The sequence below is a fragment of the Saccoglossus kowalevskii genome, chromosome 8 (assembly GCF_978046115.1).
Source record: "Saccoglossus kowalevskii chromosome 8, keSacKowa6.1, whole genome shotgun sequence".
NCBI lineage: Eukaryota > Metazoa > Hemichordata > Enteropneusta > Harrimaniidae > Saccoglossus > Saccoglossus kowalevskii.
Genome location: NC_140648.1, coordinates 2918417 through 3031519, shown reverse-complemented (window position 1 = coordinate 3031519; position 113103 = coordinate 2918417). Strand labels below are relative to the sequence as shown.

The following is a 113103-nucleotide window of genomic DNA, read 5'->3' as shown; positions in this document are numbered from 1 at the left end:
TTTTTTTAAATAACTATTTCTCCTTGCCCATGATGTTAAGGCAATCCTTTTTGTTGTCACAACAATACAATAACACTTTATTATCACCGTAAAGAAATTACAATCTTTTTGGGCTCTGAGTAATAAAGTTAAATTAATAAACATGAACACAAATCAAAGGGCGGTAGTCGTCAAACAGCGCGTGTTCGAATTTCATGTAAATAAACAATGTATTTTACACGCGTTGTATACGTCGCTATGAGTCCCATATCGACAGGACGCGGCGCGACGACTATCGCCCTTTAATTATAATAAAAATCAAAAATAAAGAAAGTTACTAAATGCTTCTTTTCAAGTTTGTATTATTAATGTATTGGATTAGTGTTTTCAGTAAATGTTTATCTGACACGTTAATGATTGTCTTGAATTTTTCTGTTTTGTCCATCTCATGTAAATTAGTAAATATTTTGTTAAAGTCACCGTAAAGAGTTTTTTCTTTCAGAAGAGTAAGCTTTACAAGATGTAAACATTTATTAATATCACATTTTAACAGATTAGTTTTAATATACAAATAAAACCAATAATATAGAATGAACTGTACACTTTTTTACAGATCATATTTTCGAAAACAATTAACTTCAACTTCTGTTATTTTTTTAACCATTGTTATAATGTTTTTTTTTTCTGGACATCTCCCGCGACAACTTGAAAGCTACAAAAAACAATCCCATAGTTTCCACTGTTTAGCAATTAATTGGGCAGACACATAAAAGAACGGGTAAAAGAAGCTATCAAGCAAACTACGCAATGTACTAGACTATCATCGTTCGGTAATCCGCCAACGTCGTATCGGCTGTATCGAGACTTTTTTGACTGATATTATGTTTTATTGGCAACTCCGCAAGTGATAGAGATGGGGCACGAGGACAATGCGTTTAAATGTTGACCCTGTACGTGTCAAATGTGGGTGATTTTCTGGAACGACCGAAACGTGTACGAGTAGTATGGGAGATGACATATGTTCAAAGGTCCGTGGCCGTGGTATAATGTCTGGGTCAGGTGAGATTACAAATGTTCGGATGCGCTAATTCGCACGTAAACACCGCGGCATTAAAATTTGCATAGTTATTTCTTTCCCAAGTTACGGAATCGAAAGTCTTTTTATCAAAATTGATTGTTTATCTGCGTGTTAACGGCATGTTAATCAAAAGCATATCAATGATACAAATTGATTTGCAGTCACAAAGTAAACTTTACTAGTAAATGCAGCCGAATTGTCAAAGGTTATGAAAAAGGTTGATAGGTCGCCGAGCATGCGCATTTAGCCAGGCGGTAAACATGTCGGAAGTCTAATTTTTATAAAGTCAGTCGTGTATACAAAATCTATCATATTTATTTATAGGCTTATCCGATTTATGTTCGATCTTGTCCACATCACTGTTGGGATAATACTTTTGCTAGAACGAGTGAATATTTAGACATTTCTGATACATAAAAACCGAAAAACACGATGTGACGAGAGCTGTCGCTTCAATATCAGAACCAGTCTGAACTTTTGTGGATTGCGTGCAGACGAAGACTTTCCACAAAACTGTTTATTGTATGATCAGTTTGTGGACGAATTGACTCAGTTTGGTGGCATTTTATCAATTCCATGTGGTAACATTAACATCAAGAATATGCGGCGAGACGTAAGGATACTATTAGTAGGAGAACGTGAGTATACCATATCATTTCACTACTAAAAATACCATAATAAAACACCCTACCCTATCCTATCCTATCCCAAACAATGTGTTTTCATATTTGCTTGTTTGTTTAGTTTGTGCATGGAGCTATAAATATACCTAGATAGTTTGTAGTTCATGTGTTCTTTCCGACTGATGTTATTCCTAATTGTAATATAGTATAAATGGCACAGATCTAGAAGCAGTACCTACACACGAATTGGTGACGTCATAAAATACATGACCTTCAATCGGGGTCGTTTCCTCGGTATATACGAATTGGTATATACAAATTACAATAAAGATACTTAAGACATTACACATAAGGTAAAACAAATCACGTGACAATATAATGATAATAACGGTAATAAATCCTAGCTTAACAGTTGAACAGAACGCTCATATAGTCAGTCGGGTGACGCCGAGGGTCACGAACTGTGTTGCAAAATGGCCGTGTGGTTGAAACTGGGTCATGGCGTGACGGGTGAGGAAGACATCATTAAACACTCAAAATCACAATAAAACGGGGAAGTGGTTGCATATTACGGCGTAGCTAACATGGAAAATAAAAAAACGCCCAATACAAACGACATGGGTTCGAATCACACTAGATACACACTCACCAGAACCGAAGCAATCAGAAACCAGCAATCGTTTTGGCTTTTCCGTTCAACTCATCGGAACACTGGAGTAGTTAGAAAAATGAACACCACTTAACGACCAACGTCGTGGCGTGGTACACAAGCGTGCCATCAAAATAAAACAAAATCAGCTTGAAAAGACAGTGGGTTCGAGTCCCGCTCAGAGCTACCGTAAAAACGTAAATCAAATAAACTGAAATCTTTCAAACCGTAAACAAGTAAACAAAGAACGTCGCAAAAAAATAATAAACCTCACAAAACTCCACCATACAAAACTGAATGAATAAATAATAAAATAACTAACGTCTTAAACTGGACGACGCGCAATTTGTTCAACAGTTTCCAGATTGTGACATGAGATGAGCAAGACCCAAGTCAAGGTAAGTTTTGTTAAAGTGTCGATGGCGTTCCCTATATTACGAAAACAATTCAGGCAACAGACGAATATCTTCTGTGGTGTTGTGGAATTTATACCGTGTCTGCGGAATTGTTGATTGAGGGTTCGAAGCCAGCAGTTAACATTTTGTTAGAAAGTTTCACAATTAAATCAAATATCCAATGATACCAGTATATTTATTTCATTATTTTAACAACTTGCAATGGTGGAAGTTGGTCAAACACGAGTTCTTACACCTAAATAAGTATCAAATATTTGTCAACACATTTATTCTCTCAACCTTGTAGAGGTGGAAATTAATTAAACAACAGGTATTTACTCACAAATATAATGGTCAATTTAAGAACTTGTAATTGTTGGAATTAATCAAATGAGAGTTGTCTACACCAAAATAAGTTTCAAATACTTGTCCATACATTTATTCTCTCAATTTAACAACTTGTAATGGTGTAAAATAATTAAACGAGAGCTGTCTACACCAAAATAAGTCTAAAATATTTGTCCGCACATTTATTCTCTTAATTTAACAACTTGTAATGGTGTAAAATAATTAAACGAGAGTTGTCTACACCAAAATAAGTCTAAAATATTTGTCCGCACATTTATTCTCTCAATTTAACAACTTGTAATGGTGTAAAATAATTAAACGATAGCTGTCTACACCAAAATAAGTCTAAAATATTTGTCCGTACATTTATTCTCTCAATTTAACAACTTGTAATTGTGGGAATTAATCAAATGAGAGCTGTCTACACCAAAATAAGTCTAAAATATTTGTCCGCACACTTATTCTCTCAATTTAACAACTTGTAATGGTGTAAAATAATTAAACGAGAGCTGTCTACACCAAAATAAGTCTAAAATATTTGTCCGCACATTTATTCTCTTAATTTAACAACTTGGAATTGTGTAAAATAATTAAACGAGAGCTGTCTACACCAAAATAAGTCTAAAATATTTGTCCGCACATTTATTCTTTCAATTTAACAACCTGTAATTGTGGGAATTAATCAAACGTGAGTTGTTTACATCAAACTAAGTATTTAATATTTGTTGAGACATTTATTCTCTCAATTTAACAACTTGTAATGGTGTAAAATAATTAAACGAGAGTTGTCTACACCAAAATAAGTCTAAAATATTTGTCCGCACATTTATTCTCTTAATTTAACAACTTGGAATTGTGTAAAATAATTAAACGAGAGCTGTCTACACCAAAATAAGTCTAAAATATTTGTCCGCACATTTATTCTTTCAATTTAACAACCTGTAATTGTGGGAATTAATCAAACGTGAGTTGTTTACATCAAACTAAGTATTTAATATTTGTTGAGACATTTATTCTCTCAATTTAACAACTTGTAATGGTGTAAAATAATTAAACAAGAGTTGTCTACACCAAAATTAATCTCAAATATTTGTCCACACATTTATTGTCACAATTTAACCACTTGTTAATAGTGGAAATTACTTAAACGCGACTTGTTTAATCAGTTGACATCAATGCAACTTACCCACAGACAGTGCACAACAGAGTATCATTATTGAGCAATTATAAACAGAAAGTGTCTTGGCATTAGGGTTAGGGTTGGGTCAGGTATGGGCAACGGAATTATTAACAGGAACGTGTCTTGACATTAGGGTTAGGGTCGGGTCAGGTATGGGCAACGCAAATGGCAAACACCCAATTGGCAAGATGTACACTAACGGGTTATGGCATGCATGTAGTTTACACAAGTAAAAACACAAAATTGGCAATTTTTTGGACAATTGTAACTCAATAATAGAAATATGTTGTATTTCTATATATATACACACTATATAGTCTTATCAAATGCAAACACATCCAGTTAATCCATTGTGGTCTTGTGGGTCAGTTCTCTACATAGTGATCAGGAGGACCTGGGTTCAATTTCCTTGCCTGCCCATCTTTTTCTCGCAAACACCATTTGGCAATAAAGCTAAATATGACAACAAATTATTTAATTTGCATGACCACCCACATAGCTCAGTTGATTTGTACTATGACAGCAATGTGAGCGATCGCTGGTTCGAATCCAGTATGTTTAGTTAGATTTTTGAATGCTAGTGAAGACAGTGCTCCTATGAATAGGACTTAAATCCTAACTCCTGTGTGAAGACACTCGTGGTACAGTGGACAAGACAGTGCGCTGGGAACTAAAAGATCGCAAGTTCGAATCACGGATTGGACACTCCTACAAAAGACATGAAAGACGTTAAAAACATAAACAGCGGATTCAAAAACTCAAGTCAGGAAAACAGAACACAAGAATACTACCCCACGTGGAAGCCAGCCGAAGTCGTCGAAGAACGAACACAGTCGAAGAACGAACACAGTTGACAGCTGTAGGTCACGTGCAACAACAGACACGAGGAGCATGGCTGCTCTCCAAATGGGTCCCTTCTTTAGTATTGACCCCCTAAGGATTGCTAATCCCCCTTTCTAACTCTTCCCCCCAAAATACTATATCGCCCCTTTTAAAATGTATTGAGCCACAAATTAATGAATATTCATGAGCACAGAAACTGCTACGTCATGAATAAATTAGCATAATTTTAAAAAATTTGCATAAAGTGTAGGTACTCCTTCTGGAGCTCTGCCGTATAAATTGTTGGGAGTCATCGGAAAAATAATTTTTTTGAAAAATTAAATTGTCGTAAGTGAAGAGAAAAAAATTAAAACATTAAATTAAAAGAATTGCGACAAACATGAACATTTTTTTTTATCAGAGGTTGAACCTGGCCTGGCCAGGACAGTGCATTCAATTGTCATAATGCCATTATGATAAGAAGATTGTGACAAAATGCACTGTATCATTACATGTTGTTAGTGCTTGCAATTTTGCTCATTGAAAGCTAAAAAAGTTGGGAGAGACAACAGTGACATTCAATTCCTGAACTGTCCCTTGTCACAAAAGGATATAATTTATAAATTTAAAAACAAAATTCGAAAATATGGATTACTTCAGTAAGATTTTACTGGTACAATGTACCTGAATTGGTAAAATGTTTTATGGCAGTATTCATTGAAGATCTCAATCAGTACTTTATTTAAGATCAGCGAGTCTTGTCAAGGATTTATGAGGTAAGGGTATGCAGCTTTCATAACCATGTAAAGTAATATCTCTTTACTGTGGCCACAAACCAGCAATATTGTCAGTTTGGTTTGTCTGACATTATGGCTGTGTTGCAAGCAATGTTGCTCTCAAATCTGATCATGATCTATAGACTTTCTAAAGTAATATTGCTTGCAACTTAGTTGTATTGTCAGCCAACTTAGTTGTATTCTAGGTGTACAAAGCAATATTGCGGCCACAGTAACCAATAGTGCTACAGAACACAGTGGATGCAGTTTTGAAATGAGATTATAGCCATCTTAAAACACCAAATACATGTATTACATGGTCTGAGATGAACTCTTATCAGTTCTTTCACAGGCTGACTAAAATGTTGATCTCAAAATTTGCGTGACTTCTCTAAATCGATGAGATCTTCATCACATATAACACTACTTGCATACCCTCATATTATAAATCCTTAGTCTTGTGTGTCTATGCACTCTAATGCTATGTTTTCTTTCTTTGTAGCTGGGGTTGGGAAGACATCCCTTATATTATCCCTTGTGAGTGAAGAATTCCCAGAAGAGGTATGTTGTCAAAAGTAACATATATTGTTCAGAACTAGTGAAACTTAGAATTGCTCTATCAAGCTGCCTTTATTGTTCTTGGACACATCAAAATCATGCAAACATGTACTGTACCTGACTGCATTAGCACCCATGCATGGTCAAGCACCCACCTCCCACTTTTGCGCAATTTTTATATTCGGGGTCACATTCGGCAAAGTGCCCACCCCTTTAAAATGCCACTAGTTTAATACTTACTCTTTGATCATTGCTTAACGAATACTGGTAATCCTTTTTATATGATACAGCATGGATATCGACTGCTGTGAATATGTTGTGAATGCCGTGCATAAACAATGACCTGTTAATAAAAGTAAAATGCCATATTCAGTTTACCCATAGACCCTCTAAAAAGAGGGTCTATGGTTTACCTATCAAAAATTTTGCTAGTTACCAGTTTTTTGAAAAAACCATGGCGTTTGTTCACTGAAATCAATTCCAACAGATCATACTTCGACATCGATAATGCACTTCTGCATTGCTCTACCAGAGGGTCTTCGGGAATTTTCATCGAATTGTGTCGGTACAACACAGGATTCTGATTGGATAATAACAGACTTGACTCATTAGGTCAAAGGATGTTGTTGCAGGTTAAATCTTGCTCAAAACGTCATGGCAGAAAGTGCTTCATCAAGAGTTTGTGTGCGATCCAACACATTCGTCAATGGCAATAATGATGAATATTTTGACTTCAACTGTGTTCCAACATTTGTAACCTTGTAAATTCGGGTGGTATGTAATTGTAATAAAATATGCAAATTTTTTTTGACCATTTCTGTTTCTTCATTGTAAATGTCAATGACGATGCAACTAATTTTGTAACTTTATTGTCGCTCAAAGACGTAATATCCCCCTCAATCTGTCACATGGCGAAGAAGGGCTTTTGATGAGAAGGAATGTTTGTCAGATTGTGAATCATCTTTATGTAAAAATAAATGAATGTATCAAAATATATGATCAATTTCTTGTTTTCCTCTTGTTACGGCCGTATTTGGGTCTAAAGTCGGATGACGGTCAGACTGGAATCTTTCCGTTGACCCAAACCCAAACAAGGGGTTCGCAACAAGAAACGACACGAACACAGGATATTGTCAAATTCTATTATTGTATTCGTGTAAATAAATATAGTGCGCTCACGAGGTATCAAAAGACATTAATTCAAATGAACAATAAATTTACAAATTTAGCATAATACAATAACAGTGTGGTAAGACACACAAAATTAGACAACACAAGGAAAATACATTTACAGTCGCCTGGAGTCATAAAACGATATGGACACTAAAATACCTAGTTTCAAAAGTCAATCTTTTCGACGCAAACAACACGTGGCCTAATCTTTGGCTGGCTTCGGCTTAAACAATTGCGACGTGATTGCTGGACGGCAATGAGTTCTTGTAAATCTTGCTGAGAGAGAGAGGATGCAGTTCTTACAAACGTCCATATAATGACATAGTGAAACTGTACATTGTCTTCAATTCGACTTGACGTGAAACAATCTGTCTTTGAGAACTCGAAGCAACTGCATGCCTCCACGTGGCAAGGTGTTGGTGATTAGCCATGTGTCCAGACTCGGTGATAATAGACGACGAATTGAAATTGACCTGTGACCCACATTTATAGTGGACAAAGACTCCTTAAGCTCCAGTAAATTCGATCATTATTAACGCCCTCTCGTGAGCGTATATTGGCATACAAATAATACACACGTCTATAAATATCAAATTACACAAAATGCGTCACACTCTCCTTAAGCAATTTTGGTATCAAGAATTTTTGTGCTTGCATCTCAAAAAATACCTTCAGTCAGGTGTATTTGCAGTTAAAAAATGGTTTCTCATATTGCCTAAATTCATTTCGTGAAATTAAAGCTTAGAGGGGAAACAGATCAGTTCTTTGTTTGAATACCTCATTGTGATTTAATACCCATGTCCCTATAGGTACCTGCTAAGGCTGAGGAAATAACCATCCCAGCTGATGTAACACCTGAAAAAGTACCAACACACATAGTAGATTATTCAGCTCAGGAACAAGATGAGGAAGCCTTAGAAGAAGAAATTCAACGATGCCATGTTGTGTGTGTGGTATACTCTGTTGATGAACATGATAGTATAACACAGATTACTGACAAGTGGTTGCCATTGATTAATAAAACACTGGGTCCTGACCACCAGATACCAGTCATCTTAGTCGGTAATAAATGTGACATAATGGATGCCACTAGTATGGAAAGTATAATACCAATAATGAATGAATTTGCTGAAGTTGAAACTTGTGTGGAGGTTAGTCTTACAACTTATTGTATCTTGTCGCTTTTATCATGCTTATTGCAATTTAATTTTCTGGCAACATTTTACAGTGGGCTCACTAACTTTTGAGGAGGCCAATATTGGATATTATAAAATACATTATTTTCACTTTTCACAATTTTTGTGTTTTGTATGAAATTTATTTTTACTGATTTTTGACGATTTGAATGTAAAATATAAGGTATATTCGCTTGATTTGATTTAAAATAAAGCGAAAATAAAGTATTTTACATTACATTGTGTGTATTGTCTATTAAGCAAAATTTACGAAGCTGAGTGGTTTTAATTAAATATATTTATATCGTAAATGTTCAACCATCAACAAATTGGATAATTTTAAATTTGAGAGAGAGACAATGTTAGTGTATGTGTGAGGTAATGTCATGGCAGAGGTAGCCTATTCATTTCTTGCTTGCTGAATTCTATTTATAACTGCCATCATCTCATTGCAGTGTTCAGCCAAAACATTGAAGAATATATCAGAACTATTCTATTACGCGCAAAAGGCTGTACTCCATCCTACGGGGCCACTTTATTCTGCTGAAGACAAGGAGGTAGGTGTGCCTTTTACTTTAACAGAGTTGGATAATATTGTGTAGTTATGTATTTGTACAAACTTGTAATGATTGTGTTTATTTTCAGCTGAAACCAGGGTGCACAAAAGCATTATCCCGAATATTTGCAATATGTGATTTAGATAATGATGGTGTGCTTAATGACCAAGAACTCAATCTCTTCCAGGTAAACTTATACACCATAGTTCTTACTTTAATAAGGGTAATGGAGGTACCTAATGATTTACCAACTCTTATTGCAAGAGAATATATACTTTAGAACCATTGTTGTTTTGTATGCATGTGTGTATAAAATCTATGTTTGTACTTTACTGGTCTGTAAAGCACAAGTAAAGCATTGGTCTGAACAAGACATTGCTATTAGCATTATTAGTCCCCGTTTGGACGAAGTCCGAAAACGGGGACTTATAATTCGGTCTCCGTCCATCCGTCCGTGTGTCCGTGCGTCTGTGTGTCCGTGCGTCCGTCCGGAGTCATATCTCAAAATCCCTTGGACCGATTCTGTTCATTCTTTGCATGTGCCTAGTACTTTATGTGGGACATATGCACATGCAGTGGTTTAGCGATTCGATTTAAAATGGCCGATTGGCAGCCATCTTGTTTTTTGAAAATGTTATATTTTGGACATGCTTTGTCAGTTTTCATTCAAATTTAGTACATAGATCATACATGTTAGGATACATGTCCTGACCGTCCGTGAGTTCCTGAGTCTGTCTGTCCGTCCGTCCGTTCATGCGTCAGTCTGTCCAGAGTCATATTTCAGAAACCTGTTGACCGATTCCCTTCATTCTTTGCATGTGCCTAGCACCTTATGAGGGACATATGCACATGCAGTGGTTTAGCGATTCGATTCAAAATGGCCAACTAGCAGCCATCTTGTTTTTTGAAAATGTCATATTTTGGACATGCTTTGTCAGTTTTCATTCAAATTTAGTACATAGATCATACATGTTAGGATACATGTCCTGACCGTCCGTGAGTTCCTGAGTCTGTCTGTCTGTCCGTCCGTGTGTCCGTCCGTCCATGTGTCAGTCTGTCCAGAGTCATATTTCAGAATCCTGTTGACCGATTCCCTTCATTCTTTGCATGTGCCTAGCACCTTATGAGGGACATATGCACATGCAGTGGTTTAGCAATTCGATTCAAAATGGCCGACTGGCAGCCATCTTGTTTTTTGAAAATGTTGTATTTTGGACATGCTTTGTCAGTTGTCATTCAAACTTGGTACATAGATTATACATGTTAGGATACATGTCCATGATGATTTATTTCGCAATTGGATCAAAGATGGTCGGCTGGCAGGGATCTTGTTTTTTTTTTTATGAGGTATCTTGGAAGTGCTCTGTCAGTTTTCATTCATGCATTTCCATGACAATTTGTTTCAAAATCTGGTCAAAGCTGGCCGATTGACAGCAATCTGACTTTTTGGCCTTGCTACTATATTTCCACAATTTATGTACCATTTTTATTCGTATTTGGCACATACATCATACATATCAGTGTGTTTCATAATCAGATCAAAGATGGCCGAATAACGACTGTTTTAATTTTTGACCATATTACTACTACACAGAACACGTGTTTTGATGTAAATAAACAATCTGTTGTATACGCCACTTGGAACTCAAGTTTCTAGAACACACTCGCAACAACCCCTCCGCTTTAATATGACGAGCACAAAGAGAACTTGCAAACATTTAACAGGGACTGTGTCATTTTCAATGACTTGTTTTATCTGTTTCACAGTTAGAACTGTCTTTTATGGAGTATTTTATATTATAAACCCATCAAAATTATACTGTAATCTATTTAATAATTTGACCATGAACAAATAATTATATTTTTTTAAGTAGATAGACATCTGAATCTGGCCAATTCCTTCTAGGTGGTTACATTGTTAGAGTAACAAATTATTATAGTAGAAATGTTTACTTGAATCAAATTAGGTTATTTCTCACAAATTGATGTATAGGACAAAAACAATTTTAAAAATACTTCTGCTCTTTCTAATTATTATAGAAGCGGTGTTTCAATGTACCGCTGCAACAGCAAGCACTGGAAGACGTGAAAGCTGTTGTCAAGAAGAATATAAGTGAAGGTGTATCTGCCGATGGACTTACACAAGTTGGTATGTTATTAGGCAGTTTTGTAGCTGCACTATATACTTAAATCTCTCTATAAGAAAACTAAATACTATATACAGAAATTGTGAAACAATACATCTTGAAAGAACCAATTGTGCTAAGGTCTGTTCAGAAGACCCCTGTTCTTACAAGTTTATCCAGAGTGATAATAGATTATTATGTTTTTTCATTTATACATATGTTTCTGTTGAACAGGGTTTTTATTTCTGCACACGTTATTTATCCAAAGAGGTCGGCATGAGACAACATGGACTGTTTTAAGGAAGTTTGGATATGATGATAATTTAGAGCTAACATGTGATTATCTTTATCCAAAGTAAGTGATGTACATCTTAACAGTCCATTTCTTAATGCCATCATGGTCTTGTATGCAGAACATGAAATGTTGTTAAGAACAATGAATTTGTCTGTCGGTCGAACATCATGTTCACTGCCTCACTGATTCGTGTAACCAAAGTATTCAGAACAGTTGCCATGGTGACAGGAGAGAATAGAACACTATTTGAGGGACAAAAACAAAATTCTTGTGGCTCTCTCACTCCCAACGATATCTCTGCGACCATTTATGTCTAAGGCCTATTTTTAGCTTGCTCTGGTTATATTTCAAAAAATACTTCCTGTATTTTGCAGACCTGATTAGTTATTGGTGTAAATATTATGTTCTTCATTTAGGTAAACTTGGTAAACTGAGAATGCAACACATTTTATGTACCTTCCTAGGTATTTTTTGGCATAATAAAAGCCGGGATCCCACATTGACAGGCTTTTATGTTCTTCATTTATAATGTTATCTGTTTTCCACAGATTACATATAGGTCTTGGTTGTTCCACAGAATTAAGTCATCTAGGATATCAGTTTCTAACAATCCTATTTGAAAAGTATGACAAGGTAATCTCTAAATATTTTACCTATCTTGAGAGTAGTGTGTGTATATTTTGATTCAAAATCTGATTTTTTGAATTCAAAATTTTAATATTTTGCTGTAATAAAAAAGAAGTAAATTATGTACTTTGCAAATCTCTTATCAAACAGTTTTTTGTGATTCTGATGTGTGATCATGCAAGTTAACACCAGAGATACCAAGTTTGTGTTGTTTATACATACTATGTCAAATTCTCAGTATTACTCTGATCCTATCACAACCATTTTTTCTTTCCTCAATCCAGTAACCATAATTTGTTTGCGGCATGATTATCTATCCGTTATTACCATGTTCAGTCATTGAATTACGTCTTTCAGGACAAAGACAATGCTTTATCCCCAACTGAATTAGAAAATCTGTTTTCCACCTGTCCTTTGAATCCATGGGGTCCTGATGTCAATATGACTGTAGCAACCAACGAGAAAAATTGGATTTCTCTTCAAGGATACTTAGCACAATGGACGTAAGTTGCCCCTTTTGTTACCATTTTTTTTATAATTTCAAATTTCATTAGTCAGGAAAAATGAGAATTTTTGTAGCAGTGAAAATTTCTCTGGACTCTGGACATTGGAGTCCTATGACACAAAGTGTCAGAAAGTATGCTGTGAATTCTCAATACATTCAGTGACTATGACTGATGTGCCAGTTTTCGTCCTGACTTCAGAATGTCAACAACTCAGGTTAAGTAGGGTGTGCCTTGTCATTGGATTGTAAAATCCAAATGATCAAAGCTATTGACATCATGGCGATTTTTGTCAAAAAACTCAATGTCGAGCAGACATTGCTATAATTGTCTACCAGTGCCCCTTCTACGAATGTTCCAATTAGCCGTGATATCCACCAAGCTAAAGCCAAAAAACTGAATTATGTTAGAATTACCGCGAAAGTGCCTCCTCTGGATTTTCAACATAGCGGCTCACAATGTTACGTTCGGTAAGTCCTTTTTTTTAACGTTTTACACGAAAAAAAGCAATTTTTAAAAAATTTCTTCAATTGTTGGTGCCTTTTTTGTTGCAAAAATGCTGGTCGTGAAAATGAAAAACGTAATTTTGTTGGGGATTTCGAGAGCTTTACAACGATATGTAGATCGACCATATACACGTTATGTCCCTCGTAGGAGTAGTGAATAAAGTGTCATAATGTATTTTGTCATTATTTGCATACCATATATTCACTATTGAGATAATATATACACTATTGAGATACTATAGGTATGTATCTGTTTTAGATACCAATGCATTTCACTCGTTTCTCTCAATATTATTTTCTGACATATTATTCATAATAAATTATGTAATATTAAAGTGAGAATATACTGAATATAGTTAATAACAAATGATTTTCAAAAAAAAAGTGCCACGCCCCCTCCACTTGCCCCATCTCCAGTAAACGTGACACACATTGATGTGTTTGAAGTTGAAGAATTAATTCCTAGAAAATAGTGTCATTACAAATTTGACAATTTAGGCTGACTTTAGAATAGTTTTACCAAGTGTAAATAATAATTTATTATTATGACAGATTTTTGATATTAAATATTGAGATTAGTTTAATAACAAATGATTTTCAAAGAAAATGTGCCACACCCCCTCCACATGCCCCATTTTTTCCAGTCAAAGACTTCATAGAAAATAGCGTCATTACAAATTTGACAATTTAGGCTGACTTTGGAATAGTTTTACCGAGTGTAAATAACAATTTATTATTATGACAGATTTTTGATATTAAATATTGAGATTAGTAATGCATCTTGTGTTTTGTTTCAGATCTTTTGTGCTGAACTTACCATGGACAGTTTGCATGTGACAAGCGATACCTGGCTTGGTTTTATATACAACATGTGATGCACATAGTGTGCATTTGTATTCATTGTGTGTGCCAAATAAAATTTCAAAATGTGATTCAGCAGAATCCAACGAATTCACTTCAGTGTGTTCAGTGTATTTAATTTCAAATGCTAGTGAAGCTGCTTCAAGTTTCTTATCAAGTTTGATCATCCTTTTTAGTAGCTTGAAGTAACTTTGCTGAATGATTTGCTTCATTAATTTCAACCTTGGCATCAAATTGGTCGACCAGTTTTGATTCATATTGCTTCATATCATGTTTTTGATCTTCAGATAACTTTGCAAACTTTTGTATAATTTCCAGTTGTTGGTCGATTTTTTGAGTCTCGTTGACGAGCTCGTCAATTAGTTTACCCACGTTTCTCAATTTAGCATGAAGGTGATCCATAGTGTATTCATTTATGGGGTCATACTTTATAAGAGGATGATTACTCTGACCATTACTTTTTTCTTTTGCCCATGAATTCATATCTGCAAGAGTGATAGACATATCACATTCATGATTTGGATTGTAACATTTCTGAACTGTAGCCGAACATAAATTGCAGAAAAAACTGATACTCTTCCTCTGCAAGACCAAACTTTTATACTTTTCATCTCCTTCCAGTTTTCTACAGTATTTCATCCCCTTTATACCATGTTGGGCAAATTTTTCAGTGCATGCCAGAACAGGAAGAATATCAACTTCTATCAGTGCATCACTCTCTGAGGCATTTATAATGGCAAATGGAAGGCGGCTTGCAACAGACTGTGAATTTGGATCTCTCCATACTTCATTACCATTATATTTTATCAGACGTATAGCACCACTGATGGCAAATACTTTGAAATTTTGGGACACTCCCTTGAAGTCTTGGAAAGTGTCGCCACCCTCACCTACAACTATTTCTAACTTCTGTCTCTCATTTTCATCATCAAGGTCATAATCCAATTAGTTTTTAGTCAATGTTGGGGACACTTCACCAAATCAGGCCTTCAATATCATGAACAAACCAGCCCTTTTTATTTTGAGAGGCAGTTTCTGACACCATATTTGGAACCGTTTCAAATTATTTCTCAAAGTGGTTAATCTGGGAATTCTTAAAACATTTTCTTGTGTTCTCAGAGATTTTTCTAAACCATCATAGTCAGAATATCTGATGTAATGGCTTCCTTGAAAAATGATACAGATAATACTGATTTGGCAAATGCTTTATCTTTATTTAATCGTAATTGCCAAAGGGCACCCTCATCAATTCCAGACAACGTCTTACCTACTGCCTGGTGCTGATTTAACATTTTACTGATGTAGGCTCGACTCCCAGTGGCTTTCTTAGAAATTGCTGATCTTTTCATGCTAAATAGAACTGCAAGAGAGATTTCCAAATATTTCTTTGAATCATCCCATTTGTGACCTTTTAAATTTTCCAGCAAATTTCTCACCACTTGTCTTACTTGAGATGGCCCTTTTTGAATGATCAAATCGGAAAGTTGCCCTATTTCACTAGCAACGAGCAATCTCGCCTTCATCAGCTTAAATCTGTGAAAAGCACGGCTGGCAGTAGAGCTTGTCGTCATTCCCATAACGAACAAATCATTCGACGCGATAGCATAAAATCGCCTACAAACCATTCGAAGTGAGCACATCATTTTAACTTTCTCAAAGTGTGAACTATCGTCATCACTGTCATTAAAAAAGCAACAAAACCCAAATACTCGAATCAAAATCTCGGAAGAAAGATCAGAAAGCGAACGACCTTGGGTGTCGATGACAACATCGGCGATCGACTGAGCAGTTGAAGCCGATTTCCCCACGTGATTTTGCGGCTAAACTTGCCTGCTTGACTCTTTTGGATGCTCTTGGCATGATTGTGTAGGAATACGTCCAGAAAATGTGATATTGGTACAATAAATCGCACGATAAGCACATGGAAGGCGAACCCGGAAACAACTAACGAGCTTAAAACTGTTTTTGCGCAGAGCGATGCCAGAATTTTCAGTTCTGCGCATAGCAATATGCATTGGTACAGAACATGTTGGTACAGAACGTGTTGAATTCTGGGTAAAACCTCATACCGTGCATTAGGCCTTGGCTAGTGTTTTTCTTGCCAAATTTTGCTTAGATATGTTGCTGAACTACAATACATATAGTATTATTTGAGGACATATGTTAATATTTTTCTATGTAACTATGAGGACCTTTTTAGTCTGTATTTCCTATGTAAAATGCTTAGTTAATATATTATTGCGTTGTTTCATGACTTGTGGTAATTATGTTCATTTTTGTAAAGCGCCCTCTAGTGGTGACAAGTTATCACAAACTCCATTTATAACAAATGAGTGTATATTCTCCTGAGGACCTTCATATTCATTTGAAACAAAGTTTGACTGTATCAATAGAAATCTACTCTCTAGTATAACAGCACATTTCTCAGTAATATTCATGATTATTGTATATATACAGATTGACAACATTATTAGATTTACCTCGTACATTGGAGAATTTAGCATATCTTGGCTATCGTTACGTCATGGCAGAGCATGAGACACAACTCTCAGCAATTCATGGTAAGTACATTGTATCAATGTATTAAGAAGGTTTGGATTAAAATAGTAATAGTTGTATCGATAATTTTAATATAAATTTTAATGTACAAGATGAGGATATGGAAAATTAAACAAAATTGTAGAATTATCAAATATTTTTCTCTCTCATTATTATTGCTTTTTATTGCTTTAATTTCTTTATATCTAAAGTTGTCATACTCTTGTCATATTCTTGAATTCGTAATAGTTTTACAAATTATCCAATACATCTAATTTAATGTGACAATATTTGTTCAGTATCCTCGGTATCTGCAAAACTTGAAAATCAGCTTTACCAAAGATAGGATTTACTTTGTGTGATGGATTCATCTAAATTGTGTTGTACCCCTCCCCACATTGTTGAACTAATAATTATGCATTTTATAATTTATTTGCTTTAATTTTTTGTATACAACAATGCTTTTGTATTGGCACTTATATTGGTTTGAAATTCATTTGACAGTCACCAGGGACAAAACAGTTGACAGAGACAAACGACAAACCTCCAGAAATGTGTTTTTTTGCAACGTAATTGGTCCACGGGGTGTTGGCAAGTCAGCATTTTTGCAAGGATTACTCGGAAGAGACATGGAAGCACAGCGAGATCTCTCAAGAGAATGCCATTCTAAGTTTGCTGTTAACACGATACAAGTTTACGGGCAGGATAAATATCTTTTGGTGAGTACAGGATCAGTGTAGTGCCCTCTAGTGTTCTGTTAACAATTAGGATGTGCAGTACTGTAAATGCATTAATTATTCACTGTTTTTTCCACTATTTTTGCTGATTAAATTAAATCCATGTGAACATGTAAATTAACAATAGAACTCATTGTTTTCCTGGTTAGCTTTTTAACTAAAAAATCAGTAAATATCGGTATACTCAAAATAGTGAAATTAAATTTCAGTAAAAATAAATGCTAAACAGTGCATTTATATAATCTAGGAAAAATTATCAAGCCTGTAAATTGAATTTCAATTATTATTTCATCGTTAATGTTGGGGGCAACATTATCAATGTTCGTATACCATGAATTGTTGGCATCAACAACTAATGTTACACTTGGTTCTAAAAGACGCCCAAAGTAATGACAAATCTCAGTTTTATTTCTATTGCGCACAAGTTTTTGAAAATATTATTAGATTATCAATTACAATTATTTATTCATATAGCTGATTGATGCTAATTATTGACTGTGTATTGTGTACAAACAAAATCATTCTCAATGAATAAGTGATATCAGAAGATAATTACATTGATTACTCTGATTGCTAAAAATACATTTAGGAATTATGTGTACAATAGACATGACATGTGGGCACATTGAAAAAATGTTGAGTCAGCATTACATCAATGCTGAAATGATTGTATCGTTGTGCACATTTTTGACTCCCGTGTGCGAAGCACAAAAAGGGAGTCTTTGCAGTTAGTGTGTCTGTCTGTCTGTCTGTCTGTCTGTCTGTCTGTGTGTGTGTGTCTGTTCCACTGATATCTCAAGAACTATACATTGATTTTTGATGAAACTTGGTTCATAGATGCTCTGGGCCAATGCACAGATTTGATTAGGTTTTGGTGAAAATCCATGCATATTAATTACCTAATTTGCATGATAATTAGCTGATTTTTAAAAATCACTCATTGGATTTTGGTGAAACTTGGCACATGGATGCTTCAGACTAATGCGCAGATTTGATTAGTTTTAGGTAAAAATCTGTGCAATATTAATTACCTAATTTGCATAATGATTAATCAATTTTCGGCTTTTCCACTGATATATTAAGTACTAATCATCACATTTCAATAAAACTTGGTACATAGATATCATAGGACACTGCACAAACCTGATAGTTTTTAGGGTAATATTAGTACATATTAATTACCTAATTTGCATAATTAATTAAATTTCATCTTTTGATATTTCAAGTAGTGATCATCACATTTCAATGAAACTTGGTACATAGATGTCATAGGACACTGCACAGACCTGATTAGTTTTGGGTAAATATTTGTGCATATTAATTATCTTATTAGCATAATTAGTTAATTTTCAGCTTTTTGCCTGATATCTCAAGTACTAATCATCATATTTCAATGAGACTTGCTACATAGATCTTCTAGGATTATGCAGAGACCTGATTAGTTTTAATTGGATATTAATTACCTAATTTGCATAATGTTCCACTGATATATAAAGAATCACAAATTGGATTTTAATGAAACTTTTAAAGAGAACTAGGCAGAGACCCAATTAGTTTTTGATAAATATTTATGCTATTAAATCACCTAATTAACATAATTAATTAACACTAATATCTCAATTATTGATCATCACATTTGAATAAAATTTGGTACATAAATGCTCTAGGACAATAGACAGGCCTGATTAATTAGTCCCCGTTCGGACGCAGTCCGAAAACGGGGACTTATGTTTTGCCCTGTGTGCGTCCGTGCGTCCGTGATCACCTGTATCTCGAACATGCATGGACCGATTAAGTTCAAACTTCACTCATACATCACACATTATATGGGACATATGCACATGCATTTTTTTCATGATCCGATTAACGATAGCCGAATAGTGGCCATTTTAAGGCCGAAAATGCATCAAAATCGCACATTTTCACCATTCCGGACCCGGATCTCAGTTATGCATGGACGGATTTTGTTCAAATTTGGTACATACATTAAGCATAATAGGACCTTGATGCACGTCATTTTTTTTTGGGGATCGGGTTCGAAATGGCCGACTGGCGGCCATTTTGTTTTAAAGAATTCAGTTCTGGATCCGTATCTGAGACATGCTTGGATTGATCGAGTTCAAACTTCACACACACAAGGTACATCATGTCACAAATATGTATGTGCATTTGTTTCATGATCTCATTAACGATAGCCAAATGGCGGCCACTTTAAGGCCGAAAATGCATTGAAATCGCACATTTTCACCATTCCGGACCCGGATCTCAGTTATGCATGGACGGATTTCATTCAAATTTGGTACATACATTAAACATAATAGGACCTTGATGCACGTCATTTTTTTTTCCGGATCAAGTTCGAAATAGCCGACTGGCGGCCATTTTGTTTTAAAGAATTCAGTTCTGGATCCGTATCCGAGACATGTCTGGATTGATCAAGTTCAAACTTCACACACACAAGGTACATCATGTCACAAATATGTATGTGCATTTGTTTCATGATCTCATTAACGATAGCCAAATGGGGGCCGCTTTAAGGCCGAAAATGCATTGAAATCGCACATTTTCACCATTCCGGACCCGTATCTCAGTTATGCATGGATGGATTTTGTTCAAATTTGGTACATACATTAAACATAATAGGACCTTGATGCACGTCTTTTTTTTTCGGATCAAGTTCGAAATGGCCGACTGGCGGCCATTTTGTTAAAGAATTCAGTTCTGGATCCGTATCCAAGACATGTCTGGATTGATCAAGTTCAAACTTCACACACACATGGTACATCATGTCACAAATAGATATGTGCATTTGTTTCATGATCTGCTTAACAATAGCGGAATGATGGCCATTTTAAGGCCGAAAATGCATCAAAATCACGTATTTTCACAATTCCAGAACCGGATCTCAGTCATGCATGGATGGATTTTGTTCAGATTTAGCACAATGTGTTGTACATATGCAGGTGCATTTCGGTCATGATCTGCTTTGAATGTATATGTCACTCAAATATGAACGGAACGGGGACGTGTCATTGACAATGACTTGTTTTTGGTTAAAATTTGTTCATATTAATTCTCTAATTAGCTAATTCGTTTTGTTCTGTTCATAATAGTTACCTGATTTACATAATTAGTTTTCAGCTTTTCCATCAATATCTCATGTACAAGTAATTTTGAATTAATTTTTAATGTGTCTTCAATACTCTCAGCACACAGGAGTTCTTTCTAAGCTTTCTTTGATTTTATTACTAGTATTGTGTGAATCGACAAATAACTTGCCAGATCAATCACATTTGTATAGTTCCTGATGATTGATTTCAGCAGGAGAAAACTTTTCTCAAATTCAATAATATGGGACATTGTTATACCAAACAAAGTTATAGCCATGTCACCCTGGACTCAACTTTATAGTGAAAGTCATCTAATATGACTTGGGTGTAGGTACCGGGTAATATGTCTTATTTTTTAAGTTTTATTTTCAAGTTGTTACTGACCTGACTGGAGCATTGATAGATATTACTATCTTATATTGTTGCAGCTACATGAGATTGATGTAGGTATTTCTGATAGACTATCAGAAGATGATCTACAGTGTGATGTGGCTTGTCTTATTTATGATATCAGTGACCCCAGGACATTTGAATATTGTGCTAGGATGTACAAGGTAAGATTATTTGAATTCAGATACAGGGTTTAGAACTCCCTCACATGTTTTATAGTTTGAATATTCCCACCATAGAGGGCGGTTAACTAGATTTGCTGTGTTGTGAATGGTGTATAATGTACATCTTAATGGTGAAATATAAATTAGAAGTTGACCTTTTCACTGACGCTGTCAAGTGTTGTCACATTTCACTCTATCCAGGATATTTTCATTGAAATCCACAAACTATTTGATCATATTGTTCATGATTATCAAATATTTTATTTTTCACAGCGTCATTTTGTGAGGAGCACTGTGCCTTGTCTCCTAGTGGCTTCTAAAAGTGATCTTCATCCAGTGAGACAGGATCATGAAGTCCAACCAGCTCAGTTCTGCATAGACAACAAATTGCCTCCACCACAAACGCTAAGTGTTGTAGGAAGGGCAAACAGAGACATATATACAAAACTAGCCACTCTAGCTGCATACCCGTAAGTCTTTTTTATTTAAATACAGCCCTTTGTATTAGTATGCATGGATTTTTGCCCCCCCCCCCCTCCCATAAATTTTTTTTCAATCATGGTGATTTTTGTGCAATTTTTTGTTATTTAGTTAATTTTGAACAAGAACGATGTAATTTGTTTAAACTGCTTGAATAACAATAGTTTTCTGTTCATTTTTTCTGTTGGTATTCAAAGGTAAATATGGCTGTATTTCTTGAGTGATACTAAAACCCTAACGAAATAACCGACTTACCAACTCACTGCATGAAACTAACAAAAGCACAAACATTTTTACATTTTTTGAGAAAAAAAGCATCTGCAATTCTGTCATTGGATTTACCCATAAATTGGTAATTTCCTCATATCCATTCGGCATTGGCGTGCATATTTTTTACTTTTTTTTTTTGTTTGTTTTTATTTGTTTGTTTACTATTGCAGTATCGTGAAAGGTGTACATATACTTCACCCAGCAGCTGTTTGGATCAAAGCTAAACTGAGAGATTCCTTCCCACACAGGTTAAAACTATCTTTCTCTTTCATCCTACATTGATATTATATGTTTTGGTGTCACGTGTATTTTTACTTTGCAGATTTTCTTTCTGTTATGCCTTCTTAGTTTTGATTCACTTTGTTGTTGAGGCCAGTCATTCACCATGGCGATGATTCTATTTATGTCTGATTTCTGCTTGAATATTTTTTTTTTACCTTAGGTCAAAGGTTACATTTAGTTTCGCGAAAATACAATATTTGTCTATTGAATAAAAATCAATAATGAAAATCTCATGCAAATTGATAATCATTGAATAGTAAGTTGATATCACATGACTTAATACCTGTTAGTGACACTACTACTTCTGTTTGATCAAAACTTCAATTCTAAGAAATCTAAATAGAAACAGTAACTATAATTTTAAAATGCAAACATGTCTCTTTTGGTGTCCCATGGCAAACATATGAATGTAATTAATGATTTGTTTCAGTTTTGTTTCTTAATTCAGTCATAATTTATCCCTTCATTGGATGTTTGTATTTCTCCATTATTGACCACAGTATATTTTATTTTCAGTTTGTCAAACTAGCATGGCTGTAGCTGCTGCACTCACTAATTTAACTAACCCTATCTCATTTCAACTTGTTATTTGTTGTTCCCTGCAAACCGCTTTTTTCTTTATTGTATGTAGTATATAGCATGCTGTGATGTGTATGGATTTTGTGAATTTGGGGATAGTATATGTGTCCTCGACATATTTCTGCCAAATAAAATAGTTCAGCTTATTGTCTGATTGCCAAACTTGTTACCTCACTGATATTTTCTGTTATTTCTTGTTCTAATTTGCATGTTGTTTTTGCATGAAATCACATTGCATGGGACCAGATTGAAGCAGAACTGGCTTGAGCCTGATGGGTGGAGCCAAGATGAGGCAGAGTTGGTTAAACCAAAATGCTTGGGACCAGGCTGAAGCAGAGCTGACTTTAACCAAAATAGGTGGAACCAGACTGACGGAGATCTGGCTTGAACCACAATGGGTGGGACAAGGTTGAAGCGCAAGGGTGGGACAAGGTTGAAGCACAGCTTGCTTGAACCACAAGGGATTGGATCAGGCTGACTTGAACCACAATGAGTGGGACGAGGCTGAAGCAGATCTGACTTGAACCACAATGAGTGGGACGAGGCTGAAGCAGATCTGGCCTGAACCACAATGGGTGGAATGAGGCTGAAGCAGATCTGACTTGAACCACAATGGGTGGAAAGAGGCTGAAGCAGATCTGACTTGAACCACAATGGGTGGGACGAGGCTGAAGCAGATCTGACTTGAACCACAATGAGTCGGACCAGGCTGAAGCAGATCTGACTTGAACCACAATGAGTGGGACGAGGCTGAAGCAGATCTGGCCTGAACCACAATGGGTGGGACGAGGCTGAAGCAGATCTGACTTGAACCACAATGGGTGGGACGAGGCTGAAGCAGATCTGACCTGAACCACAATGGGTGGGATGAGGCTGAAGCAGATCTGACTTGAACCACAATGAATGGGACCAGACTGAAGCAGATCTGACTTGAACCACAATGAGTGGGACCAGGCTGAAGCAGATCTGACTTGAACCACAATGGGTGGGACCAGGCTGAAGCAGATCTGTCTTGAACCACAATGAGTGGGACGAGGCTGAAGCAGATCTGACCTGAACCACAATGGGTGGAATGAGGCTGAAGCAGATCTGACCTGAACCACAATGAGTGGAACCAGGCTGAAGCAGATCTGACATGAACCACAATGAGTGGAACCAGGCTGAAGCAGATCTGACTTGAACCACAATGGGTGGGACGAGGCTGAAGCAGATCTGACTTGAACCACAATGGGTGGGACGAGGCTGATGCAGATCTGACTTGAACCACAATGGGTGGGACGAGGCTGAAGCAGATCTGACTTGAACCACAATGGGTGGGACGAGGCTGAAGCAGATCTGACTTGAACCACAATGAGTGGAACCAGGCTGAAGCAGATCTGACTTGAACCACAATGGGTGGGACGAGGCTGAAGCAGATCTGACTTAACCACAATGAGTGGGACGAGGCTGAAGCAGATCTGACTTGAACCACAATGGGTGGGACGAGGCTGAAGCAGATCTGACTTGAACCACAATGGGTGGGACGAGGCTGAAGCAGATCTGACTTGAACCACAATGAGTGGAATGATGCTGAAGCAGATCTGACATGAACCACAATGGGTGGGACGAGGCTGAAGCAGATCTGACTTGAACCACAATGAGTGGAATGAGGCTGAAGCAGATCTGACCTGAACCACAATGAGTGGGACGAGACTGAAACAGATCTGACATGAACCACAATGGTTTATTGAAATGAGTTGGACCAGGCTGAAGCAGATCTGACTTGAACCGCAATGGGTTTTCCCAGGCTGAAGCAGAGTTGGCTTGAAATTGACTTTGGCATGTTTAAGGTCATTGCCATGTAATGGTGTATGACTACCTGATTGAATAATGTCCAGTAAATTTTTCTCTCACTGTTCTTATCAAAAGAATATCTTCTAAGCCAAGTTCAAGCTCACTTCTTGTTTTTTTTTCTATTGGATATTTTTTATTGTGTTACCTTGATGCTTTATTTTTTATAACTTTCTTTATTTCAGCATGGCATTCAGTGATATATACACCCACATTGTCATTTTGCAGCATGTCAGCCTTATTTACTTCTTTTTTTCGTTTCTTAAAAGCATATTATTGTAGATCATGATATTTTCTAACTCCTGAATCTGCTTTCTTTCTGTCATGCTTGATGTCTCACCTTGGTGTTACCTCTATTCAGAATTAATTGCACTCACTCATTCTTTCTCAGGAAAAAAAATTGTATTTTAGGAATGTATTCAGAATACTTTGCAAGTGAGATTTAATACTATAGCCACTGTTTTAATCCCTGTTTACTAAATTAAATGTGTGTGGGTGTGTGGGTGTGTGTGTGTGTGTGTGTGTGTGTGTGTGTATATCTACATATTTATTTGAATTTGTACAAAGAAAACAAGTTATGGTTTAAATAAAACTGCTTGGAAAAAAAAAAGCAAAACTTTTATTTCAAACTTGGTACATGACAGTCATTTAAAAAATAAATTAAAATTTTGCTTTGTCTTGCTCAACAAGAACTGTGTCATGTCAATGACTTGTAATAATTATCTTATCTTATCTCAGCTTATCTTATCTCAGCTTACACAATGTATCTAGGCCAAGTTGACAGTGACCCCATTTTTTTTATTGATTTTGTTCAAAATTATTTTATGATATTCATTGTTTATTTTAGCAGGCAGTAATTGTTTAAAAAGCAACTACATTGGACTACTCCAATTGCTGTTTGTACTTAGATTCAACCCATTACCTGTTTCCGTCATTAACATCTATTAAATGGACCATAGCAATGTCTTTGTAGTTGTAACAACTTTAAAAGATCCCATGCTAATCTAAAGTAAATATGTTATTTATAACTAAAGAATATGTCTGTGTTGACAAAGCTGGTTTCTCCCAACAACACAAAGACAGATTTGTCAAGTATCTACTCACCATACTACTAGTACCCATATTCCTAGATATGACCTTCTTAATCATAGCCATTGTGTATTTAATATTCATCATTACTAAGGGTGTTTATAATGTAGTTGAGTTTATTATAAGTGTGGAAAACCAAGTATACTTTTGACTTGGGTGGGTTTTGTCCATCTAAAAATATATTTGAAATCTTCTTAGTGTTTTTTTTATCTCTCTAAAAAGTATACTTTAAATTGTCTTAATGGGTATTATCCCTCTAAAAAGTTTTAATTTACTTGAGTGGGTATTATCCCTCTATTGTATATTCACCCTTTTTAATGTGCATGTATTATTTACTCAAACATTTTAAAAGAAAAATCAAGCTCTTATATACGTACTAAACTACGGTTATTGTGCATTCTTGATGTGCTTAGCAGTTTAATATATCACTTTATATCAGGCAGTTATTTATTATTTACATAACAATTGTTACTTTACCATATGTATGTATGTATGTCACAGTACGGTAAGGGGAAATTTCGGACAAGTATATATCTATATCCTCACTGTATCTTGTTGCTTGGCGCATAACTTACTGTTGAAAAAGGGATTTTTTTGAAAATTTATGAAAAAGATAATTTTGTTTTTCAATTAAATGTTTAACCTATTTTAAAATGGCATGATAGTAAGATTTAACGCTTGGAGAAATAACAAAGTCATTGTTTCCATAGAAATAAGGTCAGGTATTCCTCTCTTTCCGCTCAGCAGAATATCAAGAATTTCCAACATTTTTTGGTTTGCTGTGTCCATAATTAAAGACATTTTTTCAATATACAAAAGGGAACATGGGAAATAGAATATGCGAATAACACTCACCATGGTATCCCACAATGCCACAGGGCAATCCCAGGGATTGCTAGGTTCATCTTTAAAATCTAAAAAATATGTTTTATATTAATTATAAAATGAGATTAGTAACAACTATGAATATGGTCAGAATGTTATTTCTGAATTGTATTTCAGCAATCATGAAATATAAAGAAAAAAAAAACTGTTTTGATGTTAATCTTTTATTTACTTTCTTTGCAGACATTTGTGTGGAATGCAGACTCGAAAAAAGAACATCTGGATCACCGTAAGCGTGTGTGCTGCTGCCGCTGCTGTCCTTGGTATCATTTTCTACAAAGTTGTCAGAACACCCATTAGATAACAGTATCATCAGATTTCATTGTACTGTGAATATCCTCAGCTATCAGTGTTGATTTGTTTGTTGTTGCAGCTATTGTAGTGAGCCATAATTATACCATACCATACATCAGCAATAACAGATTGGTTTAGTTTTAATTCATCATTGGCTGATCATGGTCAATTTGATCCCAATGAACCAATAAGAATAGTTCTAATACATGACATGTAACATACTGTCCAATCCCAGGACTTGTTGCTTATATTTTATAGTTTATCTGTCTATAAACCAAATTGTTATATATCGGATGATACAACCTTTCGTACCTGAAATCACACTGTATAGTCTTGTAAACCATATTCTTACAAGAAGACATAGAATGTGATCAGTTAAAGGAAGGGGAGTTATTTTTTTTTTCTCGATTTGACAAGGAATGCTCAGCTGTGACTTTGGAAAACAGAGAAAAATAAATTCTAAATGGTTTCATCTAAGCTGCTAGAAATTTGAAAAAAATCCCAAGACCCACAGTGAAAAAAATGTGCACTGCTGCAACATTATGTGATTTTTCATGATTTGTGAAAGTCACCAAAAATTGTTGTTTCTCAGAATTACCCTTCCATGTTTTAGCCAAATATACATCTTTAAGAGCCCACTATGTCAATATAAACAATTGCCTTTTTATATAATGATTGATTTTGTCTTTAGGGTGTAGTCAGAAATGCGTTTTGTGCAACTGATGTTTGCTTGTTTTTGTCGGTCTCAAATTAGCAGAGAAATCTTAGATATATGACCCAAACTGATATTGTATTGTAAATAAATGATGACTCCACAAGACAAAACCCTAATAATAATTTCATATTAAATATGCATATGTGTTACTGAAACATTAAATGGGCTGGTTTTATTTGTGCATCTCTGGTTTTCAATCTAATAATTTACTATTTGGCATTGAAGCCTTTGTTAAACCGAACACATACAGTCTCCCACAAATAATTTTTACTATGCATTTTTTTAAACCATACTGTAAATGTATTATTTTCTGGACTTCAACACATTATTGTGACATTACCAATTTACTGTGGCCGAAATAAATTATATAACTTTATATGGGTATGCTACAAGTATAGGCAGAAATATTATAGCTTCTGTGTGACAACTTTTTCACCTGCTATATATTGTGTTAGAAGTGCATGGGTCAGTATGAATCTCTGTTGGGGATTTGCTTCTAACAATGCAAATACCATATTGACTATTATTTGTATCCCTCTCTTCCCTATGATGGACATATAGAAACCCTCTTATCGCAATGATTAACTGCTCAAGTATAAGCTACCGGTATCTTCATTGTTTTTCTACATTCTGTTGAAATTTCAGTTGGTCATAAGTTGTATTCTTGACAGTTTATATAAATAACCAATGTATGATGCATTTCTCCACTTACATTCATGCAAGTATTTCAAATATTTGCAATACTGCTCTTAATTAATTATAACTATGATAAGTCAAAGATGTGTGTAAACTCCACTTACTGTCACCACCATATTTTGTTTTGCATGCCAAAACAACATTTCTAGCTAAGTTAATGACTGTTTTGCTATGCATTGTTTTGAGATTGTTGTGTTGGGTAAAAGTTGGATAAAATCAACACAGGATGTCAGGAGGGACATGTTGAATATCAATAAAAGATGCATTTCCCTTTTCAAAATTCAATTTCAGCCAGTCATTTAAATTGCTGCATCACAAATCTCAAAAATTAAACAAAAGGCATGTGTTGGTGCACTCTTGTACACCAGTCATTGATGCATGGATGATGCTACTAAGTAGAGATGTTAATCATGCATTCTCAATATGTACTCTGTATTTTTAATATAGCTGTATTATTATGACTGGTTTTATAAACCTGTAAGTGATTCGTCTCGTTGTCTTTCATAAAAATGGCTTGATCCAATCAGTTCAGATGTTGATGTGCAGAGCAGTCAGCAACTTAGCTGGCAATCTTGCTGTCTGGCAATATGGTGTTGGAAGTAAAGACCTTTAGAAATTTGGACACTAGTATTTTTAGCACTGTATAGTTAAATGGACATTTTTGAGGAGTTTGAGGGTTTATGTGGAGATGTGTCTGTCTTTTAGTGCCATCAGTCATATGTTAAGTTTGTTTTTTTACAAGTCAATTGATTAAAATACGTTTTATCAATGGAACAACTGTTTTATTTCATTAGCACACCACCATGAGTGAAAAGACAGGAGTGTGGAATGCCAAGCAGCCCTATATGTATATTGATATAAAGTTATTTGAATCACGTGTAAATTGCGATTAAATATGGAGCAAATATTAATTTACAATTGGGCATACCAATTAACTAGTTGCATTTTGTTTGGTTCTTAAAGCTGTATTGTCGGCAAAACTTAGTTAATTTAACTTAGTTAACTTTTTAATTGTTAGTAAGTAAGACCAAAATCAAATCTGACAGCTATGACGTTCGTGAGTTGTTCTGATCAAAACATGACTCATTCTGTCGTTTCTCGGCTAAAGAGAGAGAGAGCCAATACTTTGAGGTCGAATTGGAACTAGTTCGCATTGCTTCTGGCGACATGAGGATCTGTTGCGTGTAACCAGAGATTGTATTTGGTGTAATGACCCACTTTCGATTACTCATTGTAATTGTTACCATCAATGTGCACAGTTCCGTGTCCAATTGAGAACTATATAATACATTGTTTTGGTGGAAATTCCAAGTTTAATGCGGAATTAGTGAAGTCATGTGATGATCAATTAGTCAAGCTCTAAATATACTCCCCCTCTCCGTCACGCACGTCTTCTGGAAACCCTATAGTGGTACTTTTCTGACATGCAAATGTACACGAATTAATGATTAGAGCATTCATAGAGACATTTCTGTGTTTCTGTAACCATGGTATAATACTATATACAATTATCTCCGTACACCAAGCCCTTTCCCTCCATTTTTATCATAAATATATAAAAGCCGAGACAACCAGATCGTAAGTTAACGTTTTTTTCAAAAGAAAAAAAGTTATCGGTCAAATTGACAGAATTATGGAAATCGCGATGCTGTGCAAAAAAACACTCATACGTGGTAAAAATGCCCGATTCAAAATAGATAGTCTTTCTGAGAACCCGCTCAGGAACACAGAAAGGAATTTTTCCGAAGATGTACAATATGTTGTATATGTTATTAATAAATTTAAATACAAATATTAGATCTAGAACATGTCTTTAAGTTCGTGATTCTAGTTTACATGAATTTGTATCACTTCAGAGGGCCCGGGTGTTTTAATATTTAAATAACGGCAGATTCGACTTTCGATGAAATATCGTTCACTGTTCAAGTGCATCTAATAAGATTCAATAAACAATATAAATATCCATATCGACATCAAAATGCTAAATTATTCATAAAAAGACTTAAACATGCCATAGTTCTGAAAATATTGCTTACTGATTAAAACAATTCTGACACATTTATCGAATAATTATTATTGTAATTTAAAATTCCACATTAATTTTTCAAGGCCGACATGTACCGTAATACTACACTTCACAATTGTTTAAGAAATGTGATCATTTGAAATACAACTATCAAGAGCAAGTGACACTACAACTATAAATTATTATAAATGTAGAGGAAGGATATGTTTTTGAATGAATGAGATATATGTAACTGTGGAGTTAGGAATGCCCCTAAAATAAGTATATATACTCATACTCTGTCATTGTTGATTGATATTTAATCAACGCTTTTTAAAACAGGACTTATTCAAAATATGATAATTTCAAATAGAACTTTATTGGTCGCAACCTATTGGTAATAAAAATTGCAATATCCTCTCAAGTATTATTTCCTTGTGTTTGCCCACGCCACAGACTGTAAGAATATATATGATTGAACTGGGTAAACATTATACTCTTCTGTTTAAGATCACCGTTGTGCCTAACATTCGTGACTGATACTGGGAATCTTGTTTGAATGTACCACTTTTTATACAACATTTTGGTTCTCAATGTTCTAATGGGATTTTGATCCATATTTAATTGAATGACTATAAATCATAAGTTTAATTATTTTTCAGAACACTACTTGTTATTGGAATACAGTGTTTTACTGTATTACTTATTACATATTTATTATTACTAATTGAGTGATGTATTGATCCAGAATTCCTCGTGGCACCTAATATGAATAAATTTGGAAAACCTAGAAATACGGGTTTCTAAACGGGGACACAAATATGATCACGCGAACTGAATTGCTCTTTTATTTCGTCGTGTTATTTTAGAATGTTTCTCAATTAAATATTTTTCCCATAGTAACAGTGGAGATAAGACATCGATTCTTCTATTCCATATTTGGTTTACTCTTCAAGGAAGGAATGGGAAAGCCATCACTAACTGTGACGGTATATAATATTACACCGAGCTGCCCAGTGTTAGCTTTTACACACTCACGCACGCCACATGAACCAATTCAAAACTGGTAGTTATAAAAAATACTTACAAATATCGTAAATATGGAATATCACATCATAATAAGAAAAAAATGCATGTTAATAACTGTGAGTAATTCCCTTAAATGTATTTCATATAAGTTCCTCATCTCAGTGGGGTTTGAAATATGAACGTCTTCCTGGTGCTCGAGGAAGCAAAGGGGATAGCTGGTACAGATTACAGGAAATAAAAACGGCATTTTACGTTTTTACATGAAACAAAATTTCATTTACAGTAAAAAAAATAGGTTTTTACATTTTACAGATAAAGCAAATTCCCAATTACATTTTTATAATATGTTTGATAATTTGAGTTTAAGAATCAAAATTGGAAATTGCGACATTCATTTTTAATCTGGAAAATACTTTATACTATGCTTGCAAACAATAATATCTTTGTGCAAATTACATTTTACGCCTTGCCCATGTCTACGAATTGACGTTTTTTATTTATTTAAATTACATTATTACGAAAATAAAAAACACACTTGATTACACCTTACGAAAATACCCCTTGCCGACCCACTTAGTTGTCAATATATCAAAACACAGTCTCTGAATAACGAAGTTTTGGTATAGTTCACAAAGGCTCATGTTTCAGTTCATTGAATATGAATTTGGTATGAGATAAGCATCGTCATCAGTTGGGTTTTTACGCTATATAAGGAAGTGTCGACAATGCCACTTACAAATATCGGTTAATGAGTTAAACTCAATCGCAGACTAAAGTTGAGTGGACGTCACGGACTACAATTTGTATGGTTACCCAATGACGATCTGTGCACCAGACGTAAGTACATACGAAAAACTCGTTAAATACATACCGAAACTTGGACCAAGATTTTATATTGTGAGATTTAAATTTGATTATTATAAATTTAAAAAAAAAAAAAAAAATGCTGAGGCTGAGGCTTCTTGAGTAAATAGTTAATGTTCAAATTTATTGCCGAACTCACTGTTCAGTTCAAATTAAAGAAGTACCAGTTTTTATCGGTTTTACAGTTTCCCTACTGTTGTGGAATCCATTCGCCACATGTATCTAAGTGTACTTAGTGCATTCTGATTTACAAAGCTTTTTCTAAAAAGTTTATTTTGGCTGGAAATTTCGCCTTAGGAATGTCCTATAAGTACAGTGAAGTGTTTTTGTCCCCATATAACTAGTTTATTAAACCACGTAAAATTCCTCGTAAGGAATTAAAATAGTTACACATAACAATGACATTTCAGAACAAGAAAACTAATACAAAACAAACTAGTACATAAAAAGACACTGGATAATCAAGAAAAGAATGACTAACTTAACAACATATGACAAGAATAACAAATAATCATATCTAAGATACAATCATAATAGACAACCATGTCTACTAACGAGTAATAAAATCTACATTGTTAATTGTAGTGAGATATTTTCCAAGTTTGAAATTGTTTTTTGAATTTCCAGAATATCAAAAATGCTAAACGTCCTTTTCAAAAATGAAAAATGTAAAATTGTCTTGTCTTTGCCATGGATGGGGTTAGATGACAGCAGAATCTTTTTTGACCAAATAACAAGTTCACTTCAAGTTTTTAAATTGGAACTTCTAAATCACATCACTGGCTATGACCTGTGTCAATTAATGCATACAGGAAAAATCAGCTCTTTGCGCTGGCGCATGTGCACTGTACAGTTTCGATAACGTGTTCATTAGTATTCAATGATGGACAGCCAGTATAGCGAGTAACCCGGATGTACCATTGACCATGCCTACAACAAAACAAAGGTTAACAGAGAACTGTTTTACTGCTTACTACTTCCGCATCTGCAGAGACAGTCCACGCTTGTTGATCTGTGTTTAAATCGACTTGGAAATGTAAATAAAAAAGGGTTTGCGTGATCATCGGGACACTGGCGTGAAGTCACTCGAATATACACTTCAACAGTGCCACATGAAAACGTTATTTATCTCAGGTAGGTGCAAGCTATAATTTTCTATAACTTTCCATGTGACAGACACTACCGAGGCAATGTATGTTAATATTAATAGTAATTTGTGCATTACATGGGTGTGCGCTTATGAATTATGACATCGTGATTATATCGGGTGTATATTAACATTACGTCTGACTTTGTTCAGATGGACATTACATTCCTTCCTTTGCCACCAACAACGATATATATTTAATCACCTAACATATCATCCATTAGAAAGATAATGGCACAGTCACTAGTGCACACAAACGCAGACAAAAAACAAAACAAAAGCATGTCCAAAGCTTTAAAAAATGTGAAATAGTGTACTTTGCACTTCAATATAACGTTACGTATTTGCGTTGTTAATCTGACTAAGTATGCAGCATCTATATTTATACACAATATACGCCCTGGGGGTGTGGTTAAAAATAAAAGTTAGGACTTCCTCTCTAGCTTGAATTTACAAAGCAGCGAAGATATTTAATTTAATTATAGAGTCAATATACTACTTGAGTTGAATCTTTATGGATTAATTCTATGATAATATTTGGGTAGTGCATAAAACGTACTCAATTCAATAACATGGTATGTATCAGAGCACTCGCTCGAAAGTGTAGATTTACAGACTGACTGTGTGTTTACCCATAGTTTGGGTCAGAGTCGAGTAAATATCTACACTTTTTAGTGAGTGTTTCGCACTTATATTACGACAAAATTGGAAGATAGAGCAATAAGTTGTGTGTAATGTGTGCGCTTTGAATAAGAAGCTCGGCGTGAGATCGTCACGTGGTTAATGTTTTGTTTGCTTGTGGGCGTGGCATGCTGGAGGGATTTCCCCTGTTCACCCCCCATTACACATAGTGTGTTTACTTAAATATTATTCATACAAAGTCACCTTCGTACACGCACAATGATTTCCGGCTATTTTGCAGGGTGTAATTGTGTTCAAACCTTTCTTCAAACTCTGTGCACAGTATAGTATACACAGTATACTGATTGACACAACACTGACTTAGGAAAGTACAGCAGTAAGATCACTAAAACTTCAGAACAGAGAAAAAAATTAAATAGAAAGCAACTAAATCAAAAAACAATAACAAACTATCTAGGAATTATAAGAAAAACAAAGACATCACGATTAAAAATCTAAAAAAAAATCTGCAATTGTGTCCGTGACTAATAAATACAAAATAGTCACGGTGATAATGAAGTTAAAATGAATCAAATTCACACTTAATATTTAAATCACATAAAATATTAGGAAACAATTTCTAATTTGAGAAATTCATGAGTAAGTTGACGTCAATGATTAAGGAGGTGTTGGTGTCTTATTCTCAGGCTTCTTTGAATGAATTGTGCAATGTGAACCACGTTATGACTAATATTGTTCAGTCTGCAATGTGATCCACATTATTGCAGTTTATAATAACAAAACACACATTAAAGCAAAGAAAATAAATACGAGTCTCTACGTCTCTGGCCGGCGAACTGCCTCTGATTGATTCCAGAGCACCTATTTGACGATGCAAGTAAAATTTAAATGTTTTTCATGAGATATCAGAAAATTGTATATTTCCGAAAATGTAGGCAATCAACATAGATGGGTTTTAAATTAATCATGTTCTTTGGGGTATCCTGTGTAAAAATTCGTATCTGTTGTGTATACATTGTTTCAATTACTTCCATTGGTTGGACTTGCCTATATACAATAATTCTCTAATTATAATCATATTTATTAATGAGTCACATAACCATATATTCTCATTTAAAATGTCTTGTCCGATGTCTATCTTATATATAACACTGATTGCATTATGCTTTCATATATGCTTTGGTTGCACGCTCCTATATACAGCAATGCAACAGTTCTCTAGATATTATAGAATTATGCATAATAATGAGGTTACATGACTATATATGGTCATCTGATACATTAGTTATAACTATTGTCCAATGGTTTTATTGGTTCTTTATTACACGTCCCTATCTGCACCATTGAAATCAAATAGCTATGCATATCTATAACAGTTCTCTAGATATTGTAATTATGCATAATAATGAGATCACATGACTATATACGGTCATGTGATATGTTATTCATATGTGTTGTCCCGTGCCTTCATTATAGCATTTTTGTATGTCACCGTGACCATCTAAAACAATGCTTGATATGACACATTTGTCATATTATTGAGGTCACATGGCTGCCCCTATCACCAACACCAACATCAGAATTCAAATTTCTACATAAAACACAAATTCATATATACAATACATTTCTACAACGTATTTCTACCACCCTGCCCAAAGAGAAAGCACTTCCGTATTACGTAGACCGCACTATCGTACTGTGATACAGTATGGATCTAAAAAAATAAAGCTCCATCGTGGATACACTCTTTTCACAAAACCACTGTAGTAGAGTAATGTCTTCCTTATTTTTTGGGAAATATTGTTTGAAGACAAAAACTGGCCTGAACAGCGAAGTGAGACATATGTCTCACAAATCAGTTTCCTTCTCCCATGGGTAAAACCGCGTCTTGTGTTTTTATGTTTGAATTATGCTAATTCAGTCGCTTTGTGCAATTTCCCTTTTATAATAGTTAGCAGCAGTTAACTTTAAAACACATATATGTATGTTTCAGCAACTGGGAACGGTGTTATGTAGTATTTATTCTCGACATCGGATCGACACAGATTTGTTTGACAGGTTTATATCACAAGTTCAATGATAGTATCAGTCAATATTTCAGGTAATACAATTTATATTCACACTCATATTACATATTATGTTTTTATATTTGTGGAAATAACCCAACCTCCTTAAGGTCACAACGTTCACGTTTAAATGAAAGAAGTTGTGTTATTTATTAAATAGTTTCAAAATGGGAATTTTGATCTACGCGCGTGCGTGCGTACGTGTGTTCCGCCTGTATATCGGACCATGGAGGTAAAAAAAGATCTTTTTTTACCTCCATGATCGGACATTCCAGACATATCGATTACATTCAAACTTAACACATGCATCATGCATCATGAAATATATTTGTACGTCAATTTGTTTCGAGGTTCCGATTCAAGATGACCGAATGGCGGTCTTTTTATGCAAAAAAATAACCAAAAATCAAGCATTTCTGTCGTTCACAGAACTGGACATTTATAGACATTATGGGACCATGATATACGTCATTTTTTCGGGTTTAATATTGCCGACTTTTGTTTTAACGAATGGGGTTCAAGAGCTATATCTCCGACATTCCCTCGTCGACCATGTACAACATGTATTCATCATACACCATGTCACATATGCACATTACTTTGTTTGGTGGTCCGATTCGAAATGGCTGAATAACGGGAATTTTAATGTTGAAATTTCACTAAAATCAAGCATTTTTGTCATTTCGGAACCAGATCTCAGTTGTGTATGAAGCTTAACGCGCGTCATTTGTCAGATCAGATTGAAAATGAAAGGTTGGCGGCCATTTTGTTCTAACGGATACTGTTCCAGAGCCATATCTCTGACATATCTTGATCGATAATGTTCAAACTTTAAGTATACATAATACATCATGTTGCATATAAGCATATTTATTCATATTTTATTCTGATTCAAAATCGCCCGTCGAATTGCTGTCTTCAAAATGTCATCAAATTCAAACATTTCTGCAATTCCGGATCCGGAACTCAGTCGTGCATGAACCTATTTAGTTTAAACTTGGTATACACTAAGTTATCCGATCGAATTCAGAATGACTAACTGATGGTCATTTTATTTTAGCGAATGCAATTCTGGAGCCATTCAAGTTGATATTCAAATTTTATATATTTCTTAACCTAACAAATGTGAAAACTGACGGAGACTATGATGATACAATTACTTGTTTAATGTTACCATTCTACTACATGTCACGCTAATTATTCAAATTATAACACGATGTTCTATTAACAGTTACCCAAACAGTCAGCTTCAACTTCGGCAACATAGATAACTGATGTTTTTATAGCTCCCCCCCGCCTGTGTTCATAACTTGAGCAATTCAGCGCCTCATTTTATCACAGAGGTAACATTGTCAGCTAATTTGCATATAGTGATGGGTACTGCTGCGTACAAGTCTACGTGCCTCTTCTCACAACGAACCGCTCTAATTAGCCCGATTAATACCATGGTTACCGTGATATAACACAATTCGTACAAACAAGTACCACGTGATACTCATATCAACTACTTAACAGTTCACAGTATGTAAATTTGTAGTAAAATTGACACTAACTTCAAATATTATTTATTCAGACATTTCAGTATATACTTCGTGGTTTTAAAGTGCCTTTATCGTTGCACACCAATCGTATGTACAGTACAAACTGAACTTGATCTCGTATTTAGTTTGCACGCATTTTTGTGACTGCATAACCGAAACCCAAATGTGTATATCTATGGGTTATTTTACTTTAAAATTCTCGTTACGTATTCTCAGGCTAAGTGAGCCAGGCTAGTTAGTACCGTAAAATGTTCTTTTAGCGAAACGGTTGTCGACATGGGTCCCATACAAATTACACTGTGCGCGTAACAACACGGAATTATGTTGCTTTATAATAGATAGCCTCGCTTTCTACACATACACACCGAATAACAAAATTCATATTTCCAAACTAACTACACCCTTTTCATATTCACACCGTACATTTAAATGTTCTTCATTTGAAAGCTGGCCGGTATGTGGGTAAAGGTAGAAATAAAAGAAAATTCGCACGCCGGCTTCATAACGAAAACAACAATTGTCAATAAAACAGCTGTGCCATCAGGCAGACCCAACGTGACTACATGTAATTAAATTATAATCTTATGAAAAAAATGGAGAGGATGTTCCACTTCGAGCCAGTCTCTTGGAAAAGTCACGTGATGGTGGCTGATGGTTGTATTTGTTGTCGTGATATGAGGCTACTATAACATGGGGAAAGGAATACAGTGTGGATCGATGCCCGGTGATTTTATTTCAACAATCAATATAACTTAATTTGTTTATTTTGTTTTGCTATTATTAGCATAACTTATCTGACACTCACATTAAACCATGGACGAAGAAATAGACAGATTCCGCGATATTCTAGAAGTCAATCGAACTGAAATCGTGAGAACGATCGACCCAGACAAACTGTTTCACGTACTTCGAGCTTGTCGTATATTCGATCAGGAAGATCAAGAAGAGATAAGTTCTCAAGTAAATTACCCAACTTTACAGAAACGTGCCGGTGAGTACTTTCCATTCAGTGTATTTGATCACAGTCCCCCAACAGTTGAGGGACTGTGATTTGATGCCGTATTTATATATATATATAAACTCGTGCAAACAAAATGGAAGAAACATATATCAAGTTCATATATTTTTCCTAGTTTTTTGTTTCCAGTACTCATCCCTAAGATAGGGTGTGACATGCATAAATGACAAAGTTCACCTGCTGGTACCAGTCACTGAGACTAAACATAATCCCTAGCGGGGGGGGGTGTCTCTGAATAAAATATGGTATGCAAGCTGAAGTAAAAAAACGCGTAAAAGAGGTGTTATTTGGCGCGTATACCGAACACGTGTACCGTATTTAGGGTCAAATAACTTAGAATATAGTAATAAAGTGTGAAAAAGGATTTTCATGAATTCAACTACGTGTTTAGAGGCTTTCTGGAAAAGCTATACTTCGGCATGGGTACCAGGTCTGACTTGGAGTAACCCCCCGGACATAATCATAGACCCTCAAGCTTGGTCTGTAACATGACATAACTGTACTGTTAGAGGGCGCACTACGAATTTACATTTTCCGAAAAAGAAAAACTTGCCGTTGAGATTTTCCGTTTGTTCTCAAAGTGTCGGTGTTACAATACATGGCACCATGTCTGATTTCCCATTATCGGAGCTTTTCTGCAGTGTTAGGCTGATCATGATCCAGCATAGTGACAGAAAGTTTCAACAAAATCGCCGTTTTTTTCCCCACAGGACGATTTCTGGATATCCTGGCAACGAAAGGGCCAAACGCGTTTGATGTCTTCTGTAAGAGTTTAGAAGGCACATATCCACATCTATACAAGTTGTTGACCAACAAAGAAGCCAGTGAGTTCTTACCTGTAGGTAAGTAATACAATAATTTTTATTCATTCATGTTTAACTTTTCATCGTTTCCAATCAGAATGCCAGAAACAGTTGGGATGTATTTATTTCCGGGTAGCCTTGTCAGAACACAGGCAAGCAAGACTCGACTGAATCTAGCAGACAAACCCAGCAGACAATGGAGGCGAAGGAACTATAAAAGTAAGCCTAGCCTGTACGAAGGGTATTGGCTGTTATCTATAGTGTATACAAATAGTCAAGGAATAAAGAGTACATTTTTAGTCCCCGTTCAGAAGGAGTCCGAAAATGGGGACTTATGTTTTGACCTCCGTGCGTCCGTGTGTCCGTGCGTCCGTGCATGCGTCTGGACCTGTCTCTTAGAAATGCCTGGACCAATCACAATCAAACTTCACACATACATCATACATGACATTATACATATGTACATTTTGTTTTTCAGATGAGATTCAAAATGGCCGAATGTGGTTCTAGGGCCATATCTCTGACATGCTTTGACTGATTATGTTCAAATTTTTAATATTTATTATACATCATGTCATAGATATACAGATATATTGGTTTCATGATCCTATTCAAAGTGGCCGATTGGTGGCCATTTTTGTGCTAAAATAATCATCAAATATCAAGCATTTTTGGATGGATTTCGTTCAAATTTATAACATACATTAGACATTACAAGTTCCTGATGCACGTCATTTTATTTGTCATATCAGATTCAAAATGGCTGACTGGCGGCCATTTTGTTTTGGTGAATGGGCTTCTGAAGCTATATCTCTGACATGCTTTGACTGATTATGTTCAAATTTTATATATTCATTATACATCATGTTATAGATATATACATGTATTCAAAATGGCTGATTTGTTTTAATTAATGCTGTTCCAGAGCAATATCTCTCAATGTGGACAAGTACTTGTTTGACGATCAGATACAAATGTCATTTTAATGTTAAACAATCATCATAATCATATTCTTGACATGGTTATATTCCAGTTATATTACTATAAACAAAACTATATATCTTAAATTTGATAACTAACGGGGACTGTGCCATGCATGGTTTGTTTAAATTGGAAAAAACAGTCGCAAAAAAAGTCAAATGTAATTTATAATAAAATGCCAATTTCAAGAATATTAGTTGCTTTTTCAAATGTCTTTAATTTTAATTGGCAGATATTATCATTTACAAAGTGTGTACGTTATTTAGCATCCCCCGATCCAGGTACCATGAACTTTTGTTCAGTGGGACAGGTGGGACGGCCGTGGAGTTTCTCGGCATCTCAGTCAGAAACACTGTTGTGACCCATTAACTGAAGTCTCAGAGGCTGAACGCACCAGCCTCCTAGACCAGCAGACACAATTGTTGACGGGACATCGCACAGCAATGTGTGATACCCTGCAGTGTCATTTGGCTGTCTTGGCAGGGGCTACCTCTATGCAGCAATGTTGTGTTGCTGGGGGATCCTTTCAAAGCGGAAACAATCCGCCGGGAGGTAGACAGTTTCCTTCCAAAGGGTAGAAGACTCGGCAACATGTCCGGGCTTCTACACTTTGTAGTTCCAAAAGCTACAGGTGACTGGCGTCCAGTTCTGGATATAAGCAAGCTAAATTAGTATGTATACATACCAGGATGTTGAAACAGATGGTGCTGCTGTTGCATCAGTCGTCAGTACACATCAACCCATACCTAGACGACTATGGAGTGCCGTTTGTGCATTTATTTATATAGGGTTTTTAGGGATTTAAGCTCCTTATATGTATACAATTCTGTGATTTCTCATTATTTATAATTATATTATAGCATTATCAATACCAGTGGATTTTATGACGTCATTGCGGTAGATTATTGGCGATAATGTATTACATTTATATTGAGCATCAAGGCCCTGTCCAATGGATATGAATACAATGTTGTTTTCGAAAATGAATAAAGAAGAAACTGTTGAAAAAGAAGAGAAATTGTTAGATAACAAGTATTTAATACCAAAATCGGCATCAAATAAAACGGTCCATAACCAATAACAGCGGATTTCAATATCAAAATCAGACAATATTGTGAGGGCATCATCGTCTGCTCTGTATGCTAACGAGCGTTCAGTCGAAACGTTCCATCTAGTACGCGCACTTCTAGATTCCGCGACTGATGCTGGTGACCTCCTGTTTAGTTCGCCATATCGTGTTGATGAAGTGAGGTTAACCAGGGGTGATTTATCCAAGCAAATCCGATAAACGAACTGGGGGTACATTGTATGTCTACCAGTACAGAGAGATGAAATGATTCTGTTTTTGTAGTGAGTAGTACTACAAAATTTTCGAAACAAGATCGACGAAAGACCGACGTGACTTGTATTTCCTCAGCATCGACTCCCGATGAATGTAACAGTCCGGGCACAGTTTATTTATACAGTGAGATTAAAATCACTGTTGGCTCTCCTTCTAGGATGGCTAACACCCACTAGCTTTTTGGTCATGTTCGTTTGCCTGCTAACCCTGTAAGTTTCGTTTGGCTTCCATATATCTGTCAAATCCCCGCCCTCCTGTGGAATTTAAAATAATTATTACACAGGACAGTTGCCAATAATATCTACCTTAATTGTTTGAAAACACTAGTGGGATAGGGTAACTATGCAACTACAGGTTGCATACATATATACCCCGGGTATGCACCCCTACGCACAGTCGATCCAGCTGGACCACGGCAGCGATCTAGCATACAGTGTAGCGTACAGTGTAGCGACAACCCATAATAGACTCAAGAACATTTTGTGCTCCATATATGTACTTGGCTCACGCCTTGTACATATATGTCGCATAAAGTGAGCTTTCGCCCATTATGGGTTGGCAGGTTGTTCATTATTGTTTAAATATTGACATCTATATGTACATTTTATTATTTATAAATAATTTTACTTTCATTACTCAAATGTTATTTAATTATGAATTGAGATATGTTATACATATAACAAAAATTATGGACGTTGGTGCGTTTTCATGATTTATAAAAAAATGAGGGTTTCAAAGTTATTTATAAATAAATAATGCAAACCAGATTTGTACAGAGTCTTTGTATACAAATAATACAAATATTGACATGATTTACGAGTTCTAAATATTATTATAACTAAATAATGAAAATTGACATTTACACACTCTGCGCGACTAAAATCATCATATAGCAAAAACGGTGAAACCGGTGTGTTTGATTCATAAATAAATGGTTTTGGTTTACATTGCAAGAAATTGTATGCAAACCATCCAAATGTGGAAGCGATGTTTTTGTGCTAACATTTCTAGCTCAGAGCAACACCTACCAGAGGTGAGAGCAAGGAAGACTGTTTTCCACGTCAAATATTTCAGTGGTGCTATAATTCCAGCGGTTCCGCACATATTTGTGTTATTAGAAAAGCAGCACACTAAGTAAACAATGTTGAAATATTCAAAGCCAAAACAGAGTTGCATACAATTTGTGTTATTACAGTACCCCCGGATATACCGCCAGTAATAACAATTTTACTAGATGGATGTGCAGACCATGAAAGAAAAAGGTTGCTAAGGTAGCGCGCCAGTTCAGTGCGTAACTTGGGGTCAAACTTCGGTCAACACACACTTGATGTCAGCATCGCCGCATAGCAAGTTTAACAAAGTACTTGAAGTTCAATTGCGCCCCAAAATGATGTAGACGATTACTCAGTTGTCGCAGCGCTTGTTTTACCAAGTCCATGATACACCCCGTTTCGACTTTGACTTGCTTTTTCTTCTTAGTGCATGTTCTTTTTCACGTAAATGCAACCTCTCACCAATGTATTAAAACACTTTGAATTTATACTTATGCGGGATTATATTTGGTCATTTTAGCATGGTGCTGAAGAATTTTACCCTGGCGGCAGATGATTAGACCATGGCGACCCGCCCTACCAAATTCAACGCGTGGAGAACACTAAATTATACCTCATTTTCCCCTGTAGAACCAGATAGTACTTGCAGCACCGTAGTTCATGAAGAATTTTCTTACCTTGCACAAAAATATGAAAAACTTGCGAATGAGAAGCAACAATTGGTTACAAGATGCAATAAGCTGGTAAATGAAGCAGTTAAAATGAGAACTGAAAATGAGCGATTCAAGAAGAAGGCCGAAATATTACAGTATCAGAAGGCTCTCAATAAAAACCTGAAAAAAGCAAATAGAGATTGGGAAGAGAAGCTGTACCAAGCCACAGAGGAAAAGTATAATGCTGTGAAAAGATCTCTCGACTATCAGGAGGCAACAAAGTTAGCACAGGAAAAACTACGAGAGGTATAATTTTAATTACAAATTGACATCCTAAATAGTGTTCCATTATCTACTGGGTGCTCTCTTCATTTCTATGAGTGTTAGTGATATTTAGAACAGAGACAAGAAATGGGAATTAAACATTTCCATTAACATCATAATGTGAATTTGACTAAATTATTCATCTTTTGAGTAAATTTTGAAAACACATCTTAATTTAATATATTTACTGTTACTAATGACAGAGAGAGTATTGTTCTAATGTGCAAAATTCCCTGGCCATGGAAACCATGGTAACAGAGGATGTGATAGCAGTGGATATGGCGAATAGGAGCTATCACAATGGAAGACGAAGGATGATGAGTTATGGATCAGAAATATCCACAATGCATTGCAATATAAATATTCATAATTTCGTTGAAACATTCTCACCAATCAACTTGATGGTTTTCTATACAATGAAAGGAAGAATATATACTATGATTAGTATATGATTATATATAGGGACTGTGCTCTTACAAAATATACCTGCATAATTTCATCAGTATGTCCAAAGCTTAGAGCAATTAAGACCTCAAGACAATGAAAAATTAGGTTTGATTTGTCCAAAATTTGTAAAATGTTGCCCCAAATTTATGACTAGAAAATGAAAGAGCTAAACATTGGTCGTTGTCATGCAGTGCATGTTTGAATATTAGGTCCTATATTAACAAAGATGCTGAATTTGATTGTTGTGCAGATCAATGTGTACAACAAAAAGACACTACTGAGATTGAACTGAAATCCATTAAACGACTCTAAGTAGTCAAAATCAGTATTTAGCTCAGTTTGACTAAAACAAATGCATTGGGTTGTAGAAAATTTAATTTTATCAACATAGATCTTGCACATGCATTGTGTGACAATCACCTCCCTTATGACAGTTCAATTTATTTTTCAAATCAAAGGCACTGATGACTATAGATGATATGAAACGAGAGTTACACAAAGCAGAGGGAGAGTTTAAGCTGCAAAGAACCAGGACCACAAGACTACAGAATGAATTAAATGTCAAGCCAAAGACCCATGAAATTGATGAATATAAGAGAGAAATACGACTACTGAAAGCAGAACTAACACAGATCAGAAGTACACAGGTGATTTATTCACTAATACTATAAATCGCTTTAAATTTGTAAGTGGCAAATTTTTGTCAATCTTGAGATTCAGTGAAATCACACAAAAAATTGCATCCAGCATTGACAATTTCATTGAAGGTTCATAGAGTGGCAGCAACTTGGTGAAATGTTGTCTCATAGATACTGTAATCGTAAAATTACAAAAATTTAGATGTAAATATTTTAAATTTATATTTCCTGGTTATTGGACAAGAAACAATAAAGGAGAAAGATATGTGGAATTGTAAGTCAGGAGGTATGGACCTTGATGTACAGATTTCATAGCTATACAATACAATACAATAACACTTTATTATCACTGTAAAGAAGTTACATTCTTTTTGGGGCTCTGAGTAATAAAGTTAAATTAATAAACATGAACACAATTAGTTATAATAAAAGTATCAAAAACAAAGAAAGTTACTAAATGCTTCTTTGCAAGTTTGCATTATCAATGTATTGGAATAATGTTTTCAGTAAATGTTTATGAATTTGTCTGTTTTGTCCATGTAAATTAGTGAATATTTTGTTAAAGTCATCATAAAGAGTTTTTCTTTCAGAAGAGTAAGCTTTACAAGATGTAATGAAGTGAATTTCATCCTTTAATACATTGCATGTTTTGCATATTCTCTTACATCTTATGTTATAGGTCTCTCACGACCCACATCTAGATGCAAACAATGTGCTACCTGAGTGCAGTCACCAACTAGGGGACTCTGTGCCATGAATTGTGATTGTAATGAACCACTATTTTTTGGGGTTTTGCACTATACCTTAAAGATACTATCTATAAATCCCCTAATTACAAGTTGCCAGAATCTTGAAGTTATTATTTTGATATTTCTTTATTTTTTCAGTTTTACTGTTTGTTTTTATTACATTTGTTTATTTATGTCTTTACCTTACTAAATCCTCTGATGATTTAGTTGTGTAATAAAATTATTACTATTATTATTATACATTTTTGCAGATTATATTTTCTGCACTTTCCTTTTTCTTTCTTTCATTTCAGTCTAGCTTCCCCTTCAAATATACTGTTTTTTTCCAGAGACCTGTAAATTTGTCCATTTCTGTTCCCAGACTGTGCGTAACTCCATGGTGCTGGAGTGTGTAGATGAGAGAATGGCAATACTGGAAAAAGAAAGAGAGGAAGCAAGGACTGAATTGAAAGAGATGGTAGATGCATTGTATGAAGCAAGACAAGAATGTCATGCGGCAGAGTTGCAGAGAGACCAGGTACATGTATATTATGTTACTGACTGGAAGGTTTGTTTGATGTGGGTAGCGATTTTCAGTACTTGAATACGGCGAGTCTGTTCAAAATGCAGTAACTATCAACACATATTAACAGGTTCTTATAGATTGGCCATCATCTGTGCGTGTCCACCCATGCTACCCCCCCCCCCCCTGTATCTTGGGCTTATCACACTCAAACTTCACATATCATAATTCCTGATAGTCGTATGAACGTTTGTTCATTTCACGATTTGATTCAAGATGGCTGAATGTCAAGCATCCTGTAGTATAATGTGTCGATGGGACAACATTGTAATTATTTCTTTTTTCTTTCCATTTGCAACCCACCTGAGCAGATGTTTCATGTTTTTAGCAACTAAACCGAGTGAAGATATATCTAACATAAAAATCATTTTTATTATTCTTATAAATAATTTTTGACAACCTCTATAAGTTGATACATTATAAAACATTCATTTTTGTATGTGAAAACAAATATTGCTGCTTGAGTATTTATTTTCAAATATTGTATATGTTATATTGAACTAGATTGAAGCTGCATTCTTTCATTTCAGTTCTTAGAGAAAACTGAGAAATTGGAACAAGAAATAGAAACTTTGCAGAAAGATTGTGAAACTTATCTTAATCGAAAAGATGAATTATGGAAACAGTTGCTGGAAAGAGAGAAGGAACGAAATACGGTATGAATTGTCTCAGAGTTTAATCTTCTTATCAAATAATCCAATCATTATCATCATAGTATATTTACTTATTTTTTTTGTCTAATCATATTTCTAATAGTCTGTTGGCATCAGTGTCAACTTTTTACTTTTTCTGTTTGCTTTGATAATTGGTGTATAATCCAGGGTAGACCTCCCTTTGATTTGTTTATTTCATGGTGATATCTTTAATTCTCTAATTTTGATGAATATTTTGAAAAAAGTGAATTTTTGACTTTTTGTTGATTGAGTCAAATTGCTTTGATATTATACATAGGTACGTCAGGTAGACTTCTCTCAGAATTGTTCATTTGGAGATATCTGAGCCAGAAGGCAGAAACAAGAACTAATATGTGCTATATATACTATTTTTAGTCCCCGTTCGGACGAAGTCCGAAAACGAGGACTTATAATTCGGTCTCCGTCTGTCATATCTCAGTCATATCTCAGAATCCCTTGGACCTATTCCGTTCATTCTTTGCATGTGCCTAGTACTTTATGTGGGACATGTGCACATGCAGTGGTTTAGCGATTCGATTCAAAATGGCTGACTGGCAGCCATCTTGGTTTTTGAAAATGTTGTATTTTGGACATGCTTTGTCAGTTTTCATTCAAACTTGGTACATAGATTATACATGTTAGGAAACATGTCCATGACGATTTCTTTCACAATTGGATCAAAGATGGCCGACTGGCAGGCATCTTGTTTTGTTTTCTATATGCGGTATCTTGGACATGCTTTGTCAGTTTTCATTCAAGTTTGGCACATACTTTATACATGCTAGGATACATGTCCATGACAATTTGTTTCTAAATTAGATCAAGGATGGCCGATTGACAGCCATCTGACTTTTTGGCCTTACTACTATATTTCCACAATTTATGTACCATTTTCATTCGTATTTGGCACATACATCATACATGTCAGTTTGTTTCATAATCAGATCAAAGATGGCCGAATAACGACTGTTTTTATTTTTGACCATATTACTACTACACGGAACACGTGTTTTGATGTAAATAAATCTGTTATATACACCACCTTGGAACCCCTCCGCTTTAATATGACGAGCACAAAGAGAACTTTCAAAAATTTAACGGGGACTGTGTCATTTTCAATGACTTGTTCATTTATTATATGCACTGTTAACCTTATGGCAGTTCTAGAGACATTGCTAATTGCTACTTTGTTGCACTATAATAGGCTATAAAAGAGAGAGATAACGCTCTGAGAGACTGGACAATCAAGACTCAGGAGAGAGACGATATCTTTGGACGGTTTTATAAACTGCAGGAAAAATATGACACTCTTGAACAGCAACTCCGGATGATTAGATCCAATACTTGCTATATGGATTCAGAAAGTGAACCAAGTTTAGGTAACCAGGTAAGAATTGGTTTGAATGAGCAAACATTGCTATATGGATTCAGAAAGTGAACCAAGTTTAGGTAACCAGGTAAGAATTGGTTTGAATGAGCAAACATTGCTATATGGATTCAGAAAGTGAACCAAGTTTAGGTAACCAGGTAAGAATTGGTTTGAATGAGCAAACATGCACAAATATTTGCAAAACTCAACACTATGTCACTGATCATAAACTGTAATAATTATATAATTATAACTTTTTAATTACAGACACCTGCTCAAAATGAAGATGAATCATCTTTTTCAAATAACATTTGGCATCGACCAAGATCAAAGAGATTGGCACACAGGCAGATTTCTGTGACAGAATCAGCCCCAGAAAATGAAATGCCAGACTATGATGTTGCCTTTGCAGATTTTAGAGCTTTTCGTTCTGATGATGATACATCTTTGTCTTGTAAAGTTCATCCATCATCATCTAGTAGACGAGTTCTGGAATCAAAGAAAATATTCTCCAGGTAAAACTTGTTACTATTTCAGTGGCCATTGATATAGTATATTTTACAGTTACACCCCTTTAACTCTTAAATTACACGATGAGATACTGGCAGATGTTGACAAGTAACTCGAATTGGTTACCAAGTTTGTTATAAAATTGCACCTGTCTCATAAACAATGTGGTGACAACCAACGTGTGATTGACAGTCATGCATAAAAAAAAAACACCCTTGCAAGGCAATGTTTATCCCATTAGAATGGATGGCGTTTGCAAATTTACAGATACTGAATCTAAAAAGCATTTTACGTGTTGACATCCTTCCCATGAGTATGTGTGTGGAGTGTTTGTTTGTATGGGATTAGTTTTCATTGGTTTAATATTTTGTCAAGATGGCATGAACCTGAGATGTTAATATAAAAGTACAAACAGTATTATTCATACTATGGGAATTGTAGAATTACTTCAATATACATATTAATGAAAGTTGGTTATAGCAAATGTCCTTTTAAGATTTTGTTGGTTTAATAAGCAACAAGGTGGAATACATCGGTATAATGCAGCTATGTGTATTTAAGTTTGATTTGCCACAGAACAAGCATTTTGCAGAGGCCGCATATGTACATGTATAATTGTAGCAGTATCACCAGCGCTATAACATATTCTAACATGGCTGAAGTCACAGATGTGTTTATTCAGACAAATTTTGTCAATGATATGTTAAGGTAGAAGCCTATTCATAATTTTTGAGAAATTTGGCCATAAAATCAAATGACAGTGTTAGTTGGTTTATTATGTAAAATCACAAAGGTTCCATTACATAGTATTTTTCTGTGTGCTACAGTGACGTATTTTGAGAAATTTGTTCTAGTTTTTAATTCCATATATTGTTGAAGAAAAATTGATTTTTGAAATAATTCAAGACGACAAATAGTATTCCATAATTCACAATATATGATTTTTTATATAATTGTTGCCATAGAAACCTATAGTAAAAGCGTTATAGTAAGCCACTCTGCACTAAAATACAACCATCATTTTCCCGAAAATTAGTCTAGTGACCCTTAACTTATTTTATGTCAATATCTCCATAATGCTAGGGAGTATAATTCATTGCAAAATAAATCAATTCTGTGTATTTGCATTTATGAGTAGGCTTCTACCTCAATTTCACAAGTTGCTAGGAAGGTCCCTGGCATATTGACTGTTTAATGTGTAAATGTTTTGTTAAACAAATAAGTAAATGTTTTGATGATAATTTATGACCCGCTTCTATAAGTAATAAAAAACAATAATGGATGGCCTGCCAACCTATACTAGACAAAAGCACACTTTGTGTGAACTTATTTATGTATGTGTGATGTGTGAGCCAAGCTTATATATGAATCATAAAGTGTGCTTGAGTCCATTATTGGTTTTTGATGAGTTCATTATTGTTATTAGTTTTTAGTGTTGTCAATACCAGTGAATTTGCTGCCACTATAAACCAGAAAACTTGAGGAAAAGTTTACAGTGAACAAAACAGTTTCACAGTCACTGGCCCTGAATCTGCATAATTCATAAACATCATTCTTGAAATCTGTTTACAGAATCTCTTATGACAAAATAAAATAAGAAAGAAAACAACCCCAGGTAGTTTTAATCCATCAATATTGCGGTATTTTAAATCATTTACATTACAAGTGAACAAGAGACTGATGTGTGGTATGGAGTAGCCTTGTAGTGATTTCCCAATTAGGTGACCACCTCTGGCCTGGACCTACACTATGCTAGTGTGTGTGTACAATTAGGTGACCACCTCTGGCCTGGACCTACACTATGCTAGTGTGTGTACAATTAGGTGACCACCTCTGGCCTGGACCTACACTATGCTAGTGTGTGTGTACAATTAGGTGACCACCTCTGGCCTGGACCTACACTATGCTAGTGTGTGTGTACAATTAGGTGACCACCTCTGGCCTGGACCTACACTATGCTAGTGTGTGTGTACAATTAGGTGACCACCTCTGGCCTGGACCTACACTATGCTAGTGTGTGTGTACAATTAGGTGACCACCTCTGGCCTGGACCTACACTATGCTAGTGTGTGTGTACAATTAGGTGACCACCTCTGGCCTGGACCTACACTATGCTAGTGTGTGTACAATTAGGTGACCACCTCTGGCCTGGACCTACACTATGCTAGTGTGTGTACAATTAGGTGACCACCTCTGGCCTGGACCTACACTATGCTAGTGTGTGTACAATTAGGTGACCACCTCTGGCCTGGACCTACACTATGCTAGTGTGTGTACAATTAGGTGACCACCTCTGGCCTGGACCTACACTATGCTAGTGTGTGTGTACAATTAGGTGACCACCTCTGGCCTGGACCTACACTATGCTAGTGTGTGTGTACAATTAGGTGACCACCTCTGGCCTGGACCTACACTATGCTAGTGTGTGTGTACAATTAGGTGACCACCTCTGGCCTGGACCTACACTATGCTAGTGTGTGTGTACAATTAGGTGACCACCTCTGGCCTGGACCTACACTATGCTAGTGTGTGTACAATTAGGTGACCACCTCTGGCCTGGACCTACACTATGCTAGTGTGTGTACAATTAGGTGACCACCTCTGGCCTGGACCTACACTATGCTAGTGTGTGTACAATTAGGTGACCACCTCTGGCCTGGACCTACACTATGCTAGTGTGTGTACAATTAGGTGACCACCTCTGGCCTGGACCTACACTATGCTAGTGTGTGTACAATTAGGTGACCACCTCTGGCCTGGACCTACACTATGCTAGTGTGTGTACAATTAGGTGACCACCTCTGGCCTGGACCTACACTATGCTAGTGTGTGTACAATTAGATGACCACCTCTGGCCTGGACCTACACTATGCTAGTGTGTCTACAATTAGGTGACCACCTCTGGCCTGGACCTACACTATGCTAGTGTGTGTACAATTAGGTGACCACCTCTGGCCTGGACCTACACTATGCTAGTGTGTGTGTACAATTAGGTGACCACCTCTGGCCTGGACCTACACTATGCTAGTGTGTGTACAATTAGGTGACCACCTCTGGCCTGGACCTACACTATGCTAGTGTGTGTGTACAATTAGGTGACCACCTCTGGCCTGGACCTACACTATGCTAGTGTGTGTACAATTAGGTGACCACCTCTGGCCTGGACCTACACTATGCTAGTGTGTGTACAATTAGGTGACCACCTCTGGCCTGGACCTACACTATGCTAGTGTGTGTGTACAATTAGGTGACCATCTCTGGCCTGGACCTACACTATGCTAGTGTGTGTACAATTAGGTGACCACCTCTGGCCTGGACCTACACTATGCTAGTGTGTGTACAATTAGGTGACCACCTCTGGCCTGGACCTACACTATGCTAGTGTGTGTACAATTAGGTGACCACCTCTGGCCTGGACCTACACTATGCTAGTGTGTATACAATTAGGTGACCATCTCTGGCCTGGACCTACACTATGCTAGTGTGTGTACAATTAGGTGACCACCTCTGGCCTGGACCTACACTATGCTAGTGTGTGTACAATTAGGTGACCACCTCTGGCCTGGACCTACACTATGCTAGTGTGTGTACAATTAGGTGACCACCTCTGGCCTGGACCTACACTATGCTAGTGTGTGTGTACAATTAGGTGACCACCTCTGGCCTGGACCTACACTATGCTAGTGTGTGTACAATTAGGTGACCACCTCTGGCCTGGACCTACACTATGCTAGTGTGTGTACAATTAGGTGACCACCTCTGGCCTGGACCTACACTATGCTAGTGTGTGTACAATTAGGTGACCACCTCTGGCCTGGACCTACACTATGCTAGTGTGTGTACAATTAGGTGACCACCTCTGGCCTGGACCTACACTATGCTAGTGTGTGTCCAATTAGGTGACCACCTCTGGCCTGGACCTACACTATGCTAGTGTGTGTCCAATTAGGTGACCACCTCTGGCCTGGACCTACACTATGCTAGTGTGTGTACAATTAGGTGACCACCTCTGGCCTGGACCTACACTATGCTAGTGTGTGTACAATTAGGTGACCACCTCTGGCCTGGACCTACACTATGCTAGTGTGTGTCCAATTAGGTGACCACCTCTGGCCTGGACCTACACTATGCTAGTGTGTGTACAATTAGGTGACCACCTCTGGCCTGGACCTACACTATGCTAGTGTGTGTGTACAATTAGGTGACCACCTCTGGCCTGGACCTACTCTATGCTAGTGTGTGTCCAATTAGGTGACCACCTCTGGCCTGGACCTACACTATGCTAGTGTGTACCTTGGGCAGATTTGTTCATTCGTGATGATATCTTTAATTCTATCATTTTGATGAATGTTTTTGTACTTTTTTGTAAAAAGTTATATTTTTGACTTCTTGACTTCTTATAATTTTGATGAATATTTTTGTCATTTTTAGTAAAAAGTGATATTTTTGACTTCTTGACTTCTTATACTTTTGATGAATATTTTTGTCATTTTTAGTAAAAAGTGATATTTTTGACTTCTTGTTGAAAACAGCAAGTTTGATTGCTTTGATACTAAACATATTGATCATTTTCTAATGATGTCTTCAGTTTTTTAATTGAAATGTGCATTGCTAACAGCGGAGCTATCTCAGCCGAGGAGCTGCTTGTTTAAAGCTTTAACATGTTTGGTTTTATATTGAATCTGTTATAAAAATGCACAGGCAACATAATTTATACATGTAACCTGTGAGATGCTCAAAGAACTGATACTGATTGTTAATTTGTAATCATTTCTGAATTCTACATTTATTTTGCAGTACTACCGAATTTGATCAATTATCTTTTGATTCGTCAGAATTATCAGATGATAATGTGTTTCCATTGAAGATCAAACGTAAGTTACTCTTGTATCTGATCAAACCAGTCTTTTTCAATATATTGTGTTAAATTTCAAGTTATAATGGATAATTTTAACAAACACATCATGTTTTTTTATTTTATTCATTGTGGGGTTCATTTTATAACTGATTCTCTAATTCAGTATTTGGTAACATTTTTAACTTCTTCTTGAAAACAGCGTAACTGTTTGTTTTGATATTTTCGATGAAGGTATTTTTGTGGACTTCTTTTAGATTTGGTCTTTATAGTGTATTTGCAATGAGCAGGGTGCCTGTTGATAGCCATAAAGATTGTAATAAAAAATTACTGATTTATCTGAAATATCACACACCACGACATATCACCCATGGGCGATGTTTCATCACCTAGGCGGTCTTTTGGTGTCGCAAAAACGAGTGCGAATTTACAAAAATATTTTTCTATATGCGTGAGTTAATAGATTATTTTTTGTTTGATTCAAATAATAGTGATCCTTTTTGTTTTGAATGAAAATATGACCCATTATCTAAAACTTTGCCAGGGCTGATTTTAAAATAAATATCATTGTATTTTTGTATTCAGGAAGACACTGTAACCGAAGGAGAAAACGTTTTCGACCTCGCTCAAATTCTTGTACAAATCTGGACGTTGATCTGGAGAAAATGTTACATAACAGTTCGTCAGATGGCCACAGGTAAGTCATGTATTGCTTATATGAGGTTTGGGCATTGAATGAATGAATGAACATGTTTTCCTATATAATATAGTCTACTCCAACCCCAGTACAACCCTAATCTCATCTCAATCTCACCCTAATACAAACCACTCCCACTATTTAGCATCCTAATACAACCCACTTATACCCTAATACAACCCACTCCCAGCCTAATAAAAACTACTCCTACTATCTATTATCCCAATACAACCCACTTATACCCTAATACAACCCACTCCCAGTCTAATACAAACCACTCCCACTATTTAGAATCCTAATACAACCCACTTATACCCTAATACAACCCACTCCCAGCCTAATCAAAACCACTTCTACTATCTAGTATCCCAACACAACCCACTTATACCCCAATACAACCCACTCTCAGCCTAAAACCATTCCGACTATCTAGTATCCCAACACAACCCACTTATACCCTAATACAACCCACTCCCAGCCTAATAAAAACCACTTCTACTATCTAGTATCCCAACACAACCCACTTATACCCTAATACAACCCACTCCCAGTCTAATACAAACCACTCCCACTATTTAACATCCTAACACAACCCACTTATATCCTAATACAACCCACTCCCAGCCTAATTAAAACCACTCCTACTATTTAGCATCCTAATACAACCCACTTATACCCTAATACAACCCACTCCCAGCCTAATAAAAAACACTTCTACTATCTAGTATCCCAACACAACCCACTTATACCCTAATACAACCCACTCCCAGTCTAATACAAACCACTCCCACTATTTAGCATCCTAATACAACCCACTTATACCCTAATACAACCCACTCCCAGCCTAATAAAAACCACTTCTACTATCTAGTATCCCAACACAACCCACTTATAGCCCAATACAACCCACTCCCAGCCTAAAACCATTCCGACTATCTAGTATCTCAACACAACCCACTTATACCCTAATACAACCCACTCCCAGCCTAATAAAAACACTTCTACTATCTAGTATCCCAACACAACCCACTTATACCCCAATACAACCCACTCCCAGTCTAAAACCATTCCGACTATCTAGTATCCCAACACAACCCACTTATACCCTAATACAACCCACTCCCAGCCTAATAAAAACCACTTCTACTATCTAGTATCCCAACACAACCCACTTATACCCCAATCCAACCCACTCCCAGCCTAAAACCATTCCGACTATCTAGTATCCCAACACAACCCACTTATACCCCAATACAACCCACTCCAAGCCTAATAAAAACTACTCCTACTATCTAGTATCCCAATACAACCCACTTATACCTTAATACAACCTACTCTCACCCTAATACACATTTCAAAGTGTCTTAATTTGTAAATGTGATCCATTGGTACAGGAATTTGGAAGAGCCAATATAGGTCAGTCACAAAAAATGATGATATGCCTAAATTTTATTCAGATTTTCACTGAAATTTGTTGTACCAAATATTTAAAATGCTATTTGTTCTGTTGGTGGGTTGGTCCTGCAATTACCATGGTATGATTAATAAATGCATGACTGACTTGTCATATTAGAAGTCAACTCCCATTTACATTGTCCATGAACTGCTTGTTCATGCGATATATCTGTTTCCAGTAGTTGTAATTATATTTATATATAAAAAAAATGTTTATGTTTCTCAGCCATTATACTACAAGTTATTTCCTGAGAGCTGACCATTTGTATCACTATGCCAATATATCTTTTGAATTCTATGAATTATATAAATATAAATTCCAGAATGGTGATGGTTATGTGATATGGCTTCATATATTATAAAATGATATAATAAATAAGCAGCCAGAAACCTAAGCCAAGTTGAACTTTCCTCCCTGTGTATGTATGTGTTATGATCTTGTGTTTTATTTTTACAGTTCTGTTTACAGCGTGCAGTCACTGCGAACTAGTCACAATAGTAACACCAGTGGGTATACCAGTATAGCAAGTAATACTGACTACTTTGATGTACTCCTCTCGGACACAACTATGATGGATATTGAAATCACTGGTGGTAACTCAACAGGCATATTTATCAAATCTGTAAAGATTGAGTCCAGAGTGGCATGTGATATCAATGTTGGAGACCAGGTTATCAAGGTAGGTACAGTACTCATTTCGCCCAACCTCCCGCCCGCTTCCGGATTTCGCTCGCTTTTTTTTCGCTCGCTTTTTTCAATTCGACCGGACAATTTCCGCTTTATTTCTTGACTGCGCAAATCCGAAAGTATACGCTCGCGCGCTCGCTCGCCTGACAGTGCAACCGCCCGCATTTACAGTTCATTACCTACTGTTTCATGTACAAGTGTATCATTTTTGTTTTTATGATGTTAAAATAAGAAAAAATACAATCAGAAATTTATAGAACGACCGTTGAAAAAATACCGTGGATCACACTGCCATATAAAATTGGTAATAATACATACGCGTAGTAATAATGTCCACCATAAACAAGATCGAACCAAACATGTGAAATCAAATACGGCACTGACACAGACACAACTAATATGAAATAAAACCATTCTATTTTTGGTGGAGAGCGAAAAATGTCTACTGTAGAGTACGGTATTCGTTGAGTAACCGTGTGTAGGGTGACGGTTGTCATGCACGCATGGTTTGGATTTAACACAGGTCAAGTTGTAGTATATGTAAATCCATGGCACCTATAACAATTGAAAAATATCTGCAGGAATAGTAAGACTGTGAAAAAAACGACTGATCGATTGTTATAGAATGACCGTAGTGTACAATTTGTCAAACAAATACAATACTTGCAAATGTAATGTCGGCCAGCGCCCATCTTACTTGTCCGAAGTTGTCGAAGCCGACATCACTGGAGATCGCGTTTTTTAACTAGGCGGCTGGCAAGCGGACTAACACGTTACATAAACTTGTTGAATTACAATTATGGTTTTTATTTTTGCGCCCAATGTCTCGTTATAAAATAGAGGATTCAAAGTTTGCAGGGTATTCCGTTTTGCAAACTCTGGGCGAAATACTTTCATGAGCTTGTACGTAGTTCACTTACAGCCAAAACAAAGTCAGCTTGGACATTAAGTTGTGAGACGCGGCAAAACAAATGCTGCCAGTGATAGATTACGTGAATAAAAGAACAAAACAAATGCAATCAAAGGCGCCGACCACACGCTTTGGAAATAAATAGAACGCAGGAATTGCACCTGCATCTCGACGACGTCTCCGGTCATGAGCAGGGTATGCCGCGTCTTAGAAAAATTGAAAGTTAAAAAGGAATCAGTGTCGGGAAACCATTCACAATGTTTGCATGAAAAATCCCACGTGAAAGTTCGTTTTTTTTTCTTTTTCTGTTACAAACACTATGGTACCTGAATCCCGATTAATTCATAAATATGAATCGATAAGGGTCAATTTCCTGCAATCCTTCAAGATTAAATTTGCCTCCGAAAATCTTTCTAATGATGACCTGGAAGATTGCCATGATTGAGTGCCACAATTTCTGTTTTAAGATTTATTCAGTATAATAATACAAATGTTCACCCCAACAGAGGTGGACATACAGTTTTAGAGACCCGAAGAGCTCATTGTCAACCGAGGCGAAGCCCTACGATAAAGACTTTCCGTTCCCAATAAATAATAATAAAAAAAACTTCCTGTTCCCGACATTATGAATTTCTTTCGTTTTTGGGGAAAAATCCTGAAAAAAAACCTGATTTTGACAACATAAGTTAGAAATTGATATTAAGAATAATTCATAACGAAATGTATTCCATATGTACCCATAATTTGTTTTCATATAAATTACTGATTACACACGAATATTACAGAAAAAAATAATTTGCTATATTATCTATATTTGTGCCTTTTGTTTGTCTTGAATTGTGACTGAAAGGAGCTGGATGAAATTACAAACTATGTAGTGTGTTCGACAACTCATGTATGAACAACAATTTTGATAAATATGATTTTACTTGGTAAAATTACTGTATTTTTCTACATAAAAACAAAAGAATTTCACAATGTCTTTATTATCATAGTGTTGTTGGTAATAGTTGAAAATGATACATCCACGTGAACCTGCTTATATTAGATCGAAGGAGTCGTATACATCTAACTGCGTCATCGCTAAGTTTCCTTGGTGGACCACAAGCTTTGTGCCTTGTTTGCACGCTATCTCATGTTCACACAATCGCAGACATTATTTGTAAGGGTGCCCTTTGAAATGGCACATTTTCTTGATGTACTTTGCGGGGTATATGGCTTGTTCTCACATTAGCTTAATTTTCCTCAAGTTCACTCATCGCTTTCCCACATGCACTTCTCGTTCTTTGCTGGTAACTTTTTTTGCACTCTAACATGTTGTTGTTTTTGTCTTTCTAAACATCGAGTTTATTTTTGACATTCAACGAGATCGCTTGAATTTTGAATTTGATGACGGTTCGAATTTATCCACTTTTACAGTGATTAACATTGCGTTCGAGTAGAGTTACCAGTAATTACAAGCTTGATTTACATTTTTCTTGCGGTGTTTTCGTCAATGTATTAAATATAAGTGCTTTGGGAAATAACATAATTATATTGCGCGAGTGAAAGAGTTTGGTGAGACTGTCACAACACGTTTTATTTATTTCCAACGCGCGTGGTCGGCGCCTCTGATTGTGTTTATTTTGTATTTTTGTTTTTAAAATGTATCACTGGCTGCGTTTGTTTTGTTTTCCTCAACAATTAACTGTTCCGAGATCTCTTTCATTTTTCGTCCGGCTGCTGCCAATTCAATAATTCGATTAATCGTTACAGTCATTATACTAGTAGTTTAAGTCCTATTGATTTGTAGAAATTCAGCTATGCGATAATTATGTACAGTTTTGTTTTGCGCACCCAGACACGAGCAAAAGTTAACCGATAAATTTTCTGAACTACAGCGTTCGTATTACTTATGCAAATTGAGTAAGGGTCATAGTGTGAGTTGCGTTCGCAAATAACAAAGTGTCAAATTATTTTGAGTGCCGTTCGAAATAAATTTAGTCAAAATCACACACAGAAACACACACACAACACACAAATACTAGTTCTCAATACATATCGCAATTGACCAGTTATATAGCTGCTTGAACTACACACACAAGAACGTAAATATGTAAATACAGGTCACAGTTCGACTTGCATAGCAAACGTTACAATGTGTCAAGTGATTTGAAGGCGTCTTTGTCCCCTTCCCAAAACAGAGAAGCAATAGGCGTTGTGTTTTGGATCGTCAGTAAAACCTAAATTTATTACGAATAAAAACATTAAGTTTATACATACAATGTACGATCATTGTTACTCCAGCGGTCGGTTGGCAAGCGGACGATGTTTCTGAAGCCAGCCATAGCAGGAGCGAGCGAATAAAAGTGAGCAAGCAAGCGAACAAAAGCGAACGCAAGCAAGCAAAAAAAAAGCGGTCGGTTTCCGGTCGGAAAGCAGCGAGCGGTCGAAAATTAAGCGATAAGCGGTCGAAAAAAAAGCGATAAAAGCGGGAGGTTGGGCCGAATGAGTACTGTAGCTATAAATAATCAAATTGTTTAAAGCGAGGGAGTCGCCACCTGCGCATGCGTCTGATGGCCATAGCGTGTCATTGTTTACCCATGACCTTCTGCATTTTTAGTGTGTGTTGTTATCATCGCTTAAGACTCATGCAAATCCCGTCCATGTGCAGGTGATATTCCTCCCATTTTAACTTCTCAGCTACTTTAGCTATGACCTTGCTTTGTTTGAAATCTTGTGAAAAGACATCCTCAATGAATTTTATGATGGAAGAAATCACACTGTTCTAAATGACTACTATCTTCAACTGTGACCCCCATCCCTTCCCTCTACCTCTCTAGAAAGTTATACTGCCCTCACTGCCAAACAATATTCAGTGTCAAGAATAAATTTTGGTGATTAGACACAAAAAAACTCAAAAAACGAGCTCTGCAGTCATTGTGGTAGTCAAGTAATGCACACCAATAAGACAAAGTGAAGTACACTTACAAAAAAATAGTATGATTGTGGTTGTTACTGTATATTTTTGCTGCAGTATGAATCAAAAATCAGAAATCAATTTTGAAAAATTGAAGAAAAAAAAGTTCACACAAAACAGCCAAAATGTCTTTTAAGGGAAAATTAATTCCAACTTAAATAAAATATTTTACAGTAATTAAGAACTTCATCATCAAAAGTGTTCATATCTGGTGGTCATCACAGCTATGAGGTCAAATGTCAAAGCCATCAGACTAGTAGTTTCCAAGAAAAACATTTGACAACAAAAATAAATAAAAATAGAAAATTATTGATATCATCATGAAGAGACCAAGGTACCTATATAATAATACAAGTAACCTGTAGAATACTGTGTGGGTAATATTTTTTATATTGATTTTTGTTGCATTTGCAGCAAATAGTTACCAAACAATGAGAAATCTATAGGATTGAATATACCCCACAGCTGGCTTCACATGCATTGTTCATAGTTCATATGGTGCTTACACCAGGATTTAATTACAGCACCTAGGCGGTATGTGGTTACAGCTTAATGTTCGATTAATCGCAAGAAATTGACATGACAATAGAAATTCATTAAAGACTGCCACTCCCATGCAATTAACAGCGAGTGAAATTCCTGGGATTGAAACATATATTTTGAAGTCACTGATGTAGGCAACGAATAACTGCAAGTTGACATAAAGACGAGGTAGTTTATTTAATCAGTGGTCAACTAGAGGCTGAAATTATAATTATTTTGTTTATTTCAATTTCTTCTGACGTCAAATAGAATACACTGGTGAAACACGGTAGTAACTGTGGGTGAAAGGATGTTTTGGGGTGTAGTTTACATTGTATATGGAGTGGTAGGGTCGGGTGTAATGTGTTCATTTCCAACTATTATGAAGTCACGTAGAATTTCACTTAATTTATTTTTGCTGACATGTTTTCAAGCATTACATGTGAATCTAATTTTCACTGCGCTGTGTCTCAATATAGTATGAGGGAAATGGCATATTCACTGGAATTTATTTCAGGGGAAAAATGTTTTCAGTGATAATGAAGTATTATGACAGATACCCTCCCTGTGGCTTTCATTGCGTATGGAAGTTATTTTCACGAGTGATGCGGTGTATCCTGCTGCCGTACTTTTACGAGCGAAGCCACGGGGAGGGTGTGGGGTTCTGTTATTATACACATGTCCCATATTTGATTATTTCATATTAAAAAAAGAACGTGCAACAAACCGGGATAGAAATTTAGATCGGGGAACCCAATTGCCCATTAATATGCTCCAAGACAGTGCTGCGACCTAGCAACGCTTGTCAGTGTAGAACGCGTGTTGCTGTACGTGTGAAAATAAAATAATCAGACGTCTAATTTAAGTCATTGTCCGAATAAATAACTCGTGGATGTTTAAGTGCGGTGGTCGTAGCACAGCGTGTGTTCGAATTTCATGTAAATAAACAATGTATTTTACACGCGTTGTATACGTCGCTGTGAGTCCCATATCGAACAGGACGCGACACGACGGCTGTCGCCCTTTAGTTGGGACCACGACAGAACCAGAACTTAAACTGGGCGACTACGATACACGGTTGATGTTGAAGTTAAAAGTTCCTCCACAGATCTGTGCATTGGCAAACATGTCGTGCAACTGCGGTACTCCACTGACGGAATGACTTTCGTTGAAATCTGTCGTCGCTGACTCGTGAGCTGCACACTACAACCTCGTTTGTGATGTTGCTTGCTTGTCGTGGATAGACTGAGTCTTGGTTACCGGTTAAATTTTGCTAATTTGGCGTTGGTAATCTTTATTTGGAACTGAGTAACGCCGCAACGTCGCCAGCAGAAACCTCATGGTATATCGATGTTGATGGTTGCGGCTCCATATTAATCGGAGATTTTACTGCGGGTCCAGGCAGCGGGTGGATCTTCCGAGAGCCCTTCAAGATTTATAAAACTCAGATTCCAGGTGGTCAACAAACATTAAGTTCTCCCAATCCTAGTATTCTATGTGATGTACATCTAACATGCCAAAAATGCTGGTGAACGATTTGAACCTGACAAAAATACTTGAAATAGATACCAGGAAGGGGAGGGGGGTAAAAGAAAAGTTATATAACATTTTATTATTCAATAATTTATTAAAATACACAAGTTTGTCCAACTCCCTGTGATACAACACCTCAGACATAGCTCATTGTCCTCGGCTGGAGTGTGGGCAAAAAGTTACTATTTGAATTTTTGATATCTTTTTTCATTCATGAGAAAGTTGACCCCAAAGTTAAAGTAACTGTTCAGCAGGAATGGCTTTTTAACTCTTCTGTGATTTTTTTTTTGGCTTGGCTGATTTTGTCACGGTTCATACTTGACAGGCAGGTCGTACCATCACTAATTGGAAAAACAGTCCTGACCCACCGCTACCATGGCAACAGCCAAAGTCTTGTAATAGCAGTGCCCAAATGATCATGCCTTTTATTTTGGCTACGTTGCGCACTGGTAAGAGATCACCGGCGCCGACATTGTTACCACTGTCAACGGAATCCCAACGCAGCTTTGAACTTTGAATAAAATGTAAATGCTGCTTCCAATCTAGAAAATACTATGGCAAAACGATTGGAAATTATACATTTAACGGTTGAATACGTCCTAACAATAAAATAAAGTGACTTCTAATGACTGCCATGTTATTTTGCAAACCTCGTATCAGGTGCCCGGTTTTAGTTATAAACAGACGTTAGCTTCACGTTCATGTCCCTTCCATGATAACAGCCGAAAACATATTGCTTGTTTTTTACCGGTTTTCATTGGCAACCGAAGTATTTTTATTTTGTAAACAAATTTTCGTCTGCTATTTTTATTCAGTTCAAATCGTTCAGCAACATTTTTGGCATATTAGGTGTACATCACATGGAATACTACGATTGTGAGAACTTGATGTATGTTGACTGATTTTTATCATAGTACGAAGTACCAGGAAGTTACTCAGTTCCAAATAAAGATTACCAACGTCAAATGAGCAACATTTGACTGGTAATCAAGATTCATGTAATCCATGGCTAACAAGCAACATCACAAGCGAAGTTGTAGCATGCAGTAAGTCATCCCGTCAGTGGAGTACCGCAGTAACACGGCATGTTTGCCATCAGCATTGTATTCAAACGAATCACGTGGTGTGCCGTTCTCGTTCAAACCCGGGATTCGATCAATAGGGGAGTCCCATTAAAAAAACACATTGCAAATCATGCAAGTTCAACATTTTCAAACCAATATACTAAAACAGAAATGCTCAGAGATGTAAATGAAGGATAAATATTACTTTTCACTATACACATCTCTGTTGATACTATCCCTCACATATTCTACTCCCAATTACTCCTGCGTAAAATGGACTAGCCTGTTCATGTTGACATTCAGACTAAAATCACGTGACAGGCTGTTAAAATTGGCTGTTGCATACTCTTTCGCCGGTCTGGAAAATGTGTTTAATTAACTCACATTCAAGCAACAATGCAGATTTCCCAGTGGGAGTGAGACTATTCAAACTCTGCCACTAAAAAATAGGGGTGTTTTCAGCAAAAAACGAATAACCCTGGAATACACACAATATACTGAATTTCGGAACAAATCGTGCATTACTTACAGCAGCAGAATACCACAGAAATATCAGACGAAACATGAAAACACTATATATTGTATTTCAGCCTGAACCCTCTATATTGCAATTCAAGGAATTAACCCCATATGTGCATATATTTCCCACCTTGGTATCACCCACCCCTGAAAACAAACTCTTAATACCACGCTGAAGCGTTTGGTAATCAGATGAGTAGGGTTTGTAGTTTTCAAGACGCTGACAAACTATCTCTGCTCTGATATAAAAAGTTAAATTTATACTTCACTCTTGTTCTTATAGATAATGGGTAAAATTAATGGTCAACAGAAGAAGCAGTCATTTATTGACTTAACCCTAGAGGAAGCAGTAGAACTGATGAATAGTTGTTCTGGAGCAATGAAATTGACACTGAAACATAGCCAAGTAGTATATGAAGCACTACGTTACATGGACACTGCAGATGTACGAGGAGATTCATTCTATGTCACGTAAGTTCATTGATTATACAAGATTTTATCATTTTATTGAAAGCATCAAATTCTAAGTCCTTGCTCAATGTTATGAATGAATGAATGAAATTGATTTCACCAAAAAAAACCCAAAAAACATAAATTTTTGGTGAGAATGAAATCCATACAGCTGATGTTTTTAACTTTTTGAGTGTCATAGTTATTCCAATCAAAATTTTGGTACAGCATTTTTCATGTTTTCATGTATTGGTCTATAATTTTTGTTGTTGTAGTTTTGGTTCAAGTGGACATAAATCCTTATTGGCTACCAGTCTTGTTTAAGATTTAATTTAAATATAAAAAATTTATGTGGGTTTAAAATTTCTTGTAGTGACATTGGTTTGTGAGTTTGAGACTTTAGCACTCAAAGGATTAAGAAATCAAAAATGTTTCATAATCAGATCAAAGATGGCCGACTGGCGGCCTTCTTTTTTTTTGACCATACATGCTATATATCTCCAAGGCTTAGGGATCATTTTCATTCATACCTGGCACATGTATATTGGAATACATATCCATGTCAGTTTGTTACATAATCTGGTCAAAGATGGCCAACTGGCATCCATCTTGTTTTTTGGAAAAAAAGTATCTTGGACAGAATTTGTCGGTTTTCATTCAAATTTGATACAAACATTATCCATGTTGAGATACATTCGTGATGATTTGTTTCATGTTCGAATCCAAAATGATCAACTTGCAGCTATCTTGTTTTTTTAAAATGTATTGACAATTAGTTTCATAATCGCATCAAAATGGTTTACTGCCTGCAATCTTGCTTTTTGCCCAGACTTCTATATGTCTTTGCATAAGCCTGGACAAAGGAAATTCAGTTTGATACAAAAAATGCATAATTTGTTTAATTTCTGACCATATATTTCGATTTTGAAAGAGTAATTTAATATATCTAATTGATACTAGAGCACTCTCAATTACTAACTATGCTTTTGGTCCATATTATAGTACTTTAATTTTGACATGAATAACATTTTCCCTAATCCCAACGGGGATTATATCATTAACAATGACTTGTTTATTACTGTATAAACATCTTCTGTTTCCATTTGCTGATTCAGATGAATTCAGAGATGCACATAGAAGCAATATTTTTATGTATTTGTTTTTGCAGAGCCAATGTTGATAGTGGATCTTGGCAGAATAGTGACTTCACTCTACTCATCAACCATGGTAATGTTCTTCATGTCACAGATACATTATATAAGAAAGGATGTTGGTATGCAAGAAGGGTTGATAATGATGATGAAGGGGTGATACCCAACTACAACACGTAAGTTGCAAAATTATAATATATTCTAGGAATAATATATTGCAGTCTATTATTCAGTGAAACTAATATTCCACTATGTTGAGCAATTTGACAAGAAATGTTAGTTTGATATTCATGTCATTTTGTTTACTAGTCATAGATGGGGTTGATCTACTGATGTCCATCTTGTCTCACAATCTATTTGGCCGCTATTTTGTTTCATAATTCAATCAAATACCACAGAGTGGCCACTAGTTTGTTTCACAATTCAATCAAATACCACAGAGTGGCCGCTATTTTGTTTCACAATTCAATCAAATACCACAGAGTGGCCGCTATTTTGTTTCACAATTCAATCAAATACCACAGAGTGGCCGCTATTTTGTTTCACAATTTAATCAAATACCACAGAGTGGCCGCTATTTTGTTTCACAATTTAATCAAATACCACATAGTGGCCGCTATTTTGTTTCACAATTTAATCAAATACCACATAGTGGCCACTATTTTGTTTCACAATTTAATCAAATACCACAGTATGGCCGCTATTTTGTTTCACAATTTAATCAAATACCACATAGTGGCCGCTATTTTGTTTCACAATTTAATGAAATACCACAGAGTGGCCGCTATTTTGTTTCACAATTTAATCAAATACCACAGAGTGGCCGCTATTTTGTTTCACAATTTAATCAAATACCACATAGTGGCCGCTATTTTGTTTCACAATTTAATGAAATACCACAGAGTGGCCGCTATTTTGTTTCACAATTTAATCAAATACCACAGAGTGGTCGCTATTTTGTTTCACAATTCAATCAAATACCACAGAGTGGCCGCTATTTTGTTTCACAATCCAATCAAATACCACAGAGTGGCCGCTATTTTGTTCCACAATTCAATCAAATACCACAGAGTGGCCGCTATTTTGTTTCACAATTCAATCAAATACCACAGAGTGGTCGCTATTTTGTTTCACAATTCAATAAAATACCACAGAGTGGCCGCTATTTTGTTTCACAATTCAATCAAATACCACAGAGTGGCCGCTATTTTGTTTCACAATTCAATCAAATACCACAGAGTGGCCGCTATTTTGTTTCACAATTCAATCAAATACCACAGAGTGGCCGCTATTTTGTTTCACAATTCAATAAAATACCACAGAGTGGCCGCTATTTTGTTTCACAATTCAATCAAATACCACAGAGTGGCCGCTATTTTGTTTCACAATCCAATCAAATACCACAGAGTGGCCGCTATTTTGTTTCACAATTCAATAAAATACCACAGAGTGGCCGCTATTTTGTTTCACAATTCAATCAAATACCACAGAGTGGCCGCTATGTTGTTTCACAATTCAATCAAATACCACAGAGTGGCCGCTATTTTGTTTCACAATTCAATCAAATACCACAGAGTGGCCGCTATTTTGTTTCACAATTCAATCAAATACCACAGAGTGGCCGCTATTTTGTTTCTCAATTCAATCAAATACCACAGAGTGGCCGCTATTTTGTTTCACAATTCAATAAAATACCACAGAGTGGCCGCTATTTTGTTTCACAATTCAATCAAATACCACAGAGTGGCCGCTATTTTGTTTCTCAATTCAATCAAATACCACAGAGTGGCCGCTATTTTGTTTCACAATTCAATCAAATACCACAGAGTGGCCGCTATTTTGTTTCACAATTCAATCAAATACCACAGAGTGGCCGCTATTTTGTTTCACAATTCAATCAAATACCACAGAGTGGCCGCTATTTTGTTCCACAATTCAATCAAATACCACAGAGTGGCCTCTATTTTGTTTCACAATTCAATCAAATACCACAGAGTGGTCGCTATTTTGTTTCACAATTCAATCAAATACCACAGAGTGGCCGCTATTTTGTTTCACAATTCAATCAAATACCACAGAGTGGCCGCTATTTTGTTTCTCAATTCAATAAAATACCACAGAGTGGCCGCTATTTTGTTTCACAATTCAATCAAATACCACAGAGTGGCCGCTATTTTGTTTCTCAATTCAATAAAATACCACAGAGTGGCCGCTATTTTGTTTCACAATTCAATCAAATACCACAGAGTGGCCGCTATTTTGTTTCTCAATCCAATCAAATACCACAGAGTGGCCGCTATTTTGTTTCACAATTCAATCAAATACCACAGAGTGGCCGCTATTTTGTTTCACAATTCAATCAAATACCACAGAGTGGCCGCTATTTTGTTTCACAATTCAATCAAATACCACAGAGTGGCCGCTATTTTGTTTCTCAATTCAATAAAATACCACAGAGTGGCCGCTATTTTGTTTCTCAATTCAATCAAATACCACAGAGTGGCCGCTATTTTTTTTCTCAATTCAATAAAATACCACAGAGTGGCCGCTATTTTGTTTCTCAATTCAATAAAATACCACAGAGTGGCCGCTATTTTGTTTCACAATTCAATCAAATACCACAGAGTGGCCGCTATTTTGTTTCACAATTCAATAAAATACCACAGAGTGGCCGCTATTTTGTTTCACAATTCAATAAAATACCACAGAGTGGCCGCTATTTTGTTTCACAATTCAATAAAATACCACAGAGTGGCCGCTATTTTGTTTCACAATTCAATAAAATACCACAGAGTGGCCGCTATTTTGTTTCACAATTCAATCAAATACCACAGAGTGGCCGCTATTTTGTTTCACAATTCAATAAAATACCACAGAGTGGCCGCTATTTTGTTTCACAATTTAATCAAATACCACAGAGTGGCCGCTATTTTGTTTCACAATTCAATCAAATACCACAGAGTGGCCGCTATTTTGTTTCACAATTCAATAAAATACCACAGAGTGGCCGCTATTTTGTTTCACAATTTAATCAAATACCACAGAGTGGCCGCTATTTTGTTTCACAATTCAATCAAATACCACAGAGTGGCCGCTATTTTGTTTCACAATTCAATCAAATACCACAGAGTGGCCGCTATTTTGTTTCACAATTCAATCAAATACCACAGAGTGGCCGCTATTTTGTTTCACAATTTAATCAAATACCACAGAGTGGCCGCTATTTTGTTTCACAATTTAATCAAATACCACAGAGTGGCCGCTATTTTGTTTCACAATTCAATCAAATACCACAGAGTGGCCGCTATTTTGTTTCTCAATTCAATCAAATACCACAGAGTGGCCGCTATTTTGTTTCACAATTCAATCAAATACCACAGAGTGGCCGCTATTTTGTTTCACAATTCAATAAAATACCACAGAGTGGCCGCTATTTTGTTTCACAATTCAATCAAATACCACAGAGTGGCCGCTATTTTGTTTCACAATTCAATCAAATACCACAGAGTGGCCGCTATTTTGTTTCACAATTTAATCAAATACCACAGAGTGGCCGCTATTTTGTTTCTCAATTCAATAAAATACCACAGAGTGGCCGCTATTTTGTTTCACAATTCAATCAAATACCACAGAGTGGCCGCTATTTTGTTTCACAATTCAATCAAATACCACAGAGTGGCCGCTATTTTGTTTCACAATTCAATCAAATACCACAGAGTGGCCGCTATTTTGTTTCTCAATCCAATCAAATACCACAGAGTGGCCGCTATTTTGTTTCACAATTCAATCAAATACCACAGAGTGGCCGCTATTTTGTTTCACAATTCAATCAAATACCACAGAGTGGCCGCTATTTTGTTTCACAATTCAATCAAATACCACAGAGTGGCCGCTATTTTGTTTCTCAATTCAATAAAATACCACAGAGTGGCCGCTATTTTGTTTCTCAATTCAATCAAATACCACAGAGTGGCCGCTATTTTGTTTCTCAATTCAATAAAATACCACAGAGTGGCCGCTATTTTGTTTCTCAATTCAATAAAATACCACAGAGTGGCCGCTATTTTGTTTCACAATTCAATCAAATACCACAGAGTGGCCGCTATTTTGTTTCACAATTCAATAAAATACCACAGAGTGGCCGCTATTTTGTTTCACAATTCAATAAAATACCACAGAGTGGCCGCTATTTTGTTTCACAATTCAATCAAATACCACAGAGTGGCCGCTATTTTGTTTCACAATTCAATAAAATACCACAGAGTGGCCGCTATTTTGTTTCACAATTCAATCAAATACCACAGAGTGGCCGCTATTTTGTTTCACAATTCAATAAAATACCACAGAGTGGCCGCTATTTTGTTTCACAATTTAATCAAATACCACAGAGTGGCCGCTATTTTGTTTCTCAATTCAATAAAATACCACAGAGTGGCCGCTATTTTGTTTCACAATTCAATCAAATACCACAGAGTGGCCGCTATTTTGTTTCACAATTCAATCAAATACCACAGAGTGGCCGCTATTTTGTTTCACAATTCAATCAAATACCACAGAGTGGCCGCTATTTTGTTTCACAATTCAATCAAATACCACAGAGTGGCCGCTATTTTGTTTCACAATTCAATCAAATACCACAGAGTGGCCGCTATTTTGTTTCACAATTCAATCAAATACCACAGAGTGGCCGCTATTTTGTTTCACAATTCAATAAAATACCACAGAGTGGCCGCTATTTTGTTTCACAATTCAATCAAATACCACAGAGTGGCCGCTATTTTGTTTCACAATTCAATAAAATACCACAGAGTGGCCGCTATTTTGTTTCACAATCCAATCAAATACCACAGAGTGGTCGCTATTTTGTTTCACAATTCAATCAAATACCACAGAGTGGCCGCTATTTTGTTTCACAATTCAATAAAATACCACAGAGTGGCCGCTATTTTGTTTCTCAATTCAATCAAATACCACAGAGTGGCCGCTATTTTGTTTCACAATTCAATCAAATACCACAGAGTGGCCGCTATTTTGTTTCACAATTCAATCAAATACCACAGAGTGGCCGCTATTTTGTTTCTCAATTCAATCAAATACCACAGAGTGGCCGCTATTTTGTTTCTCAATTCAATAAAATACCACAGAGTGGCCGCTATTTTGTTTCTCAATTCAATAAAATACCACAGAGTGGCCGCTATTTTGTTTCACAATTCAATCAAATACCACAGAGTGGCCGCTATTTTGTTTCACAATTCAATAAAATACCACAGAGTGGCCGCTATTTTGTTTCACAATTCAATAAAATACCACAGAGTGGCCGCTATTTTGTTTCACAATTCAATCAAATACCACAGAGTGGCCGCTATTTTGTTTCACAATTCAATAAAATACCACAGAGTGGCCGCTATTTTGTTTCACAATTCAATCAAATACCACAGAGTGGCCGCTATTTTGTTTCACAATTCAATAAAATACCACAGAGTGGCCGCTATTTTGTTTCACAATTTAATCAAATACCACAGAGTGGCCGCTATTTTGTTTCGCAATTCAATAAAATACCACAGAGTGGCCGCTATTTTGTTTCACAATTCAATCAAATACCACAGAGTGGCCGCTATTTTGTTTCACAATTCAATCAAATACCACAGAGTGGCCGCTATTTTGTTTCACAATTCAATCAAATACCACAGAGTGGCCGCTATTTTGTTTCTCAATTCAATCAAATACCACAGAGTGGCCGCTATTTTGTTTCACAATTCAATCAAATACCACAGAGTGGCCGCTATTTTGTTTCACAATTCAATCAAATACCACAGAGTGGCCGCTATTTTGTTTCACAATTCAATAAAATACCACAGAGTGGCCGCTATTTGGTTTCACAATTCAATCAAATACCACAGAGTGGCCGCTATTTTGTTTCACAATTCAATAAAATACCACAGAGTGGCCGCTATTTTGTTTCACAATCCAATCAAATACCACAGAGTGGTCGCTATTTTGTTTCACAATTCAATCAAATACCACAGAGTGGCCGCTATTTTGTTTCACAATTCAATAAAATACCACAGAGTGGCCGCTATTTTGTTTCTCAATTCAATCAAATACCACAGAGTGGCCGCTATTTTGTTTCACAATTCAATCAAATACCACAGAGTGGCCGCTATTTTGTTTCACAATTCAATCAAATACCACAGAGTGGCCGCTATTTTGTTTCTCAATTCAATCAAATACCACAGAGTGGCCGCTATTTTGTTTCACAATCCAATCAAATACCACAGAGTGGCCGCTATTTTGTTTCACAATTCAATCAAATACCACAGAGTGGTCGCTATTTTGTTTCACAATTCAATCAAATACCACAGAGTGGCCGCTATTTTGTTTCACAATTCAATCAAATACCACAGAGTGGCCGCTATTTTGTTTCACAATTCAATCAAATACCACAGAGTGGCCGCTATTTTGTTTCACAATTCAATCAAATACCACAGAGTGGCCGCTATTTTGTTTCACAATTCAATCAAATACCACAGAGTGGCCGCTATTTTGTTTCACAATTCAATCAAATACCACAGAGTGGCCGCTATTTTGTTTCACAATTTAATCAAATACCACAGAGTGGCCGCTATTTTGTTTCACAATTCAATCAAATACCACAGAGTGGCCGCTATTTTGTTTCACAATTCAATCAAATACCACAGAGTGGCCGCTATTTTGTTTCACAATTCAATCAAATACCACAGAGTGGCCGCTATTTTGTTTCACAATTTAATCAAATACCACAGAGTGGCCGCTATTTTGTTTCACAATTCAATCAAATACCACAGAGTGGCCGCTATTTTGTTTCACAATTCAATCAAATACCACAGAGTGGCCGCTATTTTGTTTCACAATTTAATCAAATACCACAGAGTGGCCGCTATTTTGTTTCACAATTCAATAAAATACCACAGAGTGGCCGCTATTTTGTTTCACAATTCAATCAAATACCACAGAGTGGCCGCTATTTTGTTTCACAATTCAATCAAATACCACAGAGTGGCCGCTATTTTGTTTCACAATCCAATCAAATACCACAGAGTGGCCGCTATTTTGTTTCACAATTCAATCAAATACCACAGAGTGGCCGCTATTTTGTTTCACAATTCAATCAAATACCACAGAGTGGCCGCTATTTTGTTTCTCAATTCAATAAAATACCACAGAGTGGCCGCTATTTTGTTTCTCAATTCAATCAAATACCACAGAGTGGCCGCTATTTTGTTTCACAATTCAATCAAATACCAGAGAGTGGCCGCTATTTTGTTTCACAATTCAATCAAATACCACAGAGTGGCCGCTATTTTGTTTCTCAATTCAATAAAATACCACAGAGTGGCCGCTATTTTGTTTCTCAATTCAATAAAATACCACAGAGTGGCCGCTATTTTGTTTCACAATTCAATCAAATACCACAGAGTGGCCGCTATTTTGTTTCACAATTCAATCAAATACCACAGAGTGGCCGCTATTTTGTTTCACAATCCAATCAAATACCACAGAGTGGCCGCTATTTTGTTTCACAATTCAATCAAATACCACAGAGTGGCCGCTATTTTGTTTCACAATTCAATCAAATACCACAGAGTGGCCGCTATTTTGTTTCTCAATTCAATAAAATACCACAGAGTGGCCGCTATTTTGTTTCTCAATTCAATCAAATATGTACCAGCGGCAGCCATTGTTTCACAATAAAATGTATATCTCTACACTTTGTTATTTTCTAGAGCTAATGAGATTCTGATAAAACAACAATCAATTCCGCCAAAGACACCACTGAGAAGATTACTTTCTGAACCTGAAGCTCAGACAACAGGATGTTTTCCTGGCGAAAAAGTTTATAGAGTATCAAAGTTTAGTTTGAGACCAAAGGCAAGGCGGAGAATAAAAACTGATACTGACACTGCAGCTGCAGGTAAAAAGGATGAACTATGTTATTTGAGATGGTACTTTTTAATAATACATATATAATACCATTTGTTAGTAAGCTTTTTATTTATTTACATTAGGTAGTGTTTGTTCAGATTATTATGAGGATACCGAAAAGTATGCACAAAAACAGTACAGCGGCAGTATTGACCAATGCGCAGCAGAGGTCGATAAGACGGCATACTGTCTGAGTGCATACTTTGCACTATCCTTCTAATAACCTTATTATTATACATCTTTTCCTCCCAAGGATACATCATGGGAATGTCAAAATCCAAAAAGATTAGAACAGAATCAGCGAACTTGTTTATGTGGAGTACGGTCAAACCCTGGTAGCAGCCATGTTTGTGAGGACGCTCACACACACAAACCCTCCATATTCGGAATTCACATTTCCTAATATGGTAGGATGAAAATACCCAGTGCAACACCGCAAAATTACTGCAAGCTGTAACTTATGGCATTACGATGAAAGATGTATAATATTGCTTTATAATTTTGGGTATATAAAATAATCTTTTAACAATTTAAATTCTTGCTGCTACAAACTTTTGTTTTTTCACAACTCACAAATGTCTCAATGAACACTGTTTATATCCTGAAAAGGAAAACAATGTCCAATGACCAGGTTTCATGTTCGGCATTTTACCCAGGGAAAGGCTTATAACCAGGAAAGTATGATAAATTGTAAAGTATCTTAATTTCTCACCATGAAAACATTTTTAGAAAGTGTGTTATAATAAATGATACTGGAAACATTAACTTTACTTGAACTTGGATATGAAAGAGAAATAAAAAATGTTTTTGTTCCAGGGCAACAGTTACGGACATTGAATGTAACAATTGTCTCTCCTGACTTTTTTTAATGTGCAAATTGCAAGTACTAGACTAAGTGCTTACACATAGTGCTTTTTGCAACAGAGGCCATATTCATGTTCGGGACTACATGACAGGACTGTGTGGCCATCTCTATCAAATGGCAATTTAGTGCGCTATCCTGGCGTCAACCAGGTCCAGTCGAACACAAGCACCTGCGGACCTTAACCAAGGTTGCCCCAAAGTCGCATTTGTTAGTGAACGAATATTGGCCAGTGGAATTGTCCTTCCCATTGGCCAGTGGAATTGTCCTTCCCATTGAGGCTGTCACACATTCGGCCAGGGTAAAGGTTGACCCTTTTAATGTCTTTACCTGCTCCTGAATTCTCATGTCTGGTTGGCCATTGTAGTAATTTGATTATTTTTTTATCTATTTACTAGTAGGTGCTGATTTCTCACTGCCTTCCACAGAGCCTTATACCAAAGGTAAGCTATGTATTGATGTCTAGTGTCCTATACATGTACCATAATTCCGTAACAATATTTTCTTAAAATTCCTTTGAACATAGTCCAATTCTTGATTTAAACCAAAAATGTGATGTTTGTTTGTGTGTAAATTATTTACTATAATGAGTGTTTTCCATTTTATCTTCATCCTGGCATGAACCTCATACTGTATATATAGTTTTCTATTTTTACCTCTTGAAAACTGCTGTTCAGATTGCGTTGATGTCAGATTTGTTTGTGCCCTGTGTGGTCTTATCCAGTGTTTTTCATTTCATGAATATACCTGCAGTTTTCTAATTTATTAAAGACAAAACGTTCAACCTACATATACCTGAGGTACTAGTATGTTACCATAGGAATGCTAGTTTGTATGTTACCATGGGAATGCTAGTTTGTATGTTACCATGGGAATGCTAGTTTGTATGTTATCATAGGAATGCTAGTTTGAATGTTACCATAGGAATGCTAGTTTGTATGTTACCATAGGAATGTTAGTTTGTATGTTACCATAGGAATGCTAGTTTGTATGTTACCATAGAAATGCTAGTTTGTATGTTATCATGGGAATGCTAGTTTGTATGTTACCATGGGAATGGTAGTTTGTATGTTATCATAAGAATGCTAGTTTGAATGTTACCATAGGAATGCTAGTTTGTATGTCACCATAGGAATGCTAGTTTGTATGTTACCATAGGAATGCTAGTTTGTATGTTACCATAGGAATGCTAGTTTGATGTTGCGATAGTTTGTATGTTACCACAGGAATGCTAGTTTGTATGTTACCATAGGAATGCTAGTTTGTATGTCACTATAAGAAGGTTAGTTTGTATGTTACCATAGGAATGCTAGTTTGTATGTTACCATAGGAATGCTAGTTTGTATGTTGCGATAGTTTGTATGTTACCACAGGAATGCTAGTTTGTATGTTACCATAAGAATGCCAGTTTGTATGTTACCATAGGAATGCTAGTTTGTATGTTGCGATAGTTTGTATGTTACCACAGGAATGCTAGTTTCTATGTTACCATAGGAATGCCAGTTTCTATGTTACCATAGGAATGCTAGTTTGTATGTTACCATAGGACTGCTAGTTTGTATGTTACCATAGGAATGTTAGTTTGTATGTCACCATAGGAATGCTAGTTTGTATGTTACCATAGGAATGCTAGTTTGTATGTTACCATAGGAATGCTAGTTTGTATGTTACCATAGGAATGCTAGTTTGTATCTTACCATAGGAATGCTAGTTTGTATGTCACTATAGGAATGCTAGTTTGTATGTTACATAGAAATGCTAGTTTGTATGTTACCATAGGAATGCTAGTTTGTTTGTTACCATAGGAATGCTAGTTTGTATGTTACAATAGGAATGTTAGTTTGTATGTTACCATATGAATGCTAGTTTGTATGTTACCATAGGAATGCTAGTTTGTATGTTGCCATAGTTTGTATGTTACCACAGGAATGCTAGTTTGTATGTTACCATAGGAATGCTAGTTTGTATGTTACCATAGGAATGCTAGCTTGTATGTTACCATAGGAATGCTAGTTTGTATGTTACCATAGGAATGCTAGTTTGTATGTTACCATAGGAATGCTAGTTTGTATGTTACCATTGGAATGCTAGTTTTAACTGGACAGTAATGTATAGTTTTAAACAAAATGAAATAATTCCCTCAACATTATAAATTTACAACAATTTATTTAATTTGATGCTTAACTTTTAGCATATGTGCTCAAATATTATTGTGAGTTCTCAGTTGAAAAAAAAGGTTCAAGCGAGATGATTTTTTGACTCCCATGTGCGAAGCACAAAATGGGAGTCTTTGCAGTTAGTGTGTCTGTATGTGTGTATGTGTGTATGTGTGTATGTGTGTGTGTATGTGTGTATGTGTGTCCGACTGTTCCACTGCTATCTCAAGAACCATACATCGGTTTTTGATGAAACTTGGTGCATAGATGCTCTGGGCCAATGCGCAGATTTGATTAGGTTTTGGTAAAAATCCATGCTCGTTAATTACCTAATTTGCATGATAATTAGCTAATTTTTAGCTGTTCTATGACTGTTCCACTGATATCTAAAGAACCACTCATTGGATTTTGATGAAACTTGGTACATAGATGCTCTGAACATATGCGCAGATTTGATTAATTTTTGGTAAAAATCCGTGCATATTAATTACCTAATTTGCATGATAATTAGCTATTTTTTAGTGGTTCCATGACTGTTCCACTGATATCTAAACAACCACTCATTGGATTTTGATGAAACTTGGTACATAGATGCTCTGAACTAATGCTAGGTTTTGATTAGTTTTTGGTAATAATCCGTGGATACTAATTACCTAATTTGCATAATGATTAGTCAATTTTCGGTTTTTCCACTGATATCTCAAGTACTAATCATCACATTTCAATGAAACTTGGTACATAGATGTCATACGACACTGCACAGACCTGATAGTTTTTATGGTAATATCAGTACATATTAATTACCTAATTTGCATAATTAATTAATTTTCAGCATTTGATATAAGTAGTTAGCATTACATTTCAATGAAACTTGGTACTTACATACTCAAGGACTATGCAGAGATTGATTGTTTTCGATAAATATTTGTGCATATTAATCACCTAATTTGCATAATTAGTTAATTTTCAGCTTTTCCACGGGTATCTCAAGTACTAATCATCGCATTTCAATGAAACTTGGTACATAGATCCTTTAACACTATGCAGAGACCTGATTAGTTTTAGGTTAAATAATTGTGCATATTAATTACCTAATTTGCATAATTAATTTTCAGCTTTTCTACTGATATCTAAAGTACTAATCATCATATTTCAATGAATCTAGAATTATGCAGACCCAATTAGTTTCCGGTAAATATTTGTGCATATTAATCACCTAATTTGCATAATTAACCAACTTTCACACTGATATCTCAGGTACTATACATCACATATCAATGAATGTACATGGATGCTGTAGGACAATAGACAGACCTGAATAATTGTGGGTTAAAATCTGTACATATTAATTACCTAATTTGCATAATTAACCAATTTTAATCTTTCACACTGATATCTAAAGTACCGTAAAAACTCCAAAATTTCGACTGGTTTTAAATAATTTGTGTTAGAAATGTGACGTGTTTTTAGAGTCAAAATTAAGGTGCATTTTCGGACGGTCGAATTTTTCAGAATAGAAATCAGCAAAAAAAAATGGGGATGATAGACAGTGTGCTTCATTAGTTTTTAAAAAATGCAATGTCCGTCAATTGACGTAAACTTCCTCATGTTTCACGGTAAAAGCAAAGGTCGTGGCCGAGTTGTAACTCAAAATCTAAACAAAGTCATCAATCAGTGAGTATTATGACAAGCAAAACAAAACATCAAGACGCGGAGAAGAGGTCAGCACAAAACTAATAGGTCAAAAGACAAAGCTGTCTCGCACTACCTAGGAAAACTTGCGAATGTTCGAAGTACAGGTACCCATTGGACAAAAGATACATGGAAGTTTAGCAAACGATCTCCCCGACCCAGTGCAATGTATCCGGTTAGAATCAAAGCTCACGTGTCCCTTATTTGAGCACCGTACCGGTGATTTGAGGGACCAAATTCTGCCGTAAATTCGCCCTTGGATTAAAAAATATAATGGGATTTAAGAAAATAAAATGGGACTTTTAAGGTGTATTTTGGCGTCATTTTTCGGACATTTCAATCAATCCTGCCGGCTAAAATAGAGTCTAAGTTTTACCGTAGTCATTGACGTCTGTCTATTCAAGAGTACACGTGTATGATTTTTATCGTGACTAGCGTGAGCGGGTAAGCTTCCTTTCGAGAATGAGCTGTTATCACTGTGAACAATGTTAAATTATTCTTCAGATGACCAGTTTATTTTTTAAAAACAACTAATTTTTTTATTTAAAAAAAATCATGCCGTTTTCGCATCATCCAGCTTTTTGATTGGTTAATTAGCGATTTGACCTATTTGACCTAAGAGAACATGGCGGATATCCTACAGCATCAAACGTTTATACGAGACCGGAATCATTCGCTTACGATGAAACTAAGTTGACTTTTATTTGTATTTCATAACCATTCAACAAATTTATTTTGTGTACATTATTATAATCACTACTGAGTACAGTAATAATCAACAATTCAGAAACGCAGCATGCCGAGATTTTTGTGTTCGTTTTTATTTGAAACTTCGTTTATTTAGAATATATTTTCGTTACCAATAAAATAAAAATCTCTCAGTCAATCAGAAACCCGGATTCATGCCTTTGAGGAAGGTCCCGTTTGAACGCTCACATCGTTTTTTTTTTCGTTTGGGGGAAAACTAAAACTGGTCGCAATTTTCGAATAAGAATGAGTCGGCAATTTTTAGTGGAGTCGAAAATTTGGAGGTAAATAAAACACCGAAACCCGGCAAATAAATAGGCGGTCAAATTTTTAGAGGGGTCGAAATTTTGGAGTTTTCGCGGTGCTAATTATTCCATTTCAATGAAACTTAGTACAAAGATGCTCTAGGACAATGTACAAACCTAATTAGTTTGGGGTAAAAATCTGTTCATATTAATTCCCTAATAAGCATAATAATTCATAATTTTTTGGTTCTAATCACATTTCAATTAAACTTGGAGACATAGATTTTCTGTTACATTGCGCAGACCTCATTAGTTTTACACTCAAATCTGGTCATATTAATTTTCTGATTTGCATAATTAGTTTTCAGCTAAGTAATTTCGAATTATATTTAATGTGTCTCCAATACTCTCAGCACATGGGAGTTCTTTCTAAGCTTTCTTTGATTAAATAAAGATTTGAAAATCAGAATTATTTATTTTTACATACTTACATGGATCAGAATTTATGGGTGACAAAACTTGAAAATGGTGTTTGGAGAGTTAATTCACTCATTGCCTGCTGATTCTGTGGAAGCTTTCAGTAGAATATGCATTAAACGGAGATCAGTGTTGATATATAAGTGACAACAAATGACAATCTCTCAGTTGTTTTTAATCACATCCAGTTGAATGCTGCATTAATTCTAACTTTATAATGTTTGTTTCTCAGTAATCAATCGTCGACCGATTTTGATAGTAGGGCCGGAAGGACTTGTTAATCTGGTTGTCAATAAGGTGTTGCAGTCTGACATGACAAAAGATCTTGTACAATGTGATAAAGGTACATCATTAATATTATTAGCATATTCCAGTGGAGTCAACCCATCCCACAACGAAGTCCGAAAACGGGGACTATTAATTTGGGTTTGTTCCGTCCCCACGTACGTTCACAGCTATATCTCAGACACCCATTGACGGATTTCATTCAAACTTTACATGAAGACAATACATAATGTCTTACATATGCGCGTCAAGTTACTTTATGATCGGAGAAAAAAATGGTCGACTGGCGGCCATTTTGGATGTAAAATTTGCTATTTCTGATGCCTAAACATGTCTGCAGCAGTTTCTCGGAGATGACTGCACCAACATGATTTTTGTGATTCAATTCATTATGGCTGACCGATGTCCAATTTTTATGTAAAAGCGCTAAATCGTCATTTTTACATGTCTGGGGTTGTTTCTCAGAGATGACTGGGCCGATTTGGATCAAACTTGGTATGATGATCATACATATTGGGTTATAGGTGCACATCATACTTTCTCCGTGATTCAAACAAATATGGCTGACTGGTGGCCATTTTGTTTTTCATAGTATCCATGCTACTTTCTCTTGAATGCAATGAACGTTTCTCTTTAAATTTTGTACAAAGATAGTATACCAAAGGATACATGCGCACCAACATTATTTTTGTGATTCCCTTCAATATGGCCGGCTAATGCCCAATCTTTATGTAAAAGTGCTAAATCGTAATTTGTCCGGAGCTGTTTCTCAGAGATGACTAGGCCGATTTGGATCAAAGTTGGTATGGTGATCATACATATTAGGTTATAGGTGCAAGTCACATTTTTTTCGTGATTGGAACAAATATGACCGACTGGCGGCCATTTTGTTTTTCATGGTACCCATGCTACTTTCACTTGAATGCAATGAACGTTTCTCTTTAAAGTTTGTACAAAGATAGTATACCAAGAGATACATCTGCACCAACATTATTTTTGTGATTCAATTCAATATGACTGGCTGATGCCCAATTTTTATGTAAAAGCACTTTAAATCGTAATTTTTACATGTCTGGTGCTGTTTCTCAGAGATGACTAGGCCAATTTTGATCAAAGTTGGTATTATGATCATACATATTGGGTTATAGTTGCATGCCATATTTTTTCTGTGATTCAAAATAATATGGCTAACTGGTGGCCATTTTGTTTTTCATGATACCCATGCTTGCTTTTCCATGAATGCAATGAACATTTCTTCATATAACTTTTTTCTCTGGTCACTGTAAAAGGGCATATTGTGATAAAATGGTATTTGTTTCTACTTCATTCTTTGAGCAGAGATTGTTAATTTTCACTAGTAATTTTGGTTTAGTATGCCTCTCCTTTTTGAGGTTGTGGCTACTTATATTATATTTTTTTTATATTTTATTTATTAACACACAACATCCCCCGGAGGGGATGAAAAGGGTTACAAATCAGATATTAGTAAAAGAAAAATAACCACATAAAGAGTAAGGGAACAAAAAGGCCTAAAAAAAAAAAAAGATAATAATTTGAATACAAGGAATGTATTACTGGCTTAGTTTATGTAGGTGCTGCTGTCTTGTATTAAAACAGTTTTTTAAATATTGCGCTAAAGGAATAGACATTTTCTCGTCACTTAGTAATGATATGAATTTATTTTCATTACTAAATTTGTCAAAATTTGGTATACGTTTATTAGCTACAATGTAAAGTTTTAATCTTATTTCATTGTAATGAGGACAATTTGTGACAAAATGTTGTTCATCTTCAACATGGTCATTGTCGCACATATTGCAGACTCTGTCTTTAAAATCCAATCCTGTATGCCGGCCTGTTTCAATTTTCAGACAGTGGTTGCCAAGTCTAAATTTTGTTAAGGATTTGCGAAGTTCACTGTTTTTCATAATTGTTAAGTAGTTTTCTTGTTCTATTTTGGTTTTAAAAAGTTTGTAGGTTCTTAGTTTATTTTTAGAATTTCATTTTTCCACTCAGTTGTAAACTCTTCTTTTAATTTCTCATCAATTGTTTTTAATTTTGATAATGAGATAATATTTGTTTCATTTAAAAGATAAGAATGGTTAATATTTTTTAATATCAGATCAAGTTTTTTAAACCATTTACTTTTAATAATTTTATTGACATAGTATGCTTCTTGAAGTAGAGTATTTGTGGAATTTGCAATACGATTGGCATATTTTATCATTTGTTTCTTAATAAAAGAGTCAAGAGGTAATTTTCCCAATTCACTATATATTGCCATGATTGGTGTATTTTTTGAGATACCAAGAATGTACCGATAGTATGTAAGCTGGACATCCTCTACAATTGATTTTGTAGAGCTTTCTTCTCCCCAAATGTCACTCCCATACACAATAACTGGTCTGATAAGTTTATCAAATAGTGACAGTAGTATGGACATGTCCAGATTACCAGATCCAATTTTGGTCTTTAATGAGAATAAGGCTTTTATTCCTTTTCTTTTTAGGTTTTTCATTGCATCTTTAAATTTACCATTTGGACTCATAGTTAAGCCAAGATAATTGAAATCTTTAACTATATTGACTTCTTTTCCTTCATAAAAGAATATTTTCTTGTTAAGGAGTCTGTTACACTTATTGAATATCATTATTTTTGTTTTATCTGTGTTGACAGACAACTGCCATTTTGATGTGTAGGCTGATAGTTTATCCAAACAGTTTTGTAATCCCCTTTTGGATTTTGAAAGAATCACAATATCATCTGCATAAAGAAGGCAATTAATGGGTGTGTTGTGTAACAGTGTAGGGTCACAATGATCATTATCAAAAATATCAGGCAGGTCATTAATAAATAAATTAAACAGACTTGGGCTAAGGTTGCATCCTTGTTTTACTCCGATATTTGAACAAAATGATTCTGTTAAACCATTTCTTGTTTTTACCTTATATTTCACATCACCATACATATCTTTTATAATTTTGTACATATTACCGTTTACACCATTTTTCAACAATTTATAAAAAAGACCTTCATGCCAATCACTATCAAAGGCTTTTTTGAGGTCTACAAAGCAGGCATAAATTTTATTTGATGTTTTCAATTTATTTTTATCATTTGCCTGATGGATGATCTCCTTGTCCTGATGGAGGTATTTATTAATAATAGTTTTCAGGATAAACAGATTGTCTGTTGTCCGACAGTCTTTCCTGAATCCAAATTGTTTATTAGAGAGGATATTATTTTTTTCTAGATATGAAACTAGTCTTGTGTTTAAAATACTATTAAATAATTTACCTAAACAACTTGAAATTGCTATTCCCCTGTAATTAGAAGGATTCAATTTTGATCCAGATTTGTGCAAGGGTACAATAAGACTAGTATTCCAAGAATCGGGGAATTTGCCAGACATGAACACTATGTTAAAAAGTTTTTGTAGTGCGTCTGACAGGTAATAACCACCACATTTAAAAACCTCATTACTGATTTTGTCTTCTGCTGATGACTTATTATTTTTTAATTGGCTAATTGCTTTTTTAATTTCATTTTTTTGAATAGGACCATTCAAAGATTCTGTATTGACTGTGTCCACACTTTTCTCTAAAGTTTCTAGATGTGTTTTCATATTAGAGTGAACAGTGTTGTTTTTATTTAACAGTTTTTTAAAGTAAATTAACCAGTCCCCAGGTGAAATAGGTTCATTATCTGAATGTGTTATACTGTCATTGTTTAAATCATTCAGTATTTTCCAAAATTTAGATGTATCACTTTTTGATTTTTCAAGCTCATTCAGTTTTAACTGTTTTAGGGCATGTTTCTTTTTCCTGACTAAATTTTTGAATTGCTTTTTTGTTTTGAAGTATCTACCACGAATAATCGGGTCTAGTGGATGTTTCTGCAGTAATTTTGAAATATTTTTTAATTCTACGCGAAGCAACCAGCAATCATTATCAAACCATTTTTTCTTTTTTAGTATTGTTTTGTTTTTCTTTTTAAAACACTTTGGAGTGATTTTTTTAACATTTTGGTCTGTGAGAGATAATATGATTTTTTCAAAATCTGAAGAAGCTGTTTCTGAATCATTGTTATATTGTTTTAGGAGAAATTCCGTAATTTCATTTTTTTCACTGTAATACAGAGAGGCCAAGAATTTATTTTTTGTATCCACATCCCAAATATATTTTGCTGGTAATGGATCCAATTTATTTTTGTTATTATTTTTTTTCAGGGCATTATAGATGATTTGGTTTATGGCTAAAGACAAAGAGATAGGGCAATGATCCGAAATATTAGATAGCCTGTGAACTTTGAAGTATTGTACAGAGTTATAAAAATGTTTTGAAATAATCCCAAAGTCAATAGCGCTGCAACCATTTGGTGTGTAACATGTATATTTGCCAACAGAGTCTCCAATTGTGCGATCATTGAGTATGATTAAATTACACTCCATGCACATATCGATTAATTTTCTGCCAAATTTATTTACACTAGATTTAGAATTTATATCCATATTTTTCCTTGTTTTAAAATGATCATTAATGTAGTCATTTGGCATTGGTAAATGTTTATTATTATTGTCATTGATTAGATCATCAGTTTTGCCAATTCTGGAATTAAAATCTCCCATTAAAATTACATCACCTTTGGACGAAAAATTAGTGATGTCCTTTTCCAGCAGCTGAAAGATATAATTATCAATCTTTTTATAAATGGGGGAATTTTCAGGTGGTATATAAACACAGGCTACATACAAGTCATTGTTTTTGTTCAATAATTTTTTGTCAATTTTACACCAAATAACTTCATTATTACTGCTATTTACTTCAGTAACATACTGTTTGTATTTGCTTTTGTACAAGACCGCAACACCACCTCTATGAACTTTTGAGCCATTTTTACTAGTTAAATTTCTATCTTTTCTAATTAATTCAAAAGCATCTAAACTACTAAGTAAATTCTCACTACTAATACTGCTATTCAGCCATGTTTCCTGTAGACAAATAAGGTCTAAGGATGATGTAAGGTTATAAAATTCATTATTGGATAGCTTGTTGTAAAGCCCAATAATATTCCAACTGCCAAGCTTGAAAGAAGATATTTGCATGCCATTGGCAGAGTTTCTCTTTTTTACAACCATGACCGACAGCAGAATATAAATTAAACAGGAAAAAACAAAATACAATGGAAATAGAAATAGTAAAAAAGAGTAAAACTAAAAGAACTAAACAAATAAGGTAACAAACTGTATTGGTAACTTTGGTAAGCAATTAAAGAAAAAGAAAAATAATTGTGTAATTTTAATAAGTCATTAATATAACTATCCATACAATAGCTTATAGGTTTATTTAACTCACAAACTTTTTTTTTTAATTATTTATCATTAGCTGTGAGTGGAATGGTAATAATTATAATGCATGTTTAAGATTTTGAATTGTGTAATATGTAGGCCACAAATCAATTATAAGTGGTCTGACATTAAAAAGGACAGACTAGAGAATACCTGACCTTAATCCATGGAAAGCTGTCGAATGCACTGTACTTCAAAATGAATTAATAAGGTTCATGAAATTCATAAATTTATTGAACATATCTGGCGTTTCTTCCTCTGCAAACGTTCTTTTAGTCTTGAAGTGGAACCAAGAGATTGACTTGCATAGATCATTATCATTGTTAAATAGTTTTCCATTTAGAACATCAGGAAAGTTTTCTTCACGATATGATGCAAATATTTTATCTGTGCATTTATAAACAGAAAATTGCTTTTATTAAAATATAACTTATTTTGACCATATGAGAAAACCATAAACCACTCAGAATTGCACTGACCTTTTTAACTTCTGTTGTCATCGTAGATGACGGAGCGGAGCTGTTCATATATTTGGTGATTGTTTGTTGTCGTTCTTTCACCTCTGCCAGATTTGTTCATTTCATGACGGTATCTTCAATTCTCTATTTTTTGAGGAATATTCTAATTGTAATTTTTGGTAAAAAAATTCTGTTTTCGACTTCTTCTTGAAAACGACCAGCTCTATTACATGTGCTTTCAAATTTATACTTGGTAATTTCTTGCTGATATCATCAATTCTTTATTTTTAACGGATATTTTTGTAAGTTTTGGTAAAAAATGATATTTTAGAATTCTTAACACTATACCAACCCTGTTGCTTTTGATACTTGTGGTGTACATTATTTTTGTGAACAATTTGTTCTCGTCTTGGGTATCACAATGTACTTGTAGGACAGCGGAGCTATTTCAACTGTCAGGTCGCTTGTTGGTGAATACTATAACTATGATAATGCTTGCATACTTGCTGTATTATTGTGATAACCTCATACTATCACACAAATGAGATGAGAAAACAGTTTAATATAATGAATTTAATATGTGATATTCCTTTTAATTATAGACTTAAGTGACAAGTTGAGTTCCAAAAATATGAACAACATGATGAAGATCGATATCAGAAAGGTGATTGATAAGGTATAGTACAATTAGCATATCTGAAAGTCTGCACAAATTGACCTTGATGTGTGTATCAGTCCATGCATCCATCTATACGTCCATCTGGACCTGTATCTAAGACATGATTTGATTCAAAATGGCAGCCATTTTATATTGTCAGTACCTAGCATCAAATTTAGCTGAAACGTGGTACATAGATGCTCTTAGATAATCCATCTACCATTATTACTTTAAGATTGAAACCGTTAATTACATAATTTGCATAAATTTGGCCATGTGACCTCATTAATATGCATAACTGTAATATTTCAAGGTGTGGACAGAATATGTGCCACAAAATTTAAATGACTTTATTTTCAACTTGAATTACTTTGTTTAATAATAGTTCAGTGTTTAAAATGCTGCTCTTTCTGAGGGAAATATGACATACCCTTATATATTTATATAAATATATCCTTACTTTAGCAAAATTGAGCTTCATCAAATGTGTATATTGTGTTTACCCCAAAATTACATTTGTATTTGTCAAATCCCACAAAATGTTTTTATGTTCATTTCACATATAATGGGGAATTTGTACATTCAAAGTTACTTGGAAAAAATATATTCAAAACTAAAATCTAGAAATCCCTAATCTTTAAGCTATATAGTATTTCACATAAATACAACCTTTAATAGGCTTAGTCTTTTCCACAAAACAAATCCCTAACCCTAACTCGCATTTTTTTTCATTGGCCTAATAATATCTGAGAAACTTTCACACTGTGAAAACGAAATGAATAGTGCCATCAGTGTTCAGCAATTCCAAAATGGCTGTCACGTCATGTCGGCACAAATGAAACGAGCTGCAAAGTAGGCGGAAAAGAGGTGGAAACTGAATATTCTCGACAAATTTATTTTTTGTGACGTTTGAAGTCGATCAAAATTTAAGTTTAGGGTTAGGGTTAGGGCTAGGATCAGGGTTTTGTTTCGTTTTGTTTCGTGGAAAAGACTAAGCCCCTTAAATACACCGTACTACATCAGATATCATGGTATTTACTGTTGTTGTTGTTTATAGTTTCAAGGTAAACATTGTCTTATACACGTGGAAGACGTAGAAGAGTCCATATCCATGCTGCAATCCTGTGGTATCCAGCCTTTTATAGCAGTACTACGTCTAATAGTACAAAAAGATGATAGTGCCTATCAGGTGTAAGTTTCAAATATAATCATCAATGGTCATGAAGAAAACATTGGGTAACCCATTCAGATATTTTCTCTCAAAAGATTAGGTACAAATATTTGCAAATCTGAATTCTCGGATTGAACTTAATTTCTATAGTAGAACATTTTTTCACCAATATTGATACTTTTCACAAGACTAGTATTCCTTCTAAGACTAGTACTACAATCCCTTCAATTATTCTATCTAAATATGTACAGTATGTACATGTATTTGAGGCAGTACAATTGTTTAATATATATTTTACCCATGGCGATGTGGTTTTGGGTTAATCTATAATTTAAAAAAAATAAATCTAGAAAATAAAAATGGCTCTTTCCAAAAGTGAATAACAACTTTTTGTTAGTCCCCGTTTGGATGCGTGTGTGCGTGCGTCCAGACCTGTATCTTAGAAATGCCTGGATCAATCACAATCAAACTTCACACATACATCTTATATGATATTATACATATGCACCTCAATTTGTTTCACGATCTGATGGCGGCCATTTTTGTGCTAAAAATCATGAATGTGGTTCTAGTGCCATATCTCTGACTTGCTTTGACTGATTATGTTCAAATTTTAAATATTCATTATAGATCATGTCATAGATATACATATACATGTATATTGGTTTGACGATCCTATTAAAAATGGAATGGTGGCCATTTTTGTGCTAAAAAATCATCAAAATCAACCATTTCTTGGCTGTTTACAGATGGATTTTGTTCAAACTTGATATATACATTAGACATTATGGGACCTTGATGCAAATAATTTTGTTTTTCAGATAACATTCAAAACTGCCAACTGGCGGCCATTTTGTTTTAGTGAATGTGGTTCTCGTGCTATATCTCTGACTTGCTTTCACTGATTATGTTCAAATTTTAAATATTTATTATACATCATGTCATACATGTAGATAGACAGATACACATGTATTGGTTTGACGATCCTATTCAAAATGGCTGAATGGTGTTTTTTTTTGTGCTAAAAAATCATCAAATATCAAGCATTTCTGGCATTTATGGATGCATTTAGTTCAAACTTGGTACATACACTAGACATTACGGGTTTCTGATGCACGTCATTTTATTTTTCAGATCAGATTCAAAATTACTGTCTGGCGGCCATTTTGTTTTAATGAATGGGTTGCCATACCCATAAGTATGACTTGTTTTGACTGATTATGTTCAAATTTTAAATATTCACTATACATCATGTCATAGATATACGGATATATTGGTTTGACATTCCTTTTCAAAGTGGCCAAATGGTGGCTATTTTTGTGCTAAAAAAATCTCCAAATATCAAGCATTTCTTGCATTTATGGATGGATTTTTTTCAAACTTATAACATACATTAGACATTACAGGTTCCTGATGCAAGTTATTTTTCAGATTGGATTCAAAATGGCTAGCCATTTTGTTTTAATGATTGGGCTTCTAGAGCCATATCTCTTAAAATTTTTTTACTGATTATATTCAAATTTTATATATTCGTTATACATCATGTTATATATATATATATATATATATATATACATGTATTCAAAATAGCTGATTTTGAATGCTGTTCCAGAGCAATATCTCTCAATATGGACAAGTACTTGTTTGACAATCAGATAAAATCATATTCCTGACATGGTTATATTCCAGCTATATTACTATAAACAAAACTACATATCTTAAATTTGATAACTAATAGGGACTGTGCCATGCATGACTTGTTCCAATTTGAGTCTACATTCTTAAATATTTCAATAATTTAATGTTGACTACATCCATTGGTAACCTGCAATGATTGTATTGCAATTTTTTGCCCAAAATTTAACCTGAAATTGATTGAAACAAATTTGAAATCAAAATTATTATTAATCATCATGTGATTTATTTAACTGTTACATGCATTATATTGACATAGTGTTAAATGTATTGACAGGGTGTTACATGTATTGACAGGACATTATGTGTATTGACAGGGCATTAGGTGTATTGACAGGGTATTACTTGTATTGACAGGGTGTCACATGTATTGACAGGGCATTACGTGTATTGACAGGGCATTACATGTATTGACAGGGTGTTACTTGTATTGACAGGGTGTTACATGTATTGACAGGGCATTAGGTGTATTGACAGGGTGTTACTTGTATTCACAGGGCATTACGTGTATTGACAGGGCATTACATGTATTGACAGGGTGTTACGTGTATTGACAGGGCGTTACATGTATTGACAGGGTGTTACGTGTATTGACAGAACATTACGTGTATTGACAGGGCATTATGTGTATTGACATGGTGTTACTTGTATTGACAGGGCATTATGTGTATTGACATGGTGTTACTTGTATTAACAGGGTGTTACCTGTATTGACAGGGTGTTACATGTATTGACAGAACATTACATGTATTGACAGGGCATTATGTGTATTGACAGGGTGTTACATGTATTGACAGGACATTACATGTATTGACTGGACATTACGTGTATTGACAGGGCATTACGTGTATTGACAGGGTGTTACATGTATTGACAGGACATTACATGTATTGACAGGACATTGCGTGTATTGACAGGGCATTATGTGTATTGACAGGGTGTTACATGTATTGACGGCATTATGTGTATTGAAAGGGTGTTACTTGTATTGACAGGATGTTACATGTATTAACAGGGCATTACATGTATTGACAGGGCATTTTGTGTATTGACAGGGTGTTACTTGTATTGACAGGGTGTTACATGCAATGACAGGGCGTTATGTGTATTGGCAGGGTGTTACTTGTATTGACAGGGTGTTACATGTATTGACAGGGTGTTACATGCATTGACAGGGCATTATGTGTATTGACAAGGTGTTACATGTTACATGTATTGACAGGGTGTTACATGTTACATATATTGACAGGGTGTTACATGTTACATATATTGACAGGGTGTTACATGTTACATATATTGACAGGGTGTTACTTGTATTGACAGGTTGTTACATGGAGCATTTAATGGTGAACAGGAGAAAATGATACATCAGATAAATAATGCATGCCAGGAGGAAGAACATCTACAAGTTTCCTACCCAAAGATGTACAGTAAGTATTGGTGTATAAATTCTATTATTTTACAATTTGTTTTCATGATGTTATGTAAAATTATGCTGTTCATGTATTTTTGGCATGTGTTCATACTGCTGTGTGTTCACACTGTTGTATGTTCACACTGTTCTGTGTTCACACTGTTGTGTGTTCACACTGCTATGTGTTCACACTGCTATGTGTTCACAATGTTATGTTTTCACACTGTTCTGTGTTCACACTGTTCTGTGTTCACACTGTTCTGTGTTCACACTGTTATGTTTTCACACTGCTATGTGTTCACAATGTTATATTTTCACACTGTTCTGTGTTCACACTGCTATGTTTTCACACTGCTATGTGTTCACAATATTATGTTTTCACACTGTTCTGTGTTCACACTTGTGTGTTCACACTGTTGTGTGTTCACACTTCTATGTGTTCACAATGTTATGTGTTCACAATGTTATGTGTTCACAATGTTATGTGTTCACAATGTTATGTGTTCACAATGTTGTGTTTTCACACTGTTGTGTGTTCACACTGTTGTGTGTTCACACTGCTATGTGTTTACACTGCTATGTGTTCACAATATTATGTTTTCACACTGTTGTGTGTTCACACTGTTGTGTGTTCACACTGTTGTGTGTTCACAATGTTATGTGTTCACACTGTTATGTATCATATTTTTCTGAACACCAAAACAGCAATATTGCCAGCTACGTTGCTGACTGGTTTGCCAAGTACATCTCAAAATCGTTACGTTATTAGAACAAGTTGAGTCAAACCAACTGCAACAGAAGACGTCAAACTAATTATGAGGGATTTGGATATGTTGAATATAAATTAATAGAAGCTCATTACATTTGTTGGTGCTTATGTGACAAATTCTCGTTGTGCTGGGTAACCTACAATGTTGAAGTTATTATGGAGTCATTTTTGAGAACAAAGAAAGAAGCATATTTTGTTATTGAAAAACTTAACATTCTGTGCATGTTCACAATTATGCGTTTAGTAGATGATTTTAAAACATTGTTTCAATTTGTTTTCAGCTTCAATAGATGTAAATGACCTTTCTCGTCATGACATTAATCATGTGATAACTTCAATATACAAGCTTGTACAGCAGGAAAGCGAAGAGTCAACGTAATAAATAAATTTATCTTTACTGTATTTGCAAATACCACATATAGTATACAACTACAGCAGTCACCAACGAAAACAAATAAAAATTGTAAACTGAAGACTATATCTGACCAAACTGAAGCTTACGTTTTGAATTAATGTCATTAGAATACTGACAATTAAAAAGTTATTCAGATCACCAAAATCTAAAATTGACAAATTTATATTTTATTTTTGTTTTTACTTCATGTTTCACAATCTGCCATGGTATTGAAAACATCAGACAGGTTACTGATATAATAAATATTTTTGAAAAATTCACAATGAATTAATTTAGTTAGTTTTCAACAGGAACGTTTTTTCAATGGTACATTGTATATAAGTGCCCAATTTGAAGTTTACACTTCTGATTGGTGCACAAAATACAGTCTTCTGATTGATTCATCAAATATAGGCGTCTGATTGGTTCATTGGATACAGTCTTCTGATTGATTCATCAAATATAGGCTTCTGACTGGTTCACAAAATACAGTCTTTTATCAATTATCAAATAGAATCCACATTTATCAAACACAATTAACTCTGCTGATTAGCTAGTTAAATTAAACCATAATTATGATTGGTTTATTCATTGAAAAACTGCACTTCGGATTGGTTCAGCAATATGACCCACACACTGATCGTTGTCAAGAGTGGAGAATTCTTAATTGCTGGAACAATTTTCATTTTTCATTTTTTAGCTATAGCGAAAGGTTCAGATTTTTAAATGTTTTCCACATATAATATATAGAGTATAAACCATGAGTGGCAGTGTAATTAGTGCAGTATTTTTCATAACATAATGAAGATTACTACAAGTTTAATAAATGTGATGTTACATGGTAACAAATTTTAATATTCATTTTATCACATGTATGCATTCCAAGCTGTATCGCCAGAAGAAACCCAAAAAAATCTAAAATTAGAATAATTGTTATTTATGTTCCAAGTGTCTTTGTATAGTGTGTTCTATTTTCTTACAAGAGCGGGTGATGCAATGAGGTCTGTTTATTGGGTGTGATTAAACAAATAATTACTTGGTAAATTGTGGACTAGTTCTATCAGCGGTGTTCATGCAGCTTAACAGTAAAATCAGTAAGCAGTAGTGGCGCGGGGGGGGGGTGTCAATAGGAGGGGCAATCAGATTTGTCACTCTGGGGTGTGTGTCAAAGGAGTTGCAAGGGCCAACCAGATTTGCCACTCAGGGTGGGGGAGGTGTCCAGAGGGGATGCAAAGGCCAATCAGATTTGCCACTCAGGGTGGGGTGGGGGTGGGGGGTCAGTGGAGTTGCAAGGGCCAACCAGATTTGCCATTCAGGGTGGGGGAGGTGTCCAGAGGGGATGCAAGGGCCAATCAGATTTGCCACTCAGGGTGGGGTGGGGGGTCAGAGGAGTTGCAAGGACCAAACAGATTTGCCACTCAGGGTGGGGGAGGTGTCCAGAGGGGATGCAATAGCTAATCAGATTTGCCACTCGGAGTGGGTGGGGGTGGGGGGGTTCAATGGAGTTGCAAGGGCTAATCAGATTTGCCACTCGGGGTTGGTGGGGGTCGCTGGTCAAAGGAGTTGCAAGGACCAAACAGATTTGCCGCTCGGGGTGGGTGGGGTGGGGGGTCAAAGGAGTTCCAAGGACCAAACAGATTTGCCACTCAGGGTGGGGGAGGTGTCCAGAGGGGATGCAACTGCATTATACATGTGATAAATATACACATCTTTACTTTGGTTTATATCAGTATTTTATATGTACAACTTTGAAGTATTAAACATTTATTTGTGAGTTTGATTTATTGTATTTGATATATTAATATCATAAACATATGTCCATGTTTTTGTTTTGTTTTTGTGCATGTTTTTTAAGCATATATGATTAAGAGATCCAAACCAGTGGAGCTTAGGCCCTTATGTTATCATTCAAATTTTTCTTTCACCTTTTTTCTCGTCAAGCCGTTTGAGAAAACTGCTAAACAAAATGGTCAATCACATTATTCTGAAATTAGGTATACATCATGTACATACTAAGTACAGCCATGATGGATTTAAGGAAACCTGGAAGTGCATCATTTATCATACTTCCTGAGGTCGCAGTGATGTCATAATTTGTTTTATAGCATCAACGATATATGTTCTGTCAATTTCACTTTGCATGAATTTTTTTGCTTATAACTATTTTTATTCCCTAAATAGTATTAAATACAATTAAACTGCAATTTAACATGAAGCATATATATAAAGACTGCTTAACAGTGTGAAAATTTGGTGGTTATTAGTTTTCGAATTTAAGAATACAGAGCAGTGCTCTATTTAGCATAAGGCATGTAGGGAACTGCTTTATATTTTAAGTTTCAAAATTGTAATTTTTCCAAAGTTGCATTAAATTTACTTCATCTGCATTCATGGATTGCCTTACCATCACCACAGCTTAACTTGATTGCCACCGTTTGTAGATAATTTGCATAAAGATGAGAAGTGCTGATCCAATCAATGTGCAGCCAGCCAATACAAATGCCATATTGTAGTTACAAGTGTAGTCATATAATAATTCTGAAATATAATATTACATAAGTAGTAGTGTGAAAGTGTGTTCATTCATGTTCACTCAAGCTAAGTTTGACAAGCTGTCTTGTATTTGTAAAACCAACACTAGTACTGTTAGTACATTGTAAACTTGCAGCTTATGGGAATGACGTAAAGCTTTTAATCACTCAAAGTCAAGATTTCAACAGACTGAACTACTGGTTGCAAACTTTTGGGCTTACATCAAACGCAAACATTTTATTTAGAAACAACCAAAGGGATATGGGTTGGTGAATGGCATGGCCGCACAGACCTGCCACTAAATATCAAATGGGACAACACTGGTCTTAAGTTACCAGGTGTAAGAACTATGCAGACAAAAATTGGGTTGAGTTGGTTCAAAAAGTAAAAAACAAAATTGAATTCTGGTCGCATTTTACTGCCAGAATGTCATAAACCACATTATTGCATATCAATTGCTGTACCGGCTGAACTCATTGTCTCCACCCATTAACACCGTTTGTCACATACAACGCTCACTCGTTAATTTTTTGTGGCAAGGCCGTCATTGGATTCCTGCTGAAAAACTTCATCTCGCACTTGTTAAGGCGGTCAAAATGTTGTTGACGTTGCTTCAAGCACCAAAGCCATGCATACCTTACATACAATGTATCTTTACAGCGATAATAACCACGCAAGTCTTGGGTTCACAGATATCAATCAGGTACAGCCAATAGAGCTGTTCATCAGAAAAGCTGTTCCAAAGGATTTTTGTTGAGGGCAAGGGATATTTTTTATTTTTTGTAGGGGGCAGGAAATATCAGTACCCCCCTCCCCTAGTGGGCAGGGCAGATTTCTAAACAAATGCAAGAACAGGGAATCTTTTCTTAGTGGGGATGGTACTTACATACATAATATTGCATCGTGGGCAAAACAACCTTTAGGACAGGATATAATAAAAAACGCATTGGGGGAAATAACATCTGCTAAATGTGGGCAGCCGTGTGCTATCAATAGCTGAACATGCGCGTCACCCACTGATCTGCTGAGTAGTTAATGTATTCAAGGAGCCCTTAGAAGCCAATGACTTGATGAATTACGCCACCAATTGGTATTCTTTTTAATGAGGAAAGTTAAATTTGTTCAGCAGGAGTTCAAGAAAGGCAAGTTGGCGGTAGGGGAGTAGGCAAAAAAATGTTTCTTTTTTAATGAGGGCAGGGGAAAGATGAATTTGGTCAGCAGGAGGGAAATACAATTTTTTTTCAGGTGGTGGGTAGTCTATGAACAGCTTTTAATTGCTCCCCTTATTTCAAAACTGGAAAGGGACCTACAATGGCGTATCCTACATGGAGCATACACGACTGGGAATAAAACAATACACAAACAATAAATGCCCACTATGTAGCAATCAGGATTCACTTCAACATATATTTTATGAGTGTCCAAATAATAACAATCTCCTTCATATAGTCAATCAATTGGCTCACTAAAACTCAAACGCCCATTCCGCACTGATGGTTTGTAGTTTTGCCTTCACATAATGCTTCAGACTTTCTGTCTCGCAAAGCTGCAAATCTGGTTTTGTTCATAATCTCCATTGCAAAACTGGCAATCCATCTAAGTCGTCGTAATAAATGGGAAAAAAACATGTATGCCACGGATCCACTAGAAATATTCACTAATCGTGTACACTGTAGGTTGAAAACTGAATTTGAATATTTCCGGTTGAGGACCAAATTTTAAAATGTACAAGTGCGATTAGTATATATAAATGAGAGTTGACCATGGTTGTAGAATTAGTCATGGTCGATCATGTTTTCTTAATTGAACTTGATAATGGTCAGTGTCCCTTAATATTTCTCGAGTTCATTTTTCAGTTTGACTTGCATTGTAAAATATCTTAATTCCCTTCAATTTGAGAGAATTTATAAATATTTATTTTTAACCGAGCAGTAGCGTAAATATATTTGTTGTGTACAATATATAGCCCTGTATTATATTGTAATAGTTGATAAAGCAATGTAATTGTGAGGCAAAACTATAGTTAGAAAATCAGGGAAACAATACCCACCACCCACTGAACGCAACTATTGTCCAGCATCTCGACCAGGGAACTAAATTACAGTTGACCATGTCCAGGACTATTGCATTCAAAGACTTTAATGATCGATAATCAAATGTAATTGACAAGCGCCATCATTACTCTTGGGAACAACTATGTGCGTTGGTCAGCAGCAGGATAGTTATCCATAATATGTAAGGTCAATATAGTAATATATTATATGGTAGATGACGACCACCATGGCCACCACTACAACCACTGTTGATTTCACAACCATACACTACACTCTGTTTGGGTCCCATTAGTGAATACACCACATCACACCGCACTGCACCACACCACACCACACCTCAATCCACAGTCAGCTGGCGCACAAGTGATAATAAAATACTGATTGGCTGCTGAGTTGGAATGAAAATCTTGGTTTCAAATACCCCAGGAAAGTGTTCTATGTTCTCTGTGTAATTATTCAAGGGATTTTTCAACACAAAAATAATGAATTCAGCCGAATTTTGTTAAGCGGTTGGCTTAATATTACCCAACAAATTGTTTGGCTGTGTAAGTTTGGTATTTTTTCCCTGATTTGTAGGAATCTGAAAAACGCGCTTCACAACTTGCCTCTTTCTTTAGTTTCATGCTGCATTCAAGATGGCAGCCCCCACATAGTAAATATACCATCTATTTTATTATCATTTGTGCGCCAATTGACTGTGCTTCAATCTAATTGCACTTTCAATTCCATTGGTACAGTGTGATTCTTCTGTATACTCACCTCCAATTGGTGGTCCAGCTGTAAAACCAATACTGGAAATGGCCAAATACCATCCAACTGAAGATGATAAAACTTCACCACCAAGACAGTCTTTCATACAGACTGAACCATGCAGAGACAATGCTGTGCCACTGAATATTCCATATATTGCTGATATTATAGCAAACAATACATAGTTATCTTTAGAAACAAGTGTAATGAACAATGTCAGCATACCACATACAAGCCACGACACTGATGTGATAAACACTGGAGAAATATTTCCAATATCAATAAAAACACCATGCATGACTCTTCCAATTAATGAACATGCTCCCATGATTGTCATCAAAAATGCAGCGTCCAGCTTGGCTATTCCCACAGACACGGCTTTGGACACAGTGTGCATCATTGCTGTATTATGACCAATTCCACTTATTGTTCCTGAGATGCATAATATCCAGAACCAGGACTTTTTAAATAGTTGCAACCCTAGCACGTCACTTAGTTTGTTGATGTATGGTTTTGATATTTTTCCATTCAACAAAGCTTGTATTTCATTGGCTTCTTGAAGTTCATAGTCACTGGTTTCACAGTCATCTATGATTTGTTTGTATTCCGTTTCTTCCAAATATTCTTCCCCACAAGACTTTGATTCTGGCCTGTGTGTTTGCCTGATGTACACATCTTCGGTTGGCGGTGGTCTCATTAACATTCCACACACAACAATATTCATATTAATTCCAGCCATTACAATCATTGCTCCCCTCCATCCGTATGTATCAATTAATATGTGGTATAGAGGAGGGAATGCCATTAATCCTGTAGCAGTACCAGCGAAGACGACACCATTGGCTAAGACATGGTGTTTATGGAAATATTGTCCTACAATCACAACATTTGGTCCATATAGAAAACCGAAACCAATTCCTGTGTGATAATGTATACCATGAAGGATTGTGGGTATTCAACTTGACTCGACCGATCAATGTTTGACTGCAGTACTTCATTGTCTACTATCATCCTGATTATTAGTCCCCGTTCGCACAAAGTCCAAAAACGGGGACTTATAATTTGGTCTCCGTCCGTCTGTCTGTCTGTGCGTCTGTGCGTCCGTCCGTCCGTCTGGAGTCATATCTCAGAATCCCTTGGACCGATTTCGTTCATTCTTTGCATGTGCCTAGTACATTATGTGGGACATATGCACATGCAGTGGTTTAGCGATTCTATTCAAAATGGCGGACTGGCAGCCATCTTGTTTTTTGAAAATGTTGTATTTTGGACATGCTTTGTCAGTTTTCATTCAAACTTGGTACATAGATTATACATGTTAGGATACATGTCCATGATGATTTATTTTAACAATTGGATCAAAGATGGCCGACTGGCAGCCATCTTGTTTTTTGAAAATGTCGTATTTTGGACATACTTTGTCAGTTTTCATTCAAATTTAGTACATAGATCATACATGTTAGGATACATGTCCCGACCGTTCGTGAGTTCCTGAGTCTGTCAGTCTGACCGTCCGTGTGTCCGTCTGTCCAGCGTCATATTTCAGAATCCTGTGGACCTATTTCGTTCATTCTTTGCATGTGTCTAGTACCTTACGTGGGACATATGCACATGCAGTGGTTTAGCGATTTGATTCAAAATGGCTGACTGGCAGCCATCTTGTTTTTTGAGAATGTTGTATTTTGGACATGCTTTGACAGTTGTCATTCAAACTTGGTACATGGATTATACATGTTAGGGTCCATGTCCATGACAATTTATTTCGCAATTAGATCAAAGATGGTCGACTGGCAGGCATCTTGTTTTTGTTTTTTTATGCAGTATCTTAGACGTGCTCTGTCAGTTTTCATTCAAATTTGGCACATACATGTACTTTATACATGTTAGGATGCATGTCCATGACAATTTGTTTCAAAATCTGGTCAAGGATGGCTGATTGATAGCTATCTGACTTTTTGGCCTCACTACTGTATTTCCACAATTTATGTATCATTTTCATTCGTATTTGGCACATACATCATACATATCAGTGTTTCATAATCAGATCAAAGATGGCCGAATAACGCCTGTTTTTATTTTGGCCATATTACTACAACACGAAACACGTGTTTTAATGTAAATTTAATATTCTGTTGTATACACCACTTGGAACTCAAGTTTCAAGGACACGCTCGCGACAACACCTCCGCTTTAATATGACGAGCACAACGAGAACTTAATGGGGACTGTGTCATTTTCAATGACTTGTTGTATTTAAAATGGCTTAGTATATACAGCCAATTTATGTTTACCCTCAAACTACTATGGCATCTCTGATCAGACAAACTGCTTAATTTTTTTTACTTTCACATTGTGACCAATAGTATTACGTGGTGCTGAGGCCCAATCAATATCACAAGTTCTTCTTTATTTCATAGGCTAATGTAACCAAATATCAAAACAGTAGTTTATAGACATTACATGTTTTTCAACCACTACAACTTCACCTGTCACCTTCTTCATGTGTATTATTGTTAGGACCAAATCAACATTTTGTGTATTTAATTTTTTGTATTTACTGCATGCTATGCTATATATTATTTACTGTAAACTTGAATAAAACCATGTGGCGAATAGTGCCACCCAGAGTTATTGGTAAAAGTTATTCATAGTGTCAATGTCAATGTTCTTATCTGAGATTAAAAACAGATGGGTTGGCAGTGCGACTCAGACAACTGTATGGTACAGATGTACGCCTTTGAGATCCATCAATATCTTGCTATTGCAAACCGTTTCACTGGGAATTAATTGGCTAGGAAGGTCTACAAACATGGTGAGTGTTGAATGATTTGTTTGTGTTACATTTCAGTTAATCATCATTCTACATTCTTTATAAAGGATAAAGAGTCGTGATACAGAAAACGGACTTTTGTTCAATTAGTGTGGAAGAACACATTTGCGTGAGGATGACTTCCTGGTGCAATCAATACATGGTGGCAAGCTTATTCACTGTGTTAGCCATTAGTTCGGCGATATACTAGACCAGTAGAACTTGGAATTTGCTTGTGCACTACAATTATTAATCATGAACCTGGGACATGGAGAACAGTGTCAATTCATTACATAACACCCAGCCATTAACAATCTAATTTCACCCAGCACACATTTCACACCATGGGTAAGAAAAATATCACACATATGACAGCTGTATTACAGGTACATGAAAAGTGTCACATCGCTGAAGCCACCCATGTATGATAAATAACAACACAGTATTCTTAAATTTAAACCACGCGACGAATTTCCACCAAATTTTCAAACTCTTTTAATCTCTTTATATACATGTTACACACCAAACTGTAGATTCTTAAGCAGAAGATAAAAAGCATTTAATGCCATTTTGTTTAGACAAAATTAATTATAGTGCAAAACGTTAAAAAGGGCATTTCCGAGTTTTCATAAATCCAGCATGGCCGCCAAACTACCAATTTCCAAAAACTAAAACACGTACTAAATTACAGAGTACTAGGATTTGTGGTTTTGAAGGATTTAAAAGATTTTTAATGCCATTTAAAAAAATATTAATTTTAGTGCAAAACGTAGAGCACATATCACTGATGTTATGACACAATTTGTATGTCGCTGAGACCACAAATAATATGTTAAATTCACCAATTCTGGTTTTGCTTTGAACTAATATAGCCGCTGAATCACGTGACCTATCTCAAATTAAGTGTACCAGTTCATATCGTTCCCTATCATCAAGCTTTCTGTCCAGCAGTTCTCTCATATTATTGACGACGGTTATAGCTGAGCAGAACGTTTTATTCTGTAAATAGGTGAATGTTTCTTCACTTTTTATGACTATTGCATATTATAAATACAATATATTGCATCAATATCCATTCTTACCTGATAGAACACCATAGCTTAGAAATAATACAGTAACATTGTTGACAAATGAACTCATAAATAGTCCAATTGTAGACAGTATCCCTCCGATAATAATTAATGGTCTCGAACCAAATTTATTATCCAAAATACTGATCAAAGGTGCTGTAAAATATAACACACAGATATAAGAATAATGCAAATTATGCAAATGCACCAATCGAGATAGAGCATAGATGCACACTACTGACAAATCAATATTAGGTGTGTGATCATGAAGAGCAATACTAAAGCAGCTGAACAATAATTATTAGAAATAGAGCTTTATAACAGTACCTATCAGATTGCAAACTATTCGCCCTACCTGTTCACACCCACACACTTATCATGTTATTGTTCATAATTACTGTCTAAAATGCACATTTCGGGGGAAGCACAATGAGGGAAAAAATGTTGTTTTTCTGGGTACACATTTGTAATTAATTAACAAGACCTGATTTTGTTATCAAAATATAAACATTTTGTTACTATTTTTTGTCATAACATTTACATAAACATTTTTCCTCTCCATTAATTATTCCAGAAGATCTAACACACAATGCCTGAGATGCATGAATTAATTAAATTATAAATAAATATACATCTTTACCAGAAAAACCTCTCACACCCATCATAAAAGATGCGACCAGGGCAGTCTTTCCTGCTCCGTCGTGAAAATATTCTCGGAACTCAACCAGGAATACACTCATGCCATATGTACATCCATCATCAACATCATATTAAGATGACTTCCTAGAACTATAATCCATCCATACCATCCTTCATCTTCTTTTCTAATAAACATCATTCCTTGTTTTAGATCTACGGATTTGTATCCAGATGAAACAGAATTTATCTTTCATTATATAAATTCCATTTATAGAAGCACGCTATGTAAATTAATTGTTGTTTACAGTTTTTAATAAGAATGGTGTATTTTTGTAATATGTGTAATGGTCCTATGAAGATATGTTTTAAAATTGGGAGGTCGTCACCTGCGCACGCGCGGGAATTGAGTCCCAAGCGACGATAACAATACACGCTAAAAACGCAAAGGCTCACGCTTGTTTGTAAATGTGACATGCTATGGCCATCTGACGCACGCTATTAAAATCTATGAAATTTGTTAATGATGTCTATGAAGAAAATAAAAAGAAACTAGAGGAAATACAAAACACTAACCATCTACTTATTGCTGAAAATGATCTATTAAAAAGAAAGGTTTCAAGTTCGGAGCGAAATTATAATGATTTGGATCAATATACGAGACGGGAAAATATTGTTATTACTGGCATCCCTGAAACAGATAACGAGGATACTGACGAAATAGCTTTGAAAGTTGCTAATAATGTAACGATGTCGAACATTGATACTTTGTATCGTTTTGGAAAACGATAGTTCACCAATTTCTATTCAATACAAAATTTATCGTAATATTTTGTCAAAATTGTTAAAAAAGTCTTACTTTTGTGGCAAGCTGGCAAGCTGGCAAATATTATTGGAAATATCAATAAAACATGGCAGGTTATAAACAAATTGCGGAATAATCAGTCATGTAATGATCGTTTCCCACATAAACTTAGAGTGAGTACTAATCCAAATGAATTTGTGACAGAGGGTAGGGATATTGCTGAGAAGTTTAATTCGTATTTTGTTAATGTTGGTCCAAATTATGCATCTAAAATCACCTGTAATGCCAACTTCAATGATTACCTTGATAGGTACTTGTAATTATAGGTCGATATCAGTGTTACCCATTGTTAGCAAATTGTTTGAATCTTTAGTAAATAAACAGATGTGTGCTTTTGTAGAAAAATTCCAAATTCTTCATGAAAACCAATATGGATTCCGTAAGCATCACAGCACCAAATTAGCTTTAGCTGACCTTACTGCTGAGATTTCAAAACAAATAGATGACGGTTTTATCACATTTGGTATTTTTCTAGACCTCAGAAAGGCTTTTGACACCATTAACCATACCATATTATTGTCTAAATTACATTATTATGGTATAAGAGGGTCTACTTTGAGTTGGTTTGAATCCTATTAAGAGGATCGTCAGCAATATGTTAATTTAAATAAATGTAAATCTGATTATAAAGTAATTTCTTGTGGAGTCCCACAAGGGTCCGTCCTTAGACCACTTTTGTTTTTAATTTATATCAATGATATTGTAAAAATCATCAAAGCTTTTTGCTGACGACACAAATCTGTTGCACTTCGCTGAAAATGATTCTATTGATATTGGCCTACTTAATTCAGAATTGAATAGTTTTGATAAAACCAATTTTATGGTTTTCAAAACAACTCAAAAGTAGACAACTATGCAAAGTTTATTAAATATTGATAACTCTCCTATTCACTTCACTTGATGTAACTCTCGACAGATCACTTACTTGGAGACCTCACATTAATAATATTGCTAAAAAATTAGTAAAATGATTGGACTCATTTCATATTTGCGTCACTATCTACCCAAATCACTTATAATATTACTATATAATTCACTCATTCTTCCACACATAAGCTATTGTATTGAAATATGGGGCAACACTTTCAGTACCGTTATAGATCCAATTTTAAAATTACAGAAAAAATGTATTCTCTTAGCCACTTTTTCAAATCCCCGTTCAAGTAGCTCACCACTCTTTAAAAGACTGGGCATTCTTGATGTGCATAAAATATGCAAGTTCCCAACGTGCATGTTTATTTATGACTTGAAGGGCGATCGTTATGCTCCTCATTCTTTGGGTCATTGTGACTCTTCAATCTTTCACTCTTATTTGACACGTTCAGTTATTTCTGACAAACTTGAAATTCCAAAAGTAAAACTAAGCTCAACTAAAAACAGTTTAACATATTCATTAGTAAAACACTGGAATGATCTTCCAATTTCTATTAAAACATTAACTTCAAGAAATCGCTTCAAGCTTACCCTAAAGCAATTTCATTAAATAATTGAGCATTAATTTTATTATTTCTCTATTACTCAAATTACAGTATTTTTATTTCACTTATACCAGCATATTTCATATAATTTTTCTCATTATGTATTATGTACTCTTAAACAATACATTAATATAATTTATGAATTCACTGTTCTTATCAATTTTTTTCTGCTATCATTGAATATGCAAGGGTTAGAGTAGAACTAGAACTACCTCTCTTGTCCTCGCCAGATAGTTATGTATATCTCCATTTTCGTTTTTGTACTTTGTAATGTATTTTATCTGAAGAAATTGTATTGTATTGTATTGTATTGTGATTTTTGATTTACGGGTATGTGAAACGAAATTACATTAACGGATGTAACTGATAACTTTTCCAATGAAATCCTTAGCACCCCGTTGGCAGGCCAGTCACACTGGTTCTCACTACAAGAGGTTACGACCCCCCCTGCCAAATGCTAAGAACAACTGAAACTAATATATACATATTTACATGAAAAATTTTCCACCTATGCGGATCTGTTTGTGCAGGAGTTTTACGACCGTATGCTTTTACTGACGTCAACCAAACTTGTTATGTGGGAAGTTGGCACCCAAGGCTCACAGGTGCTACACCTTGCCCAAGGGTGACCTGGAGGTAGTTGTGGCAAAGGGTAACCTCATTCTCTTACGTCCATAGACTCCACAACCGGATGTAGTTTAAAATCTTGCCCAGGACACATATATACATATTTAAATAAACGTAAACGTTGCCTTTAATAGGTGATACCTCACACGTGAGGCTGAGTTGGTGCAAGGCTTTTTATGACCGTATGCCCTTATATACTGACGTCAACCAAACTTATTATGTGGGAAGTTGGCACCCAAGGCTGACAGGTACTACACCTTGTCAAGGGTGACCTGGAGGTAGTTGTGGCAAGGGGTAACCTCATTCTCCCAAGTACAAAACACTCCACAACCGGATGCAATTTTAACGTCTTACCCAGGACATGTCCAATACAACTGAAAACCGACTAAGTCGTGAGGCCAAACCTGTAATAATACGGGGAGCGCTGAAAAGCACTGTGTTCACCCGCGCATTCATTGTGCCCAAGGGTGACATGGAGGCTGCTGTGGCACATGATAACCTCATCCTCCCAAATTCCAAGGGAAAACTAAAACAATAAAAGCACAAAACAAGCAGAAAGGGAAAACGCGCGTATGTTTGCAGATAATCCACCAAGAGGACGTAACTCTTGGCTTCTGTGCGTGTTCTAAACTGTATTGTATTGTATTGCAAATTAACAGTTTTTAATAAGAATGGTGTATTTTTGCAATATGGGTAATGATCCTATGATGATATGCTTTAAAGCGAGAGGGTCGTCACCGTGAGGCATGAGTTATTTGAATTATAAATAAATATAAATGTTTACAAGATGAACCTTTCAAACAGGTTATTGCCGTCTTAAAAATATATCACAAGATTCAAAAAGCATATGACATCTTAATTCAGTCATGCACAATTATTGATTTAAATAACAAACCATAAAATTAATTTCAGTTAATTAATTAATATGTTAAAACGGTTGATAGAACGTTGAATGTACCGACTTTATATGGTGCATGACTGTAAAAAACAACGGTTTCATGCCAAAAGAAGTACTAGATTTATATTCCTCATGAATCTTTTTTAGATACAATAACAGAAAATAATATATTTATGACCAGTCTCAATATTTTGATAACACGCTTATTATTATGCACAATTACTACATTTGTATTCCCCTATGCTGACATCCCATAGTAAAACAGCGCTCATTAATATTCATCATCTAGACGTGTGATGTATTCACAAATAATGCACATTGTTAAAATATATATTATCATGTATGTATCACGTATATATTTTATCTATAAATATGATTATCTATGAAATATGATGTTTACATATCAAACAATAAAAAAACACATAAAATGCTGTTTGTTTGCTATTTTATTTATAGACTATTCTGTGGGATTAACTTATAATCCCGATTAATAGCATTTGGAATTATTTGAGATCTGGGTGTAATGTAATTCTAATGCGCTTGACTCAGGACCATTCGATTGTATTTCAGGAAAAAAATATGCCGAGTAAAAATATTTTTTGAACTAACTCTTCATTGTCAGTAATAAAACATTTATATTTTTAATTCAAAAAGTTAGTTACGAGTTTTCATGATTTTTTCGGAGGCATTTTCTCCAAGACAAAAAACAATAGGTAAAATATTAGGATAGGTCCGAGGACGGTTGTTATGGAGACAACTATATTTTGAACGTTTCTTCCCGTTGACTGATTGATGCATTTTCTGATTCGTTAAGTTGACAAATTATTCAAGATTCAAGAAAGTTCTAAATAAAAATTCAATAAATACGGCAAGACTTTAGCGAAGGGTGCAATTCGCGTCCTATACGGTGAAATGTTCTTCCAAATAAGAGCATCTCAATAGAATGTGCAAATGAGGAGTCTCTTGATCGCCTGAATCCGATGCTGGTAAATTCTAAAAATCACCGAACATTGACTCCATTATTCACCTCTTGTTCGAGTAGTAGTACAGCTAATTTCAGTTGGAGTACCTGTTAAATTTCAAAACTGTTCTGATCTATATACACTCCCTGATGATGTTTAATACATCATAAAACCTTAGGGACGACGTCAAAAGATCGATGTCGGATAAAAAACTTGTTTTCTTTAGTTTGGGGGTGGGGGTTTGACCTCAAACAGTTTCCATCCTACTAGTACAAAAACGATTATATTTTTTAATGAAGTCAAAATAATTTTGGAGTATTTGTAGTTCGTGTTTTTTCTATCCAATCATAGACAAAAATAACAGAAAATGAAAAAAAAATTCTAGACGAGAAAATGGTTTGGTCTGAGTGTAAATATGTGCGTCAAATGAGGTAAATTTCAGGGCATGGACCTAGAGCATGCGCAGAACCTAGAAAAGCAGATACAATTTGGATTTGTATTAGAAAATTAATCCTATGTCTAAAATTGTTTGGTGCTTTTCAACCATAATCTGATTAAAATCCGATGTAGGTATGGGACTCTAATTTTTTTAGTTTTTTTAAAAATTATTTTAATAATAATAATAATAATAATAGTAATAATAATAATAATAATAATAATAATAATAATAATAATAATAATAATAATAATAATAATAATAATAATAATAATAATAATAATAATAATAATAATAATAATAATAATAATAATAAAAATAAAAAAAAAGCCTCTTACCTTCATCGGGTCTTAATCAGATTGTTTTCAACCACTACTGTTGTGTTAAATTTAAAAAAAATTATGCAGATGCTATCTGGATTTGTATTAAAAAATAAGACAGGTAATGGTGACATTTACTACATGAGAACATGCATACAACGTCATACTACTGTCCGTTTATCAATTTGTGAATGTAGTCTAACGCCATGATCAATACTTATAACTTAAGTTTCAGTAGGGGTGGGGGGGTGGTGGAAAAAAACTAAAGGAGTTAAGTTTATCCTACATTGAACTTTTGACGTTGTCTCTTATTTGATCTTCATTGTTTGCAGACTAAAGATATTAATCAGACTCGGAAAATTTGGCATTTAGTGTAAATGATGCCCGGAGAAAAGAAACATTCTGATTGGCCGAAAAACTGTAGAATAATTTGAATAATTGTTCCCCTTGAATTCTAACAACAACAGCAACAGAAACTCAAGAAACATTTGATTCAATAGATTCAGGGGTTATAGCACATTGGTCACAGAGGGCGCTGTTTTAATCTCACACACGAACTGTGATTTGCTCATTCATTCCTAATTCACCATGCAAATAGGGATAGAAGTGACAAATGCAAATGTATTTCTTTAGCAAACACAATACATTCAGCTTTATTTTTTTACTTTTTTTATTTACATTGAGACACAGCAGTCACAAACAGTAAAAACAATCAACATCAGTGCTGAAAATGAAATCTCTCTGGATGGAGTGCAATAGAAGTAAAAATATACAAAAGCAGTCAACGTGCTAGAAAAAAGTTTGGACGGAACTTGATATATTGTCAAAAACAAAATTATTTATATCTGAGATAATAACAAAATTTTGTTCAAATTTATTTTAATTTAACTACCCACTTAGAACAAATCATTGTACTTTTTCAAACCTTCCAAACTGTGTTCTGTCTACACATCATACACTTTTCACCGACTTCAATAGACCTGTGTGCACCATAGTGCATTATAAACAGAGTCAATTGCAGTGAGTATCCCTTGAAGAAAAACTCATGAAATACATGCAAGTTAAAACTTCACGCTTTCATGTATTTGCAAATTATACATCAACATTTGTATTATTCCAATTGACGAATCACAGCAATGGCTCCCATGTGTCATGTAAATAATAAACACAGTAAAAAAAGACCATTATCATTTAGAGGCCAACCATGAAGGTGATTGTGCCACGTCCTGTTTGATATGGGACGCATAGAGACGTACAATAATGCGTGTAAAATACATTGTTTGTTTACATAAAATGTTACACTCGCTGCACAATGACATCACCTTTAAAACAATTTCCATGTGTGAATACACGATACAGCATGCTGCTTTTTTGTTTTGCTTTTTGGAGTTGAGCAACAGTCAATAGCACTGACCATAACAAACTGTTTCATCTAAACTACCAGTAAATTAAAGCCAATTTTTTGGTAGAAATAAATTTCAATTCTTTATAATAATATGTTAAGCTTAACTTCTAAGTTCTAGTGAGAAAAGATAAGAAAATTCTATAAACATTTTTTAACAATATTTTATCATAAAAGACATCATACATTTGCTATAGTTATTGCATTGTGTACACACTCATGTCAACGAAATACTTTTATACTGTAAACACAAATTGTTCACTGGGATTTAATTTTTATAGGTAAACCACACAAACTGAAAAAAAGACAATAGAATTCATTGATTTGATTCAAGATAATCAAAATGTGATTCTGTGAATCCCTGCGAAAATGAGTTTTTGCAGTTACCGTATGTTGTAAATTTTAGGTTTCATCTTTTATAACCCCTCTTCATTATAACAAAAATAACAAAAAAAAGAGGATCATCATAATTTTTTAAAATCTTTTTCAATAATTTTTTTATCTAAATTTTATTAAAAATAAAACATTTTAAAGCAATATTTACACTAATTTCTTCGTGGACAAGAAGGACATACTTTTCAGTAGGCTATAGGTCTTGATAAAACTCTTCAAGTAATATGTAACACAGGATTTAAATTTGTGTGTTCAATTGATTTACTTTTTTTTTGCTTACAGTGGAAATCACTTCAGCTCACTGCAACAGGTCAACAAGATCAGCGTGCAACATTTTGTTGTTTCATTATTTACTGAAACTATAATTGGATACATCCATAAAGATATGTTGTCAAAAAAGTGGAACACATTTATAAAGGCCAGGCAAAAACTGGTGTGACTTCTTGCATTCAGAGTAATCAATGTTAACCATGTTAATCATCAAATTGTCTGTGTTTTATTTCTAGACATTTGATTAATTTGACTCCTAGTACTAATGGCATCACTTATCCAACTGTTGAACTGCACTGATTTTTGGTGTACTTTGTTGATTGCTGAATGTGCTATGTTTAAAAAACAACTGCAGAATGTTTTGCTTCCTTCATAAACCAGTGAATTTAAAACCTAATGAATATCAATGCAACATGAAAGCATCTAAAATTATATCATATACATATGTTGTCTTGTACAGTAGTAGTTGTTCTTGTATCAATCAAAGCAAATCCCCAGAAATTCAGCTCAAATTAGTAAATAATGGAAATTGAACATTAAATAAGTTTGAATTGCTCGAGTGTGTGTTTATATGACAAACAATGCAGTACCAGTAGTATCTGTATAGCAGAATTTGGAGAGCCCCCTACACCCCCCCCCCACCATCACCTAAACAACTTGTAAATATCATTCGTCTATGAACGTCCTAATCCATATGCTAATGTGTTTGTCACAGTGCGTGTCTGATCTTTTGTCATCTGTCTGCGCTTTTCTTCAAAACTCTTTCCGTATTTATCATTGGCATAATAAGCATCTCCTGTTGGATGTTCATGCAAGGATTTATTCTGAAAAAGAATCAATTCCAATATTAAATGATTTAAACTTTCTTGCACATCAGTAACTAGAAATTATAGTGTCAAATTGTTTGATGTAGTTATACTTTAGCATTCAGAATTTAATTTACAGAATAACAACTTCAGATGTAAAATATGTATTGACATACAAGCTGCCAATTTGTGGTATTTTATGGGAAGTTTTGTATTATCTTGTCATTATTGTTGTTATGGTAACTATAAATAACAAATATTAAAGGTTGCCATGCACTGCAAAATTCACAAAAAATGGAATAATTGTTTTAGATGGTATACATGATTTGGGTAATATTTTATTTATATTTATTATTTAAAAATCTTTTAACAAATAAAAAAATGTGCTACTGTCTGCATAAATCCGCCAAAAATAATTACAAATTAAATAATTAACATTACAATAGCACCAGCTACAAATATAACGATTAATCTTCTTAATCAAATTGAAATATAATCTATGATTAACTATTAATCATTAATTGTTATTGATAGTATTAATTAATTACTTTATTTAATTAATTTTACTAACTCTACACTAACTATAAATATAGTTTAATATTACCCTCTTAATTAATTTAATATATTGTGATGATTAACAAGTCATTATTGATTGATTACAATCATTTTGTAATACCTTGTAGATGTGCTTGTTGTTACCACACACAATAATATCAGCCTTTAATACATAGAGATTGATACTCCATGATTGATTGACTCCATTCAATTAATTGATTAATTAAATATCAATTACCTAATTAATAAAATAATATAATTAGATGGATAAAGACATGTATATATTAATATTAAATATATTACAACATAAAACACAGGTTTCACCTTGCCACTGAGGGCAGACTCACTACCTAACACAGTTTTCAGAAATTATACGACTTTTTTAGAACTACAAGAATTGTAAAACATTGTATCAACTCACCAGCTTGTCACCCATATTGGATATCTGACTCTGGACATCAAATTGCCAGTTCTAAAGAGACAAGAAACAGTTTTTGAGTCAACATAAAATGTATCACACGGGAATATACGAACAGTTTGGCTTGAATATACGTATTGTAGTATATCTCTCCAACAGAGGCACATGTAAACCAAATAATTTTGAAAGTTTATCAATCAGAAACTACTAGTATTTAACGTATAGCTTTTTCAAGTTGAGATCCAAACTAATTAACATAGCATTATAGCATAATTAACATTGAAATATTCTGAAATGGCCCTAAAAGTTGCTGAATGACAAGTAAGTAATTACCGGTGAAACCTGGCAACATTTCAGAAACTTTTTTTATTAAAAAAGCGAAGAAATGAAAGAAAGGGGAAATGAAGATCATTAAAAATTAATGCAGCAGCTCACAACAAAGATAAGCTGATAAATAATTCATTTGAGTGAATTGATGTCAGAGTTATGATTCATCGCTTCCTATGGCGGCAGAAAAGTAATTTGTTTATAGTCAACTCAAGATCCAATAGATGTGGATTTATTTTTAACTTCTCGTGTTACGCGCAGGTGAAACCCATCCCGCTGTGATCGTGACAACAGTCACGTTTCGTTGCTAGGCGCGCTGGGTATTCGTTTTTATCGTGCATGGACATAACCGAGGCAACAGACACATGGTTGAACAAAGGCCGAAATTCAAATTAATTGTTTATTGAAGACAACTTTATTTCCGTTGACAATGGTTTCCCTAACGCAATCAATTATGGACGTGGTAACAAAATCGTTGAATTCATTAGGAAACACAATGCGTGTCCGTTATAATGGACCAGTTCGTTTACTTTTATAGGTGAACACTGGAAACCATTAACCTGTTAACCTAGCGATGTGTGGTAGTTGGTACATGACAGTTTCTTATATACAATGAAATATACGTTAATAATGTCATTTCCCAATGCAGTTGTGTCCCAGGGCTTGTTTATATAACGTGTCGACCAAGGCTACATAAGATGCCTGTATGTTAGACTGCTGTATAACACCGCAGAGTAACTCATAAATTTGATATACTATTTTGAAATTGAATTATACATAACTCACCACATATGGGTCAATGTCTCGCTGTTGTCGTTTTTCTATGTTCCACTCATGCACCAAAGTCCACTGCTCCGGTATAGGACCGCTACGGCTAAGCGCTAAATATGGCAGACCCATCGTACTATTTGAGCAAGACGCGGGGTTGAATGGGCTGTTCTGACCGCCGTTGTTGTTGTTGTGTGCCATGGCACTGCCGTTACACGATCTGAATGTAGGTAGTGGTTACGAAAAGTTAAAGTCCAACACCAGCCAGCTCGTTATACAACAACGGGCTGTTGTGGTCTACGAAACCGCACAGGTGGCTGTCAACTACATGTAGGAGCTATAGTTACTATGGAGTCGCCTTCTTGCCAATGGGACGTGACCAGATAATATGTCGAATATTTGCATAACAATGGCGACCCTAATCAGACTGCTATACACCGATCAATAAACGTAGACCTGTCAATTATCGTTTGTAAGTAATCACTCAGACGGTCTCAATCATACAAGCTACTGTATTTATACACTGGTATATTATAACATATATGAGCGAGCATTTTAAAAACAATACAATAAGTAAATAATTGAAAATACAAGAGCACCAACTACAATTATAAAGGTTTATCTTTTTACATGTAATATATCGGAATTTATTTAAGTACATTGTGTCCGTGACAACAAAAATTTGAGCTTCCCCTAGTAAAAAATCACGCCGCCATCACATTCCGAACATTGTGTTACTGTAAATCCGGGGGGTCCACTGGTGGAAACTTACTAAAAAGTGTGCAAAGCACACTGGCACAAAGGGGGCTATGTTTCAAAATGAGCAAGGGGTCAATTTTAAACATTTTCAAGAATTAAAGCTGTGTTGATATACTAGTATGTTTGA

The 113103-nt window shown here is 35.3% G+C and overlaps 4 protein-coding genes across 5 annotated transcripts; 2 read left to right on the top strand and 2 right to left on the bottom strand.

The window, feature by feature from the left end:
* The first annotated feature begins 1282 nt into the window (after window positions 1-1282).
* Window positions 1283-29067, top strand: LOC100366865 (mitochondrial Rho GTPase 1-A). 2 transcript variants are annotated; one of them, XM_006818606.3, is made up of 15 exons: window positions 1283-1695; window positions 6353-6411; window positions 8391-8732; window positions 9212-9313; window positions 9402-9500; window positions 11354-11462; window positions 11674-11794; window positions 12283-12367; window positions 12719-12864; window positions 16689-16792; window positions 17274-17488; window positions 21045-21170; window positions 21444-21640; window positions 22091-22168; window positions 26769-29067. In XM_006818606.3, the coding sequence occupies exons 1-15, from the start codon at window positions 1659-1661 to the stop codon at window positions 26887-26889; spliced, it is 1941 nt and encodes a 646-aa protein (XP_006818669.1). In that variant the 5' UTR covers window positions 1283-1658; the 3' UTR covers window positions 26890-29067. The 2 variants fall into 2 exon arrangements, with proteins under 2 accessions (XP_006818669.1, XP_085358146.1); XM_085502020.1 differs by lacking the exon at window positions 22091-22168.
* Window positions 29068-33114: 4047 nt separating this feature from the next.
* Window positions 33115-94406, top strand: LOC102808610 (caspase recruitment domain-containing protein 11-like). The gene is made up of 23 exons (XM_085502647.1): window positions 33115-33322; window positions 35971-36078; window positions 38369-38575; window positions 39313-39444; window positions 43411-43739; window positions 44663-44851; window positions 45953-46108; window positions 46684-46809; window positions 48032-48261; window positions 48306-48354; window positions 48464-48711; window positions 53504-53580; window positions 54147-54258; window positions 56171-56393; window positions 64192-64379; window positions 65527-65685; window positions 73273-73460; window positions 74732-74776; window positions 79883-79993; window positions 86343-86416; window positions 87456-87589; window positions 90588-90694; window positions 91729-94406. Exons 3-23 carry the CDS (start codon window positions 38398-38400, stop codon window positions 91824-91826), a joined length of 3153 nt encoding a protein of 1050 aa, XP_085358773.1. The 5' UTR covers window positions 33115-33322; window positions 35971-36078; window positions 38369-38397; the 3' UTR covers window positions 91827-94406.
* Window positions 94407-96595: 2189 nt separating this feature from the next.
* Window positions 96596-101796, bottom strand: LOC100372941 (monocarboxylate transporter 12-like). Its single transcript, XM_002739913.2, has 4 exons — window positions 101697-101796; window positions 101069-101212; window positions 97422-98095; window positions 96596-96694 (listed from the first exon to the last, which is right to left on the bottom strand). The coding sequence occupies exons 1-4, from the start codon at window positions 101794-101796 to the stop codon at window positions 96596-96598; spliced, it is 1017 nt and encodes a 338-aa protein (XP_002739959.2).
* A 7610-nt stretch (window positions 101797-109406) lies between these two features.
* LOC100372287 (uncharacterized) lies at window positions 109407-112559 on the bottom strand. Its single transcript, XM_002739908.4, has 3 exons — window positions 112236-112559; window positions 111126-111176; window positions 109407-110167 (listed from the first exon to the last, which is right to left on the bottom strand). The coding sequence occupies exons 1-3, from the start codon at window positions 112416-112418 to the stop codon at window positions 110018-110020; spliced, it is 384 nt and encodes a 127-aa protein (XP_002739954.1). The 5' UTR covers window positions 112419-112559; the 3' UTR covers window positions 109407-110017.
* Window positions 112560-113103: the final 544 nt, after the last annotated feature.

What these genes read in the sequence shown, in the direction of transcription:
- LOC100366865 (XM_006818606.3), top strand. Translation starts at nt 1,659, where the DNA reads ATGCGGCGAGACGTAAGGATACTATTAGTAGGAGAAC. An exon ending in TGTGATTATCTTTATCCAAA is followed by an intron (nt 11,795 to 12,282) that starts GTAAGTGATGTA and finishes TGTTTTCCACAG; the next exon opens with ATTACATATAGGTCTTGGTT. An exon ending in GGATACTTAGCACAATGGAC is followed by an intron (nt 12,865 to 16,688) that starts GTAAGTTGCCCC and finishes GTATATATACAG; the next exon opens with ATTGACAACATTATTAGATT.
- LOC102808610 (XM_085502647.1), top strand. Translation starts at nt 38,398, where the DNA reads ATGGACGAAGAAATAGACAGATTCCGCGATATTCTAGAAGTCAATCGA. An exon ending in AACTTTACAGAAACGTGCCG is followed by an intron (nt 38,576 to 39,312) that starts GTGAGTACTTTC and finishes TTTTCCCCACAG; the next exon opens with GACGATTTCTGGATATCCTG. An exon ending in TTGCTATATGGATTCAGAAA is followed by an intron (nt 48,262 to 48,305) that starts GTGAACCAAGTT and finishes GGTTTGAATGAG; the next exon opens with CAAACATTGCTATATGGATT.
- LOC100372941 (XM_002739913.2), bottom strand. Translation starts at nt 101,796, where the DNA reads ATGAGTGTATTCCTGGTTGAGTTCCGAGAATATTTTCACGACGGAGCA. An exon ending in GGGTGTGAGAGGTTTTTCTG is followed by an intron (nt 101,213 to 101,696) that starts GTAAAGATGTAT and finishes TATATTTTACAG; the next exon opens with CACCTTTGATCAGTATTTTG. An exon ending in AAGCTATGGTGTTCTATCAG is followed by an intron (nt 98,096 to 101,068) that starts GTAAGAATGGAT and finishes ATTATCACACAG; the next exon opens with GAATTGGTTTCGGTTTTCTA.
- LOC100372287 (XM_002739908.4), bottom strand. Translation starts at nt 112,418, where the DNA reads ATGGCACACAACAACAACAACGGCGGTCAGAACAGCCCATTCAACCCC. An exon ending in GAGACATTGACCCATATGTG is followed by an intron (nt 111,177 to 112,235) that starts GTGAGTTATGTA and finishes TTGTCTCTTTAG; the next exon opens with AACTGGCAATTTGATGTCCA. An exon ending in CCAATATGGGTGACAAGCTG is followed by an intron (nt 110,168 to 111,125) that starts GTGAGTTGATAC and finishes ATTCTTTTTCAG; the next exon opens with AATAAATCCTTGCATGAACA.